Source organism: Mesoplodon mirus (genome assembly GCF_964341445.2).
Source record: "Mesoplodon mirus genome assembly, chromosome: 5".
NCBI classification, from domain to species: Eukaryota; Metazoa; Chordata; class Mammalia; order Artiodactyla; family Ziphiidae; genus Mesoplodon; species Mesoplodon mirus.
Genome location: NC_138980.1, coordinates 4,185,623 through 4,328,473, shown reverse-complemented (window position 1 = coordinate 4,328,473; position 142,851 = coordinate 4,185,623). Strand labels below are relative to the sequence as shown.

The 142,851-nt window shown below is 47.9% G+C and overlaps 2 protein-coding genes across 2 annotated transcripts; one reads left to right on the top strand and one right to left on the bottom strand.

Annotated features, from left to right (window-relative positions):
• Nucleotides 1-27,292: 27,292 nt before the first annotated feature.
• CCNJL (cyclin J like) lies at nucleotides 27,293-82,494 on the top strand (the record flags this gene model as incomplete). The annotated part of the gene is given in 8 exon segments (XM_082620694.1): nucleotides 27,293-27,409; nucleotides 27,411-27,539; nucleotides 27,541-27,554; nucleotides 27,933-28,047; nucleotides 58,573-58,786; nucleotides 77,966-78,268; nucleotides 79,854-80,013; nucleotides 81,520-82,494. Coding segments are annotated over 8 exon segments (1,476 nt in total). The 3' UTR covers nucleotides 81,944-82,494.
• A 7,934-nt stretch (nucleotides 82,495-90,428) lies between these two features.
• FABP6 (fatty acid binding protein 6) lies at nucleotides 90,429-96,726 on the bottom strand (the record flags this gene model as incomplete). The annotated part of the gene is made up of 4 exons (XM_082621707.1): nucleotides 90,429-90,482; nucleotides 93,165-93,254; nucleotides 95,360-95,529; nucleotides 96,660-96,726. 4 exons carry the CDS (start codon nucleotides 96,724-96,726, stop codon nucleotides 90,429-90,431), a joined length of 381 nt encoding a protein of 126 aa, XP_082477833.1.
• Between the last annotated feature and the right edge of the window lie 46,125 nt (nucleotides 96,727-142,851).

The window sequence follows — 142,851 nt, the reverse complement described above, 5'->3', positions numbered from 1 at the left end:
CATCTTCTAGCTGGAAAAGTGGGGCCGGGGGGCAAAGGAAAGGAAAGGAAACACTGCCTGAGGTGGTCCTGGAAGGGGTGGACCCCTCCGTAAATGAAATGGAGTTTACTTAAAATAATTCCATTCTCTTTAGGCCACAAAACATATGAGTTTGGGATGGGTCTGAGAAACCCAGGAAGGAGTTTGGGGCCCAAGCAGATTAGTGTGTGGTTGGGGTCCTGCCCAGCACCCCGGTAGGAAAGGGCCCGCTTCTGAGCTCGAGGCATTTTTGTCTATGAACAATTCTTTTGTCTTTCCCTTTCTTCTTCTTTATTTTACATTCTTAAAAAGAGCACCTTTAGCCGCTTCCTCTTCCTACCCCCAGGGATTCAAGCATTTGAAGGCAGTTGACTCAACTCTGTGAAGCCTAGGTAATAAATGCAGCCTGAGCAAGATGGGCAGGACCCCGAAGCTCTGTGGTTGCCACTTCTGGGCCTGACCTAAACCCATGTCCCCTTGGCAGCCTGCCAGGGAATCCCCAAGGAAGGTGGTGGGGATAATGGAGTGGGGGGAGCCTTAGCACTCTTTGTAGGGGATCAGGCAGGTGGAGGCAGAGGCCTTGCAGGACCAAGTTCTGGGGTCTCGTCTTCCTTGGATGTGGCCCAGGGCTGCTGGAAGTGGTGAGGTGGGAGCGCTGGGTTGGTGGCAGGTGGGCAGAAGTAGGTGACACAGTTGAGGGGGGTCTCTGGTAGCCAGTTGATGGCAAGGAGGAGGGCTGGTGTGTCCCCTAACACGTCTGAGGGTGGCTGACTCCTTGGTGCCTTGAATACTTGGAGTCCTCCAGCAGGTGATGCAGGATGTAGGCCCAGTTGAGGAAGGTGTTCCAATGAGGTGGCCTTCCCAGACATGCTGGGGCACCACACCCTCCTCCTAGTCTAGCTATTTACTGTGGGCCCCTGCAAATAGGGCCTATCTTTAAGCCTTCATGCTTTTTTGTCTTTTGTTAAGTTTTATTTATTTATTTATTTTTATTTGTTTATTTTTGGCTACACCATGTGGCTTGCAGGATCTTAATTCCCTGACCAGGGATTGAACCTGGGCCCTGGCAGTGAAAGCACCAAGGCCTAACCACTGGACTGCCAGGGAATTCCCTAGGCCTTCATGCTTTAGGCATTGAGGAAGACCCAGAATTCAGTGCATCTTTGTGCAATAAAATTGCCCTTGGCCCCAGGGTCTTTTCTCATAAGGGACACACTTCAAAAGGCAGCCGTTATCAAAGAGAAACAAAGCTGAACACTAGAGGGCTTCCCTGGTGGCGCAGTGGTTAAGAATCCGCCTGCCAATGCAGGGGACACGGGTTCGAGCCCGGGCCCAGGAAGATCCCAATGCTCCGGAGCAACTAAGCCCGTGCGCCACAGCTACTGAGCCTGCGCTCTAGAGTCCGTGAGCCACAACTACTGAAGCCCACGCGCCTAGAGCCCATGCTCTGCAACAAGAGAAGCCACTGCAATGAGAAACCTGCGCACCGCAACGAAGAGTAGCTCCCTCTCGCTGCAACTAGAGAAAGCCCGTGCACAGCAAGGAAGACCCAACGCAGCCAAAAATAAATAAAATAAATTTCAAAGAAAAGCTGACACTAGTTAAAGTGGTAAGGACTGATTTTAATCAGTAATATACTATTGTAGTATATTACTGCATTGGAAGAGTCCAGCGTGAATTGGGCTCACTTTGCTTTATTCGGCGGTGACTGGGTGTTTTAACGGGAGGATGAGGGTGTGGGGATGGGGCTGACTGGGGGCTCTGTAGACTCAGGGAAAAGGGAGAGGGGACTGGTCCAGGTGAAGCCCTTATGGACTTGCTAACTGGCCTCTATCACAATGGGGTTCCTACGCTCCCACAGAGACTGGGAAACGGGCGCTATCTTCAGATGTTGGCTGGAACAAACAGTACATTATTTTGGCTGCCTTGAGTGTTTTCAGGCAACCACTTTAAGGGGGGCACGGGTCACGGGGCCTTGAGCTGTTGGAAATAATGTTAGTGTTAGTTCAAGTCTTTATAGGCCCAGGTTGACAGGCCTAGTAAAGAAGAGGGCTCAGAGGAGCCTGGCTAGAGTATGGGCAAGGAGAGGTTCTTTGTCACCGTTCGCTTCTGGAGAAAGCCTGGGAAATCTGCAGTTCTGATTATTTCAGTGCAAAAGCAGCAGACCACACAGCCCTAATAGGCTGGCCCAGCCCAGCCCTCGCCGGGCCTCAGGGCACCTCCGACAAGTGAGGGGGTCAGCACATCAAGTATCTGCAGGTTCTTCCAGGGCCACCTTCTGGATTAAGACTATGGTCGGAAAATAAATAAACAAACAAACAAATAAGTAAATAAATATTTTAAAAAGACTACAATCGGGGGAGGCAAATGGGGCACTCACCTCACGTGCAAAATTTAAAGGAGGTGCCCCCAAAATAATCAATATAAATAATATTTTAATTCAATGACTTAATAAATCAAAATTAATACCAAAAAGTGTTTTGATGAACAGAATATCACAATTTTAAGTAAATATGGGATCTGACGGTGCTGGCATTAGGGTGAGGTAAGGGAGGCCCGGCTGTGCAAGCTGCATCGGACCCCTGGGCAGCCAGGTCCTGGAGGCAGAAGCTTCTTCACTCCCTGCCTGTCATCTTCACTCGTTCCACTAGGGGGAGAACGTCTACCACACAAACCTCCAGTCCTGAGGCTTAGAGGCTGGAAGATCTACCCTGGTTTCTTCTCCAGGCTGTTTTCTAGATTCTGAGCCAAAGGAAAAAAGAGAGAGAGAGATTCTGATCCGTGATATTATTCGACCATGACCCTCAGCTGGAGAAAAGAAAAAGAATAAGAACACAAGAACCACACATCTTTCTAGCATTTTCAGTTAAAGGGATTTCACACACATTCTAAATTACAGAGGCAACTGGTAGAGTGCAGGAATACTGCAGTTGTCCGGGAAAAACAAGAAATCTGGGTTCCAGTCCCAGCTCTGTCTTCTTCTGATTCCTTGTGTGGCTTTGGCCAAGCCATTTCACGTCAGGTGGCCTCAGTTTCCCTATCTGTGAAACGAAGGATTGAATCAGATGGTCTCAGAATCCATTTTGGCACTAAACATTTATGCTTCTGTCTCCAAAGCAGAGCTAAGAGCCTGAAATTCCTGAAACATAAATTAAAACAGCTGGATGAATCAGGCCAGCATGTTCTGAAGCATTGAACGTTCACATCTGGCGGTCTGCTTCCACTGAAGACAATCAGTGGTTGCTGTTATTAGGTTTCCTGAGCTGGAAGATAATAACATTATTATCTAACTGAACATTAGCCACATGCTGGGTGTTATGTATTGTCTCTTCTCAGCTTCTCCACACCCCTGTGAGCAGCTACTATGATCAACATCCCCACTTTACAGATGGGGAAAGCTGAGTCCTAGAGAGCTTGGGTCAATGACAAAGGTCAATGCAGTAGGACTGGAACCAAGTGGGTGCATCTAGAGACTGCACTTTCAGCTACATTGGCCATGAGTGGGCCCCTCTGTGGGCAATAGGCCTCCCCACCACCCTGTGTGCCCCCTGTGGAGGGGAGCCAGAGAAATGAGGGCAAGTGCTCTGATTTGGAAGCACTCCTATGTGGTGGGGTTTGGGTCCCAAGTATTTCCCTCCCACGAAGCAGGATCCTGTCTAGTCAATTTTTCACTGATGCCCTTGTAAACTCACAACCCCGATTCATCCCCACCCCAAGTGATTTTTCAAGCTGAGGCTGAAAATAACCTAAAATGGCCTCCTGGTGTGAAAAGTCCATGTTCCACGTGGGGCTTTCTCATCCCATAAAGCACATTTAATGTATGAGCTTAATTACATGGAGATCAAGGGCCTCAGAGGTGAAAGGCTAAGGAGGGCATTAAATCCTGAAACACTTCTCAGCTGCCCCACCACTTGGCAGAACTCTATGGGCAAATCACTCTTGAAAAGCACCCCGTCGGCCAATTTGAGTCCCACTCCAAGTGTGGTACAACCAGAACCTGTCCGAGGAAGACATGGAAGTCTGGAAGAGCCACCTTGTATAAGGAGGGAGAGGAGAGAAGAGTGGGGGTCCCGAAGGTGCCTGCCCACTCCTGCAGGACAGTGCTCTAGTCCAGGGCACCGACTGCTGCAAGGAGCCAAATTTGAACTGGAGGACTTTATCAAGAGGCCCATTTGGGCCATTTATTCCATAAGTATTTATCAAACCTCAACTCAGTGAGTTAGGCATCGGGCAAAATGCAGATATGGTCTCTGTCTTCTTGGAGCTTAGAGTCTAGCACAGGTGACAAGCATTGGACAAATGACCAGAGAAATAAATGTAAAATGTCAGCTGTGAGATGGTGCCATGAGCATGACAAGGTGAGGATTTGTCCTGGTAAGAGTGTAAGGAACTTTACTGGTAGAGTGATACGACCAAGTTGAGATCTACAGGGTAAGTTAGTAGGAAGAAGAGTGGGGAAGGCATTCCAGGGGAGCAGTGATGGGAGCTTCATATGTAAAGGCCCGGTGGTGGGACCAGCAGGGCGGGTCGGGGGAATCAAAGGAGCCCCAGGTCATGGTGTGAAGGGAGCAAAGACTGCAAAATAAGAAGGCGGGGGCGGGGGGGGTCTTCCCTGGTGGCAAAGTGGTTAAGAATCCTCCTGCCAATGCAGGGGACACGGGTTCGAGCCCTGGTCCAGGAAGATCCCACATGCCGTGGAGCAGCTAGGCCCGTGTGCCACAACTACTGAGACTGCACTTTAGAGCCTGCGAGGGGGAACCCCGTGCCAGAACTACTGAAGCCCGCACGCCTAGAGCCCGTGCTCCGCAACAAGAGAAGCCACCACAATGAGAAGCCTGCGCACTGCAACAAAGAGTAGCCCCGGCTCTCAGCAACTAGAGAGAACCCGTGTGCAGCAGCAAAGACCCAATGCAGCCAAAAATTAAATAAATGAATAAATAAGTAACTTAAAAAAAAAAAGAAGGTCGGGGGGCAGAGCCTTGAAGGCTGCTAGGTCAAATTCAAGACTTCTGTTGACTCTGAGAATAAAGGAAAACCACAGAATGATTTTAAGTGGGTGGGTGATGCAAGCAAATTTGGGTTTTGAGAAGATCATTCTTGCAGCCATAAGAACATTTCAACTTAACCTAAAGAGGAACTTTCTAATGGCATGCTTGACCTTGGGAAAGTAATAACAATAAACACATTTATTGGGCTCTTACTAGGAATGAACCCTTTGTGCCATGTGTTTATCATGGATTAATACCTTCGGCCTTGAGGATAGCGTATAAGGTAGGTGTATTACTACGATGCACTTTTTACAGAGGAGGGAATAGAGGCTCAGGGAGGCTCAGAATGTTGGTTGAGGTCACTCGGTGAAGTTGCAGAGCTGGAGTTCAAATCCAATTCTGTCTGAACTCAGAGGCCCCAGAGAGCTGCAAGGAACCACAGCCCTGGTCCTCAGCTTGGGTTGCACAGCGGAATCTCCTGAGTGGGCTGGAAATATTCAAATCCTCCGCCCTTAGAGATTCTGATGTAAGTAGCCCAGAGTGCAGCCTGGACTTTGGGAATTTTTGTAAACAGGTGAGTCTGTTATGAGTTCCTGTCCCGCTCAGATAGGCTGTGACATTAGGACTCACCAGTCCTGCTGCCAGAAGCCTCCCCCTGCCCTCCCCCTGCCCCCAGGGGACTGGGTTTCTGGAACTGGCAGATGGAGGCTGAGGGGGCTTGGTAACATCTTGTTGGCTCTAATGGCTGGGCAGGGAGAGGCAAGCCCTCAAGGCTACAGCTCTGAGCCCTGCCAGCCCCCTCACCTCTGGCTCAGACCCAGCCTGCAAACAAGTTGACAGGAGGAAGAGAAAAGGTCAGGTGATCTCGGTGGGCACAGCCAGAGCTGCTGCTGGCTGTCGGCCCGTTACCAGGGACTGATCCACTCCTTCGAGAGCACATGGAGCATTCACAAGTAGTGGGAACATCCCTTACCTGCCCCCTTGGGGCTCCTTGGCTTCTTGGGGGTCCGGCTGCTTGGAGCAGGTTATGGATGTTTGACCTCCTCCCCTTTCCCTCTCCAGCCAGGCTGGTCTGCTACCACTTAAACCTGCCAAGTTTATTCCCCCTTCTAGGCCTTTGTACTTGGCAGTCCCTGGGCTTCGAATGCCTTCCCCCAGCCAGTCACTCGGCGACTCTAGGCCTGGAACTCAGGTGGGGCGCAGACGGAGCTCTGAACAGACTCTGAGCTGAGAGGCTCAGAGGCAGGCTATACTCAAGGCTCCTGCGCCTCTCAGACACCTCCTGCCTGGCACGTGGGGGGAGTCTTTATCTGCCTCCAGGGAGGCCAGCCCCACCTGAACCACCATCACTCCTGCAGTCCAAGGACTCGGGTCACAAATGCTTACCTGACCCTCTCTGAGCCCGGTGGCTTCACAACCACAGGAAATTAGAAAGAGATGGGGCAGCGGAGAGTGAAAAACAATACCTCACGTCTGGGGGTTGCTTTCTGCCTTTTCCAGAGCCTTCTGGAGCTATTATCTCACTTATCGACTCAGAATCTGACAGCCTCATGGTGACCACATATGACCCGCCCCCATAATACAAATAAGACCCTTTAAGGTGGGGGGGGGTGTTGCAGAGATTTTATAGCTGGTACAAAGTCATGCAACCTAAACTACAACCCCAGACCATTTTGATGCACCTTTGATTTTCCGGATAACTCTGCAAGACTGGCAGAACAGTACCTTCAGCCCATTGGACAGATGAGGAAATAGAGGTGCAGAGATGAATAATCTGCCCAAGGTCACACTGGAACTCACTGGCAAACAGAGACCAGAAATCTATGCCCTTGGCCCTTGCCAACATGACACCACAAAGCCCTGCTCCTGAGAGGCACAGAGAGAAGGCAGGTGGAGTCCCAATGCCAGTCGACATGAATGGAAAAGTTGCTTTTAAGACTGTGATTTCAGGCTTCCCTGGCAGCACAGTGGTTGAGAATCCACCTTCCAGTGCAGGGGACACGGGTTCAATCCCTGGTCCGGGAAGATCCCACATGCCAAGGAGCAGCTAAGCCCGTGTGCCACAACTACTGAACCTGCAGTCTAGAGCCCACGAGCCACAACTACTGAGCCCATGTGCCGCAACTACTGAAGCCCATGCGCCTAGAGCCCGTGCTCTGCAACAAGAGAAGCCACCACAATGAGAAGCCTGTGAACTGCAGCAAAGAATAGCCCCTGCTCGCCACAACTAGAGAAAGACCGCGTGCAGCAACAAAGAGCCAATGCAGCCGGAAACAATAAATAAATAAAATAAAATAATAAAATAAATAAATTTATTTAAAAAAAAAAAAAGAGAGACTGTGAGTTCTCAACTCCTCAGAGCTAGAGTTTGCCAGACAAACTCAATCCCAGCCCAGCTGTTTTCTTTGACCCCTAGGAGTCTTGGTTTTCTCATTTATTAAACAAGGATAGTAATAGTCTCCTTACTTCGTAGGTAATTTCAAGGATGAAATGAGATAAAAAGTCCCCAAAATACATGACCAGTACTTGACAGGCAACAAAGAGTAGTTGCTATTTTTACTTTAATAACCATTATTAGAATTTCCATTATAATAATAACCATTCTGGAAAACAAACCATTAAAACAGCTTCCTCCATGGATGGAGCTTCCCGGGCTCCCAGCTGGTGAAATCAATCCAGAGAGAATCTCTCCCTTAGTCTTTCCTTTTTTTTTTTCCTCGAAGTACATTGGTGTACTGGAGCCAATGTACTGGCTTCTGAGGGCCTATTGTTCCATTTTCAGGAACTTTGTGGGCTGGTTGTTAAACACAGCCATTATTTAAAAATAAATTATATAAGCTGTTTGGAGTCAATTCCTCATGAGTCTCATTTCATCTGGTCCTGTGAGTGGAAGCACTGACTATCTTTGTTCAGGACTACCTTTTCAAACTTGTTTGTACAGTGTTTCCCTCAAGGTAAAAAGGGCAGTTTTTTATTGGCCAGAGTAATAAAGATAATGTCTGCCTTTGAGCATTATAAAAGATGATAACTTAGCATTCGGATCCCTAAACTCAGAATTCCTCTCCTATATACAACCCACTGCATGGATAAGTGCCATTTTGCATCACCCTTTGGGAACTGGGGCTCAGGGAACTAGTACAAGGTAATGCTGACACTCTAGTTACTACAGTTGCTGTAAGTAATAAAGTCCTTTGTCTCTAATCCAGGAGTCTCATGTCTTCTGCCAGCATCCATGAAACTGACAATGTAGCTTGCAAGTAGGGTAAACTCTTAGAACCTCCAAAGTTCTTGACATAAATTAAAAATTAAATAAGTTATATTTAAAACAAAGTTGATAAATACTCAAAACTCATCATTTCCTTCCACATTTTATTATTATCTATACTTCTGAGGTCATATGCATCTCCTGTAAGTGTGGGTATATTACATAATGGTGTGCTTCTGTGAATCTCTTCCCAACTCTGTGCTCAGGGGCATCATATCAGTTGCTTGCAATCAGCTATAAAGGCTGTATTTATACCATGGAAATTATCCCTCCCTCACCAAGAACTGGTTGTGAAACATTTACCATCACATCACCAAGTAAATCCTACAAATCCCTCCCCAGAAGTTCTCAGACCTTGGTGTTTCTAAAGATTTGTTAAAATGCAGGCTCCAAATTGGACATCCATAGGTTTAAAAAAAAACCTCAATCTAATCTCACACTTTATTCTTTATTTTTTATTTTTTTTATTTTTAAATTTATTTATTTACTTATTTGGTTGCACTGGGTCTTAGTTCTGGCAGACGGGCTCCTTAGCTGCAGCTTGAGGGCTCCTTAGTTGAGGCACACAGGTTCCTTAGTTGTGACATGCATGTGGGATCTAGTTCCCTGCCCAGGCCCCCTGCACTGGGAGCACAGAGTCTTAACCACTGCGCCACCAGGGAAGTCCCTAATCTCACACTTTATACAAAAACTAACTCAAAATTGATCATAGATTTAAACTCAAACTATAAAACTTTTAGAAAAAAAATAGAAGAATATCTTTAGGATCTGACTAGGGAAAGAGTTCTTAGACTTGACACCAAACTATGACCTTAAAAGGAAAAATGTTTAAGTTGGACTTCATCAAAACTAAAAACTTTTAGTCTGTTAGGAGGATGAGAAGACAACCTACAGAGTGGGAGAAAATATTTGCAAACCACATATCTGACAAAGATTAAATCTAGAACATATTTTTAAAACTCAATATTAAAAAAGCAAGCAATCCAATCAGACCATAGGCAAAAGACATAAAGAGACGTTTTCCTGAAGAAGACATACAGATGGCAAATAAGTAGGGAAAAAAGATGTTCAAGATCATTAACTATCAGAGAAATGCAAATTAAATGCATGACCTCACTGAACACATATCAAAATGGCTAAAATAAAAAAGGGTGACAATACCAAATGCTGACAAGGATGTGGAGAAACTGGATCACTCTTACATTGTTGGTGGAGATGTAAAATGGTACAGCATCTCTGGAAAATGATTTGGCAGTTTCTTTTAAAAAGAAAACATACAACTACCACTCAGTGCAACTCAGCAATTGCACTCCTAGACATTTATCCCAGAGAAATGAAGGCTTAAGGTCTCATGAAAATCTGTACACAATGGTTTATAACAGTTTTATTCATAGTAGCCCCAAGCTGGAAATAGACAAGATGTTCTTCAATGGGTAAATGGTTAAACAAAGTGCAGTACATCCACACTATGAAATACTACTCAGCGGTTAAAAGGGGCAAACCACTGGTACAAGCAAAAACTAAAGTGAAGAACTATAGAAAATATTCATCCCTTTGGCCCAATAGTTCTGAAACCACACAACTCAGATTGGGACTTGAACCCAGCTAAAACCCAGACTGTGGCTTGAACCCACTGTCCTTTAATTGAGATCACACACCTGGTCTCAGTACTTAATGAAGCTCAGGTTCTTTACATCTAGTCACAGAAAGAATTCCGTGAGAGACAAAGCGATAGGTAAGAAGTGGATTTATTTAGAGAGATACACATTCCATAGACAGAATGCAGTCTGTCTCAAAAGGTGAGAATGGTCCTGGGAGAAACACACTCCACAGACAGAGTGTGGGCCATCGCAGAAGGTGAGAAGCCCCCGAAATATGGTCTGGGTAATTTCATAGGCTGACGAGTGCGAGGATTATTCCAACTATTTTGGAGAAGGGACGGAGATTTCCAGAAATTGGGCCACTGCCCAATTTTTGACCTTTTTTGGTTAGCTTTGGAACTGTCATGGTGCCTGTGAGTATGTCATTTAGCATGCTAATGTATTACAAGAAGCATATAATGAGGCTCAAGGTCTACTGGAAGTCCAATCTTCCGCCATCTTGATCCTAGTTGGTTCTAACCAAGTTATATTGTAGCCTCAAGGGCTATGTCATTCTTTCAGGGGTTGTGCCCTGCCCCCTTGCCTCCTGTTTCAGTTCCAACTTAAAGAAGGGATATGCTAAATACATAAAGACTAGTTCTTACTGAGTACCTATATGTGCTAGCTCTGCTCTGGACAGTGGCGATAAAGCAGCAAACAAAATAGAGAAAGATTCCTGCCTTCATGGAACTTATGCTCTAATAGAGAGAGGCAATAAACCAGGTAAAAAGGTAAAATAGTATGTTGCATGGTCTTAGCTACTATGGAGAGAAAATAAAGTAGGAGAGAGCGTAGGGGGCTTGTTAGGGGTGGGTTACGACTTCAGCGAGGGGTCCAAAAAAGGTGTCACTGCAAAGGTGGCACTTGAGTAAAGACCCTCAGATAGTGAGATGCGACTATCTGAGGGTGCTGAGGGGGCGGGGGAGCATTTCAGGCGGAGGGAACAATAATCGCAAAGTCCTGAGATAGCAGCTCGCAGGGTGCGTGGTACAGCCAAGGGGCCCCCGTGGCTAGAGAAACAATGGCGGGTTGATCAGGGATGGCATTAAGGGCCATTGACCCGACATGGGCTTAACACGCAGATGGAGAGCCCCTGGAGTGTTTTGAACAATGGTTTTACATAAATGATGTGCATGTAAACAGGAAATAAATGCAGGCTCCAGGTCCCCCTGCAGAGGTGTTGAACGGGTGAGCCAAATCTGACCGTGTTCTGAAATCGGATTCATGGTGATTAACAAAATAAAGGGAGGGGGGCAGGAAACAGCATCAGAGAAATCCAAGTCCTTGAACCTAGTTAGAACAAATTATAGATAAGAAGTAACCCTGCAGAGCAGGGTAGGGATGTTTTCCCTCTTCTTTTTCTGTCTTACTCTGCCAGGTCTTTGCGCAGATAAGGTGACATGGAAATCTTAGCAGCATTCTGGGCTGGGGAGGGGGACATCGGAGGGCTGCAGCTGCCCCTCCTCTGCAACCCCCTCCACCCCAGGTCCAGACGCTCCCCTAAATGCTTTACCTACAGCATCTCATTTCCGCTGACTTAATCCTCACAACAGCCTTATGAGCTGGGGCCTCTCTGCTTCATTACATTTTAAATCAACACCCAGAAAAAGAATTGCCTTCCGCTTTATTCGTTATCCACTTAAAGACAAACACTACCCCTTCAAATGGGTTAATTTTGAGACACATTCTCAATACTAGAAATGTCAAAACGTGAATGTTAGAACTGAGGCATTTTGGAGTTACCACATCCATTTCAGATAATGAAATTGAGGCTCCTGCAGTTAGAAGTGTAAAACCAGAGACTTGAACATGCAACCCTTGGTTCCAACCCCAGTTCCCTCATTCAGTAGCGGGCAACCCCATCCACCTAGGTGATTAGCTCAGAAACGTCCTCTACCACATTCCCTCTACCACAGTGCCAACACAGAGGGTTCGTCTTAATCCTAAATTAGCAGGACCTTGGCAGATGGAGCCTCCTATCACAGTACCCATCTGCTGATTTTTTGCTCCATGGCCCAGCTCCTGAATTTTGCTGATATGTTTTAATCTTTAAAATATATGTGACTTTGACATTCTATTCATTAACATCTCTATTTGTGTGAACACAGAAATAGTATGTTTTTCTTAGCCAAATCTTTGAATAATATTTAAGTTTGACAGGAAATGGGCCATGGCCAGAACACATTGATAAAGTTGATCCATTTGATTGTGTGCTTCCAATTAGTCAACCACAGCTTTCCTCTTGGCAGATATGGGTAACAGATGAAAAGGTACTTTCTATGTCAGTATTAATGTATCACTGAAAGCAAGTCAGTGACAATTTGTAAGATGAAGCATACCTTTAAGAGAAAACCACCATATCATCAGGCTGAAATCTTTGGAGGGGTAACAAATCTTTATGTATTTAGATCGAAGGATATGTTTGGATGTTGCCCAGTATAATTTCTTAGAGTTAGAAAGCAATTATGACTTTTCACTCTGGTGGTAGTGAAGTCCAAAATATACCTTTTATTTAGTTATACCCAAGACACATACATATTTGTTAAGTATCATCTTTATCTTGAATTTTATTGCTCTATCTTAAAAGCCATCTCTTGTTTATAGGGATTGAGATTTAATCACAAGTGCTGGGATACAGTGTGGTACTGCTATTAATTTTGCCAGGTCTTTTTAGGTTTAAGAGTTCTTTTAGTGTATGCTTGTGATAGTAACAGCTCATGCTTCTTGAGCCTTAACAATGTGCCAAGCCCTGTAGTAAGTGCTTTATATGCATTGCCTAACTTAATTCCTTCTTATCCAGCTTAGATTTCATGGTCCAATATTATAATCACTTCCTCATATAAATGGCCATAATGCCCTCCCTCTTCTCTCTCCATCATCCTTCCCTAGCAAAACCTTAATCTGGCCAAACCCAACCCTCTTCCTTCTCCATTCACTCATTCCCAACTGAATATTAAAGAGAACAAACAACTATGTCAATTGATCTCACTTTAAATTCATGTCCACAGTCTCAAATGGCACAAAAGCCCTGGTCATCCTATCAGCTCCCCTCCCAAACCCCCAGCATTCTCAATGAAAAGTTCCTTGGGTGGGAACCAACATGATTGGTCAAGGAGCCAAGTGATGGAGGGGAAGAGTAGTAGGAGGTGATATCAGGGAAGTGCAGGTTCAGATCATAAGGGCCTTTGTACGCATTGTAAGGACTTGGCTTTTGTGTTGAGTAAGATGGGAAACCATTGGAAGGTTTTGAACAAAGCAGTAACAAAGTCTGACTTAGATTCTAACAGCATCACTCGGGCTAGTATTTTGAGAAGAGTTTAAAGGGCAAGGACAAAATCAGGGAGACAGGAGATGATTGTCATAATCCAAGCAAGAGATGCTGGTGGCTTGGACCCAGGTGGTTGCAAGGAAGGAGGTTATAAGTGATCTGACTTTGGCTATTTTTGAAGGTACAGCCAACAGGGTCTGCCAATGATTTGGATGTGATAGAAAGTGAAGGCTCAATAGGGGCACCAAGGTTTTTGCCCGAGTGACTTTAAGGCTGAAATTGTCCTTTACTGAGATGGGAAATACTGTGGGAGGGGCAGGTTCATGGGTGGGAGTGGGAGGTGAATAAAAGAAGAGTTTGGTTTTGGACATGTTGAGTTGGAGATGTCTACTAGACAACTCTATTAGTTTCCTAGGGCTGCTGTAACAGATTACCACATACTTGGTGGCTTAAAACAACAGAAATTGATTCTCTCACAGTTTTGGAAGCCAGAAGTCTGAGCTCTAAGTGTCAGCAGGGCCATGTTTCCTCTGAAGGCTCTAGGGAAGAATCTATTCTTTGCATCTTTTAGCTTCTGGGGGCTGATGGCAATTCCTTGACCTGTGGCTGCATTGCCCCAACCTCTGCCTCTTTGGTCTCATTCCCTCTCTCCTACAGAGGTAGGAGAGAATCAAGGGACCGTGGGGCTGGAAGCCAAGTGTCTTAGTCCATTTGGGCTGCTATAACAAAGTGCCATACATGGTCCAGCAGTTAGGACTCTGCTCTTCCACTGCAGGGGGCGTGAGTTCATCCCTGGTCTGGGAGCTAAGGTCCCTCATGTCACGTGGGCAAAAAAAAAAAAAAAAAGTGCCATAGAGCGGGTATCTTATAAACAACAGAAATTTATACTTCATAGTTCTGGAGGCGGGAAACTTTAGGATCAGGATGCTGGCAGATTTGGTGTCTGGTAAGAGCCCACTTCCTGGTTCATAGATAACCGTCTTCTTGCTGTGTCCTCACATGGTGGAGGGGCAACGATGCTCTGTGGGGTCTCTTCTATAAGGACACTAATCCCATTCATGAGCTTCACCTCCAAATACCATACTATCAGGGATCAGGCTTCAACATATGAATTTGGGGGTGGGAGACACAACTTCAGTCTGTAGCACCAAGTGAAGATACTGTTACAGAAAGGAAGAAACAATCATGTCAGACGATGCAGTAGGAAAAATTAAATTAGGATCGAGTGTTGACCATTGCTTTAGTGAGATGGAGCTCAGAGGAGATTTTGGAAAGAGAAGTTTGGGAGGAGAAATAGAGGAAAAACATGGTTGGGGATCATTCGAGAGACAATAGGCAGCTGCAACCTTGATGTACTTGGCTATTAGCTCTAGTAGCTTTCTTCTGGATTCTTTGGCATTTCCTATATATAGGAACAAATTTGAAAACAGTGGTGATGTTTGCACAACAGGGTGAAAGTAATTAATGCCACTGAATTATACACTTTAAAATGGTTGAAAGGATGGTTGAAAGGGCACATTTTACGTTATGTATTTTATCACAAAATTTTCTTAGAAAATAAAAAGAGACATCAGGTGAATAATTGGAGACAGTGAGTAGAGACCACTGTTTTGAGAAGCTCGGTTGTAAAGCAGAGAGAGGTAGCTAAGTGTGGGATTTAAAGTACTTTTTTTTTTAAGCTGGGAGAAGTTAGAGCATGTTTGTATACTGATGGGAATGATCCAGTAGAGGGACATTTCATCTGTAATAACAGGAGGGAGGACAGCAGGAAGGTGAGGAAATATGCTGGGGCAGCTTGTGGAAGTTCCCTTCTGACTGATTCTATTTTCTCAGTGAGGTAGAAGGAAGGTCATCAGTCAAGAGTGAGGATGGGGACAAAGTGTTGGAGGCTGAGAAAAGGTATGAAGTGGTGGCTTATGAAAGAGAGGGGGGAATGGACTTGGGACTGGTCCTCACGGGTCGGATCCCCAGACCAGCACAGTAGCATCACCTGGGCATTGTTGGGAATGCAAACGATCAGGCCCACCCCTTCTTATCAGGGATTCAGAAACCCAGGGAGTGGGGCCAGTCATCTGCTTAACAAGCCCTCCAGTTGCATCTGCTGCCTGGTCTGATCTGAGAAGGTCCAGCCTACTTCAATATGATATAATGGCTGGGTATTAGCAGCCGTAGGAGGTTCGTGGACCTGAGAGGCTGGTGTAGTGGTTCTGAATGTAGATTCTGGAGCCAAACCGCCTGGGTTCTGTTCTAATTCTTCCACTTAATTTTGTGATCTTGACCTTGCTGTTCCTCCATGCTCTCATCTTGAAAATGGGGATGATGATGATAGTACCTTATAGGATTGTTATGAGGAAAAAATGACTTATTACATGTAAGGCACTTAAAATTTGCTGTACACCTGAAACTAACACAACATTGTAAGTCAATTATACCCCAATAAAATTTTTTTAAAGTATGTTTTTAGGATTTTATTTATAATGCACAGATAAAACACAATGTGTTACCAATAACCCTCAGTCGTATTTTAAAATATCCAACAATAAAAGACTGGTTAAATAAATGATTTAGCAACATGATAGAATATTATGCAGCCACTGAAAATATTATTACTTTTTTTTTTTTTTTCCCTCACTGTGCAGCTTGCAGGATCTCAGTTCCCTGACCAGGGATTGAACCCGGGCCACTGCAGTGAAAGCCCAGAATCCTAACCACTAGGCCACCAGAGAACTCCCTGAAAATAGTTTTGAAAGATATTTTTGAGATATCTCATGAAAAATGCTCATGAGATAATTTGGGGCTTAGAAGCAGCAGGGTACAAAGCTGCATTCAGGTGATTACAACTCCATGATTATATAGAAATTAGCACTCACACTCAGTGCCCTCTGCATAGCAGGCATGATATGATTTGATCTTCATATAACTCTATAAAGGAGCTACCCCTTATTATCCTCATTCTACAAATGAAGAATCCGGGGTTAAGTAAGTTGCCTGAGATCATCAACTAGAAAGAAGCAAGGTCAAGACTGCAGTCTGGGCAGTCTCTCTCAGAGCCCTGATTTAAGCACTGAGCTGGCAGGAGGTAGAGAGGCCAGGGTCAGGGGAGGGCAAGACATCAAAAATGTCCTGGGTCATGGGATTAAGGTCTCAGGAAATGAGAACTACCACCTTCAGGTGCTCAGACCTAAAACCTTGGGGTCATCTTGATTCCCCTCTTTCACACTCCACATCTGTGCCATCAGCAGATCCTGTCGGCTCTGACTTCCACATATGCTCAGTCTGGCCCCTTCTTACCTCCTCCACCGCTTCCACCTGGAGCCTCTGACCTGGTCTCTCTCTCTCTTTTTTTTTTTTTTTTACATCTTTATTGGAGTATAATTGCTTTACAATGGTGTGTTAGTTTCTGCTTTATAACAAAGTGCATCAGCTATACATATACATATGTTCCCATATCTCTTCCCTCTTGTGTCTCCCTCCCTCCCACCCTCCCTATCCCACCCCTCTAAGTGGTCACAAAGCACCGAGCTGATCTCCCCATGCTATGCGGCTGCTTCCCACTATCTATTTTACGTTTGGTAGTGTATATATGTCCATGCCACTCTCCCACTTTGTCACAGCTTACCCTTCCCCCTCCCCATATCCTCAAGTCCATTCTCTAGTAGGTCTGTGTCTTTATTCCTGTCTTACCCCTAGGTTCTTCTTGATATTTTTTTTTCTTAAATTCCATATATATGTGTTAGCATACGGTATTTGTCTTTCTCTTTCTGACTTACTTCACTCTGTATGACAGACTCTAGGTCCATCCACCTCACTACAAATAACTCAATTTCATTTCTTTTTATGGCTGAGTAATATTCCATTGTATATATGTGCCACATCTTCTTTACCCGTTCATCCGATGATGGACACTTACGTTGTTTCCATGTCCTGCCTATTGTAAATAGAGCTGCAATGAACATTGTGCTACATGACTCTTGTTGAATTATGGTTTTCTCAGGGTATATGCCCCCCACCTTCCATGTGCCCAGCCCCAGATACCATCACACTGATATCACATAGTTGCCTAATGGTGGTAGGAGAGTGGGGTTGTTCAGGATCTTCAACATATTTTAATCAAGTTTGAATAGTGTTACAAGGAGAGTGATACCCGTGTGATCCAAAAATGTCAAAATAGAAGATTGCCCAGCGCCCTCCCCTAACCCCCAGCCCCAGGCCCCCCAAGCTGAGCAGCTGCTGCCCTAATACTTGGCTCTTCAAGCCTGGGCACCTGCAAGCTTTGGAAGCCCCTCATAGAAGGTGACCTCTTGGCATCCCACGGCCTGAGGAAATCAGCAGCCGGCTGCTGGCGGTGAGGACCTCCTCAGCTTGAGGGTCCTACCGGCAGGCCCCAGCAGGCTTGTCTGGTTGCTTTTTACTGTCCAGTCTCAGTTTCCTTCCTGTTCATTGTCTGTCAGGGGAGGGGCGTCTGGCAGGCTCAGGGGCTTTTAAGTTAATGGCTGCTTTTATTTCCTCCTGGAGTCTGGGGAGCTCTTAGGCTCTTGTTCCATTGTTCCCCACAGACTCCTAGTCAGGCTGGAATGTTCCTTATCACACACCTAGTCCAGCGTTCACAAAATGGGTCTGATGCTGAGGGTGGCTATAAGCAATTAAAAAAAAAAAGAAGAAGAAAAGGAAAGGAAAAAAAGCCAGTATCTTAAAAATCAGGAGATATCTTGGTTTCCTCTTTCTCTGAGAAATCTAACAAACTGGGAATAATGGACCCAAACTCTGGAGCTGGAACACTCAGAGCAGAACAGCGGGCGCCTCACTTGGGATGCTCCATGAGCTGACTCATTCACCGCAATCCTCACCACTCCCTGCTGTCCCCTGGCGCCTCGGCTGCATGGCCCTTGAACATGCTATTAGGAGGTGCTGTTGTCTTCCTCACAGAGAAGAGTACTTCTCTATCCCTGTGTCTCCTTCAGAGTGGGGAGTGGGGGTAGGGAAGTTACACAGGAGGTCTGTGAGAGCTTTCTTCCACCCAGCAAGATTCTCTCACGTTGTCTTCCTGACCCCTTGGTCCCCCTGGGTTTGTTTCCCACCCTAGGGATCTAATCACATCCCCTCCTTTGACAGAGGAGGAACTGAGCCCTATGGAAGGAGAGCTGCTTGCCAACTCCCCACAGTGAGTTTACACAGCATTTGTTTTAGGCTCTAAAGAGTGATGCCCTGGGACTTCCCGGGTGGTCCAGTGGTTAAGACTCCACCCTTCCAATGCAGGGGGCCCGGGTTCGATCCCTGGTCGGGGAACTAAATCCTGTGTGATGCAATGAAGATCCGGCACATGGCAACTAAGACCTGGCACAGCCAAATAAATTAATTAATATTTTTTTAAAAAAGCAATGTCCTAGGAAGGTTCTGGCATGTTTTGAGTGACGCATATTAGAGAGCAGTTTGTACTTCCATGCACCTTTCTTCTTTTCATAGTCACAACAGTCTTTTAAGGAAACAATAGCTCCTCCTTTTTACTACCAGAGAGCGTAAGTGTCCAGGGTTTTACAACTTTCTGAGTCTCATTTGAAAACTGGGGATAATGCCTTATCAAGCTGAAGTCTGAGCCAGCTGATTCCTTCAGACTCCATTAGCTCTGCGACCCATATGTCCCTCATTTATCTATTAATGCAGGAAAACTCTATTGACCACCTCCTTTACATAAGGCACTGTCCTTGTCTTCAAGGGGCCTAAATGGTGTGAGGGTAAATTGTAATGGTGGGGAGAAGGGGAAATTTTTGCCCCAAGGATTGCCCATGGAGGGTGACGGGTGAGTTCAGATTAAGAACCATAAGGTATAGAATATCTTTGGGAGGAAACATAAAGGGGTGTCTTAGTCCATTCAGGCTACTATAACAAAATACCACAGACTGGGTCACTTATAAACAAGAGGAATTTATTTCTCAGAAGTTCTGGAGGCTGGGAACACAAAGGACAAGGTGCCAGCATGGTCACATTCTAGTGACCTCCTGGTTCATAGCCAGCACCTTCCTGCTGTGTCCTCAACATGGCGGAAGGGGCCAGGGGTCCCTCCAGGGTCTCTTTTATAAGGCACCACCCTCATGACCTAATTGTCTCCCAAAGCCCCCACCTCCTAATAGCATCACCTTGGGGTGTTAGGATTTCAGCATATGAATTTAGGAGATGGTGGGGACACAAACATTCAGACCATAGCAATGGGCTTCCTCTGGGGTAGAGTTCAGAGGGACCAGAGGTGGGGGCTGGGCTAGCTCCATTTGCAGGGCCCAGTGCTCAATGAAAACATGGCGCTCCTTGTTCAAAAAGCAGGGAAAAGTGCTGTTAAAGTTATTAAAATATAAAGTTTTTTTCCTTTCTTCTGCCATCTCTCAACTTGTCATTGTTTTATTTGCTATTTAATGTTCTAACTAAAGTAAAATTGGGAATTCGCTGGCAGTCCAGTGATTAGGACTCTGTGCTTTCACTGCCAAAGCCCAAGGCGTGGGTTCAGTTCCTGGTCAGGGAACTAAGATCCCACAAGCCACATGGCATGACCAAAAATTTAAAAAAAGAAAAGCAAAGAAAAATTTAGATATTACTGTGAGGTTTTTTTGTGTTTTTTTGTTTGTTTGTTTGTTTTTTGCGGTACACTGGCCTCTCACTGTTGTGGCCTCTCCCGTTGCGGAGCACAGGCTCCGGACGCACAGGCTCAGCGGCCATGGCTCACGGGCCCAGCCGCTCCGCGGCATGTGGTATCTTCCCAGACCGGGGCACGAACCCGTGTCCCCTGCATCAGCAGGTGGACTTTCAACCACTGCGCCACCAGGGAAGCCCTGTGAGTTTTATCATTCATCTTTATATTGTGCATTGCCACTTTTCAATGCAAAAGTAAAAGTATTTAACTCATATGCAGGATCCCTGAAATCACACAATTCATATTTCACAGTTTGTATGTTCATATGTATTTAGTTTATATAATAGCAGTGAAAATGCTGCACACAACTAATGCAACTTTTTATTTCACTCCTTTTTGCTCTTGTTTTGGGTTTTTTTTGTTTCTGTTTTCTAATAAAAATTGTGTACGTTTAAGGTGTACAACATGTTTTGACATACATATACATAGAGAAATGATTACTACAGTTGAGCTAGTTAACATATCCATCACCCCATCATTGTACATAGTTACCTGGTTTTTGTTTTTGTTGTTTTTGTTCTTTTGGCCGCCCCACTTGTGGAATCCTAGTTCCCTGGCCAGGGGTGGAACCCGTGCCCCCTGCCTTGGAAGCATGGAGTCTTATCCACTGGACCACCAGGGAAGTCCCTACAATGCAATCTGACTATCTACAGACACTGTGCTGTGCATTAGATCCCCAGAACCTACCCATCTTACAGGACTGCAACTTTGTACCCTTTGACCAACATCCTCCCGTTTTCCCCAGCTCCCCAACTTGATAACCACTGTTCTACTATCTGCTTCTATGAATTCCAGTCTTTTAGCTTCCACGTGTAAGTGATACCATGCAGTACTTGTCTTTTTGTGTTTGGCTTATTTCACTTAGCTGAATGCCTTGCAGGCTCATCCATGTTGTTATACATGACAGGATTCCCTTCTTTTTTAAGGCTGAATAATATTCCATTGTGTATATATACTATAACTTCTTTTTTTTTTTTTTTTTTTGCGATACGCAGGCCTCTCACTGTTGTGGCCTCTCCCGTTGTGGAGCACAGGCTCCGCACGCGCAGGCTCAGCGGCCATGGCTCACGGGCCCAGCCGCTCCGTGGCATGTGGGATCTTCCCGGACTGGGGCACAAACCCGTGTCCCCTTCATCGGCAGGCGGACTCTCAACCACTGCGCCACCAGGGAAGCCCAATGCTACAATTTCTTTATTCATTCATCCATCAATGGGCACTTAGCCATGTCTTGGCTATTGTGAATATTGTTGCAATGAACTTCTTGAGATGTGCACATCTTATCAATACTCTCTACCTCTGGCTCACTCATGAGTCGGGAAGAGAGGAAAGGAAAAGGAATGACAGGTTGCTCCACCTTTTCCTTTCCTTCTGTGTCATGATACATGGTAGCTTAATACAAGGAAGCAACCCAGTAAGAAAGGCTATGATAGGCTTCCTGGGTCATTCATATTTCTCAGAATGTTATTGCCTTCTGTTATGGGTTGAATTGTGTCCTCCCCCCCAAATATGTTGAAGTCCTAATATTTTATTTGGACATAGGGTCATTCCAGATATAGTTAGTTAAGATGAGATCCTACTGGAGTGGGGTGAGCCCTTCATCCTAGATGGCTGACTACTGTCCTTATAAGAATGTTGTGAAGATAGGGGCAGACAGTGGAGTGATACAGCCGCAAGCCACAGATTGACGGCCACCACCAGAAGCTCAAAGAGGCAAGGAAGGGTTCTACCCAGAGTCTCAGAGGGAGCATAGCCCCACTGACACTTTGATTTCAGAGTTCTAGCCTCCAGATTTGTGAGAGAATAAATTTCTGTTGTTTTAAACGACCCAGTTTGTGGTATTTTGTTAACAGCAGCATTTAGGAAACGGTCACACCTTCCTTTTGCACTCAAAGCAAGTCTAGTGCAGTGGAAAGTGTAGCCTCTCGGGGTTGTCAGTTCCTCCTGCCCTCCACGTAGAGAGGTAACACTCTTACCTTCTACTTCTTTGGATTTCACTCAACTCCCAGGCCTAGGAGGTCCACTAGAATTCCATGCTCATGGGGCAGCAAGGAACAGCAGACACCTGTGTCACGGATGTCATCTGCTCATATGCATGCTCCTCTGTCTTCCTGAAGTTCATTTACAAAACACGGGTTCAAAGACAAAGCTCTTAAGAATGTCAAGGTGGTGACAGTACAACATTAAAATCAAGCACAAGGCCCTCCTGAGCTTGAGCCTGTACAACTCAGCCCAGGAACTGGCCCAGCGAGAGGGAAATGCATTTTTTTCTTATTCCTTTTGTGTCTTTTTGATCTCATACTATTTTATAAAATTTATTTATTTATTTATTTATTTTTGGCTGCATTGGGTCTTCACTGCTGCATGCAGGCTTTCTCTAGTTGCGGCAAGCGCGGGGCTGCTCTTTCTTGTGGTGTGTGTGGGCTTTCATTGCTGTGGCTTCTCTTGTTGGGGCACTTGGGCTCTAGGGTGCACAGGCTTCAGTATTTTTGACATGAGGGCTCAGTAGTTGTGGCTCACAGGCTCTAGAGCGCAGGCTCAGTAGTTGTGGCGCAGGGGCTTAGTTGCTGCAAGGCATGTGGGATCTTCCCGGACCAGGGCTCGAACCCGTGTCCCCTGCATTGGCAGGCAGATTTTTAAATTAACCACTGCGCCACCAGGGAAGTCCCCTCATACTATTTTTTTAATTGAAAAAATTAGTATGGACCAGCTTTATAAATATCCTAGGTTTTGAGTTTTGTTTGTAAAATGCTGCTTTTTAAAATTCTTCCTGCTGGGGTCTCAGACCTAATCTGTAGAAATATATCTCAAGAATTTCTAATCAAGGATCATAAAGGATTTGGCCAATGTCCTTTAGACTATGTAGAGCGCAGAGTTAGAAAGAGTTTAAAGGGGTTGGCTTGGTTTTTGGTTAAAGACCAAAGTGGTAAACAAGGCTTATGTCTCAAAGTTTATAGCCCAGATGTCTTCCTTCTGTCCTATAAACTGAGCCAGGCTTCATGCCTTTGGTCCTAAATGGAGCAATGCAAACCATTAAGACCCTAAGGAAATACTACTCAAAGTCTTTGCCTCAGCTTAGGACCTGTAAAGCTGAGTGCCTGAAGAATTTATGTCACTGACCATCCTGCCACCCAGGATATTCACTGCAGTGTGGTTATGGCAGCAAAAGACTGGAAACAACCTAAGTATCCAGCAAAAGAAGACTGGTTACATACATCATGATGGATCCATACTATGGGACTATGGGATAACTGTGCAGCTCTGCGGGCACTGCCATGAAACAACCGAGAGGGAAAAACAAGGTGCAGAAGGTTACATTCCATATGCTGCCATTTGTGTAAAGGGGGGAAAGACATGGGTGTTCATGTCGGTAAATGTGTGGATCACTTCTGGAAGGAAACACAAGGCGTTGCTTATCCTTGGGGAGGAGAACAAGGCCTAGGACCAGGATGAGAACACGTTCATTTCACCGTAAATGTATATTTTTAATGTGAGAGCTTATAGCCTATGGGAAAAAAAAAAGACAAAGGAAAATTAAAGTGAGCAGTTTATAATATTAGATTGATTTGTCCTCTGCGGAAGATTGGAAAGGTCAGAGAAAAAAAATTTTTTTTCTCATTTTATACCTGGTAAAGTTTGAGGTAGGATGGCCTTGTTCTAAATCTTTGGTTCCGAACCTGTGAGCTTCAGAGATTGGAAGTGGGAGGGTGGTAATCGGCTCGTAGTAAGCACTTGATACAGTTTTGGTTTTTGAGTGAATGAATGAATAAATGAATGGATACTTCTTAGCTTAGCTGGGGATGGAGTGGGTGGGAGAAGTAACTCCAGTTGTGTTGTTCCCCTGCTGTGCACCAGAGGAAGCTTCTTCTGCTAAGGGCACCAACATCATTTCTACCTGTGGACAGGACTCACTACCAAAACCATCAGTGCAACGTGTTTTTATCTTTCAGAGACACTGGGAAAACGAGAGACTCCTGAGAATGATACAAAAAGGACTGCAGAATATGAATGATGTTTAGTATCTTCTTAAAATACCCTGGGAGAAAAGCCACAAGATTCTGTCTCCCTCTCACCTATTGGAACTCCAGATAACTGAGAGCTGAAGTTTAGGAAAAGAAGACTCCAAATCAGTGAATAATAAAGGTCTGTCCTCTTTTGGTGTAGCCTGAGAAAGAAATAATACTGCTATGGAAAAAACAAAACAAAACCAAAAACAAAACAACACTGTGAATTGTTATTCAATGGAAGGCCAGTCTAGTAAATATATCGGTGATTACTTAAAAATAACATTCACTCCTTTTTCCTTTTTGTGAAAGTAATGCATGTTTCTTATAGAAATTTAGAAAATTCAGATATACTAGAATAAAAAGTTAATTAGAATTACCCATAATCCTACCACTCTGATTACACAGTTAATATTTTTACAGATTTTTTTTGTTTCTTTTGTGTTTGTGTGTGAATGTAATATACAATTGGGATCATACTCTTATCTCCTTTTTCACTTAATGTCTTGTGAACATTTTCTCAAGTCATTATTCATTCCTTAAAAAATGGTAAGAGCCAAATTATTATTTAACCAGTCCCTGTTCTAATAGTTCACTATGATAAAAGAGCATTTGTTGATGAAACCCCTTGTAAAGAAATCTTTGTACTCATCTGCTTATTTTTTTAGAATAAATTTCCAGAAGTGGAATAGTTGGATACAATGATACATTTTTAAGGTTTTTGAGTGATACTGTCTTTCAGAAGATGGTATTAATTTATATTCCCACCAACACTGTATATTTGTCAGTCCTGTGTATTGTGTTTTAAAAATTCTTGACAAAGATATACCTTGTTTCTAAAACATGTTTAATGTCTTTACTAGTATGAGCATTTAAAAAATGATAATTGTCCATTTGAATTTCTTCTTTCTTTTTAAAAAATATTTATTTATTATTTTTGGCTGCGTTGGGTCTTAGTTGAGGCACGTGGGATCTTCGTTGTGGCATGTGGGCTTCTCTCTAGTTGTGGTGCAGGGGCTCCAGAGCACATGGGCTCTGTAGTTTGCGACACACCGGCTCTCTAGTTGAGGTGCTTGGGCTCAGTAGTTGTGGCACATAGGCTTAGTTGCCCCGTGGCATGTGGGATCTTAGTTCCCGGACCAGGGGTCGAACTTGCGTCCCCTGCATTGGAAGGTGGATTCCTTACCACTGGACCACCAGGGAAGTCCCTGAATTTCTTCTATCATGTATGCCTGTTCATCCTTTTCTGCATTTCAGGTATTAGCGTTTTATAATATGTATTGATTTACAAGAGGTCTATATAGTAAGACCAACCTTTACCACATTTGTTAAAAACATTTTCTTCAATTTGTCATTTTCCCTTTTGGTGATATTTGATGTCTAAGTCTTACATATTTATTAAAATATATATACTCATCCTGGCCTTTTGTTTCTTAAGCTCTAGGTCTTCTCCTCTGAAATAACCTGCGTTTTCTTTTAGTTCTCTAGTGATTTTTTTTTTTAGGGGGGGTGAGTTGATATTTCTTTGTAGTTCTTTGGGTTTGAAAAAGTTAAATTGTATGTTGGGATCCACCAAATGGAGGCTGCCCCAGTGGCCTGGCCTACATCACAAATCTAAACCTAAATCAGCCTGCATTTATGGGAAACACCTCGCTGTCTAGGAAACCTAACTACACCAATCACAGTCCTCCAGCTCAGCTAGAGCTGGCTCACCTTACCCTAGAAAACAGGACCTCCTAGCCAATCATGCTCTGCTTCCTCGTTGTCCCTTCTAATGCTCTATAAAACTCGCTTTCCCCCAAATCCCTTGGGAAGAATGTTCCACCGCTTGTGAGGCACTGCACTCTCCCAATTCATGAATTTTTTTCCCTTAAATAAAGCACATCAAACTCATTACTAAATTGTTTTAGTTTTGTCATTTGACAAGTTCTTATATTTATTTTGATGATGCTTTAAATAAATCCCTAGTTTTACTTTTTTCCCCCAAGTTAACTAATTTCCTCTGTCCAGTTTATTGAAGAATTTATCCTTTTCCCCTCAAAAGTGAAATGCCACATTTATCACACAGTTAATTTTTAAGTATGTAGGATATGTTTCTAAACTTTCTATTATTCCACTGATACTTATCCATCCATTCTTGTGTCAACACCACTGTTTGAATTATAGCTTTGCAATATGTTTTAAGATCCGGCAATATATAGATCTATACCCCATTTTTAAAATATAAAAATCTTAGCTTTTGTCATAGATATTCCTCCATTTGAGTGTTAGAAAAGTGTTGTCATCCCTCCCCCACCCCCATCTACCCACAATCGTTAGAATTTTATTGAGTTAATTTGAGTAAAGTTGATATTTTCACCTATTTCTGTTTCTTCAAGCCTTTCTTATTATGTTTAACCTTTATAATTTCTTTATTAAGGGCCTGCACTTATTGTTTATTCTTAGATATTTTTCACTTTCACAGTTTTTTAAATTTATTTTTTATATTAAAACTTCTCTTTAAGCACCTACTGAAGCTTATCAAAGCTGATTTTAAAATTTTTTTTCCAGGTGGGTACTTGGGTACCAGTCAGAAACCAAAGGCTCTTTAGTGGCAGCTATTTGTTTTATACTTGGCATGGCGATTATCCCTTTATATGAAGTATCTTATTTAATGATACAGTATCTCCAGCAGGTTGGTGCAATTTTTATTCCCAATTTACATATGAGGGTTCCAAGCTTACAGAGTCTGAGGAACATGGCAAAAGTCACCCAGCTGCTAGCTGGATTTGAAACAGATCTGTGAACGTCCAGAAGAATCACAAAAACCAATCAATCTTCTGTGCCATCAGAGGAGCTGATTAAAGGGCGTGCCTTTCCGAAAACAATCAAAAAGACAATGCCTTCCATCCAGCGGACCCTCCAAAAAGACTGGTTTTCTCCCAATGTAGGGCGTACAATTTATACCTTGCAGGAGCACAAAAAAATATCCGCTGATTTACTGAGCCTCCTTTAGAATCAGGGACTCGTGAATAATCAAGAGCGGATTTTCTGGCGATTTCGTGGGAACTGTCCGTTTGGAAATCCACCTCCCCATTCCAGGGCCGGTTAAAAAAAAAAAAAGAAATTAAAAAAAAACAACAACCAGGTGGAACCGACGAAAGGTTGGCTAGAACAGCGCACGCGGGAGAGAGAACTTTCTGGGGGCATTCTGTCCGCGCCTTTCACGAGTGGCGCGCGCAGGTGGCGCCGCGGTCCTGGCGCCGCGGTCCCAGCGATGCCCGCGTGAGTCCTCGGGGTGCCCAGGAGGCCACCCGGCGCCCATGCGAAGGTGAGAGGAAGCTTTCCACCGAGGCGGGGGAGGAGGGCTGACAGGAAACGCAGCCAGCGCCGGCGAAAGAAAGACTTCCAGTTCCCAGCCCCCCGCCCCGCGGGGTGCGGGGGCCGGAGGCGCATGCGCGAGGCCCGGCCCCCAATTCCCCCGGCGAGGGAGGAAGGCCCCCGGCGGCCCCGAGGCTGTGAGCCGCGGAGGGACCCGAGCGCACGCAGGGGCGCGGCGGTGGCGGGGGCTAGCCGGGCTACGGAGGCGGCAGTCAAGAGCGTGGAGCGCCCAGCGCTACGGCCCATCCGCGTGCAGGCACCCCAGGGCACAGCCAGCTCGGCCCTGGGCCGGGGGGGCCTTGCGCCCGCAGCCCCCCACGCCCGGAGAGGGATGCGTGAGTTTCGCCCCGGCTGGAGGGCAGGATGTGGGAGCAGGACAAAGGCTGGGCGGCGGGGGAGGAGTTGGGGACAGCGAGCCGGTGGCCGCTGCCAGAGCCCTGGCCTCTGGAGAGCTAGCGAAGTCGGCAACTTTCTCTGCAACTTGTGCAAAAGGGAAGATAAAAATTCTGCAAGTTGTTGCACAGCTCCAGGTCGCCTCAGGTTCCGCGAATAGAGGGGAGGGGGCACTGCAACCTTCCCGGGATGGGAGGCGACCGCCAGCTCCGCTGAGCGGGACAGGAGGGGGCGCCGGGCAGAGACCCCGGCCGAGGACGAGAGAGGATGGGATGCCGGGGGGCGCGCTGCGGCCGCTGAAGTTGCCCGTGTCCACACAGGGTGCGCCCTGAGAGCCCGGTAGCCTCGCGTCGCGGCGCTGTAGACTCGATGATGGATGAGCCGTGGTGGGAAGGGCGTGTCGCCTCGGACGTCCACTGCACCCTGCGCGAGAAGGTCAGTCTATCCCCGCCCTTGTCACTCGCAGGGCTGGGTATTTAAAAAGTCCCTTTCGCCCTCGACTCAGTATCCTCAGGTCGCCCTGCGTGGGAACTAGAAACTCCCGGTGCTTTTTTTCCCTCCTGCTCTTAGCCTCCTCCTGGGACAGTCGTGAGGTGAGAAACGAGACTGGAGAGCTTAAATTGGTTTTTCTGCTTAGGAGCCCAGAGTTCTCAGACAACTAAACTGTACCCCTTAAGGTGGTATTTCCCATAGTACTGTCACCCGAGATTATTTTAAAGGGTACATGAATGAACTTAAAAAAAAATAATCATCGTGTATTTACTTTAATGTGCAATTTAAAAACATATATATCGAGCAAGTTCTGCATAGGCTAACTGATGATGATTTTCCATATATTGTAACGATGTAGTTCCTTTTAAAATAAATTTAAGTAAAAGTAGTGACTTTACATAAAGAATAATTAGGTAAATGATAGTATAAGGCATACGTAGTTAATGCCCCCACCCCAAATATATCTAGGATGGGACTGAATAAGATTTAAGAAACACTAAAGTAGAGGCTACACAGCACTATTTACAATAGCCAGGACATGGAAGCAACCTAATCGACAGATGAATGGATAAAGAAGATGTGGCACATATATACAATGGAATATTACTCAGCCATAAAAAGAAACGAAATTGAGTTGTTTGTAGTGAGGTGGATGGACCTAGAGTCTGTCATACAGAGTGAAGTAAGTCAGAAAGAGAAAAACAAACACCATATGCTAACACGTATATGTGGTATCTAAAAAAAGAAAACGAAAAAATGGTTCTGATGAACCTAGGGGCAGGACAGGAATAAAGACGCAGACATAGAGAATGGGCTTGAGAACATGGTGGGGAGGGGGAAGCTGGGGCGAAGTGAGAGTAGCATCGACATATATACACTACCAGATGTGAAATAGATAGCTAGTGGGAAGCAGCCACGTAGCACAGGGAGATCAGCTCGGTGCTTTGTGACCACCTAGAGGGGTGGGATAGGGAGGGTGGGAGGGAGACGCAAGAGGGAGGGGATATGGGGATATATGTATACGTATAGCTGATTCACTTTGTTACACAGCAGAAACTAACACACCATTGTAAAGCAATTATACTCCGATAAAGATGTTAAAAAAAATTAAAAAATAAATAAATAAATAAAGGAGAGGCTACAAAACTAAGAGAATGTGGGGAGACAACAAACACTCCCCTGCCAGTTTGCCGCTGGTGGCAGAAGGTGGAGGCACCTGAAATGTGATCTCTGCTTTCCCCCTCACCTCAAAAGGAGAAGTGCTGATGGGCTCCAGGAAGGTGGAAGAGTCCAGGTGGATTAGAGATGTGGCCTGTGTGTCTTGTCTCCTGCCCCTGGGCTGAGACTGGGAAGGGTGGTTTGGGGAACAGGTGTGAAATAAAGGTATGTATTGGTTTCCTAGGGCTGCTGGGACAAAGTACCATAAACCTGGGGACTTACACAATAAAAATATGCTCTCTCACAGTTCTGGAGGCTAGAAGTCCAAAATCAAGGTGTTGGCAAGGCCATGCTACTCCTTGGCATTCCTTGGCTCATGAGGCATCACTCCCATCTCTGTCTCTGTTGTCACATGGTGTTCTATCTGTATCTATTTTCTCTCCTTATAAGGACACCTGTCATTGGAATAGTGGCTACTTTAATCCAGTGTGACCTCATCTTAATTTAACTAATTACATCTGAAAAGACCCTATTTCCAAATAAGACCACATTTTTAGGTTCTGGGTAGACATGAATTCTGGGCGGACACCATTCAACCCAATACAGGGAGGGAAAGGTCTTAGTGGATTACCTGGCTCCCTACACAAACAGGTCTCATATCCAGTGCATTTGCACCCGATGTCTATGGAGTTCTGCCTAAAAAGTCACCACAGGGTTTTTTCCTCATCAGGAGGTAGCTGCCTTCTAGTAAAATTATTTTTTCTTTTTTCCTATACCTAGTCTATCTCCATCTTGCATTGCTTGTCTGGGCTGTGGCTTTCCTCTGCTTCCCTTGGTCTTCTTCCCAGAACAGAATGGCCCAAGGTGCAAGCACATTTTAGGCATCTGGAGAAGAAATTCAGGTCTTGATGGTTCAATTAAAAAGCTGGGGCAGTGGGATGGTGGACCAGGCAGTAAGGTCTTGGTCCTTTTCTGGAGGTGGTGGCTAAATAAATTAGTGAGGCCTGCCGTGGAAATTGGGCTTCCTTGTTCGTTGTAGGCTCGAGTGGTTGTTAGTTCTGCTCATAGCTTAGGAGGAATGGCTTTGACCTCATTGGTCCTTTCTAGCAGGAAGGATTTCTGAGAGCAGTATAAACTCAACCAGCTCAACTACCTGAGAATCCTCAGCCTTTTGTATATAAGCAAGATTGTTCTAATCTCTCCTCCAGCCACTCAAAGAAGCAGGGCAGGGCTTCCCTGGTGGCGCAGTGGTTGAAAGTCTGCCTGCCGATGCAGGGGACACGGGATCGTGCCCCGGTCCGGGAGGATCCCACATGCCGCGGAGCGGCTGGGCCCGTGAGCCATGGCCGCTGAGCCTGCGCGTCCAAAGCCTGTGCTCCGCAACAGGACAGGCCACAACAGTGAGAGGCCCGCATACCGCAAAAAAAAAAAAAAAAAAAAGAGGAGGTTAGGCAATTCCCCATTAATTGTGCCTCACCCATGCCATAATGCCGTATTAGTTCACTGTTGGGCTGCCTACCTTGAAGGAGGACGGGTTTGTCCAGGTTTTTCAGGTTAGAGATAGAAAACTCACTCGGGTTGATACTCGGGGTCACCTGTGACTCGAAGCTGGTCTTATTAGGGTAAATCCTGGGTTTCTTTTTTTTTTTTTTAATTGAAGTATAGTTGATTTACAATGTTGTGTTAGTTTCTGGTGTACAGCAAAGTGATTCAGTTATACATACATATACATATTCTTTTTCATATTCTTTTCTGTTATGGTTTGTTACAAGATATTGAATATAGTTCCCTGTGCTATACTGTAGGACCTTGTTGTATATCTACGCTATAGGTAATAGTTTGCATCTGCTAATTCCAAACTCCTATAATTTATCCTTTCCCCACCCTCTTCCCCCTTTGGTAACCATAAGTTGGTTCTCTGTGTCTGTGAGTCTGTTTCTGTTTTGTAAATAAGTTCATTTGTATCATATTTTAGATTCCACATATAACTGATATGTGGTATTTGTCTTTCTCTTTCTGACTTACTTCATTTAGTATTATAATCTCTATGTTCGTCCATGTTGCTGCAAATGACGTTATTTCATTCTTTTTTATGGCCAAGTAGTATTCCATTGTATATATATCACATCTTCATCCATTCATCCGTTGATGGACATTTAGGTTGCTTCCTTGTAAACAGTGCTGCTGTGAACATAGGGGTGCATGTGTCTTTTCTGTTCATTTCTTTTTAATTAATTAATATTTTATTTTTGGCCGCGTTGGGTCTTCGTGGCTGTGCACAGGCTTTCTCTAGTTGCTGCAAGCGGGGCTACTCTTCGCTGCTGTGCGCGGGCTTCTCGTTGTGGTGGCTTCTCTTGTTGAGGAAGCACGGGCTCTAGGTGCACTGGCTTCAGTAGTTGTGGCTCGTGGGCTCTAGAGTGCAGACTCAGTAGTTGTGGCACGTGGGCTTAGTTGCTCCGCGGCATGTGGGATCTTCCCAGACCAGGGATTAAACCTGTGTCCCTTGCATTGGCAGGCAGATTCTTAACCACTGAGCCACCAGGGAAGTACTGCATGTATCTTTTCAAATTAGAATTTTCTCTGGATATATGCCCAGGAGTGGGATTGCTCGATCATGTGGCAACTCTAGTTTAAGTTTTTTGAGGAACCTCCATATTGTTTTCCATAGTGGCTGTACCAATTTACATTCCCACCAACAATGTAGGAGGGTTCCCTTTTCTCCACGGCTTTTCTTGCTTATAATGTCATACTCTTTGTTTGTTGAATGCTGCCAGATGAATACAAAGTATGTTTCCATCTAGGCTGTTGAATTGTCATCTTAGAACCAGGAGCAGTTATCCTCACTTGACTGGTGCAGGAAGCAAGCCTGGGATGACAGAGATAGTGGGAGCCCCCCCCCCCTTTGTCAGATACGAGATTCCAGTATAGTGTTATACTACAGTGTATAAAATGTGACACTGAGGAAACAAACCTTGGTGTTGAATGCAAGCTACTAATGGCAGTGAAACCTTGAGCTGCTTATTTAGCCTCTCTAAACCTCTTTAAACCTGGCCCTCATTGTTCATTCTTCCCACAACAGGCAGAACTTAGATTGTGTCACTTCTCTGCTTAAAGACCTCTACCGTCATCCCACTGCAGTTATAATTTCCAGTCCTTATCACCACCTCTGTTACCTGACACAGCCCAGCCCTGGCCTGCTCTCCTGCCTTGTCTCCTGCCCCATCCCATTCTGACCTCCTTTCTCTTCCTTGAATAAGTCAAGCTCCTTCATGCCTCAGGGCCTTTGCACGGGCTGTTGTTCCCTCTATCTGGAGTCTCCTTTTCTCTATAACTGTTCCTCTGTGTCCCTCAATCAAATCATCCTGTTTTGTTTTCTATATAGCATTTAACGAGTGTCTGGGATTATTTTCTGTTTGCTTATTATCTTTTCCCACACACAAGAATGTACGTTCCAGAAGAACAAGCCTGTGTTTGTCTTGTTCAGTGCGGGGCCGCAGTGTCCAGAACACAGCCGACCTTTGCAGAATGATGAGGCGAGTGAATCTTCTTTAATTTCCTCTTCTGTAAACTGGGGGAAATGTTTTCTAGGAATGTTAGGATTCAGTGAGAGAACCTGAGAGCCGTGTGAGGCACATGGTGGCTACTTGACAGGTGCTGTGCTTTTCTATGCTTTTCCACTTAACGACCACTCCGGGGGAGGCCAATAGCCCCTTTTGTGACATGCGTGGTTAGGGTAAGGCTTGGAGTTTGTGACCACCCTCTCTGAGAGGTTCGCAAGTGTGACAGGGTCTTCATAAGAAAGGCAGCACTGGACCTTTGGATGGTGTTGGGGCTGAGGCTGGGAAGGGGGAGCAGTGGGCCAGAAGTCACGTGCCTGCTGAGGGGTAGGACACAGGAACTAGACCCCATCTGCAAGATCTTCTACCCAGCCCCGGGAAGCCTTTCTGACTAGTGAATGGGAGGGTGGAACCCTCTTCCCGCCCAAATTGCTATGGAGAGATGGCTCCCTTTCCTCTCTTTGCAGGCCCCCTTTATCCAGTGCTCAACCTTAAAATACTCCTATTTATTTATTTATTTTATTGAAGTGTAGTTGATTTACAATGTTATGTTAGTTTCTTGTGTACACCAAGTGATTCAGTTTTATATATATATATATATATATATTTTTTCATATCCTTTTCCACTATGGTTTATTACAAGATATTGAGGGACTTCCCTGGCGGTCCAGTGGTTAAGACTCCACGCTTCCACTGCAGGGGGTGTGGGTTCAGTCCCTGGTCAGGGAACTAACATCCCGCATGCCACGTGGTGCAGTCAAAAAAAAAGATACTGAATATAATTCCCTGTGCTCTACAGTAGGTCCTTGTTTATCTATTTTATATGTAGTAGTATGTATATGTTAATCCCGAACTCCTAATTTATCCCTTCCCACCCACCTTTTCCCATTGGTAACCATAAGTTTGTTTTCTACGTCTATGAGTCTGTTTCTGTTTGCTAAATAAATCAACTTCTATCATATTTTAGATTCTGCATATAGGTGATATCATATGGTATTTGTCTTTCTCTTTCTGTCTTACTTTACTTAGTATGATAATCTCTAGGTCCATCCATGGTGCTGCAAATGGCATTATTTCATTCTTTTTGATGGCTGAGTAATATTCCATTGTATATATGTGCCTCATCTTCTTCATCCATTCCTCTGTTGATGGACATTTAGGTTGCTTCCATGTCTTGGCTATTGTAAATAGAGCTGCTGTGACCATCGGGGTGCATATACCCTTTCGGACCATGTTTTTCTCCAGATATATGCCCAGGAGTGGGATTGCTGGATCATATGATGACTCTATTTTTTTTTTTCTTTTTTTTTTGCGGTACGCGGGCCTCTCACTGTTGTGGCCTCTCCCGTTGTGGAGCACAGGCTCCGGACGTGCAGGCTCAGCGGCCACGGCTCACGGGCCCAGCCGCTCTGCGGCATGTGGGATCTTCCCGGTCCGGGGCACGAACCCATGTCCCCTGCAAAGGCAGGTGGACTCTCAACCACTGCGCCACCAGGGAAGCCCTGCCCAATTTTTGATTGGGTTGTTTGTTTTTTTGTTATTGAGTTGTATGAACTGTTTGTATATTTTGGAAATCAAGACCTTGTAGGTCACATCGTTTTCAAATATTAACTTACTCCTTTGATCATCCTACCTGGCCTTACTGCTGCTGCTGGGGCAGAGTGAGAGTCCCCCTCCTGTGACTACTTTTCTGCTGGGCCTGGGGGTGCCAGCCAGTACAGGGGGGTCAGGATTCTTCCTCATCACACCTGTGCCCTTGAACTTCTTCACTGAACATGGGGGGAGGAGCAGATCATCCCCACCATGCTGGTGGTGACAGTGAGGCTGTTGGTGATGTTTTTCTAGTAACCAGCTGTATGCCCCAAGGAGTGTTCAGATTAGACTGACAGCCCTTTTTTTTTTTTTTTTTTTTTGGCAAAAAGATGCATCCACCCAAGTTTAAAATTAGCAGGTTCTGGGTACACATGATGAAATTAGGTCATGGGATGGCTGTCAGCTTGAGGGCCAACTTCCTGGTTCTTCAAGCCTCTCTCCCTTCCCCCATGTGTCCTGGCCCCAACCTCATGCTTCTCTCAATGTCCTTGTCACCTGTGTAGTAACTTGTCCTACTCACTAGAGTGTGAGCCCCTCGCAGGCATGAAGTATGCGTGATATCTCAGGATTCCCAGACCAGTGTGATGAGGTGTGGAGGGAGGGCAAGGGGTGTCCACCCCCTCACCTGCTGCAGACACAGCCACTGGGGGAGCACAGAATGGAAGGACGAGGCTCAGATGGACTTGCGGGGGCACGTTGAATGGTGGTGCAGGAATGCTTCCCAGGGACCCTCCGCTGGGTCTTGGGCATGTCCCAGGAGGTGCCCCTGGCCTGGCTGGGGCAGTCTGTGTGAGCAGCTGCAGTGCCAGGCACAGGACCAGGGAGAGGCTGCCTCCTGGCCTCCTACAGACTTAGATAGTAGGCAGTCTCGTTCTTTCCTTGGATAATGTGGGGGGAGGAGAGGAATAGGGGAGGGGCTAGAAAAAGAATTTCCCACAAGGGCAGATCCACTGACCTGGACCGAAGTCCAGCCTCAGGATCTTAGGAAAAGAACTACAGGTTAAGCCCGGATAATAGAAGTCTAGATCATTCCTCCCACACTTATGTCAGGAAGTTCCATTTTCCTTCCTGAATTTTATCTTCTAATGAGCAGCACAGTAGATAGAGCTTGCTCTGGTCTCCTTTTGACTTATGTCCATTTTACACATAATCGTCCCTCCAGTTAGGAAGAAGTGCTTATATTAGTGAAGCGAAGAGTGTGTTTAAGGACCCTTATCCATCACTGTGATTTAAGGCTTCTTGGGTATGTGAAAGACTGTGAATATAAGGGTTTGGGGTGGGTACTTGGGGAAAGAGTACCCCACCGTCCCAAAGCCACGTTGACAAACGCTGCTTAGCATGACCTGGTAGCTTTATCTTCTGGGGCTCTGGGGAGCCCGCGTACCCGAGGCTCGCTTTTCCTCCACTGGGCATTCGTCTTCTCCCAGGATCGGAGTCGCCTGGTACCTTGGGGGTCTTCCCCATTGCCCCAGATTTGAGATCTGCAGAGCAACCAGCCACCAAATGTGTTTTCCCTACTGAAGCCAGCTCCTTGCACACTTAAAGGTCTTTAGCTGTGTGAGACCATGTTTTTTTGAACCAATGGAGTGATAAAGGACATTTTTACTGATTTGGGACTGAATTTATACAAAGACCTAAAACACCACCAACAAAAATGATGCTTAGTGGTGATGATGTTAGTGGCTACTATTTACTGAGCACGTCCCGTATTTCAGGCAGTGTGCCAAGCACGCCCCTGTGTAGTATCTCACTCCTCATACCTGCCGCGGTGCTGGGATTGACCCCATGTGATAGGTGGAAACTACAAGACTCAGAGGGTGTCAGTCACTCTCTTGAGATCAAATCCTTGATTGTATCAGAGTCTGAACATAAATCTGGGGAGAAAAACATCCATTTTACCAAAGAATGGAAGTCCAAGGCAGGGAACAATTGAGGCTCTGCCCTCCATGATACTGTAGGCTCTGTATTTTAGTTTATGGTACAGTGGTTCTCCAAGAGCTAGGTTCTCCCCAGACCATTCTGAGAAGCCTGACTGCCCGGCCGGGGCCTCCCTTGTTTGGTCCTGGTGGGTCCTGGTGCCTCAGCTGTGCGTGGTGCTTCTCTCCTTGAAGTGATTTGGCCTCTGCTGTTGCCTGCCCTGGGGCGTCCTTGGTGGGCTGTTCCTGTTTCCCCTGACTGGGGAAAGGGAGAGATGCTGTGGGGCCTTCCTCTCTTGCCCGAACTCTGACAGCTGCATGTGGTAGAATCTCATCCCTGCTCTGTCCTTCACCTGGGTTAAAACTGCACCATTTTCTAGTGACCCCTAAAGCTTCTTTTATTTCTCTTTTCCAACATCAATACTCTCTCTTCTCACCCCTCCCCTTAAATTCCTTGAATTTCCCCACTGCAAGGCTGAACATCTGTCTCCTCACAGAAGGTGGTGACTCAGGTCCATGCTCAGCCATTTGGCTAGGTCACCCCCTAACTGGTTTTTCTATTCCCTTCTCCTCCCTCTGGGTTTCTACACCCCCAGGGAACAGTTCTTCCCAAATCATGAGGCACACCCAGATCCACCCATAAGAAAGTGTTCCAGACACTGGGATGTGTCTGCCCAGCTTCGTTCCAGGAATGTGTTACTCAGGCCTTTCAGACCCACATGCTGGTTTTGACAAACCCTTAGGTACTGACATGGTGATGGTCTTCAAGTGAGACCCTAAGCAGCCGTCCCTCAGGGCCCCTTCCTGGAGGTAATGGTGAGGCTTTTAGTATAAGCAGGAGTTTCCTGCACGCATCCTGAAGAGATGATCTGGGCTGCTCCCAAGGTGTGTGCAGACAGAGGATGGAAGGTGGGTTGAGAAATGGGGTTTGTAGGTGGAATGAGATGTCATTCAAAGTGGTGTCTAGCTTGGAGACGCCCTGACTCCACTACCTCACCTGTGTTCTGTAGGAAGCTGGGGACAAAACTGAATCAGAACTTGGCGTTTTCTCTCGAGTCCTACACGCCTTAGGATAAGGAAGTGTTCAAGGTACCCTCAACACTCAGCTGAGACCTGGTCTCTGCACCTGATCTGTGGAAGAAGCAGATTATCTTGGAGCCTCCCTTTCATCTATAAACCAGAAGAGTGATCCCTGCCCCCTGCCTCCCAGGTATCCTGGGAGAAAATGGGTGTCCTCCATCAGTCTCCAGGGCTTCTGGAAGGGTCTTGGTGGGCACCCTGGATGGTTGGGAAAGCCTGTGCTCCCTAAGTGAGGGGAGGACAGTTAAGGCTTTGGGTTGGCCCTGTGCCCTTGCCCTTGACTTGTTCTTTGTCTTCCTAAACCACATAGCCCCTTGGGTAAGGAGAGTGTAGCCAACAGTTCTCTCTGAGAGAACCTGGCAGAAAGAGGTGTCAATTTTGGTCTGTTATTTTCTCTCTCTCTCTCTTTTTTTTTTTTTTTGGCCATGCCGCCTGACTTGCAGGATGCTAGTTCCCTGACCAGGGATTGAACCCATGCCCACTGTAGTGGAAGCATGGAATCTGGTATAACCCCTAGACTGCCAGGGAAGTCCCTTCATTTTTTTTTTAAAGTTATTAAAGGGCTTCCCTGGTGGCGCAGTGGTTGGGAGTCCGCCTGCCAATGCAGGGGACACGGGTTTGTGCCCCGGTCCGGGAAGATCCCATATGCCGTGGAGCGGCTGGGCCTGTGAGCCATGGCCGCTGAGCCTGTGCGTCCGGAGCCTGTGCTCCGCAGCGGGAGAGGCCACAACAGTGAGAGGCCTGCATACCGCAAAAAAAAAAAAAAAAAAGTTATTAAACACACAGAGTGGGGTTTTTGTTTGTTTGTTTGTTTAGGAAACTGCAAAAGTAAATACAAGCACACAGAAGAAAGTAAAATTCCCCCCCACAATCCCACCCCTTGGAAGTAATTTGTTGACATTTTGGTGTAGGTTCTTCTGTTCCTTTGTGTGCCTGTCATTACAATACATTTTTATTTTGGAGTTTTTTTTAGTAAAAATGGAAAATATCTTTTCTCAGAACACTTTGTTGATTTTGTAGTATGTCATGCTCACATTTCCATATCATTCTTCTCCACCCAATTCCTGATTATTGGACTTTAGCAAAAAATTAGAAACGATTGTGTTTATTTAGAATAGACAATATAAGAACATGGTAGGGCTTCCCTGGTGGCGCAGTGGTTGAGAGTCTGCCTGCCGATTCAGGGGACACGGGTTCGTGCCCCGGTCCGGGAAGATCCCACATACCACGGAGCAGCTGGGCCCATGAACCATGGCTGCTGAGCCAGCGCGTCCGGAGCCTGTGCTCCGCAACGGGAAAGGCCACAACAGTGAGAGGCCCGCGTACCGCAAAAAAAAAAAAAAAAAGAACATGGTAAAAAGGGAAAAAAACCCAAGTTATATGAAAGGGTGGATGGTGAAGAGGCTCTAGTTTTCCTCCCTGAAAGGTACCACTGATCCCAGTTTCTCATGAATCCTTCCAGAGTTGTTCTCTGCATGAACAAACCGAGTGTGTGTTCTAACACAGTGGTAGTAGCATTTACACACTTCCCTGTACCATTTGTTTTTTTTAATGTTTACAGTTTAATAATTTAAATATTTTTTATGAAATGACCAAACAGAAGCTCCATGACGAGAAGGGATTTTTTTTGGATCTTTTCTGCTCATTTTAACAATAAAGGTATAGTGTAGATACTCAATATATTTGTGTTGAATGAATGAATGAAATATTTCTTTTTGGTAATTTTTTATCCAAATATATACATTTTATTTTATATAAATGTTATCATAGTATATTATAGTTTCATAACAATTTTTTTCTTAACTGCATATACTAAGTAACTTGGTATGTCATTAACTATTCTTCTGCCGTATCATGCATAATGTTTTATTGTATGGATATACCATGATTTAACTCATTTCTTTGTTAGATACTTAGATGGAGCTGCTTATTCATTTTTTTAAATTGAAGTTAATTTATATACAATACAATGTACAGATCTTAAGTGCATATGCAGTTTCGAGTATACAGTGAGTTTTGACAAATGTATATACTCATGTAACTACCACCATAGTCAAGATACAGAACACGGCCATCAACCTAGAAAGTTCCCAGGTACCTTTTCTCAGTCACTCACCCCATCATGCTCCCAGCCCCAGGCAATCACTGATCTGCTTTTTTGCCTGTGTAGATTAGTTTGTGTTTTCCAGAGTGTCATATAAATGGAGTTACATATATGTGCTCTTTTCTGTCTGCCTTTTTTAACTTAGAGATTCACTTTTGAGATTCACCTATGTTGTATCTATTAGGAGTTTATTTCTTTTTTATTGCTGAGTAATAGTCCACAGTATGTATATTACATAATTTGTTCATTCATCCCCCTCTTGATGGTCTTTTGGGTCATTTCTCCTGTACCATTTGATTTTACACAGCACTACAGTGGTGATCCTATTCTTCTGTCTGTGAGTGTGCTCATGAGAATAAATGCCTAAAATGGAATTGCTGGTCTTGGGGTGTGATTTTAAGAACTTTGAGTTTCACCAGTTAATAAATTATCAAAAGTTGCACCAGCCTGCACTTGTACCAGTGGTGTGGGAGGGTGTCAGCTTCCCAGTAACTTTGCTAACCCTGGATATTAGCCTTTAAAAAAAAAGAAAAGTCCATGCCGGGCTTCCCTCGTGGCTCAGCAGTTAAGAATCCACCTGTCAGTGCAGGGGACACGGGTTCAAGCCCTGGTCCGGGAAGATCCCACATGCTGCGGAGCAACTAAGCTCGTGCGCCACAACTACTGAGCCTGAGCTCTAGAGCCCGTGAGCCACAACTACTGGAGCCCGTGCTCTGCAACAAGAGAAGCCACTGCAGTGAGAAGCCCACGCACCGCAACGGAGAGCAGCCCCCGCTCACCGCAACTAGAGAAATTCCACACGCAACAACGAAGAACCAACGCAGCCAAAAATAAATAAATAAAATAAATAAACTTATTTTTTTTAAAAAAGTCCATGCCATTTCAGTAGGTCAAAATGGTGTCTCTTGGCTGTGTTTAAAAGAATCAGGAACCCAGAATGGGAAAAGCACTAATGGGTGGAAAGGAAGGGGTACAGAACTCTGAATACTTTCCAGGATCTGGGGAGGCCCATATGCAGCAGGGAACCAGCCTGAGACCTGTGTCAGGCTGGGTGAGGGCTGCTGACCTTTGGCCCTGGCCAGAAAACTCCCCAGGCTCCCTCTGAGCCCCATTGTTGCAGTGTGTGCTTCCCTCTATCCCCAAGTGGCAGTTACTTGGAAACTTGAATCTTGAGGTGGAATTTGAATTGTCCTGCGGCACTGGCTCCCTTGCAGGTCACTGGAGCAGATGGTACCAGGGCCTGGGCCTTCTTTGTGGTAGGGACATCTCCCCTGGTAGCACCAGCTACTTAGTCCAAAAATGGTCATCCATTGACTTGCCTGGGTGGGTTGGGTTGACAAGGAGTGAGGAGGATCATAAGAACAGAGAAAAGCATCAGGAATTGGATGGATTCAGTTATTGTAAGGAAAACTTGGAGAAAACCTAAATGCTCATCAGAGGGGAATTGGTTTCACTGTGGTTCATGCATAGACTAAAATAGGTGGAGTTATCAAATATGATGAGGTAGATAACTTTCTGCTTAATAACAATTAATTTCCTGATCCTTGTAAAAAAAAATGCAAGTAACTCAGTACTCCTGACTCTTTGGAGTGAACCACTGTGCTTTCCTTTTTATTATAGAAATTTTAAAAGATACACAAAAGTAGAAAGAAAAGTGGAATGAATCCCCATGTATACCCTCTACCCAGCTTCAGTACCTGTTTCATCTTCCCCAGACAGCATGTCATTTCACCCATAAACATCTACTAAGCAATAAAGGCCTCTTTTTTTTGACATAACAACTATGCCATTATTTTATTACAAACTCACCATCATTCATTAATAATCTATTGCTCAGTGCATAATTCAGTTCTCACAGCTGTCTCAGAAATGGCACTTTTAGTTGCATTGTTCAAAATCACAATCCAGATAAGATCCATGCATTATATTTTTTTAATTGAATGTAAGTTTCTTTAAATTCTATAGTGCTTTATAATTTTCAAAAGTCTCACATACATGATTTCATACAATCCTGTAATAACCCTTTTTTTACATCCCCTGCTTCTATATTGTCCCACCCCCTTTCCCTCTCCCCACTGGTAATCACTAGTTTGTTCTCTGTATCTGTAAGTCTGGTTCTTTTTTGTTATATTCACTAGTTTGTTGTATTTTTTAGGTTCCACATATGATATCATACAGTATTTGTCTTTCTCTGTCTGACTTATTTCACTTAGCATAATGCCTTCCAAGTCCAGGAATGTTGCTGCAAATGACAAAATTTCATTCTTTTTTATGGCTGAGTAGTATTCCGTTGTATATATGTACCACATCTTCTTTATCCATTCATCTGTTGAAGGACACTTAGGTTGCTCCCATACTTTGGCAATTGTAAATAATGCTGCTATGAACATGGAGGTACCTGTATCTTTTTGAATTAGTGTTTCTGTTTTTTGGGGGTTTTTTTTCCAGATGTATACCCAGGAGTGGAATTGCTGGGTCATATGGTAGTTCTGGTTTTAGTTTTTTGGGAAATCTCACACTGTTCTCCACAGTGGCTGCACCAGTTTGCATTCCCACAAACAGTGTAGGTGGGTTCTCTTTTCTCCACATTCTTGCCAACATTTGTTGTTTGTGCTCTTTTGATGATGGCCATTCTACAGGTGTGAGGTGATAATCTATCTCATTGTGGTTTTCATTTACATTTCCCTGATGATTAGTGATGTTAAGTGTCTTTTCATGTGCCTGTTGGCCATCTTCGTTTCCTCTTTGGAAAAATGTTCAGTTCTTCTGCCCATTTTTTAATCGGATTGTTTGTTTTTTTGATGTTGAGTTGTATGAGCTGTTTATATATGTTGGATATTAACCCCTTATCAGTCATATCATTTGCAAATATCTTCTATTCAGTAGTTTTTAAAAAATTACTCTTAAGTCTTTTATTCTGTAACGGTTTCCCTGTCTCCCAGCTCCTTAAAAATTGTTTTTTTCATGCCACTGGGTTTTGGAGAAACCAGGTCATTTGTCCTGAGGGACACCCCCTGTTCTTAATTTGGCCTATTACTTCCTCATGGTATCCTTAACTTGAGTTCCCTGTTAACAGTTTGGCTTGTATACTTCCCTACTCTGTGGGACTAGAATATGCGGCAATCTCCTTGCTCTCTAGTTGGCCGTCAAACATCACTTCCTCAGAGGAACCTTCTCCCACTCGCACACAAGGTCAGTCTGCACCCCTGTGACGTTCTCAGACTACCCTCGATTATTCCTTCAGCACCCAGCATGACTTGTAATTGTACACTTCTTAGTGGGATTGTTCCATTTGGATCTGGTTCCCTCTCTAGACGGCAGGTGCATGAGAGCAGGCTGGGGCTGTGTTTCCCCAGTTCCGAGCAGAGTAGCCACAAGCCCCTTGGTGTGTGCTCATCACGGACGCCTGGTCTGGGGTCTGTGCCTTACAGCCCACACACACATCGCCTTCCTAGACCTCACTGTCTGGTGGGGTGGGTAGCACAGCTGCCAGTAACTCCATCTACTGGGAGAGAAACAGCCTCCAAGGGCTTCAGCACTTGGCCAAGGTCCCCCATTAAGTGGGGGAGCTGGGAGCTTAAAACCTCACGGTCTGCTGTCCGGAGTCTGACTTTGAAAAAGCAGGGGAGTCGCACGCAGCCTTGAAGGCAGCCATGTGTAACAGGGACTTGCCTAGAGCGGCGGGGCGACCTGGGGCGAGTGGTACAGAGCTGTTGGCCCTGAGTGGAAATCTCTCGTTGGTCTCTCCTTTTGTGTTAACTTTCTATTTTGAGGTATTATCAAACTTAGAGTTGCCAGCACACTACACAGTTGTAAACACTTTAACACATTTGCCTTATCATCCCCTTTTTCTGTCAGGCGTTTTTTTTGTCCCCTCTTGGACCAAGATGCAGACATCATACTCCATTATCCCTTTAATATTTCAGGGTTTATTTTGCATGGTTACTTTTTTTTTTTTTTTTTTTTTTGCGGTATGCAGGCCTCTCACTGTTGCGGCCTCTCCCGTTGCGGAGCACAGGCTCCAGATGTGCAGGCTCAGCGGCCATGGCTCACGGGCCCAGCCGCTCCGTGGCATGTGGGATCTTCCCTGACCGGGGCACGAACCCGTGTCCCCCTGCATCGGCAGGTAGGAATCCTCCTTGGAAGCCTGCTTCAGGTGAAGGGGATTCAGCATTTGGATCAGGAGGGAGGAAGCCGGGTGGCCACAGGTGGCCTGGCCGTGAATCTGGGAAGGCAGAGTTCTGGCTTATTTCCTTGGACCATCCCCATGGCTTGTTGGCAGACGGCTTCTTCATTAGGCAGTCATTTACTGAACCCCGTGTATGACCTGCAGACCCTAAGAGGCTCTCCCAGGAGATACCACAGCCCCAAGCCCCACTCCGGTCCTGGGGATTGGGAGGGGCGTGTGTGTGGGGTGTGTGGGGGGGTGTGGTCTTAGCACAGCTGAGGCTGAGGGGCGGGTGTGTGTGTGTGTGTGTGTGTGGGTGTGTGTGTGTGTGTGTGTGTGTGTGTGTGTGTGTGTGTGTTGTTCTTAGCACAGCTGAGGCTAATCATCTCAAACCACTTCTGGCCATTCTATTTGTTAATGGTCGTAAAAGCCAGTGAAATGTAGCAATGCTATTCCCCGTTAATGGGTGCTTGTTGTGTGCTTGATGTATGTTCCCTCCTGTTATCTAAATCCTCCGGCAACCCCCTCTAGTAAGTACTAAATTATCTTCATTTTATCTCCACTTTACAGATGAGCCTGCTAAAGTTTAGAGAGTTAAATAACTTACCCAAGGTCATACAGCAGGTGGATGGCAGAGCCAAGATTTGAACCCAGGCAACCTGGCTCCAAAGCACACACTTTTTTTTTTTTTTTTTGTGGTATGCGGGCCTCTCACTGTTGTGGCCTCTCCCGTTGCGGAGCACAGGCTCCGGACGCGCAGGCTCAGTGGCCACGGCTCACGGGCCCAGCCGCTCCGCGGCATGTGGGATCTTCCCAGACCGGGGCACGAACCCGTGTCCCTTGCATCGGCAGGCGGACTGTCAACCACTGCGCCACCAGGGAAGCCCCAAAGCATACACTCTTAACCACTGTACCAGCGGTGACACCCCATTGCCTAGGGAAGTGTGAAGAGCTTCCAAGAGAAGGTGAGATGTGGAGGAAGTTCATCTACCAGGGCTCAGGGCTGCGTGTGATAGTCACACATCAGTGACCTGCCAGGGGCGGTGTGGTGAGTAGGGGAGGAGCGGGAAATGCACCGGGAGCATTGGCTCTGGGATGCAGGTCTCCGTAGATGTTTACACTTATTCTGAGACACATGGAGACCTGTGAGGAGTGAGGGCCGAATCACTGGAAAATGATCTTGGCCTTGGAGACCTGGGTATTGGTAATGATCCAAGGAGATGGCCTCTGAACCAGGGCAGGAAGTGGGGAGACTTGAGAGTTTTAGGAAGTGGGGTCAAAAGGACCGGGTAACAAACAGTGAAAGATTTCATGTTTCTTACTTGTTGGAACAAAGAGATTTTCCATTGCTGAGGGATTGGCCTTTTTCACAGTGAACAGTGTTCTTAGAAAGCTCCTTCCGGCAATTAATTGCTATTTCTGTGTAATCTTTCAAAACCCCCACTGCCCTCTAAATTAAGGGAGTAGGTGTTTCTTGGGCACAGTGTGCTAGACTTTGTTGAATGTTTGTTGCACATTATCTTATTTGATAGTTAAAGTTGCCTTAATGTCCTGACCAAGCAAGGCACTGGTAATTCCTGCACATCGGCTCAGGTTCATTCTTGCGTTCAACACACGTGTTTTAGCAGCCGACCACATGCCGCACACTGCTAGCTACTGGGGATATAAGTGATGAATAAAACAAAATTGTCTGTCTTCACGGAGCTTATAGTCAAGCATCAGGCTCACATGAAGTGCTTGTAAAGCATATTTAGGTGCCCAACTCCGTCCCAGGACGTCTGATTCAGTAAGTCAGGAAATGGGGAGTGTAATAGATTCCTAGGGCTGCCTCAAACTGGGTGACTTAAAACAACAGAAATTTATTCCCTCACAGTTCTAGAGGCCCAAAGTTTGAAATCAAGGTGTCTTCAGGGCCGCGATCCCTTCAAAGGCTTGCAGGGAGGATCCTTCCTTGTTTCTTCCAACATCTGGTGGTTGCCGGCCACCCTGGGCGTTCCTTGGCGTGTAGCTGCATCCCTGCGTTCTCTGCTTCCATCCTCACCTGGCCCTCTGCATGTGTTTGTCTTTGCCTAGTCTTCCCTTTGTATGTTTGTGCGTCTCTGTTTTCTCTTCCTATAAGGACACCAGTCATTGGATTAGGCTCCACACTAATCCAGTATGACCTCATTTTAACGTGATTGCATCTGTCAAGACTGTTTCCAAAGAAGGTCACATTCTGAGGCTTCGGGTGGACATGAATCTGGGTGAAACGCTATCCAACTCAGTACCTGGGGACAGCCTCCATGTTTCAGTAGATCCCCAGGAGATTCCAGTGCCTGTGATCAACTGACCACGGTTGCAGAAACCCAGGTCAGCAAGGGACTGGAGTCCCAGCTGGAGTGACTGGGGGTTAGTGGTTGTGGTTACCCTAACTGACTCGTTTTGGGCTGCACAGTAGGGTCTGGGTGCCCAGGAAAATCCATCAGAAGGAATCTGGAAATTGGGGAGGGGAGCTGGAAGTGTGGAGTGAAGAGCTTTTGAGGCCACAGCTTAGGAATGGTGACCCAGGGGAACAGGAAGAGAGAGTCAAGGGTTGGACCTGTTGCAGAGAACCACCGTAGAAGGGGGCACATCATGACCCCTACCCCTAGGTGATGGAGGGTGTGGGAAAATGAGGGGCACCCCCAGTCGAGAAGGTGTGGGACGTGGTCATATCAGGAAGCTGCTGAATGGAAGAACTCTGGGGGCGTTTAATCAAAAGGTTGTGGGTGTTTTCGGTTCTGGGAATGAGGCGGTATGTTTGGAGCTGGTCTTCCTGCCATTTGCAGAGTTCAGGGGGCCCTTGAGAGATGGGGTGACTGGGGGTGACCTTTCCCTCTGCTGGAAGGAAGCTGCAGGCCAGATATCAGCAGGAGAGGATGTCACCAGCATTGTTGGCTTCATGTACTGCAAGCCACCCTCTCAAGAATGTTGCAATAATGTTCCCGCAGAGAAGTTGATTTTTTACGGAAAACGTCTCCTCGGGGTTTATGAAGCAATCGGGCAAGAGAGGAAGGGGAGCGTGAGTGATCCTCCGGCTTTGCAGGGCCTCCCAGGTCTGTGGTGTGTCCTCCTGAGGCCTCTGAAGAACCAACGCACCCCTTTCTTTTTCCCTTTCAATTTGCAAGTCTCCACTTCCTGTTGGTCACCTTGGTTACCCATGGCGTTTCTTCACGTCTTGCTGCTATTTGTTCTCAGGCCAGCTCAACCCCTGGAGCTGTTTCCCAAGCAGCTGGCCCAGAGCCTGGAGGCCCAGCCTCCCTCGGGAGGTAGCCGTTGGCAGCAGGGAGGATGAGCATGGTGGGAAGCACGGGAGGAGACCCAGGGTGGTTTTCTTTCAGTGGCTGGTGTGGGAGAGCAGCTCAGCCATGCTCTGCACCTTGGGCTGTATGAAGCAATTACCGCACTCAAAGCAATGTCACACCCCGGGCCCAGCCAGCTCCTCTGATGTCCAAGCCAGGATTTGCCACTAACCCGGAATGTGGCCTTGGCCACTGAACTTCTGTGCCTCAGTCTCCTGGGTACTGTTGTTAGTGGCAGTACCTCTGCCCGGGCCCGTGTCAAGAGGGTGGGTGTTGGGATGGAGAGCCTAAATTGGGTTAAATTGTCGGGGGTGTCTGTGTGCAGAGAAACAGTGTCCGAAGGGCATATATCGACACTCATACATACTCACAGTTATCTCCTGGTGGAGAGATTGCTGGTGATTTAAATTTTCTTTGTATTCATCGTATTTTCTAAAATTTCTGTAGTGATGAGATATTTTATAATCAGTTAACTATAGCATGAGTTTGGAAGGAAAACACAAACCTAAACTATCCCATGGGGACCCCAAAACATAGTGTTAAGATCACGGAGTCAGAAAGCCCAGATTCACATCCGTCCTTTATTAACTAGGTGGCCTTCGGCAGGTTACTTAGCCTCTCTGAGCCGTCCTTGTCTGGAATACTGGGGTGCTGATGATCCCCATCTCGTGGGCCTGTTGGAGGATGAGAGGACACAGTGCATGGGATGCAGGGTCTGGCAAATGACATAGAAGCTTTCAAATTATAAATATGATACATATGTCTAAAATGGTATGTATAATATGATACATACATAGAAGCTTTCAAATTATAAATAGGATACATTCATCATAATGAGCAAGTCCAGATACTCATGAAGACCATAGGGGAGGTATAAAACTCAGGGAGCTGAATTCCAAGGGAAAGAGAAAGCTCTGCCCTTGCCTTGGGGTGACATGTGCCTCAGTCTATCCAGTAGCAACAGAAGGTAACCAAGGAGGAACCAGGTCTGTGGTTTACGGAGAATTGGGAGCTGCCAAAGTTATAAATATATACATATATATATATATATAAGAGATGGGACGGGGCAGGAGATTTAATCTTGGGCCCAGTCCCTGGACTCCTCAAGGCAGGGCACCCACCCAGCACTTGGCTGCCCGGGGCTTCTGTGGCCTCTTGTGCCCCTCCTAGGCCCCTAATACCACAGCCGTGTGGAAATTCTTACCAGGGGCCATTCTTCAGGTGGAAGCTGTGGTTTTTAATCTCAGCAAGCTTTTCAGTTAATCTCTTGATTTCGAATCATCAAATTCTTAGGCACTGAGCTAAGGATTTTCACCAGAGTCTTGCCTTGCAGATGCGCCGGGGTTTCATTTTCCCCAGCGCACCAGGGCCCAGCTGCCAGCACCCTAAAGCACCATTTCACAGAACAAGCTCTCTGGGATGTTGTTAGTGTGCCCCTGAAAAAGGACAGTGGGTGGTAGTGGTCTGTGGATAAATAAATTTAACCGAGAGTTTCTCAAGACTATGTAAGTTTTTTCCTGGACAAATGTTTCAGGGCCTCTAATGGGCTAATATGTATGTAGCGTTTCCCAAACTAATGGCCCAGAGAACCCTTTTTTCAGGGGCTGGGGTGTCATGGAACACACGTTGGGAAGCATTACCTTTGGAATGACCAAGTGTGGAGGGCATAATTTATGATTCTTAAAGCTCCCAGGCCTCTGTAAACACTGGCCTTCCTCCTCCTCGGTTACCCTGTGTTGCTGTGGAGTAGACCGAGGCACACACCACCCCAAGGCAAGGACAGCTTTCTCTTCCCCTGGAATTCAGCATTTCCCCCACCCCTGCCCTGTCCTCACACTGCCAGCCTTTGTGAGTACTTGGAATTGCTCAACTAGATGAATAGTTTTATTCAACCTAAGATCAGGAGCAACTCATTTTTTCTTACCTTTTCATTCCAAGTATTTGCAGTTCCCCAAATTTGGAGATTTGGGTAAGTATTGAGTATCTCTTTTGTGTCAGGTGCTGGGGTCACAGAGCCGAACAAGATGAACCCAGCCCCTGCCCTCGTGATGCCCAGTCAGGGGTGAAGAAGATGGTGCTTGTATGGGGGGAGGGAGGGAGGGATGGATGGATGGATGGATAGAAAGTCCTGGATGCTCGGGGACTGACAGGGGCATGACCAGGGAACACTTTTCAGAAGTGACTTTTAAGCAGAGATGGGAAGAAAGTGTGGGTTAATAGTCAATTAGAAAGTAACAGTGCAGGACACCAAGGGGTCAAATGAAGACTTCCCTTTCTCCCCTAATATGAGAAACCAGGGGTGACTGGCTGAACTTTCACAGTGCACATGACCTTCAAAGCCCTCTGAGGTTAGCCTTAAAATGCCGGCAGAGGCTGTGTGTGAGGGGCACACACTGAATTTTCTTCCCCGTCTCTCCTGCAACAGTGATGGGCTGGGGTCCTGACTACGGGCTCAGGGTCTGTTGAAGTGCACTTGGGGCTGGCCTTGCCCACGCTCCCACGCACATCTGAGCCCAGCACAGGTGCAGAGGGTTTGCCAACCTCTGCCAAGGTCAGCGCCTCTGTGCTGGGGGGAGGGGAGGGGGAAGCATGGAAACCTCCAAAGCTCGGTTTGGGGCTTTATGTGGGTCATGATTCACTTGTCCCTGGCCTCTCTCGGAGCCCTGCACCTCTCAGGTAGTCCTCTTTCTGCTTTGAAAGCCTCAGGCAGAGCTCTTAGGCAGCAAGGAGAGTGTTTTTAAAGGGCTCAAGCCTGTCTTGACACCCACCGCCTTCCTCTCCCCCAAAATGGCACCTCTGGTATCCCTGGGGTTTCCCACTCGGGGGCTGTTCCCCCACCCCGTTGGTTACCCCAGGGAAAGGTGCAGGACCAGGTAAGGGAGACTTGGGGGAGGAGGTTAGAGAAGGCCCCAGGTGGAGGGAAGGTCCCCCAGTTGGTGTTTGCTTGCGTTGCACCTGTGTTCATCACAGGACAGTCCATTCATTCATTCATACATTCATGCACTCATTCAACAGACATTCATTCGCCCTAACTGTGTGCCGGGTACCAGGGGTACAACCAAGACCCGGAAAGAGGTGGCTCCCTCCCTCCCGGAGATCACATTGTGGGTGGTAGGGGCAGGGGGGGCGACAGGAACACTTGAGTCAGCAGTAACTACTGATTGTAGGGATGCTGCAGCAGAGGGGGGTCAGGGAAGGCCTCTCAGACGACACCCGAAGGAAGATAGGAGAAACAGCCCAAATGTCCAGAATCGGGGTCTGGTGAAGTCACAGTACAACCTCACAATGAAACTCCAGGCAGCCATTGAAACCACAGATTCCCGTGAAAGGGATGTGCTTGTAGATGAGGATCCTGTTCTGTGAAAGTTTGCACACAGAAACACCTGAAGAATCCATGTGAAACTTAATAGTGCTTCTCGCTGCACCAGGGATTATCAGTGATATTTGTTATTCTTTTTTACTTTAGAAAATTTATCAGTGAGCACATAATTTATAATTAGTAAAAAGAAGAAACAAAGAAAAACACTACTTCTGGGTAGTGCCTTGGTGGGGTCTTTACATCTTGTGAGGATGAAGCGGGATATTTAGCCCAGCACTGGCAGGGGGGATGCTATTATTATTATTATTATTATTTTTTTTTTTTTTGCGGTACGCAGGCCTCTCACTGTTGTGGCCTCTCCCGTTCCGGAGCACAGGCTCCGGACGTGCAGGCTCAGCGGCCATGGCTCACGGGCCCAGCCGCTCTGTGGCATGTGGGATCTTCCCGGACCGGGGCACGAACCCGTGTCCCCTGCATCGGCAGGCGGACTCTCAACCACTGCACCACCAGGGAAGCCCGGATGCTATTATTAAAGAGCTGATTTTGTCAAAGCGATGATGCAGGGTTGCCAGGGAATCCTCGGGGATAAGGTTTGAGCTGGGCCTTAATACAGTGGGTATCTAGTCCCTCTCCATTTTTTTCAAACTGGAAACACAGTAATTGAAATAATAAAGCGAATGTTTTTTTTTTTTTTCAGTGAATGTTTTTTAAAAATCTGGGCAGTGTTGAAAAGTGTGAAAGTAAAAATCATGTGGGATCCCAGCCCTCTGAGATAACCACTGTAACATTTTGGTGTACATCTAATAGTTTTTTTCCTAGTCCATTGTTATTATTTTTTAAAATATGGTAAACTACTGAGATAACAAGAGCAGGTTTTTTTTAAGGTGGATCCCCCGGCCCTCACCCTATCATGGCCATCTGTCCCTGTGCTCCGGCCTCTAGATGTACCTGAGGCACAGGTGCTCTCCCGTCTGGCTCAGGTGATAAAGAGCCAGAACTGGGGAGGGAGAGTTTCTGGAAGCTTCTGCCCGCCCCTCCGCCCCTCCGCCCCTCCACCCCTCCTCCCCTCCTCCCCTCCTCTCAGTGCCCTCCCCGCAGCTTTTGTGCCGGCCACACCGTTGCTGCCCCTGGCCCCAGCTCGAGCAAAGTCACCCTGCCTGACTGGTTCCTGCCCCCTTTCCGCCCGTGCCAGCTGCTGCGTGCCTGCCAAGTGCCTGCCTAATCCAGGAGAGCTTCCTGAGCCGCCTCTCAGCAGGCTGCTCTTTGGTTTCTGGAATCCAGGCCACTCAGCACTCAGCAGAGGGTCTGGCTTCGTGCACCCGGAGCTGACTTAGGTCAAGAGTGCTTGGGGAGGAGTGCGATCCTTAGAGCAAAGCCCTTGTAATGAATGCCTTTCCCCGCTAATTGGGTTAGGGGAGTAATCGGCTGGACTCTCAACTAAGCAGGGTAGGCATGCTGGCATCCCACATTGTTGTTCATTTGCCAAAGAATTGCCCTGCTCTGAGGTGCAGGAGAAAAGCAGAGGCTCAGAGCTTCTAATTCCCTTTGGTTCCGGGGCTCCGCAGAGCACGTGGAGTGGTCAGGCTTCCTTTTCTGCACAGACCCCCAGGCCCAGCTGTAACCCCTCAGGTAGAATGTCTCGTTCCACCGTACAAAGCAGCTTCCTATGAGAGCCCGACAGAGGCAGATAAGCTCAACTTACCTGAGATTTGATTGCCCAGTTTGAGGGAAAGGCCACTGACGCTTGCTTGAGTGCTGTGAAGTGCCAGATGCTTTACATTATGGCACTGTGACCCCCGTTTTTTGCATGAGGACACGGGTGCAGAATTCACATGCCCAAGGTTAGTAAATAGTGAAGGTGAGACTCCACCCCAGAACTGCCTGACTTTACAATCTGTGCCAAGTTGCTCCCCCATATATGGCAGGGATGGGTGTATTTGGAGCAGGGAGGGATGTCCTTGTGTTCATTCTTTTTTTTTTTTTAATTGACTTTGTTTTTTAGGGCAGTTTTCGGTTCACAGCAGTACTGAACGGAGGGTACAGAGATTCCCCCTGTACCCCTGCCGCCCCCTGACACACACACAGCCTCCTTCACTATCAACAACCCCCCAGAGGGGTCCATTGGTTACAGTCAGTGAACCTACATGGACACATTGTTGTCACCCAAAGTCCACAGTTTACATTGGGGTTCACTCTTGGTGTTGCACCTTCTGTGAGTTTGGACATGTATCCATCATTATAGTATCATACAGAGTAGTTTCACTGCCTTAAAAATCCTCTGTGCTCCCCCTATTCGTCTCCTCCCCACCGAACCCCTGCCTACCACTGATCTTTTTTCATTCTCTCCATAGTTTTTCCTTTTCTAGAATGTCATATAGTTGGAATCATAGTATGCAGCCTTTTCAGATTGACTTCTTTCACTTAGTAATATGCATGTAAGTTTCCTCCATGACTTTTGATGGCTATTCATTCCTTTTTGCTCATGCAGATATTTTTTTGAGCACCTGCCCCTGTGCCAGGCTCCGGGCACTGGGCAGATGGTATCAGCAAGATGGACGTGGCTCCTGCTCTCTGAAGCTAGTGTTTAGCAGGAAAAGACACATAAATAAGTAAATACCTGGCCATGAAGAACAGCGTGCTAAGAGATAAAACAAGGGGCACCTGATTTGGAATGATGAAGGGTCAGAGAAAGCCTCTCTCAGGAAGTGACCTTTAAACCCGTGTCTGAGGGAGGAGAAGAAATGGGGCTGGGAAGCATCGCAGGCATCTGTTCTTGTGTTCAGAAGCCTGCCCACCCTTGAGACCAGCATTTTCCAGGAAGCTCTACCTGCTAACTCCTTCTGGAGCTATTGTTGCCTGTTCTGAAGGTCCATAGCTTTTTCTTTTATGCACCGATGGCTTCCTGTGAGAATCTGCTCGAGCCAGTGGGCCCTTTTCGCAGGGGAGTGTTCAGAGGAAAAGACCTACAGCGTATTGCTTTGAGTTTCTCTTGACACAAGGGAAAATCCAGAGGGAGGGAGTGAAGCTTGGCTGGGCTGAGCTGAGCTGGGAGGGAAGTCAAGACATTGCATATCTGACTTACTGTGTTTGGGGCCTTTGAACCGCCTTGATGAGGGCAGCGCGGCCTGGGCCAAAGGTTGCTTGGCTAATTTCCCCCAGCTGCTGCCTATGGAACACCAAGGATCTGTGACTGCTTGCTTCTTGTCAAGAGCCGTAGAGCCCTTTGCTTAGAGGAAATGCCCAAGTAGGCTGCAAGCTTGTGGGGGCTGCTGGAGGGTGGGGAGAGGGCCCTGTCGTTGAGGGGCTGCAGCCACACGTTGGCTGCTGATACCAGCTGTCTGGCTGTAGCCCAGGACGAGCCTGGCTGAGAGATCCTCCTGCATGGCTGTTCCGCCCATGTCATCGCCCTGCTCTAAACCCTTCGCTGGCTCCCCATTGCTCTCAGGGCAGGCCGGATATCTTAGCAGGACATACAGGCTGGGACCCTGCCCACCCTCGCAGCCTGCTTTGTTCAAGCATACCCTTCCTCTCCGGCTGTTCCAAGGACTCCAGATTCCCCAGACGGGACACCAGTGTGGCCTTGCAGGTGCTGTTTTTCCTGCTGAGCTTCCTTTCCTTCCTGCTTCTTCAACAGGTTAATTCCTAGACATCCTTCCAGAATTTGGCTAGACAGGTCTCTTTTCCTTGAAGTCCCCACGGACCTGCTACTCTACACAGATAGCCAAACCTTCCTCTGGGCCCCGGGTGGTTAGTGCTCATCACTGCAGTCCGTCCCTTCCTGTTCCCCTCCCTCCCTTCACTCCTTCACTATTTAGTTTCGGGCACCTGACCATGTTCTCATCACACCAGGGTGGTGGCAAAACAAAAATGAGCAAGAGCAGACCCAGACCCCCGCCTTCAAGGAGCAGCATGAATCCATCAAACAATGAAGATGAATAATACACAGAGAAGTCAGATGTTTTCCATAAAGAAGTTAAGATTTTCTCCATGATTGAAAAAGCCTACAAATCATAAATGCTGGAGAGGATGTGGAGAAAAGGGAACCCTCCTACACTTGGTGGGTATGTAAATTGGTGCAGCCACTATGGGAAACAGTATGGAGGTTCCTTAAAAAACTAAAAATATAATTGCCATATGATCCAGCAATCCCACTCCTGAGCATATATCCAGAAAAGACAAAAGCTCTAACTCAAAAATATATATGCCCCCCAATGTTCACTGCAGCACTATTTACAATAGCCAAGACACAGAAGCAACCTAAGTGTCCACTGACAGATGACTGGGTAAAGAAGATGTGGTACATACATACAATGGAATATTACTCAGCCCTAAAAAAGTGTGAAATAATGCCATTTGCAGCAACGTGGATGGACTGACCTAGAGATTATCATATTAAGTGAAGTGAGTCAGGTAGAGAAAGACAAATATGTGATATCACTTATATGTGGAATCTAAAAAATAATGCAAATGAATTTATTTATAAAACAGAAACAGACTCACCAACATAGAAAACAAATTTATGGTTACCAAAGGGGAAGAGAGGGGGGTCGATAAATTAGGAGTATGGGATTAATAGATACGTACTACTATATATAAAATAGATAAACAATAAGGATTGTTTACTGTATAGTACAGGAAACTATATTCAATATCTTGTAAAACCTATAGTGGAAAAGAATCTGAAAAAATATATATATGTTAACTGAATCACTTTGCTGTACACCTGAAACTAACAAAATATTGTGAATCAACTATACTTCAATTAAAACATTGTTTATTAAAAAAAAGATTTTCTCCATGATTAAAAAAAAATAAAAGGTTGAGAAAAAGGATACATTAAAATTCTTCTAGTCTCAGATCTAATATTGCTAGTTAGTTAAGCCCTGGGGTTTATAGGACTTTGTCAAACTCAGTTTCTTCATGTATAATGTTAAGAACAGGAAATAATTGATTCAGGCTTTGGGCATCTTCCTTGAGCACAGCTCTAGGGCTACTGAGAGAGCTGTGTTGTGGACTCAAGGCTCTGGGGGAATAAGCCAGAAGAAAAGAGATCCCAGCATGAAATCTCCACCAGGCTTCGCTTTCAGAGGAGCTTTCCCAGAGTCCACAGCTTTCCTCCGTAGTGTTGATCATGGTTTGGAATTCTGCAGTTGCCTTATTCTTTGATGGCCATCTCTTTCTAACTGGGCCATAAACTCCATGAGAGTGGGTGATGTGTCCATCTTATTTTTTTATAACAGCTTTATTGAGATATAAGTCACACACCATAACATCCACCCTTTTGAAGTATACATTCAGTTGCTTTTAGGGTATTCACAGAGTTGTGCAACCATCCACACTATCTAATTTCAGAACATTTCATCATCCCTAAAAGAAACCCCATAGCCATTGGCAGGTCCCCCTGCCACCAACCTCCCCAACTGCCCCCAGCTCCCAGCAGTTGCTAATCTGCTTTCTGTTTGTATGGATTTGTTAACGAAAGAGGGGCCCCCTTCCAGGGCCCGAGAGTGGGCTCTTGTCTAACACTCGGAAATGTATTGTCCAAGGAGACACGTATCCTTACAGGGCAAAAGACTTTATTGGGAAGGGGCGCCCGGGCAGAGAACAGCGGAATAAGGGAGCCCAGGAGAACTGATGTGCCGCGTGGCTCACGGTCTCAGGTTTTATGGCGATGGGGTTAGCTTTCCAGGTTGTCTCTGGCCAGTCATCTTGCTTGTGCCCCTGTTTGGTCTGACTAGGGTCCTTCCCGATGGCGTGTGCATCTCTCAGCCAGGATGGATTCCAGCGTGAGGGTTTCTGGGAGGTTGGCAGGACATGTTATGGGCCGGCGTCTCCTCCCTCCTTTTGGCCCCTCCCGAATTCTCCTGGTTAGTTTTCAGCGGCAGTGGGCCCTATCGGGACCTCCTGTTGTGAGACAACACGTGCAGGTGGTTATTCTCGTGCCTGGCTGAGGCAGGCAGTTTTGGTCAACAGATTTTCCTATACTGGACATTTCATATAAAGGGATTCATAGGATATGTGGCCTTTTATGACTGGATTTTTTTCACTTAACATAATGTTTTCAAGGTTCATCCATGTTGTAACACATATCAGTATTTCATTCGTTTTTGTGGCCTAATAGTATTCCATGGGATGGACAGACCATATTTTTCCATTCATCAGTTGATGGACAGTTGGGTTGTTTCCATTTGGGGGCTATTATGAATAATGCCACTGTCAACATTCCAGTACAAGTTTTTGTGTGGTCCTGTGTTTCCATCTCTAGGGTATACACCAAGGATTGGAACTGCTGCGTCATGTGGTAACTCTATGTTTCACATTTTGAGGAGCTGCCAGATCGTTTTCCACAGTGGCTGCACTATTTTACTTTTCCACCAGCAGTATATTGAGGCTTTCAATTTGTTCCATTTTGTCCACATTCTCACTAACACTTGTTTATTTTCTCTTTTGGTTTTGGTTTTTATAATAGCCATTCTAATGGATGTGAGGTGGTATCTGATTGTGCTTTTGATTTGCATTTTCCTAATGATTAGTAATGTGAGAATCTTTTCATGTGCTTATTGGCAATTTCTATATCTTCTTTGAAGAAATATCTATTCAGTTCTTTGCCCTTTTTTTTTTTTTTTTTTTTTTTTTTTTGCGGTACGCGGGCCTCTCACTGTTGCGGCCTCTCCCGTTGCGGAGCACAGGCTCCGGACGCGCAGGCTCAGCGGCCATGGCTCACGGGCCCAGCCGCTCCGCGGCATATGGGGTCTTCCCGGGGCATGAACCTGTGTCCCCTGCATCGGCAGGTGGACTCTCAGCCACTGCGCCACCAGGGAAGCCCTTTTGCCCGTTTTTAAATTGGGTTGTTTGTCTTTTTATTGCTGAGTTGTAAGAGTTCTTTATATATTCTGAATTAGAGTCTCTTGTTGATACATAATTTCCAAACATTTTCTCCCATTCCGTGGTTTGTCTTTTCACTTTCTTGATGGTATCTTTTGAAAGTTTTAAATTTTGAAGTCTAACTTATGCATTTTTTTCTTTTTTTGTTCCTTCTGTCTTGGATGTCAGATCAGAGAAGCCATTGCCTAATCTAAAGTCATGAAGATTTGCTCCTGTGTTTTTTCCAAGAGTTCTATGGTTTTAATGTTACATTTAGGTCTGTGTCTATCTCATTCCAGATTGTACATCCTGTGCCTAGAATAATGCCTGATGTATAGGAGGTACTTGATGTGAGTACTGAGTGAAATGAATGAATTGATATCTCTTGAATGGGTGAATGAACAGATATCTTCTCATCCCAGAGCTGTTGCTATTTAAGTAAAGCCCCAGGGTTAAGAGAGGGCATTACACGGAGGATGGGCACCAATTTGTTTTAATCTCCTCCCCCAGGGAACCTGCCCTTAGTGAGCTCTCACAGTTCCCTTTCTGCCAGCTTTTCTTTTCCTGTTTTTCCTCAGTTTTGCTTCCCTATTTGACAAAATGTTGCTAAGACATTTCCTAAATAAATTGTGTCTTGTCTACTTTGGTTCAATTATAAATATGGTAGATATACAAGAAAAATTTTTCCGTCATAAAAATCTTGGTTGGGTGACATTTCTCTTGTTGGTTTTTATTGTGGTAGACTAAATAAATTCAGGTGACACGGCAGTGTATGAATTACAAAGGAAAAGTCACCTCCTAGGGGGACATATGATGTCTAGAGCTTACTTTTAGAAAAAAAGCATGTGTGTCTGCAGAGAGAGAAAACGTAAAATGTCAACAATTAATCTGGGTGAAGGCTATTTGGGAGTTCTTTGTACTGTTATTTTAACAACTTTTTTACGGTTTATTTTTTCAAAATAGGTGCTTCACATCCATTTTTCATTTAATCCTCAGCTGTTGAGGAAGAAATGAAGGTGAAGGCAGGATGACCAAGGTCCGTCAAACTGGTTGAGTAGAGGAACCAAAATTTGGATGTGGGTCTCCACCTCAAGGCCTCCTACATGTTTTATGGCCTCGTGCACCTCAGATAGTCGAGCTTTTGCTGGGAATGACCCGCTCCCTCACCTGCCTCTGTCTTCATGTTCTTGACCCTTTACGAGCCTATGCTCAGTGAGGGCAGGTGGGAGACAGTCCAGGAGTTTCTAGAATAGAGGGGCTGCCATCCTGGGACTTGAAGGAAAACGAAGAGGGCGTGGAGGGAATCGATGCTTCCTCACCAGCCAGCAGGTGGGCCTCTGAGGCTCTCGGGAGACAGCCCTGACCCCCCTTCTGCACTGCCTGTTCCAGGAGCTGAAGCTGCCCACCTTCCGAGCCCACTCCCCGCTCCTGAAGAGCCGCCGGTTCTTTGTTGACATCTTAACCCTGCTGAGCAGCCACTGCCAGCTCTGCCCCGCCGCCCGGCACCTGGCCGTCTACCTGCTGGACCACTTCCTGGATCGCTATAACATCACCACCTCCAAGCAGCTCTACGCCGTGGCAGTCTCCTGCCTTCTGCTCGCAAGTATGTGGAACCCACTTCCTTCCCCGTGCCGTTTCCTCCCACTTGGTGAGCCCGGGTGCTCCCGAATCGTTCTGCATTTCCATGGTCTTTGCACATCTTCCATGTTCATCCTTAGCTGAATGCGAACCATAGTAAGAATAAGCAACATTTTCTTTAGCATCTATAATGTACCAGGCCAAGGGATGAGAACTTTAGCAGCTTGATCTTAACGAATCCACACAGTGACACTAGAAGACAGATACTTTTAGTACCCCCATTTCACCGAGGCACAGAGAGGTTAAGAAACTTGCCTTGGGTCACCCAGCTCATCTATAGCAGACAGGATTTGAGCCCAGAACTGCATGGTGCCAGAACCTGTGTCTTAACCCCATGTCACCTGCTTTCTGACATAGGGCTTCTGAAATTGCTGGCGGGTGGGGGGCGGGAGCCCTAGCAACCACTGTTCTTAGAGATGTTTAGAAATGTGACTGTTTGTGTGGGCCCCAAGCAGGACCCATTATGTAGTCTCCAGGCCTGGGCACAGGCCTCTTGGAGTTTGTATCTTCCAGTGAGGCCTCACTAAACACATGGCATGGAGACTTCCCTGGTGGTCCAGTGGTTAAAACTTCATCTTCCAATGCAGGGGGTGTGGGTTTGATCCCTGGTCGGGGAGCTAGGATCCCACATGCCTCACGGCCAAAAAACCAAAACATAAAACAGAAGCGATATTGTAACAAATTCAACAAAGACTTTAAAAACGGTCCACATCAAAAAAAAAATCTTAAAAAACAAAACAAAACACAGCATGGCTTTGACCATCTGTCTGCCTAGGTAGGAAATGAATATGCTACTACTCTGGTCATCTGCTTAAAACACAGTCTGCCATGCCACGCTGCAACTAAAAATTGCCCCCTGATTTACCGACAGTCTTAGAAGGACCGTCCGTCGGTGTCCTGCCTCTCTGACCTCAGGCCTTTCTCCTCTTCCATCCCTGGGTTCCAGCCAAGCCCCTCCTGTCACAGATCTTTGCACATGCTGTTCCCTCTGCCCACAGCACTTCCCATTCCTTCCCCCTGCCCATCTGGTCCTGGTTAAACGGCACTTGGGCCCTGCCCTCATATCCCCGAGAAAACCTCCCCTGCCGCCTTGGGCGTGGGGTGTACGTAAGGCCTCCCTGAGGTACAGCCCCACGGCCTCATGGACTTTTGATTGACACTCACCTCCCCCACTAAGCAGTGAGTTTCAGGGAGGGAAAGGAACACATAGTAAGGCCTCAAAAAATAAGATTTGTGGACTCTCGTGCTTCCAGTGCCGGGGGCGGGAGTTCTATCCCTGGTTGGGGAGCTAGGATCCCACATGCCGTGTGGTGTGGCCAAAAAAAATAAAATGAAATAAAATGAAAACAATATTTGTGGGCTAAAGGAAATGAATGGAGCCAGAGTTTCCCTTAGAGCTGGGGCAAGTGGCCCTTCATGCAGACGAGCGGGACACCCCAAAGTGGCCAGCTGCAGTCACATTTCCTTGACATCTAGTCTTTTCTCCTTAAAATTCAATCAGATCTTACATTCTCCGCTACAATATGTTATTGTCCTATTTTATTTTATGGGTCCCTTCCCCATTCCCCAGTGCTTGATTCCCTCTGATGCTTTGAGACCACCATGCCCATTTTCTCCTGTGGCTTTGTCTGTCCCCGGCACGCTGCTAACCCAGGTCCAGACACATGGCTTTAGAGTTTTCAGAATTCTGCCTTGTTTTCCGCCCTGGCACCTGCCACCTGCCACCTGCTGTTATCTTAATCCCTTTGGCTGCTCTGGGTTTACAGCCTCCTGACTTGTGATTTTCTCTACCTTGAGCCAGCTGGATTTCCCATGTTATACAGGGGAGCCTGTCTTGCTGGGAGTCCGGCCTGATCACTACTTCAAAGTCTCAAATCAGCACGAGCTGGGGGGTTTGCGAGACGTCCCCTTCAGCGGAGAGCAGGACAGGCATCACGTTTCAGCGGCCCTCGAGGAGTCTGCACCGTGGCCTCTGGCTTGCTGCCGTCTGTGATCTGTGGGTTGCCTCGAGGGCCCTGGGGGCAGGGGACTCCGAGGATTTCCATGGGTTCACCGAGGCTCCCGGCATCTATCTGGGGAGCTGGGATGAGAGGCGCGCACCGGGGACTCTTTTGTGCCTGCTGCCGTGGTAGAGGGAGGGGGCCTTTCAGAGGGAGAGGCAGAGGCCCTCACCCACATGTCTGAGGACAGCAGCCAGCCCTGGGCAGCAGGAACGGATTTTTCAGGACACCTGCCATATGCTCAGAGGCCCCAGGAAAGAAAAGTTTCCATGACAGCCTGAAATCCTATTCACTCCTCCCTCCCCTCTCCCCAGGCCGACTGTCAGCCACAAGGGGGTTCACCTTGCCTCAGGAAGTTCTGAGTTCTGCTGATTTTGTGGCAAATAATTAATTCCCAGATATAAGGGGGACAGTCCTTCTTGCCCCCATCTGTCCATTCTTAGGTTTTTAAAGCTGCTTCCAGGTAAGGGCCTTTGCATAGGTGGAGCCCTCTCACCTACACGTAGCCCCTTCTGCCCCCATAAAGCAGGAGCCAGTCAAGGACGCATGTCTCCAAGCCTGTGGAAGGAGGCAGAAAAGCAAGAGCGTGTGGGTTGTTCCCTGGGGCACCACTGGCAAAGCCACCCTTTGCCTTTCTATGACCAAGTTAACTGCATTTCCTTCCTTTAACACAGGAGAGAATTCTACTATAAATATAATCTAGATAGAAATATACCATAAATAGAGAAGAGCCACTCTCTTCTTTAGTCTTTCATCTTGCATAGCACCCCTCCCCAACTGTCTTTTGGTTGTTGGTGTTTAATTAAAAGGACAATTTGACAACACAGAAACCCCACCACTCGCAGGTGAGTTGGCTTTCACAGTGCCACATAATAATCGTCGTCCCGGCGGGGGCAGCTTCATTGCTCACTGGTCCCTCTCTACACGCCCAGCCCTGTGCCAAGCACTTTACACACACATCACTTGGAAGCCTCACAATCAGCCCATGTGATCATGCTGTCATCTGACCATTCTGTAGGCTCAGAGAGGCCCAAGGTCACACAGTTTGGAATTTTGCTTTATTTTTTTAAATTGAGGTAGAATTCATATCACAACATAGACTCTACCATTTTTTCTTTTTTTTTTTTTTTTTGCGGTACGCGGACCTCTCACTGTTGTGGCCTCTCCTGTTGTGGAGCACAGGCTCTGGACGCGCAGGCTTAGCGGCCATGGCTCACGGGCCCAGCCGCTCTGCGGCATGTGGGATCCTCCCGGACCGGGGCACGAACCCGTGTGCCCTGCATCGGCAGGTGGACTCAACCACTGTGCCACCAGGGAAGCCCCGGAAACTTGGAGTTTTACTTTTGCCTGGTTGTCACTGCTCAGAGATGACTGGGTGCTGAGTTCTTAGCCTCAGGACATGGACCAGCCTGAGGAAGGAGAGAGGGAGGGAAAGAAAACCAGAAAGACAAGAGGCATGCTTGGTGGTATTGCTACGGTAGCATGGCCTTAAATGTGATGATACAAAAAGTATGAGATACATTTTTATTGTTAAAAACATACAAAAGATACAGAAGGACTTAGTGTAAAAAAATTGTTTCCCCCCACATCCATAGTCCCATTCCCAAAGTTTAGGGTGTATCCTTCCAGATCTAGATGTACTTATGTATTTTCATAATTGGGAAAACAAACCAATTTTCATTTCCAGGGGTGAGAGGAGGGAATGAATCATGATTAACAGCCATATAAACCACCTGTAAAGGGACTTCCCTGGTGGTCTGGTGGTTAAGACTCCTCGCTTCCAATGCAGGGGGCACAGGTTCGATCCCTGGTCGGGGAACTAAAATCCCACATGCCACGTGGTGTGGCCAAAAGAAAAAAAAAAAACTGCCCTTAAACAAAATTGCCAGATTCCCTCCCTTCCTCCTTTTTCTCTTCTTTTTTTTCCTTTCTAATCCCAATTCCGTCATACTTTCTCTTTGCAAACTTCTGTTTTCTTTCATTGTGACTTCCAGACCCCCACCCCACTCCCTGGGAAAACAAGGTTTCTTAGTGCTGAGTTGTTGGTGAGCCCTGTCCTGCTCCTGGCTTCGGGTTTGTGAAAAGCTGTGAAAGCTCAGGGGGACAAGTCCATTTGTTTCTTGGGATAAAGTTCTGACTTCCATATTTTTGTAGGTGAGCCTGAGTCCAATGCTGGCCTTCATCTCAGCCTTCATCCTCCTCCCCAGGAGAGGGAAACATCAAGCAGGAGGGTGGTCCCACGGCCTCTGCAAGGGAAGGACCCCTCTCTGCACATGGGTCCTCCTGCAGGGCAGGGTGCCGTAGCCCAGCATGAGTCTGTCATGCTCTGCTGTGCTTACCTGTAGAAAGGCCCGTCTCCCTCCTGTCGAGTTTTAAAATTAGAAATGGTGTACTCACTTGTAAATGAGATTCAAAGAATAAAATAAAAAATCTGCTACCCATCTCATTCTCCAGAGATAACTTCCGGCAACAGTTCCTTACATCTTTTTCGAAAATGGATCGAGTGTATTTTCTAGAAATGTTCTGTGCATATACAAACATACAGTCAGCCTTCATGAGTCCAAGATTCCATCCATACTTGTGAATTCGCCTACTCACTAAAATTTATTTGTAACCCCAAAATCAATACTCCCGGAACTTTTCGGATCATTCGTGGACACGTGCTGAGCAGCAGAAGATGTGAATCGCCTGGCGTGCGTGTTCCCTGCTGAGGTTGAACAAGGCAGCACTGTGCCTTCTCAACTCTCATACTAATAACAGGTGTCCTTTTTTTGCTGTTTAGTGCCATGTTTTCTCATTTTTCTGCTTGTTGGTGTTTTTGCTCTGTAAAACGGGCCCTAACCATCGTGCTGAATTGCAGTGTCTTGTTCCTACCTTTGGGAAGGCTGTGGTGTGTGTACCTTAGGAGAAAATGTGTTAGGTAAGCTTTGCTCAGGTATAAGGTGTAAGTGCTGTTGGCTGTGAGTTCAGTGATCATGAGTCAACAATATAGTAAACAGAAATACACAAAAAAGGTTATGTGTTGATCGGTTGTGATCAGAGGCTCAAAGGAACCTAACCCTGTATCTTCCCCTAGGAGTGTGGTTCTGTATTCACCAGATCAGTGTGCACAGTGAGTAATCAGAATCCATTACATTTGCACAAGTGGATTAATATCAAAGGTGTTTTCTTCATGGTACATTAGGGAACATCTTTCCCGTCTGTATGGATTTACCTTACTCTTTTTACTGACTGCAGGCTTCTCCATATTATAAACACTGACATTTATAGAATGATTCCCTGTCGATGGATATTTACATTGCCATCTTTTTTTTTTTTTTTTTTTTTTTTTTACTGCTTTAAACAATATGACAACAGCGGTCCTTTCCTCTGCATCTTTGCACGCTGAGGTATGTCTGTGGGATTGCTTTGCTCAGAGGTGTGTGCATTTAAGATTTTGGTGGGTAGCACTGAATTGCCTTGCAGAGGTTTTGACCAACAGCTGAGCAGATCCCTTTTTTCTTATATTGAACTTAACGTGTGGGAGCCTTTGGAAGCACGTGCTTCTCCACGAGAGCAACACACCATCAGAAGAGGAGCATTGTCCCTCCCCCATCCTGGCCCCTCATCACTGTCCACTATTTTTTTTTTTGCGGTATGCGGGCCTCTCACTGCTGTGGCCTCTCCCGTTGCGGAGCACAGGCTCCGGACGTGCAGGCTCAGCGGCCATGGCTCACGGGCCCAGCCGCTCCGCGGCATGTGGGATCTTCCCGGACCGGGGCATGAACCCGTATCCCCTGCATCGGCAGGCGGACTCTCAACCACTGCGCCACCAGGGAAGCCCTCGCTGTCCACTTTGAGCTCTGTCTATGCAGAGAGTACATTTGCATCCTGCCTTTCTGCCTTGTCCTGTCCAGGGTGTCCGGGTGAGAAATGGGTTCCCAGACCAACTGCTTTTAAGGCTCCTTAAGCCAGAAATCAGTAGCCTCATCTCTTAGGGCAGGTACCAAAAAAGGCACTGCCTCTGGGTCTCAGGAGATTCTAGGAGAGGGCTGTCTTTCTCCTAGGAAAGTGCCTCACTCCCCCTCTCTCATCCCTGCATCCCTCCCCTCCCCTCTCCTCCCCCTGCTTTGAGGACTGAGAAGCAGCTTCTTTGACAGCAAACTGGGGGGAAGCAGTCCTAATCCCTCCTGGATTTCCCTTCTGGACAAGGATGAAGGAAGGCACACCAGCTCCCCCCAAAGCTAGGAATGCTTGGGACCCCTCTGGGGCACTAATTGTACGCAGCAGATGCAAAGGGAGCAATTTTTCCAGGTGGCCTTGTTCAGGGGTGTCCTTCAGACAAAGCCTAAGATTTATTTATAGGATTAAACCCAAATCTGCAAGGAAATGTGGCTGCCCCCGTGCAGGAAATAATTTAACACTCCCTGCCTCTCATGCAAGAGTGGCCAGCACTCAGTTTCCTCCCTGCCATGGTTTCACATTTCAGAAACCAGGATAGGCCTTACCTTTGATCTGTGCGCTTCATATGACCATAGTTTATTATTTCCTCCAAAAAGCTGCTGCAACATCAGTGGTACATCTTCTAATCGGTGACATTTTGGCGGTGGCCACACAGCATGGGTGGACTGAAAACAGTGGTCTGTCACGTGAGGGCCACGCTGAGCAGATCCGGGCTCGGGGCTCCAGTGTCACAGCGCAGTGAGTGAGGATTTTCCATTTCCTGTTCCCATCTTTGCAGACTGGCAGGCCTAGAACTATTTGGGGGGAGGGATTTTGTGTGACGTGCAGGTTGGATAGCTGGCTGGGCTGGAAATTCAGAAATCACACCATTTGCCTTAGCAATTCTAGTGCCCAGACCTGTTTGGCCAAGGCCTGAGGTTTTTTGAGAGGAGGGGGGATCTTGAGCTGCGTGGGTTCATTAATCATGCAGTGTTCAGGAGCCCTTGACCCTGCATGGCTAAACCAGTCAAAAAACATTTATTCCACCTCTGCAATATGCCAGACGCTGTGTTCAGCCCCGGGGAGACGGGGGTGAACAGTAGGGGTGCCTACAGGCCCTTTCGTTGACGATGGTTCATTCCACACACATGTACCTACTATGTGCTGAGCCTGGGAGACTATAGGGCACAAAGCAGATCAAGTCCCTGTCCTAAAGAAGCAGCCTGCAAGCCAAGCATGACCAGCAGGTCTCTGGGTACCTGCCAAGAACAAGCCAGTCACCCTTCTGAGAAAATCCAAGTGTCCTTACTGTTAGGAGAACAGCCCGGCGCACACAAAGACCCGGACATCGACGTTGAGCACCCTGTCTGCTCCTCACGCTGTCTGCAGTTTGGCTGCTGGGAGCTAGGCGTTCATCTCTATTTTCTTTTTATTTACAGTAGCCTTGAACCCTCTCTGTAGTGAATACTCGTGTCTTGTAGTACCTTCTCCGCTCTTATGGCCAGAATTGCATTATACGCATTCTCCTGCTAGTGTTGAAGTCTGAGAGGGCAGACTCAGAGTCCTTCATTAGGCACTGTTCCCCACACCCAGAGACTGTCTTCCAGATTAGAGCCCCTCCTTGCCTTGCCTACGAGACTCGGGCTCCACGTGGTGGGTGTTCACTCCCCTGGTCACAGCAGCCTGCCCTCCATGGGACATCCACCGCCTGGTCAGCATTGGTCTCGATTGTACCAGCAAGGCACCTTTCAGTTGGTTTTAAAACCCCTTCCAAATAGATAACTAATAAGAACCTGCTGTATAGCACAGGGAAGTCCACTCAATACTCTGTAATGGCCTATATGGGAAAAGACTCTAAAAAAATAAAGAAGAAGAGTGGATATGTGTATATGTATAACTGATTCACTTTGCTATACACTTGAAACTAATACAACATTGTAAATCAACTATACGGTGGTGCAGTGGTTAAGAGTCTGCCTGCTAATGTAGGGGACACGGGTTCGAGCCCTGGTCCGGGAAGACCCCACATGCCATGGAGCAACTAAGCCCATGAGCCACAACTAGTGAGCCTGCACTCTAGAGCCTGCGAGCCACAACTACTGAAGCCCACGCGCCTAGAGCCCGTACTCTGCAACAAGAGAAGCCACCTCAATGAGAAGCCCGTGCACCACAACAAAGAGTAGCCCCCGCTTGCCGCAGCTAGAGGAAAGCCTGTGTGCAGCAATGAAGACCCAACAGAGCCAAAAATAAATAAGTAAAATAAATAAATAAATTTATTTTTTAAAAAAAAATTAAAAAAAAAAATAAAGATCACTGTCCTCTAGACAAAAACAAAAGCCCCTTCCAGACCCAAAGGAAATATGCCAGCCTGTCCCCTCTCTGGGTGGTGAGATGAGATTATTTTCATGTTAGGAGTGGATTTTCAAGATTGTCTTCAAGGAGCATTCCTTGCCTTTCCCTATGTCCTAGTCTTGGACTAGGGCAGATCCACATTCAGGAACCTTCTCTGGCAGTTACTTTGCCGGTTCTGGCTTCTAGGGACCCATCCGTGGCATCTTGTCTTCTAAGAAGTTGAAACTGCTTTTCCTCAGCAGGAGAGTGGTATTTGTTCCTTGTAGAAAACAGAAAAAAATATAAAGAATAAAAAACTACTTGCAAACTCACTGCATTTTTTTCTATAATCAGAATTTGGGGGTGGAGGGCAGGTCCTGGCTTCCGTGATCATGGAACGGTTAATATGTATTGTTTCTATGCCAGGCAGTGTTTTGAATTTGTGTGGGTTTGCTCATTTAATCCTCAGAACAATCCTGTGAAGTAGGCACTGTTATTTTCCTCAGTTGACAGAGGATGCAACTGAGGCCCAGTAGTTGGGTAACTTGCCCATGGGCACACAGCTAGGATGGGGACCCAGGTGGCCATCACCGCCCCCCAACCCTGTCCCCCGAGTCCTTGCTCTCAGCTGCTACACAACAGCAGCATTTGTCCCACAGCATATCACTTTTATTTATTTATTTATTTATTTATTTATTTATTTATTTTTATAAATTTATTTAATTCTGGCTGCATTGGGTCTTCATTGCTGTGCGCGGGCTTTTCTCTAGTTGCAGCGAACGGGTGCTACTCTTTGTTGCAGTGCGCGGGCTTCTCATTGCGGTGGCTTCTCTTGGTGTGGAGCACGGGCTCTAGGCACGTGGGCTTCAGTAGTTGTGGCATGTAGGCTTCAGTAGTTGTGGCTCGTGGACTCTAGAGCACAGGCTCAGTAGTTGTGATGCACGGGCTTAGCTGCTCGGTGGCATGTGGGATCTTCCCGGACCAGGGCTCAAACCCGTGTCCCCTGCATTGGCAGGCAGATTCTTAACCGCTGTGCCACCAGGGAGGTCCCAGACCACTTTCTTCCTTGGCTGTAGCAAGGAGACTCAAACCAGCAAATGGAGAGGTTGTTGGGAGATGCCGGGCTCCCCTGCTTTCCGAGGCTGCAGAGTGCGTTTTAGCTGACCTGGATGAAAACTTCGGCCCTAAGGACCGGGTTTCACGTCTGGAAGTGGCTCCGCTTCTAACCTTGAGAGAGAGGGCCAAGATTTCTGCACTCCTCCCCTCCCCCTCCCCCTCCCCTTCCCCCTTCTCCTCTTCCTCTTTCTCCTCCCTTCTCCAAGCAGAGAGGTTGGAACAACAAAGGATCCAGTACCCCTCCATCCATGCCTTCAGCACCGCAGCCTAGAAGAGCTCTCCTTCAGCTCTTCCTGCAGCCGGCAGCCTGGTCAGGCCCAGTCCAGGGCAGCCCCTGGTGAGCCAGGAGTGGGCATTCTGCAAAGCAGTGACCCTCATTAAGGGGAGAACTCTGTAATGTAACCCGGGCCCCAGATGCCAGCCATGTACATGACAAGGGGCCACATCCCATGGCCCCTGCTTTTACAGTCAATGATATTATTTGGGTCCCTTGTAAAGAGGAGCACAGGGCTTCCTTGGTGGCGCAGTGGTTGAGAGTCCGCCTGCCGATGCAGGGGACACGGGTTCGTGCCCCGGTCTGGGAAGATCCCACATGCCGCAGAGCAGCTGGGCCTGTGAGCCATGGCCGCTGAGCCTGCGCGTCCGGAGCCTGTGCTCTGCAACGGGAGAGGCCACAACAGTGAGAGGCCCGCGTACCGCAAAAAAAAAAAACAAGAGGAGCACAAAGGAGGCTGGGCTTTGATGGGGTCACCGTGTGAAGTCATCCCACCAGTTGCACCATCCTGAGATGGGGAAGTCCTCGCAGCCAGAAGGGAAGCCAGTGTCTGACCCAGCTGGCCGAATGCCACCTCTGTCCTCAGAGACATTTTTACAGTTTCCTCCTGGAGAAAACAACCACCTGCAACCTCACCCCCGGTCCAAAGTTGGACTCAGGAACCGAGTCAGCCTGTCATAAATGTGTTTTCATTCATTCGTGCATTCAGTATTTATTGAGCTCTGCTCTGTGCGGGAGACTGGAGATGCAGCCTTGCTGTGAGGAGGGGAAGGAGGGAGACTCTGTAAGGCAGGGTGAGGGCGGGGACTTGATCTGTCTCGGGCCCCACCATCTCCCAGGCTCAGCACACAGTGGGTACGTGTGTGTGGAAGGCATCTTCAGTGACAGGGACCGTAGACATTCCTTAAGGACCTTTCTTTGTGTCCTGAAGAAGGAAGGGAGCTCAACCACGGAAGGTAGCCAAGCTTCACCTTCATGCCGGGTCTCCCTGACACCCAGGTCTGGCTGAGATTACAGGCTTGTTTCTGCGGGACGTTTCCTAACCTCCAGGTCTCTGGAGGGGCTGGAGCTCTTGGACGCAGCATGTCTGCAGCAGGAGAGCGTGGGGGAGACACATGCTCCCCGCTTCCCACCCGCTATGGTCTTCACAGCTTCCTGCCTTCCCTGAAAACCACCACCGAAGCACCGTCTTATAGCTGGAGGGTTTCCTTGCTGTGCCCCTGGCTTTCTCTCTCTCCCACCTCGAATCCTGTTCACAAATTAAGCTGCTGTTGCACCTGTGACTGTGACTGTGCCGTTGGTCCTGAAGCGAGCAGAGGTTTATAAAGCAGCGCACGTTCCCATGTTTGTTGAGCGCTGGGCCCTGTTCTGAGCACACCGAGCCCTTGTGTCATCCTCACCAACATTCTGTCTCCTTCTGTTTCTCCCCTTGCACCGGCCCCAGAGGTTGAGACTTGCCCCAGACCACACAGCCAGCGAGTGGCTGAGCCTCTGGAAAACCCAGGGTGACCCTCGGCACCGTGCTTGCTGTGGCTCTCCGTGCTGCATCGCAAAGTCAAACAGCCTTTCGGAGGGTGCCGTCCCCAGAGTAGCTTCCTGGCTTCTCCATCAGGTTGCTCAAAATCTGTCTCCCCTGCTTCCTCGGAAAGACACGTGTCTGCTGGACATAGGAGCATGCCCCTTTGGGGATGAGTAGGAAGCAAGCTTCTGGCCTCAATAACTACAAAAAGCCAGAGCTTTTTTTTTTTTTTTTAAATTGATGTATTGTTGATTTACAGGTTGTGTTCGTTACTGCTTTATAGTGAAGTGAATCAGTTATACATTACATTCTTTTTTTAATATTTTCTTTTCCATTATGGTGTATCACAGGATACTGAATATAGTTCTCTGTGCTATACTGTAGGACTTCATTGTTTATCCATCCTATATATAAAAGCTTATACCTGCTAACCCCACTTCCCACTCCATCCCTCCCCCACCTCCCTCCCCCTTGGCAATCACCAGTCTGTTCTCTATGTTAGTGATTCTGTTTCTGTTTCCTAGTTAAGTTCATTTGTGTCTTATTTTAGATTCCACATATAAGTGATATCATATGGTATTTGTCTTTCTCTTTCTGACTTACTTCACTCAGTATGACAATCTCTAGGCCCATCCAGGTAGCTGCAAATGGCATTATTTCCGTCTATTTTATGGTTGAGTAGTATTCCATTGTACCTTCTTTATCCATTCATCTGTCAATAGACATTTCTGTTGCTTCCATGTCTTGGCTATTGCTCTGAACATTGAGGTGCATGTATCCTTTTGGACCATGTTTGTTTCTGGATATATGCCCAGGAGTGGGATTGCTCGATCATATGGTAGCTCTATTTTTAGTTTTCTGAGGAAACTCCATACTGTTTTCCACAGTGGCTGCACCAACTTACATTCCCACCAACAGTGTAGGAGGGTTCCCTTTTCTCCACACCCTCCAGGGGAGGCTGTTCTTTATTACAGAGAGTATCCCTGTTGGAGATTTACTCTTCAACTTCAGTTCTGCCATTGGAAATAAAAACTGAGTCTTGTTGATCATACAGATCTTTAGTGGAAAGGCTCTGGAGTAAATAGGAGGATTGATGAAGATGAGTATTTGTAGAGAACATGGGGGTTAGATGGGGAGGCTGCAGCTTACCTGACACTCACATCCATGGGAATTCCTGTGCCCAGGTAGATAAACTCACTATGGAGACTTTCTGGAATTGCAGGGATCTTCCTGATTGTATCTGAGATTTCCTGCTTGTGGTATAGAAAGCTCTGGACTTTGGAGCCATTTATGTATTTGTTTAAAAAAAACCTTCCCTGGTGGCGCAGTGGTTGAGAGTCCACCTGCCGATGCAGGGGACACGGGTTCGTGCCCCGGTCCGGGACGATCCCACATGGCGCGGAGCGGCTGGGCCCGTGAGCCTTGGCTGCTGATCCTGCGCGTCCGGAGCCTGTGCTCTGCAACAGGAGAGGCCACAACAGTGAGAGGCCCACGTACCACAAAAAAAATAAAAATAAAAATAAAGCAAAAAAAAAAAACCCACCTGGTTCTCTTTAGCCAGGGAACTTTGGCCTCATGTCTGAGCCTAGGTTTACCTCCTGAATGGGCAGCAGGTAATCCTGAATGAGTCTGTAAATGGGCATCTTGCCAGGCATGAAGGACTGTTGGGGGGATTAACTGGGACCTGTCTAGTAGAGAGTGGGCAGCTCTGGGCCTGGGCTTGAGAAATGGGCAGCGCTAGGCCTGGGCTTGAGAAACGGGCAACACTGGCTTTTTATAGACTCCCGTTCTGTGCTGTTTATGTTTTTGTTTAAGAATTTTTCTAAAGGCAGTGTAAATGTGGATGAGCGTTAGAGCTGCATAATGCATTCATGGGGGTTCATTATAATATTTTCTCTATTTTTTTTTGGTATTTAAAAATTTTTCCAAACTAAAGAGTTTGGTTTCTGTTTTGTTTTGTTTTGTTTTGTTTTGTTTTTTAAGCAATTAAAAATACTGCTTCTCTTGACCCTACTTCAGAAAAGTCAGGAGTCTGTTTGGTCTGTTTTAAGGCTTGATTGTCAGGACAGCAGGTAGAAGAAGAAAGAGCCAGTCTTTAGTCAATACATAGAAACAGAAAGTAGAAAGGTGGTTATCAGGGGTTGGTGGAGGGAAACAGGGAGTTGTTTAATGGGTATAGAGTTTCAGTTTTGCAAGATGAAAAGAGTTCTGGAGATTGGTTACACAACAGTGTGAATGTACTTAATGCTACTGAACAGTACAGTTAAAAATGGTTAAAATGGTACATTTTCTGTTATGTGCATTTTACTATAATTTCTTTAAATGCCATTTAAAAAAAGAGAGAGAAAAAAAAAAAGCCAGTGTGTGAGTGTCACTCCTGAGGCTTGCTGGCTTACAGTGTCTGGCCACTGTGGCCTAGTCTGTGGTTAAGAGTTTAGGTCACCTGGTGGCCTCACAGTCATCAGTCCACTCACTAACTCTGTGACCTGCCAAGTGTGGCTCAGGCTCTCTTTGCACCAGCCCCTGGGAGTGTGGGAGCAATCAGTCAGCTGATGTGCAGAGCATCCTCAGAGGTGTTTTTTGTATGTTTCACCACTGCCACCAACACTAAGGGCTCATGTGCATGTGGCTGGCCTCCCAGATTCAGGGTGAGTGCTCTGATAGGCTTAGGATTTTTTTTTTAACCTTGGTATGTTGACAGTGCTCCCACTGTTCAAATTTGGGCCAGTGTGAATATCCAAAAAGAAAAATGTAGATGAAACGGTAGAATTGTTAAAAATTCTTTTTTTCAACCCCAATGTAATAATTTATTCAGGAAAGGATCCTCCATGGATGCCAAACCATTGAGTTAAAGGCTGTTGGGAAACAGGATATTCACTTATTCTTGAGGTGTCACCTCACAGATGACTTATTAATTTCACAGGAGAATGGTACCTTTAGAATGGAGAGATCTGGTGTCAGCACCTTAACCAAGCGATCAAATGTAGCATCGCTATTGCTGGGACAAACTGATGTTGTATAATTCCTGATGTGATCTGTTAAGAGGGACAAAACGTCACCTCTGTAGTTTTCTTGCTCAAACCGTTTGATCATGAGGAAACAATCAGGGAATCCAGAATATGGGACATTGTACAACTGGCCTGGATTCATCCAAAGAGTTCCATGTCATGAAAAACAAACAAAGAATGGGACCAAAGAGATGTAACGGACACCATGTGTAGCCTTTTGGATCTGGATCAAAAAAACAAAGGTTATAAAGGCATTTTTGAGACCCTTGGGGAAAGTCAAATATGGATTGAACGTTAGAAAATGTTAACTACATTAATGCTGAAGTTGTTGCAATTGCTAATAACATTATAATTAAGTAGGAAAATGACCTCAGGGATGGATGCTGATATATCCAGGGGTGGCACGTCATGCCTGCAACTTAATTAAAAAATGGTCCAGTAAAACCAATATTTATATACCACACACACACACACACACGGCAGTTGTGTGGCTCCGTGTCAGCTGTTGGTGAATCTGGGGAAGGGTCATCTGGGTTCATTGTTCAGTTCTTTCTTCTTTCCTGTGGATTTGAAACTTTTCCAAATAAAAAGTACATCAAACAAGTTGAAGACAGTCTGTGGCTCTTGTCTGACTTGCAAAGACTCGGACTTCTGTCCCCCGCCCCTCCCGGGGGACCTGCCTAAAGACTCCCAGGCATCTGTTGTCTGTGCCATTTGTCAGTAAGGAGCAAGCAGCTGAGTGGCGGTGCTCGGTGGTGGCGGGCTGGGGACAAAGGGCTGCCCGGCTCACGGTCATGGGAGGAGGGGAGGAAACGTCTGCCGGGCACGTGCAACACCAGGAAACTCATAAAATCTTTGCTGGCTGTGAAGTGTGTTGTTCGGTGAGAGCAGGGGCTGCAAGGTCACTCCTAGGTGTGGAGCTGAGTGCTTGCGTGAGCTTTTTCTCTGAGCCTCTGGGGCTCCGAACAGAACCTACCTGGGAGGATCTGTTGTGTGTCCAGCACATGCTGGTGCCCGGCCCAGCATGGAAGCTCTGTCCATCTGTGTGCTGGGTACGTCTTACAGCACTTAGCATCCTGCATAGCCATGCTTTCTCCGTGTGGGGCGGATGGACTCCTAGAGAAGAAATGAACAGCCTGTGGAGTTCAGTGCTTTTAGGTCCAGGGTCAACTTGTCGAGGATTCAGACCCAGCTCTGCCCTGCTCTGCAGTGCGGTGGGTCCCCATGTAGCCTCCCCAGTGTGGGGAGCAGAGAGAGCAGATGAATCAGATTCCTCAGTAATCCATGGCCCCTTCCATTTGAGGGTGATCCTTTTTGGGCCTGGTGGCTGCGGAAAAGGCAGAACTCTGAAAGGTTTGAAAAGCACTGAGGGCAGGGAGAAATTAATCTGATTGAGCACATCTGCCATCGGAATAGATTGCTGGCTGCCAGCAAGACCATGGAAGGGTCTTGGTGCCACCGCTGGCACGATGCAATAGCGATGCTACATTTGATCGCTTGGTTAAGGTGCTGACACCAGATCTCTCCATTTTTAAGGTACCAGATGCAAAGGTTTCTGCCAGAGCGGTGACCTTCACCGTGCCACCCTCTGCTCTGGGAAGAAAAGAGCTCTAGCTATTGAGTGCCTGTGAACAGCATTGGCTCAGGTCAGCCCAAGGTTCAGGGAAACCTTGACAATTTTGCAAGAAAAATATTATTTTCTTTCTTTTTAATTTGCATAAAGAATAAATGAATTGTTGGAGAAAAAAATAGCAGATACAGATAATCAGAGAGCATCGGAGAACAATGCAAATGGCCGACAATTCAGCTATCCAGAGAGAACCGTTCATTCTCTCAGCAAATAGGCATTGGGCATCTACTGTGTGCCGGGGACTGTGCTGGCACCTTGGGGCACACCTTCGAATATGTGGGACATGGTTCCTATCCTTCTGGGGCTCACACTTGTTAATGACCTATTAATGGTCAGGTGCTGGCCACTGTTACTACTATTAGAGATTAAACTATCGGAGTGTGAGCAGTGCGTTGATGACACCGAGCGGCCTCTGAGCTGAGCTCTGGAGGACAGGTGATAAGGGGGTGAGGGGATGAGCACGCCCGCTGGAGGAGGGGCCAGATTCCAAGTGTGGCTGGATCCAGTGCTTGGGGAGGGCGAGGGGCCCTGAGGCCGCGGAAGGCAGCAAGACCTGGTCAGCAGGGGCCCCCCCACCCAGGATTCCAGCGTTCAAGAGCCTCTTCCCCTTGGGGAGGGGGCAGCACTGTCCTCACCTTTTCCTGCCTGAGTTGCCCTGGTTGGTACAAGGCAAGGGAATAAGGTGTGTGCTCCGCCGGCGGGGCCGTGGATGGGGCTCAGGAAGGAGATGAGTCTGGGTTGCTTTGCTGTAAGCCGCTTCGGGACCAGTCAGCATCGTCTCTGCTCCTCCGAGGCAAACACTAGAGCTTCTCGTCACCAGCTCTGCCCACCCAGTGGGCTGTTGCCTGGCTCCCTGAGAAGAAGGATGCAGGCTTCCCACACTCAGTGTCTCGTTTCTCAGTGACGTCTTTTGAGGCCTTAGTGAGGAATGTGTTGTATCTGCTGCAGGGCCGCCTGCCTGAAGTGGTTGCTTCCTTATCTCTCAGCGAGCCTGAGCGTCTGCTGAGAACTGGGTCAGGGGGCGCTGGCAGTTGAGCACAGGTGTGTGGATGACTCGTTGGCTGTTGCCTTCATCAGCACAGATGTGTGCTCGGAGCTCAACTGGGTCGCCCACTGCCTCTTCCGACACCTGCTCCCGCAGCTGTTCTGCACCCAGTGAGGTTAGGCTTGGAGGCCAAGGTGACCAGACCGAGGCCACCACCATCCGATGTGGGCATCGGGCAGCACATGGGGACCATGGTCAGGGAAGGTTTCCAGGGGGCAGTGGCTTCGAGGTGAAGGATAGGGTGAGCTTTTGGCGGAGTGAAGAGGGGATGGGGAAGGGTGCTCTGGGCAGAGGGGCTGCGCGGACAAAGGCTCGTAGGCAGGGAGGGCACGGTGCCTGCAGAGAACTTCCGTGGCCGAGGCTACAGCCAGGTGTGCGTGGTTCCCCCGAGTGGGGGTGTGGTGGCTGCACGCCCCCTGCCTGCAGAGCCCTCCACAGCAGAGGCTGCCACTAGGGCCTTCCACAACTGATGACTGCCAGGGGGACATTGCTATGGAGATCCTCGGTTCCTTGACCCTTGAGTGGGATAACCCCAGGCTTGTGTTTCATTTCTGTTTGTTTGCGGATTTATTTCCTGCAGATTATTTCTTCATGCGGATTTATTTCCTGCAGATGATTTCCAGGACCTTCCAGTCTGAGGTCATTGTTCCTTCAGTACTTCCCGAGCTGTGTGACATGTCTGTCTGCGGGGTTTTGCATCTTTTTGCCACTGTGCATTGATATGAATGTATTCCAGTTGTCTGTTCCTGCAAAACGAATCACCCCAAAACTAAGTGATTTAAGACAACAACGATGTGGGTCGCTTGGTGGTTCCTGTGCTGGTATTACCTGGACTCCTTCATACAGTTGCTGGAGGATCCGCTGGCCTGGAAGGTCCAGGGTGGCCTCATTCATGTGTATGAGAGTCGGTGCTGGCTGGGCTGTTGCCTGGGCATCTTGGTTCTCCTCCTTGTGGCCTCTTCACCTCCAACAGGCTAGACTTGATTCCTTGCACAGAGGTCTGGGAATGGCACCTCAGGCGGGACAAAGGCAGAAGATGCAAGGCCTCTTAAAGCCTCGCTTTGGAAGTTACATGACGCCACTTTTTTTGTTTTCCAGTTTTATTGAGATACAGTTGGCAGACTGCATTAGTTTAAGGTGTACAGTGGTTTGATATATGCATATATTGTGAAATGATCACCACGATAAGTTAGCATCCATAATCTCACATAGTTAGACTTTTTTTTCTTGCAGTGAAAACTTTACAGATCTACTCTTTTAGGAACTTTCAAATATGCAATATGGTTAAGTATAGTCAGTATGCCTGACGTTGCATCCCCAGGACTGATTTATCTTATAACTGGATGTTTGTCCCTTCTGACCGTCTTCACATCCCCCACCCCCTCTGGCAACCACCAATCTGCTCTCTGTATCTGAGTTTGTTTTTTTAAGATTCCACATGTAAGAGATATCATAACAGTATTTGTCTTTCTCTGACTCTCTCATTATTCACTTAACATAATGCCCTCAAGGTCCATCCATGTTGTCCCAAATGGCAGGATTTCCTTCTTTTTATGGCTGAATAATATCCCATTGTATATAAATACCATATTTTCTTTATCCATTCATCTGAAAGGGGACACTTAGGTTGTCTTGGCTGTTGTGAATAATGCTGCAGTGAACGTAGGGGTGCAGAAACCTCTTCAAGATCAAGTGCCCTTTTGGCTTTTGTCCCTTCCCTGTCTTCTCCTACTTATAGATCTTTCCTAGGCTCACATCCCAAGCAAACTGTGTCTGGAGGAATCCAAATTAAGAACCCATTGACAGAGTTTAAACTCAGTATTGTAGATACTGGGGAGCCACTGAAGGACTTTTCCACGTCTGGAGGGACAGGACCAGATTTGCAAGGTCACCGTGACAATGGCGCCCTGACCAGTCCTGAGGCTGAATTAGTGAGGACCAGATGGGAGGGCCACCTTACTCCCCAGGCCCTTGCTGCTGTTGCTAACTGCTGTTGTGATCCTCATTGCTGGTCTGAACATTTGGTGTGAGGTTTCCCATTGAATGTAACAAAAGCTTTCGGATGTATAATTTCCCTTTTACATGTGAGAGAACTGAGGCACAGAGAGGGTGAGACACCTTTCCATGACCACACAGCACAGCTGGAAGTGATGGCCTGGGGATTCGAGCCCAGGTGTGACAGATCTGGAATGTGCGCCTTTGGGCTTGCTCCTCTCCCTGTCAGCACCGTCCAGGTACTTTAAGGTGGGCTTTTACAGCAAGTGTCGTAAAAGTCCCAGTAACCTCTGCTTCTCCCTCAGGTAAGTTCGAGGATAGGGAAGACCACGTCCCCAAGCTGGAACAGATAAACAGCACGAGGATCCTGAGCAGCCAGAACTTCTCCCTTACCAAGAAGGAGCTGTTGAGCACAGAGCTGCTGCTGCTGGAGGCCTTCGGCTGGAACCTCTGCCTGCCCACACCCGCCCACTTCCTCGACTACTACCTCCTGGCCTCCGTCAGCCAGAAGGACCACCACTGCCACAGCTGGCCCACCACCTGCCCCCGCAAGACCAAAGAGTGCCTCAAGGAGTACGCCCACTACTTCCTAGAGGTCACCCTGCAAGGTGGGGCTGATGTCAGGGCCTGTCCGCCCTTCCCCCACCACACGGGGGCCGGGGTCAGGGGCCCTGAGAGACCTGCCCCAGGGAGTCCTTGCTGATGGGGGCCCATCCACCCAAATCACCAGATCACTCCCCTTGGCAGGGATCAGCAGAAAAGGAGCGACGATTCAACCCTGTGTTAGCAGTAACGTGTAAAAGAGAAGTAGCAGCTTGTATGCAGGCAGCTGGTAGCCTGTCTATTTACTGATCACCTGGTAGTGTTTTATACACTAATCTGGAACACAATGCAAATCCACAAGTAGGTCACTCCGGAAGAGCTATCATCATACAGGTAGGGTGGGAGAGAGGATTATGTTTACATCTGCTTTAGCAATAAACTTTTACCTTGTTGGGGGACTTTTATTTGAAGTGTCTAAAGATCTAGATATTAAGTACAACGCTAGGTCAGAAATACTGTTGATACAACCACCTGACCACCCGCTGCAAACCAAATATCAATAATCTCAGTAACAACATCAACAATTGTAATATCAAGCATTAAATGAGCACTTACTATGTACCAGGCACCTTATTTTAGTGCTGTGCATGCATTGTCTCATTTGAACCTCACAACGACTTCACATGAAAATCATTTGTGCTATTCTCATTTTACGAATCCGTTTCCTTAGTTGATACTCAAGATGTGAAGTAACTTACCCAAGGCCATTGCTGGAATTTGAACCTGGGGAGTCTGACTCTGACTGTGTCTGTAACCGTACCACCCTGCCTAATTCATACTTTAACAGGCAAATGTTGAAATCATTGAAAGTCATAAACAGGATAAGACAGCATCATAATGCGCTGATAACTGACTGTTCTGCATGAGAATTGTGGGAATTTCAACAGTTTGCCTTTGCACATAAGTAGTCCCAGCTTTGCCGTGTTGCCAGATATCAAAGCAGGACGTTAAAGATTTCTCAGATCATTTCCCAGTGTGTACATGTACCAAAACATCCCGCTGTACACCATAAATATGTACAGGTTTTATTTGTCAATTATACGTCAGTAAAGCTGGGGTGAGGTGGGGAGGATTCCCCAGTAAACCTAAGTCAAGTTCCAATTTTAGTTAAGAATATCAAACACTTACAGGCATTCATTCATTCATTAGTTCTTTCAACAGGTTGTTAGGGAGTGCCTACTGGGGGCCAGGCTTTGTTACTAAGTAGCCTTCAGTCATAACCTCAAAAAGAAGCCTTTGAAACAGTGTGTGGGTCACCCCTAACAGCCAAAGGAAGGAACAGGTGTTTGGCAGTTCTGCTTGTGGCCCATCAGCAAGCCCATTGCAGCCCCTGGAAGCCAGGGATGGTATTTTGAAAACTGCTGCTCTAGGCTGACATAAGAAATCCCAGACTGAGAGAGCCAAGGTGTTTTAAGATTCAAGAATGGAAATTCATGCTGTTTTAATTTTTCATCGTGTGTGTGTGTGTGTGTGTGTTTGCGGGAGCAGTGAACAACCTTGGACCTAATCATTTGTCTACCGGGGAGCACAAGGCAGGACTCCAGGACCAGGCTTTCTGATGCTGACTCCTTCTCTGTGATTCTCTTTCAGATCATATTTTCTACAAATTCCAGCCTTCTGTGGTGGCCGCAGCCTGCGTCGGGGCCTCTAGGATTTGCCTTCAGCTTTCTCCCTACTGGACCAGAGACCTGCAGAGGATCTCAAACTACTCCCTGGAACATCTCAGCACATGCATCGAAATCCTGCTGGTGTAAGTTCCTCTCCTGATCCTTTGTGTTTTGGAAATACCGAAGTTCCACTTGCTCGTAAGACCCACTTCAGGCAATTTCCTGGAGGCTTATGGTGGGTTGGTGGCTCACGGAAAGTGGGCCGTGGTGACTCCTGACAGGATTGGGATTCGGGGAGTTGGTCCTTCCTATTTTGAGTAGCTTTGGGTTTGTAATTTTTAGGTCAAGAGTGCAGCAGCAGAAGGGCTCTGTGCACATCTTTCTGAGTGTCTCGGGCTCTTTGACCCAGTGTATCAGTCAGTCTTCTGGGTGATTATATTGAGACACTCTCACTATGAGCTGCTTTTCTCAGACATGGCCACAAAGCTGACTCTTAGCCAGCTAAGCCCAGAGTGGCTTCACGTAAGAGGCCACAGCCTACTTGCAAGGGTCCTTGGGAATCTTGGGGAGGAAGTGTTCAGTGTTTCAGAGAGGATGCTTAAAGGCATCATAGACAGAACACCCTGAAACTGATATCGGAAGCAAAAGAGCTCAGTAGTGACTGCAGGGAGGAGGGCAGAGAGGGCAGAAAACCCTCGCCTGGCTGCACCTGGTCTCTCTTCCACCCAACGGCTGGTGGCATCTCCTGGATGCTGGCCCCACTGACCACGGGGCCAGCCCCTGAAGAGCCACCTCTCAGCCTCCTGGTGCAGCTGCCTTTGTCCCATTCCTCTGGAATCAGTCCTGCTCCCTAGCCCTTATTTTAGAATCTGTGCCTTCTAGAAGGTGCCCAAAGCTGGAGAACACTGTCTAGTCTGAGTGAGGATGGCCACCAGCCCTGCCTCTTCCCCAAGGCTGTCCCTCTGGGGTAACCCCCTGCTCAGGCCTGCTGCACCCTCCACTTGTTCCTTTCTTACCGAAGCCTCTAATTGATTTGTTTTCCCAAAAAGGTTTACTACGGGAAGCTTTTTTTTTTTTTTTTTTTGAGATGGCAAAAGACCTGTTCCATCCCCCTTTTCAGATAGAGACACTTAGGTCCCTGGGGGCAACCTGCTTGAAATCTGCTAGCTTAGCCGGGGATGGAGCTGGCTGGAAGTGCCTAGAAGGCAGAGGTTGTGCTCACCTAAGCACCGGGAGCTCTGCCCTCTCAGGGCAGGCGCTGTGCCCAGTGTGGGGATGCAGTGATGAGCAAAAGCAGATGGGTGCTCCCTCTCGAAGCTCGAACTATGCATGAGGGACCAGGTAGTGACCGGAAGTTATCATCTGCAGTGTTGACCGCCAAGGTGGGGCAGTGCAGAGGGGCTGCAGGGACAGCTAGGCTAGCCTTGAGGGGTCAGAAGAGGGTTTTTGTAGGAAGCAGATCCAAGCTGAGATCTGAGGCCCGAGTTTAGTCAGAGAGCAGCTGAGGCAGTGCTTCAGGCAGTGAGCCCAGGCTGGGAGAGGCCCAGCAGTCACAGCACATGCGTCTCCTGGCATCCCCCTCAGCAAGGCAGGTGTCTGGTGCTGGAGCCTCTGACTTCCCAAGTCTCACCCAAGTCCTTTCCTTTCAGAGCTTATGACAACATCCTCAAGGATGCCGTCGCGGTCAAGAGCCAGGCCCTGGCGATGGTGCCCGGCACACCCCCAGCTCCCCCCCAGGTGCTGTGCCAGCCACCTGCCTATCCCGGCCTCGGCCAGCCGACAGCGATGGCCCTGGCCCAGTTCCAGACCCCCGTGCAGGACCTGTGCGTGGCCTATCGGGACTCGCTGCAGGCCCACCACTCGGGGACCCTGCTCTCAGGGGGCAGCGGCTCATCCCTCCATACCCTGTACCCCACCCTCCAGCCCCTGGACATGTGTCCCGTGCCACTGCCCACGTCCCTCAGCATGCACATGGCCATTGCAGCTGAGCCCAGACACTGCCTCGCCGCCACCTACGGGAGCAGCTACTTCAGCGGGAGCCACGCGTTCCCTGCGGGCTGTTTCGACAGATAGGGCACCTTTAGCCACGCAGGGAGGCCTTGGAGATCTGGGCAGAGGAAGAGGATGCTGACGAAGGGAGCTCAGCCCAGTGAGGCGCCTGGGAGGCTGTCCCCGCAGAGCCTCAGGACCCTTGAACGGAGAGGGTGCATGCTCTTTTTAAATAAAACTGACCCGGGGCAAAACAGGCAGTGACATACCTCACCCAAGAGCATTGCTCTGGAAAACGTCTTCCACATGTGGCTGGGATGCAAGGGGATGGCTCGGTGGCCAACCCCTGGAGAGGGGCCCAGCGGGTCAAGAAAGACCTGGGAAGAGGCCAGGAGACTGGGGACTGGATGCAGACCAGCAGTTCACGAGCACGTCCAGGTTTTAGCATCAAAGACTCCTTTATTCTTTGCCGATGGCAGCTACACCACTGAAAAGGGGGCAGCCTGATGTGTCTCCAGACCCCCGGTAGATGCTATCTGGGGTGCTTTTCTTTCCCTGGCTCCATCCACAGGGGCCTGTGTGTGTGTTCATGCCCGAGTGTCTGTCTGCCTTCCGAGGCACAGTGGGCAGCTGTCTTGTTGCTTTGTTGTGGAACCTAAAACCCTCTTCAGCCTTTTAGATATTTCACATGCTGCTGCTTCCCGAAGTGACCTAGCTTTCTGTTCAGTAAGATGTCTTGTTTACATGCTGTATCAGGGATTTTGTGATACTTGAAAAGTCCTTAGGAGAAAAATGATGGTGATTGCCACACTGCCTGTCCCACGCAAGGGCTGTAGGTTTTTAACCCGGCTTGGGGCAGACCTGTGGTTAACCACAGAGCTCCCTTTGCAAAAGCATATGGTTGGGGAGAACCACTTTCCAGGCTCTCTGTTCCGGAAGATTCCACGTCTTGGATGCTCTATTCACCTGTAGAACTTCGATAACCACCCAGAGAGAAAGCTTGTTGAAAAGTAGACAAAGATTTAAACCCAGCAATGCTCACCTCCTTCCACCGCATGCATCTCCTGCTTCAGGTTAAACCCAGCCCCAGCCTCAAGTTTGGCTCAGAGCAGAGGCTCATAATGTGGGATTGTATGCCTGATGCCAACTGGCTTTGGGGATTTGGGGGCGTGCAGGGTCTGTTACACGACTGACAGCCAGTGACAGGGTGGATCAGAAGCCAGTATTTGGGTCTCTGCAGTGAGAGGGCTCTCAGGAAGACTCTTGGAAGCATGTGCAATATGTTTTTATTCTGACTCATGGCTTGTGCTCAGCGTGTTTTATTTTTTGGTTGGTTTAGGGTCAGAGGTCCCATTATTCACCCCCTAGGACTGGGAGGTGCAGAGAACCACGAAGGCGGTTTTTGGTTGGTTTTTTTTTTTTGAGAAGAACCCATCTTAGTTTTCTTGACTTGGTTGCCAGTCCAGGAGACTGGCAGGGGGGCTGCCAGGAGTCGGATCTGAAGGCGGTTTTCAGAGCAGATGGGAGCCTCAGCGTGGAAGCTGAGTAAAGAAGAGCCTGGACGCGGGCGGCGCGCGGGGCCACTTTGTCACACTAGCATAGGAAAGTGCACATTCATTTGTTGTTCTCTTTTTCTTTTGCCAACCTCCTTCTATTTATGTGCAACTGGTTTGGATTCCAAGTTATTGTGTTTGTCTTTTCTGGGGCTGGGCGCTTGGGAGGGTCCATCTCTCCGTATCGTCGTCACCCCCCTCCCCCAGTAGAACCTCACAGCCAGCCCAGCCCCTAAAAAAAGTGGTCCCGCAATAAACACATCACCTGCTCATGGGCTCTCTGGGTTCTCTTCCTGGCCTTCTCTCAGCCAGCCCTCCCTCCCTCCCCCACGTCAGCCTCCGGAGATGGGCACCCACACTGGTGCCAAGAGGTTGTGGAGTTGGGTGACAGCAAGACGGGCTCCTGCCCTCGGAGCTGGAGCTGGGCCTCCCTGGGTCATGGGCTGGGCAGCGGGAGTGAGTGAGGCTTGACATCCCGGCTCTGAATCGGGTGGGGTTCTCCGGAGAAACAGAACCCATTATGGAGGTAGAGTGATTTAGTTTAAGGAAATCGGCTAAATGTCCCAAATGCCTGGATTAGGGTCAGGGTTAAGGTTCCACTTCCTCATACCCTCTGGGTTCAAAGTCCATCTCTCCAAAGCCATCTATTCTGTCATCTGAATGCTCCCCTCTCTTAATCCCTTTTATCAGTGATTCTCAGCAGGGCTCATTTGTGCCCTCCAGGGGACTTTTGGCAATGTCTGGACATATTTTTTGGTCGTCACAGTTGGGAGAGGGACTTGGTTAGCATTCAGTGAGCAGAAGCCAGGGATGCGGCTCAACATCCTACAATGCACAGGGCAGCTCCCACACTAAAGAATGGACTGGCCCCAGATGACCGCTGTGCCATGGTTGAAAAACCTCAGCCCACAAGGTCACCTTCCAAAGACGTCTCTGTCATCCCCCAGGTCTCTTTCCTTACCCCCTTTGTTTTCATCATAGCTGTTAAATCATCTGGAATGATCTTGTTAGTTTGTTTACTGGGTTTGATGGCTGTGCCCTAAACCACCTGCAACCAATAGAATATATAGATACCTGGTGATCGTAGCACTAATCACCCAGCTGACGTTTATTAAGCGATTGCTGTTTGTAAAGCACTCTGCTAAGGAATTTGCTTTTATTATTTCCTATAACCATCCTAGTAACCCTACAAGGCAGCTGTACCTTACAGATCAGAAAACAGGGCCACAGAGAAGTTCTTTGCCTAAAGACAGTGTGGTGAAGGAGGGAGGCACAATTCAAACCCTGGCAGCCTGGAGCTGCCCCGCCGCCCTGAGATGCCTCAGTCGAGTTTTGAATAAGTGCAAGGCTCCAGCTGGCCATCCTGCTCACCTGGTGAAGAAGACATGACAGAATAATGGATATGGGTTCGCCAAAGAGTCGCCAGGCATTTGTGTTGCTGATTGACGGGGTCAAGGGGATTCTCAGAGTGTGCTCAGCAGCAGACAAAAGTACAGAAACATAGCTTTTGCACAGCTGCCACAGGCTAACGGGATTTACGGCTCCATCTGCCTGCCCCCAACAGGCTCTGATGTGGGAGGGGTTCCCCCAGCCCTATCTGTGAAGGTGAAGACCTGGGACCAGGCTTGGGGCTTCCCCAGAGCATCCCCTGGGAGGGAATCCACTTCTGGGCTGCCTCTGGTAATCCCTGGCACCAAGTTCCTGGGAAAGAATCTTACCAATCTCATTAACCTCATTCTCTGTTCCTCAGGGAAGCCATTTGTGACAACTTTCAGCAGAAAGGCCATAGCGTTTGGCAGGCGTCTCAAATCCAAAGGCCCACCAGGACCAGGCAGGTAACATAGTGAGTGAATCAGCTGGATGACTGAGACAGCGTGAGGTTATGGGGACTGATGAAGCCAGTGTGTCCCCTGTAGAGGGTGTGGCTTCTGTTCAGCTCTGGCTAATTACAACCTTTCAGGGATGTAAGCCTTATGTTGCCACAACTTCAGATTTTCAGAGAAACTGGATATCTGCACTTGCTAGGAAATCTAATTTTTCGTGATTTAAAAAAATTTTTTTTAAATTGCAACGCAATAGAAGACCAATAAAACACACTGCAGGTTAAGGTGGTTCTTAGGCTGGAAGCTTGCAGCTTCTAGTGTACGGACAAGAACGTTAGCCCGAGAGGTGGAAGGTGCGAGTCTGTCTGCTCTTAGCTAGATGACCTTGAGAAAAGCTACTTCTCCACTCTGAACTCGTCTTCTCGTTTGTAAGGTGAGAAAGCTGTCAGCCTGGGCTGCACTTCAGGTTTATGATAAGAAAGCATGGAATATGTGGCATCATTATTCAGCAGTGAGTTCTGTGACAAATATTGTAGATGAGTGGGCCTCTCCCTTTGGAGGAGGGGCCCAGATGAGCCCCAGAGCTTCACCGCCCCCCATCCCAGCTCTAGCTTTAAAGGAGGAAGAACTCAAGTGGTCAGCCATCTGCTGGCCCAGCTCGGACCAATGTTTCAGGCCCTGCCCTTACCAGAGCCACAGCAGGCAGTGTATACTGGAGTCAGACCTTCTGCTACTCCCTAGCTGTGTGGACGAGGGCCGGTCAGTCTCCTGTTTTAGATCTCAGTTTTTTCATCTGCAAAATGGGAGGGTTGGGACTGGAATGGTCTCCAAGGTCACACCTGGCTAGGGAGCACTTCAGAACAGTGACATCTCCCTGGTCTTCTGTTCCGCAGGTCTGCAGTGGGGCCTGGGCTATCCTTTTTTTTTTTTTTTTTTTTTTTGCAGTACGTGGGCCTCTCACTGTTGCGGCCTCTCTCGTTGCAGAGCACAGGCTCTGAACGTGCAGGCTCAGTGGCCATGGCTCACGGGCCCAGCCGCTCCGCGGCATATGGGATCTTCCCAGACTGGGGCACGAACCCGTGTCCCCTGCATCGGCAGGCGGACTCTCAACCACTGCGCCACCAGGGAAGCCCTGGGCTATCCTTTTAATAGGACCCCCAGGAGATGCACATGCACAGCCAGGTTTGACCACATCTCTCTGCTCTAGAAGCTCTGACCTAGTGTGTTCCCAGTCACACCAGTAGAACCTCCAAGAAGGGCCGTGTGTAGTGAGCACTTACTGTGTTCCACGCCCTGTACTTGACACTTCCCTCATGGTCTCTTATTCCCCCTGCTCTTCTTTTGTCCTCATGGCAACATCATTATCACCATGTTCCAGATGAGGATACCGAGGTTCAGAGAGGCCCAAGGTCTCACCGTGGGCAAGGGGTGTGGACTCAGTTTGGCACTTAGATACGCCGGACTGAGGAGCCTTGTGGCCTCCGCATTGCCCCCCCCAGAGGAAACACACCCCCACACCATGGCCCAATCACTTGGGATTTCACTGCTCACCCCCCTGCCCCACCCCCAGCATACAAACACCTCTTGGTATCCTTGGGGGCCACAAGTGTGTGGTGGAACGCCACCTAGTGGTAATCTTTAAAGATGCTTTGAGAAGCCCCCATTTCACCAGATGAGCTTGGCAGGAGGGCGATGGTTGCTAGAGATGACTTCCAAGGGTCAGGGTGAAGGGCACCTGAACTGAGCAGGGAGTCACTCCCGCACCTTGAACAGCACAGCAAAATGGTGAAGCGCCTCTAACTTTATGGAGGCCACTGGCGAGGATTTTTACCTTTTACCCTTGCAGCTCCTCTGTCACCCGGGAAGGGAAGGTCTTATGAGCCTATTTTACACATGGACAAGACAAGATGCCAAGAAATACGGCAGCGTGCCCATGTGCCTTACAAGGGACTGGAGGGGGCACTCCTTACACTTGCACCACACCGGCTTGAGAATGACAGTGCTGATAACGGAGGTGATGCTGGTCGCAGTCGCAGTGGCTAGTATTTAATTTGTTGCGTGACGACTCTGTTAGGTAAGTGCAGTTGTTTTCCCCACTGACAAGGTAGGAAACTGAGGTTCAGAGAAATGGATGAACGTACCCCGAGGTGACACAGCTTCTAGGTGGTAGAAGAGGGATTTGAACCCTGGCGATGTGACTCCAGAGTCGAAGCTCCTAACCACTGTCCCTTCTACTGGCTGAGGAAGCCTCTTTTCCAGGATGCCAGCAACATGGACACTTCACCCCATCTCACCTTACTCCACTTACCCCCATAAGCTGGAAAGAGAAACTGTCGCCTGCATCAGCCGGTGATGCCCAGCCCTTCATTAATCTGCTGTGTGACCTTAGATGAATTTCTTCCCTTCTCTGAGCCTTGGTTTCTATATCTGTGGAATACAGAGTTTAAACTAGTTGAGCTCTGAGGTCCTTCTAGTCCATGAATTTGTGACTCTGTAACACTGGCTGCAGTGTTTGAATTTGTCCTTGAATCGGTTACCAGAGTATAAACAATCTCTCTTCCCCCTCGGCTCTTTCTTTCTTTGCTACTCTTCGCCCTTCCTTCTCTCTCTCTCAATTTTCAGCCTAATTATGGTCACCTCTCTGTTATTTAGAGACTTATTATCCAAGCTCATTATGAGTAATTATTCAGTCTGGAGGGGAAACAGCAACACTGCGAGTTTAATGCTTACCTAGTTAACTTAATTAGCAATAAGTCTTGGCAAAATGATGGCATTCACAGGGTCCTGGCTTGGTGGGTGGGTGTGGGAGGCTGAGTGCTGTGCCTGGAAAGCAACAAGTTTCAGGGCACAATGTGGGGGGAGGCGAGGTCTGAGCTGCCAGTGAGTTGAGCTGTGCTGTCTGTCCGAGCTGAGGCTGGCCCCTGAGAGTGAAAGGCCGTAGATGACACAGGCTACAAGGACCTGAGGTCAGGTAGCACTTATGAAGCACCTGCTGTGTGCCAGACCCTTCGCAAGGTGTCGGGCAAACCTTATTTCTATTACCCCATATGTGGGACTTGTATATTCAAGATAATTTAGATCATTCAGCTCTCTTTGTAGTATAGGTTTCGGGTATACAGTATTATAATTCAACTTTGCAGTATATATATATATATATATATATATTTTTTTTTTTTTTTTTTTTTTTTTTTTTTTTTCGGTACGCGGGCCTCTCACTGTTGTGGCCTCTCCCAGTGCGGAGCACAGGCTCCGGACGCGCAGGCTCAGTGGCCATGGCTCACGGGCCCAGCCGCTCCGCGGCATGTGGGATCTTCCCAGACCAGGGCACGAGCCTGTGTCCCCTGCATCGGCAGGCGGACTCTCAACCACTGTGCCACCAGGGAAGCCCATGCAGTATATTTTTATACTTTGTATATCTGTATATACTTTGCAGTATATTTGTATATACTGAAGAGTGATCACCACCATACAGTTGACCCCCTTAACCATTTCACCCACCCGCCTAACCTCCTTCCCTTCTGGTAACCACTAATCTGTTCTCTGCATCTATGAGTTTATTTTGTTTTATTTTGAAATCATACGATATTTGTCTTTCTCCATCTGACTTATTTCATGTTACATAATACCTTCAAGGTCCATCAGTGTTGTCACAAATGGCAGGATTTCATTCTTTTTTTTATGGCTGAATAATATTCCAGTGTGTGTGTGTGTGTGTGTGTGTGTGAGACAGAGAGAGAGAAAGAGACATCTTTATCCATTCATCCACTGATGGACACTTAGATAATCCAACTCTTATAGTGAGTGCATTCTTCTCTTTTCAAGGAGTCCTGCAGGATCTTTGATTAGGGAAGGAGAGAGTTTCCCATTTGATGCTACTGGCTTCTGTAAGATTCTTACCCTTTTCACTAAGGGAGGCCTCAGAGTCATGGCTTTGGCAGCAGAATCCAGCTAGAGGTCAACATTGTTCAGCTTTGACTTTTTTTAATAGTCTTAGTCTATTTATTGCAAATGATGTTGGCTTTCCATGTATATAAGTGATATAAAGTTTCCATTGTAGTAAAAATAAGTGAGTTGCCATAGAGAAAACTATGGGGTAAAAAGAAGTCAGGGTGGGGACTTCCCTGGCTGTCCAGTGGTTAAGACTCCATGCTTCCACTGCAGGGGGCACAGGTTTGATCCCTGGTCCGGAACTAAAGATTCTGCATGCTGCATGGCGTGGCCAAGAAAAGTAATAAAATAGAAGTTAGGGTGGTACCCAGATGGGGAACACTCCCAAGGAGAGAGGAGAATGAAAAAAAGTGCATCAGGGTTAGCGACTATCTAGCCACGGGACAGGCAGACCTCCCTCCTCTTCCTCCATGCCCCGGACAGACACTGTAATCAGGCAGGGATGTCTGCTCAATCCAAATGCTGCCTCAGAATCCTTCCTGATGCAGGGCTTCAGGCACCTACCAGGGGATCAGAGTGACCCTTCTGACCACCTTTCCCAGCCCACTGCAGCTTCTCCAAGTTTCTCCCAGGCCCCCCTGTCTAAGCCCTACTCTGACTGCTCGCTTGCTGCCTGGCACTCCCATAACCCCTGTGCTATCTCATAGACTCCCATTTCTCCTCAGTTCCTCATTGGTCCTTCTGGCCTCCTCTTGTACCAGCAGGTAAACTGAGACCCAAAGGAACGACTCCACAGCAGATTAGCAGAGAGCCACAGCCGTGCTGAAACACCTTCCCTGGCTAAGCCCTGGTGGGTGCATCCCAGTGTCTGTGCAGCCTCGGGGCCCAGCAGTGGGGGGCCCTTCCCCACCTTCCTGTGGCCTATCTGAGAGTCAGAGTGCCACCCCTCCGAGGTGATATTTGTCTCTTGAAAGGATGGTCTCCACGCAGAGTGTGGGTGGCAGGCTGGGGCGAGGGGTCCACAGAAGTGTGCCCGCCGTGCATCCTGAGCACTGCCTTTGCCCTCTCCCCGGGGCCAGGGGTCTTCCGTCCATACCCGTCTCCCTCTGCCATGACACAGGTCCCACAGAGATCTCAGGGCCAAGGTGTGGCCTGTGTAACCATCGTCAGGAGTTTCCCACCCCCACCAGCCAGAACTGCCCCAAGACACCAGAGAACAAAGAGGTTCTGGAACGAGCAGAATGTCTGTTGTTACCTCAGCTTTACTGGTGGCTTTGCGGCCCCCGCAGAGCCCTGCCTGCTAGCTCAGGCCAGCCTCTTGCTCACGCGCTCGTAGGACACACCTTCAACAGTGGAGATCTGGAAGAAGCAGCAGGAACAGGGGGTGTCAGTACAGGGGCCCCAAGGTGACCATGGGGCCCAGAGAAGGTAGACCAGCCTCCAGTTCTCTGGGCCTCAGTTTCCCAATTTGTTGCAGGACTCATTGTGTGGACTCTACGTGGCCAAAGTGCTAACAGATGTGGGCGTGATGTGGCTTTTCGCGGGATAATCTTCCACCCGTCTGTCCATTTCAGTTCACCCATGCCAGGCACATCTGCACGACACCAAGCTTGTCCCCATTGTACAGATGAGAAAACTGAAGGTTAGAGAAATCAGTCACCCCTCTAAGTCTGAGGGGCCATGCTCACCCTCTGCACCATTTAGCATTTATGGGGCCCCTGTGCTTGGTGATGGGAAGATACATTCCCTGTCCTCAGGAAGTGTAAGCGTTTGTGGAAGAGGCTGCAAGAGGATACTCTTCAGCCAAGGCCCACTGTGTGTGGTGCCCTGGGCTCCAGGCCAAGACATGCTATCTTGGGATGCGTGCATAGCATCAGTTGGTCCAGATCCCCAGCAGAGGAAAGCAGCTTTCTTGTGAGGAGGGGTGGGTGGCAAATGGAGTTTGGCGGAAGCAGTTTTGTAAAAGGGCAGCAGTGTGAAGTGATGTGTGATTCGCATATGGGATGGATGGAAGATGAAGTGGAGGGGGAGTCCGGGGAGGAGGCTGGGGCACGGTCTACAGGAGAGGTGATGAGAGAAGGGGTGCTGGTGGTGGGTGGAGACGGAAGGAGGGGTGCTTGCAAAATGCACCCATGTTGGTGGAGAAGAAGGGAGGTATCCAGAATGACTCTGGGCCTCCAGAGATGGGAGATCTGCCACCAAGACAGCTTGTCTCTGGTGCCTAGTCTGTGTGTGTGTGCATGTGCATGTGTGCATGCCTGTGCCTGCCTGCGTTTGTGCGTGCACGTGCGTGTGTGTGTGTATAATGGCCCTGAACTCTGGGCTCTGCTCACACCTTATAGGCTCCATGGTCAGGCGCCTCTAGGAATTAGGAAACGGGTTTGTTCCATTGGGGAAGATCAGTTCAGTTGGGCACAAATGTGCTCCATTCCCCTGCCCTGTGTTCTCCCTGCACTCATCACAGGCTGGGGAGCTTTGCCTCTAGCTTTCATCAGATTCTCCAAGAGGTCGATTTCCATCCAGAAAAAAATGTATAGTCACTTATGTCATACACACACACACACATATATATACATATATATATGTATATATATACACACACACATACACACATATATATATATATATATATTTTTTTTTTTTTTTTGCGGTATGCGGGCCTCTCACTGTTGTGGCCTCTCCCGTTGCGGAGCACAGGCTCTGGACGTGCAGGCTCTGGACGCACAGGCTCAGCGGCCATGGCTCACGGGCCCAGCCGCTCCGCGGCATGTGGGATCTTCCCGGACTGGGGCACGAACCCGTGTCCCCTGCATCGGCAGGCAGACTCTCAACCACTGCGCCACCAGGGAAGCCCCACATAGATATATTTTTAAAACACTGTACATCTATTTATTTTTAGATTTTTTTTAAAAATTAAAATGAAGGGGAGAAAGAAGACCCATTGGCCTGGGAAGAGCAGGCAGAGAATTTAGAAGTCAGCTGATGCCATCTGCCTCCACCACAAAGTATCTGTGTGACCTTGGGCAAGTTACTTGTGTCTCTGAGACTCTATGGCTTCTCTGTAAAATGTGAGTAATGGGAGGGCACTGAGCCTCTTGGGCCACGTGCTCCATTTCTCTAGACTGCGCTTGAGATGAGGAAAACAAGGAAACAAGGGAGAGATTGAGAGACAGAGAGAGAGGACAAGGGGAGGCAAACCCTGCTTCCCTCATCACTTCCCTTCTGGAGGGGCTTGAGGAGGACACACCAGACCTCCCCCAGGGGGACTCTAGCCCAGGACACAGGCTCACGAAGGGGGAATGACATGTAGAAACGCCTTCCTTTTCCTCTTAACCTCACACCGTTTCTTTCACTTGGGGAAAACTTTGGAGCCCCAGGGAGAAGAGATGGATGTGAGATGAGGGCCTTCCAGGGCAGCACCTCCAACCTGTGTTTACAGAGAATGGCGTGTGGGAGGGGTCAGTCTACAGGTGTGTGAGTTGTCCCTGTCAGCGTTTCAAAAAATGTTTAATTAGTTGGCAACATTTGCTAGACTGGAAATTTCACTTGGAAGTGCCAATTTCCAGCTTCTCTTGAAACACCAAAACATCTAGCAGCAAGGGCCTGAAGTCCCTTGTGGAAGTAGAATGGAGTGATGGCTACCCTTGCAGGGCCCACCCAGACTCCCCACTTCATTCACACTCTGGGAGGGGTCCAGATGTGTGTCCCTGAGGTGGCTGAGTGTGGGCACTGGAGTCAGACTGCCCAGAGACAAATCCCTGCTCTGTCAGAAAAACTCTGTGCCCTCTGGTCAATCACTTAGCCATCCTGTGTCTCAGTTTCCTCACCTGCAAAATGGGGATAAAAGTCCTTAACTAACAGGGTGATTATGAAGGTCAAATGAGGTCACGTGCACCCAGTGCTCAGCACAGAGCCTGGCCCATGGTTGGGCGAGCAGGTTGCCCATAAAACCAGCTGCCCAGAGGACCACCTCTTGGGGGCCGTGGCTGGGGGCAGAAAAGCATTCTCATCGATTTTGCCAGGAACCAGTGGGACACTCACCTCCACCAGCTTGCCATCCATGATCTCTGCAGTATAGCTGTAGTGGGGGAAGTTCACCACCACCTTCCCACCCTCCATCTGCACAGTGGCCTGGAAGAGAAGCAAAACACAGAGTTGCAGAGCAGCCCCCAAACACAGGCCAGCCCCTCAGGGATGAAGGGCCTGCTTGCAGCCTCAGCAATCCCCCTTTAGGAATTAATTTGCCCTATAGACATCTGATTACATATATCCAAAGATATAGATAACCTGTGCAAGTCACTGAACCTTTTGTGCCTCGTTTTTGTTTGTTTGTTTATCTATTTATTTATTTTTGGCTGCGTTGGGTCTTCTTTGCTGTGCATGGACTTTTTCTAGTTGCAGTGAGCAGGGGCTACTCTTGGTTGCGGTGCGCGGGCTTCTCATTGCGGTCGCTTCTCTTGTTGTGGAGCACGGGCTCTAGGCGTGCGGGCTTCAGTAGTTGTTGCGCATGGGCTTAGTTGCTCCGCGGCATGTGGGACAGTCCCGGACCAGGGCTCGAACCCGTGTCCCCTGCATTGGTAGGCAGATTCTTAACCACTGCGCCACCAGGGAAGTCCCTGTGCCTCGGTTTTCTCATCTCTAAAATAGGGGTAGTAACTGTACCTACTTCCTGGAGTTATGGGGAGGATTAAATGATTTACTATGATATATATAAAGTGCTTAGAGCAGTGCCTGGCTTGGTGTTGAGCACCCCTTGTTAACTATGGAGTCAGTTATGATCATCATTATTAGAATGATGCTGATGTCATCCAAGGGTGTTGATTGCAGCATTGTTTGTAATAGTGAACAACCTAAATATCCAACCTGTATTATCCACTGGTAAATAACCTAAAAATCTATTAATGAGGGAGTGGTAAGTAAATGATAGCATTTCCATTCCATAGGATACTGTACCACCATTGAAAAAGAAGAGGCAGGGCTTCCCTGGTGGCGCAGTGGTTGAGAGTCCGCCTGCCGATGCAGGGGACACGGGTTCGTGCCCCGGTCCGGGAAGATCCCACATGCCATAACAGTGAGAGGCCCACGTACGGCAAAAAAAAAAAAAGAAGAGGCAAGTCAATATGTGCTGACACAGAAAGACATCTGTGAGAAGTTGTTACATTTTTAAAATACCCAAGTGGCAGAATATGAATATTATGACTGCGTATCCTCCACCTTGGCAGCCTAGAAGCCTGAAGGAGCAAAGTACTCTCTTGACCAGGGTTGGGGGCTACAGAGGGGAATGGGTGGAACACGTGGGGGACCAGTCTGGGTAGGACAAACAACCACCTTTCAATTCTTTCCTCCCCAAGACTGCAGTTTCAAACCCAGATGAGTCTGGTTCTAGAGCCTGGGCAATTAATCTCTAGGCCACGCTGGAGGCAGCATAAAAATGTGGTTATGGAGGCTTCCCTCCATAACCATGGCGCAGTGGTTAAGAATCCACCTGCCAACGCAGGGGACACGGGTTCAAGCCCTGGTTCGAGAAGATCCCACATGGCGCGGAGCAACTAAGCCTGTGTGCAACAGCTACTGAGCCTGCTCTCTAGAGCCTGCAAGCCACAACTGCTGAAGCCCATGGACCACAACTACTGAAGCCCGCACGCCTAGAGCCCGTGCTCCGCAACAAGAGAAGCCACCGCAATGAGAAGCCCGTGCACTGCAGTGAAGAGTGGCCCCAGCTCACCGCAACTAGAAGAAGCCTGCATACAGCAATGAAGACCCAATGCAGCCAAAAATAAATAAATAAAATAAATTACTTTTTTTAAAAATGTGGTTATGCTCTCCAGAACCAGACTGCCTGGTTATGCAGGCCCGCCCCTGCTGTGGGATCCAGGCAGCTATTTAATCCTATGACTCAGCCCAACTCCCCCATCTGTAAAATGGGGCAGTAATTGTAGCGACCTCATGGGCTTACCTGCATTAAGATGTGTGACAGATCCAGCAAGTGTCTGGGATATATGTGTGAAGGATTCAGCAAATGTTAACAATTTTTACTATCATTATAGTGTCAATTATTGACGGTAGCATTAAAAACTAGGAGAGGCTAAATTGCCAAGTAACTCAAGCTGTTAAAGCTGGAGGCTAGACTCGAGAAGAAGCCTCAGCTTGGGGAGCAGCCCCCGGGGACACGGTGGGGACCAAGAAGTCAGCCAGAGTCCTGGCGAAGGAGGGAGGGGTGGCTAGCTGCCTCTCACCTTGAACTTCTTGCCCATCTCCATGTCGCACTCTTTGCCGATGGTGAAATTGTTGGTAATGGAGGGGCCCCCGGGGTAGTTCTGGGACCAGGTGAAGTTCTGCCCGTCCTGCTGCACCTCTGAGGTGATCTTGAGGTTGCGACCCTTTTCAATCCTGTCGCTGGGGAGCCCTGGGCCAGGGGACAAGCAGAGTGGCCATGTAAGAGCTGCCTACGACTTGTGGTTTTGGGCATGAGCTTGCCTCCCCTACGGCAGGCTAGCCGGACAGTCGAGCACAAGCCCCATGTCGTGAGCCATGTGGCTTGGGCAAGTCACTGTCTCTCCCAGCCTCAGTGTTTTCATCCAAAAAATGAGGATAATAAGGCCCATTTCCCAGGGCTGTTGCAAGGATTAAATTACAGTGATTGTGTCTGGTAAAACTCCTGGCATATAGTTAAGAATAAATAATAGCTGCTCTTCTGATGGTGGTAGAACAGAAATTTGCCGACCTCATAAATTTCTAAAATGAATGAGACCTTCAAAACTGTCTTGAAATGCTCTTGTTTTACAGATAAAGATTCCCACATCTAGACTGTTGTAGGTGAAGCCAAGTCACTGTTCCTTCAGGGCCAGTCCCAGTGATTGACTCAGAAGGGCTCTTGCCTTCCCAAGGCCCCAGGGCACACGGATCCCGCTCTTGGGGCCCATTTCCTACCAGGAGGTAGTGAGCCCTGGTCCCCTGGGGCTGTCCTCAGTCTAGACAACTGCACTACCTCACACTTAGCTAGCACACCAAGATTTCTGCGGGCCTGTCAGGTCCACTGTCTCTTTGGTTCCTCACAACCAGTGCTGCAAATCGAACAGTCAGAAGAGTGGGGCCTTTGATCTCCACCCACAGTGCCTAGCACTGTAAGAGGCCCCTGTTTGCTCAGTGACTTAGGGAACGAGTGGCGTGTCAAACCTGATCTCTGTGCTCCCACCCCTTGGTCACCTCTCCCCAGGCAGGATGTGGTGACACCACTCATCATCTCATCCTCGGGTCCAGGGGGGTCTAATGACATCTGCTGCTGATGCACAGTGTGACCTTGGGCAAGCCTTGCTGAGGCGCCCCATCAGTAACATTGGGTTGGCCGTGCGTGTAGCAAGCATTCAGTAAACGTTTGAATGAATAAACCAATCAACTCTCCACCTCATCCATTACTGGCTGTGTGACCTTGCACGAGTCACTCAACTTCTCTGAGCCTCGTAGACTTTGGGTTCCCTGTGCAGAGCTGGCCGTGACAGCCCAGCCCCAGGGAGGTGCTTTCAGGAGCTCCCTCACCCAGGCGCTTCGTGAACTCATCATAGTTGTTCTCACTCTCGATCTCATAATTGCCGGTGAAGGCCATGCTGCCAGAGAGCTGGAGGCTCAGGAGAAGAAGGATGAGGAAGATGGGCTGTGGTGCTGAGGGGTCTGGTGCCTCAGCTTAGAAACCCTCCCAGATGCTGAGGCTCAGCTCCATTCACCCCACTTCTCCTTCCCACCCCTGAAGAGGAAGCACTTGCAATTTTATGATGTAGGCAGGCAGCAGAAACCTGAGGTTATTCACCCTGGGGACTCGTTGGCTGGAATCCCATTGCCATGGGCAAGGCCAGGACCAGCTCTGCCACAGGGTTTGAGGTGTCATCCACCTCTGCCCAGCCCTCCCTCCATCCGTGCTCCCATCTTCCCTCATTGACTCAGTCACCCCTGCATTCGTCGACCAAAGGGCCTCGGGTACCTCATTTTGGGGCCAGCACTGAGGAAGCAGTGAGACACACCCCCTTCCGAAAAGAGCCTCCAGTCTGGTCCAGGGACAAAACACACCTGCAGAGAACCCCTAGACATGCAGATCTGGGGCCTGGGGCCTAGGGAAGGAGTGATGGTGTCCAGCTGGCTGGTGTAGCTTTGCATAGGAGATGGCATTTAATACAGGTCTTGAAGGAATTTGGATGTTTACAGAAGTAGTAAGGTTGGAAGAGACTGAGAATGTAGGCAGATAACATCCTAAGTTGAGGGAACAACGTGATGAAGGTGGGAAGGGCCACAATGGAAGGAAACAATGAGTTGTCTGCAGCAAAGAGCACTTGAAGGAGAATAGGCACGAGATGGGTGTAGACGGTGCGAGCAAAGGGAAGCAGCTGCCCGAGGGCCCAGGGCGCCAATCAGAGGAGGCAGTGCCAGGTGCGCTGAAGACCTGCTATGTGCCAGGCATGGGCTGGGAGCGTGGTGAATTTCACTCTATTCCAGCTTCACCACTGGGAGGGCTAGTAATTCAGCCCCCACTTCCTGTCCCTGTTCTGATTCTGGCACCACTTCACATTAAGGACTCCCATCTCCTCGGTGATAACTCCTGCCCTGCCTGTCTTGTGGGACTGCTCTCTGGATCAAACCGATTGGCCATGCAAGTATGAAGCACTTACAAAGGCCGTCACTCTTATGGTTATTAATTAAGGAAGGTTTTGCATCTGTCTCCTTTTCCAGAGTGGGCTCTCCAAGAATCCCCATCATTTCTATCCAAAGCAGAATTCACCACAGTTGCTAACCCCCCAGACCTGGGACTGAGTGGTGTCTGAACTGGTGAAACCAGCTTTGCCACATTTTGCCAGTCTGCAATCTCCAATCTTAGAATTCCTCACCCCAGCCAGGTGTCTCACTTTAAAAAAACAAAAAAACACACACCCGCACTCCCCTCACCCACACCTCATCGTGGATTTTCTGATGCTGAATTATGTATATTAAAATTTCATAATTCAGAGCAAGTGACAGTTCTGGCAGAGATGGCCCTTGATAACAGTCGGTAGCTATCTTTCTAGACTTTTAAATGCACACCTATACTTTCTTCTATAAATAAGATTATATTGTTCTGTCATTTCTTTTTCATGTAATGATGTAAGTACATGTGTATATCATTACATAAAGGTATATCGTACATATTCTGTGGTATGTATGTTTCATAATTTATGTAACTATTGCCGGGTCTTTAGGTTGTTCCCAGTCTTTTTCTATTATAAATAACTCTGAGATAAACATTCTCATTCACACCTCTTGGTGTACATGTCAGATTATTTACTGAGATTATTTGCTAAGGATAAATTCGTAGACATGCAATTCCTGGAACCAAAGGGGTTTTGTATCTAAAGTTATATATAAACTTATATATAAGTTATATCTATACCGTAATGCCTTTGTCAGAGGCTAGAACAGTTTACACTCCCACCTGGAGCATATGAGAATTTCCCCTAATTGATAATAATGATGAAATAACAATGACAATAATAGCTAACACTTACTGAATATTTATCATGCATGGGGCATGGTGCTAAGTGCTCTATATGAATTATATCATTTAATCTTCCAAACAACTCTGTGAAGTAGGTGCCATTATTGTCCCCATTTTGCCAAGGAGGAAACTTGAGGTTCAGAGAAGTTAAGTAACTTGCTCAAAGTCACAGTGCCCCTGTGTATAGTTCATATTTACTCCCAAGGCAACTTTCATCATCATTTAAACAGATTTCCAAAAGTCCTCCATAATCCCATTACCCTAACACTATAACTATTTTTACTTTTTTAATTGTCTTCCTGCCTCTTTCATTCATCTCTCTCCTCTCTCATCCTTGCTTTCTTTCCCACGACTCTAATTATAGCAGGTGTATAATAGCCATAGTCACTATATAATGCAATATTCCATTCTTTTTTTCTTTACTCGGTATTAGTTTGTAAACACAGTCCCATGTTTCTATTAAGCTGCCATGTTTATTGTTAGAAATGGCTGCATAATGTTTGCTGTTGGACTTTTAGGGGGAGCTCAGGTTACCCCATTAAATGAGAGGCCACAGTGAGCTTCTTTGTATGTAGAGAATTTTTTAAAGTATTTCCTTGAGCTAAAGCCCCAGGATGGGATTACAAAGTTATGGAATCTGGAACATTCTTACAGCTCTTAATATGTTTTGCCATGTTGAGACTGAATTGGTTTAGCCCCAGATTGCCTGGGTGCTGAAGTTCTCGGAACCCAGAATTTAGAACATCTTTAGTTCTTTTCCCCCAAACATTCTGCTTCCCAACATCATGAATTGTGCCACCTTGAGATTCTCTGTCTTTCCTCTTTAAACAATCTTTATGGAGGAAAGGGTTTTTAATTTTCTGTTTATAAAAGCAATAGATGTTCATAGTAGATCCTTTGGGAAGAACAAAGCACAAATAAACTAAAAGCTACCTATAATCCCACCATGGGGTCTTGTTTTTCAGTTGTAAAATTAATACACACTCCGTGTTTAAGGAGACAAAAGCTCAAAACTGGGTAAAGTAAAGGTGAAAGACCCACACCCCTACATCTCCTTTTCCAGAGCAGTTGCGCTTTAATTCAGTATATAACCTTCTGGACATTTCCCACATGCACACAAACTTATTTGTGCTTATCCTTTTTTTTTTTTTCCTGTTCTTTTTAACAAAAATGAAATGCAAAGACACTGTTTTGTCTTGCTTTTTTCCCCACTTAGCAGTATATCATAGACATTAATGGATCTTATTTCTTCATGGAAACTGAAAACTATCCCATTAATTCTTAAAAGGGACTTTCCAAATGGAGAAATCCACTAATAAGAAACATGTCATACCGGTCTGGGCATGGGGAAACAATAGACCATTTGCCATCTCCCTGTGATTTCACAGAAGTATGGGATGTAGGTTCGATGTAAGATGGTTAGGGAGGCTAGGGAGGCTTAGGGAAAGGGGTGTAGTCTCCCGAAATCCCCTGGGGTCTCTAGGCTCGGAGGAGGTGTGCCCTTTGCAGAATCTCACCTTTATGCCTTGGCCTGCGTAGAATGACTGCTCACTTTTCACCGTCTTTCCAAATTTGAATTGTCTTTCCAACTCCTCCTCCTCCCGGGAGTCTTCTCTGATTACTCCAACCTGTAGATTGTCCTTTACAGGAATCCCCCAGGTGTATACCAGCTGCTTGTAATTGCTCAGGGGGAAACCTGGGCTTTTGAGTCACAGTATTAGCCCTGAGACTTCAGACACACAATCTTTAGTCATTCAAAAAATACTGAGTACCTACTGTTCACTAGATTCTAGAACTACCAAGTATCTGTCCTCAGATCTTGTGAGAGAACCAGCCTAGTAAACAGGCAATTGTAACACGGTGTGATAACTGAGATAAAGCCTGTAACATTGGGGTATTGTGGGAAAACAGAGGCATCACCCTGATCACCTCTTAAGGGTCAGGGAAGGCGGATGTGAGAGAGATTGGCAAATAAGCCAAATCCTTAATTTACTCATTATTAAATGGGGATAAAAATACTTGTCTTCGGGCTTCCCTGGTGGCGCAGTGGTTGAGAGTCCGCCTGCCGATGCAGGGGATGCGGGTTCGTGCCCCGGTCCGGGAGGATCCCACATGCCGCGGAGCGGCTGGGCCCGTGAGCCATGGCCGCTGAGCCTGCGCATCCGGAGCCTGTGCTCCGCAACGGGAGAGGCCACGACAGTGAGAGGCCCGCGTACCGCAAAAAAAAAAAAAAAAAAAAACCTGTCTTCCAGGATTTTAGTGAGATAATCAGTATATAAATAAAGGGCTTAGCATAGGATCTAGTATTTTGTAGCCGCTCATTGAATGATACTGTTATTCCCACTCATTGGCAGTTTGTCCAGCCTATCTGCCTATTGTTTTGAATTATTCATTGTAGCATTAATTTAACTCTTCACAAAGTATGTCTTTTATCTCCCAATTAGATTTTTTTTTTGGCCGCGTGGCATGTGCATCTTAGTTGCCCAACCAGGGATTGAACCCATGCCCCCTGCAATGGAAATGCAGAGTGTTAACCACTGGACCACCAGAGAAGTCCCTCCCAATTAGATTATAACCCCTTTAAGGAAAGAGGCTGCATTTCATACTTCCTTATGGCTGTGCACCTAGTAGGCACTGGGATCCCTCTGATTTTGTTTTATTTGTTCAGATCAGTCTGGAATAGGCTGTGAGACAGTTTTTCAAATGTGCTTTTTTTTTTTTTTTTTTTTTTTTCTTTTTGCGGTACGCGGGCCTCTCACTGTTGTGGCCTCTCCCGTTGCGGAGCACAGGCTCCGGACGCGCAGGCTCCGCGGCCATGGCTCACGGGACCAGCCGCTCCGCGGCATGTGGGATCTTCCCCGACCGGGGCACGAACCCGTGTCCCCTGCATCGGCAGGCAGACTCTCAACCACTGCGTCACCAGGGAAGCCCTCAAATGTGATCTTTATCATACACTGCAGAGGGTGCAGGAGGGGAGGGCTTGTGAAAAATGGAAACCTCTGGGCCCTGACCCACAGGAGTTCTGATTTGGTAGGCCTGGTGGGGCCCTGGAATCTGCATCTGACAAGTTCCCTGCTGGTTGTGCTGCAGCTACCCCGAGAAGCTCCAGGCCAGGGGACGTGGGCAGGGGCTGGCAGATGGGCTCTCCAGACCCCCAGTTAAGTCCCTTTCCCATCGACTTCCTCGTGCATGGTCAGAACCTTTTTCTCCTTAGTAGCTCATCCAAAGCCAGCGTCCTCGGCACTGGGACACCTGACTCAGCTGTGCTCCCTTTCACTGGAGTTTATGTGTGAATTTTACCCTCCCACCCTCCTCCCGTCCACACCCTCTCTCTCTCCCTCTTCAACTGGGGTTCACCTATTTGCTCAGACACTCACTGAGAACCTTCCAAGAGGGGTAAATGAACTCAAACTGCCTCCTATCCCAGTGAGGTTTTATGGGGCAATTGAACCAATAGAGCAGCTATACCCCATGGAGACGAAGAACGGCCTCAAGGCTAATCCCCCAGCGCCACCCCAACTTCCCACCTGGACTCTGGCTCCTGCCTCAAATCAGCCACCATTATTCTGAGAGTAACTAGTGAAGAAAGTAGGAAATGCAGGTGCTTGAGTCCGTGGTTGGAAGAGGAGCCCTTGACCTCTCCCTGACCTCCCCACCCCAGGACTTTCCAGAGCCGTGCGTGTAGTAAGTGATCCATCAGTGTTATACTGGGTTGGCCAAAAAGTTCGTTGGGGTTTTTCCATAACACTTTACAGAAAAACCCAAACAAACTTCTTGGCCAACCCTATAGATTCCTTGATCAAACCCCCCTTCCTCTTCTTTCCTCAACCAAGAATCTGAAATGCTAATTGGGGCTGATCCTGGAGTATCAGTGGGACCTCTGATAGCAGTTTATTCCAGGATGATTTGCCTAGCTGTGCTCTCAAGGGTCAGAGACTAAGAAATTCAGCATTCCCTTGGAAAGTCCAGTTGGCACTTTGTTTATCCACAATTAGAAATTAGAATTAGAATTTTAAAATTGGAAGAGATAGAGACTCAGAGGTCAGGCTGCCTGGGTTTGAATCCTAGCTCTGCTACTTGCTGACTGTGTATGCAAGGGCAAGTTAACTATCTTCCTGTGTCTCAGTTTTCCCATCTGCAAAATGGAGATAATAATTGCTTCTAACTTAAAGGGTTGTTATGAGTATTAAATGAGTTAACTTTTGTAAAGCACTTTTTTCAGAGCCTGGCCGAGTATATAAGAGCATGTTAAGTAAATGTTGCTGGGGTAGGCTGGCTGTGCAGCTTCAGCCCCACTGTGTCTGGTCACCAGCTTTGCAGTGACAATTATCCCCATCATTGCAAAGCATCAGATGACCCCAGGTTCAGTTCTCAGTCTTGTCTTTTCTGTAAGCCCTCACTTCCACGGTGATGTCATCCAGTCCATGGCTTTAAATATCATCTATATGCTGATGACTCCCAGATATTTTCCCCATCTCAGACCTCCCCTCTGGACTTACATCCAGCTGCCCACCTAACAGCTGCACTTCATGTCTTACGCCATCTCAAAGTTTGACAGGTCCAAAACTCCTGTTCTTCCGCCCTCAACAAAGTCAGCTCCTCCCATGGCCTCCTCCATCTCAGATAATGAGGAATCCCAGCAGCCAGCCTCTGCTGTGCACCTGCAGTATGCTAAATGCTTTACGTAAATTATCACCCAATTTTCCCAACCAGTCTATTGGATAGGTCCTGATATTATTCCCACTGTATAAATGAGTAAACAGGCTCAGAAATGTCATAGTTAGTTGACTGAGGAAGCAGTTTAGCTTCAGGTCTTGCACTCATGACCTCTAACTAAATGCAGCAATTGGATTAGGATGCAGCCTCCAGAACCAGCCAGGCTCTTGGAGACCATTATTCCTCCTGCAGTACTTAGCAAGTGATCCCAAAGTGCCAGACACTGCGCTAAGTGCTTGACACATGGCATCTCATTTAATCCCTTCAACAAATTTCCAAGAAAGCTGTCATTATCCCTATTTACTGAAAAGAAAGCCTAGGCTCAGAAAGGTTAGGTGACTTGTTCAAGGTCACACAGCTTGTTGATGCAGCTTGGATTTGAGCTCAGTTTTCTCTGACCTTAAGTGGTACTTGCCACCACTATGGATACCGCTGGTTCTCTGATGAAAAGCAGAACGCCAGTCTCTGGCTCTAATATCAGAGTTATAACCCACATATTCATTCATTCAGAATACATTTACTGAGCACCTGGCTGTGTTAGGGAAGGAAGATATGCAGCAGAATAGAAAACAGTCCCCACCCCCATTGAATGACTCTCCTAGCCTCACAGCTTATCGCCTTTCCCCCAGTTCATCCCCTACTCTTAGCCTCACTTCCTTTCCTATCCAGCCCGTGGATGCTTCACTTCTTTTGCTAGGATCCTCAATGTCCTTTGGCCACCTTGACTTCCCAGGTCCCATCTTTGGACCAAAAAAAAAAGTGTCTTTCCACCTCCCATCTCCAGGACTGCTGGCTACAACCAGAAGAAAAGGCATAGGGTCGGGGGGTGCACATCACCACAAATTCATTGTCCGCCCTCAGCCAGGTTTTGAACAGCTCAGTGGTACTCCCCTTCATCAGTGGGTGGTTCTCAACCCCATTCTCCATGCCAACTACCCTTATCAAGTCTTCTACATCACTCCCACTGCCCACCTGCTCACTGCAGCCCCAGCCATCACTTTAATGGCCATATAGCAATCCACTGTATGGATATATCACAACTTCTTCAACCAGTCCCCTGTTATTGGATAGTCAGGTTAGGTAGGGAAAAGTGCACACATGACTAGGAAACACCACCATGTGGAGAAAACAAAAACAAAAACATTATTCAAGATCATATATTAACATGGATACAGTTGAACAATGCAAGGGATTAGGGGCACAGGCCCTCTGTATAGTTGAAAATCCATGAAAAACTTTTAGTCCCCCCCTGTATCTGTGGTTCCTCTGTATTTGCAGATTAACCAACTGCAGATTGTGTGGTACCATAGTATTTACTGTTTTTAAAAATCTGCGTATAATTGGAGGCAGGTAGTTCAATCCCCTGTTGTTCAAGGGTCAACTGTGGTATTATTTGAGGTGAGTAGGGTGGGGCTGAAGATCTTCTGGAAGTTCATGGATTACAAACCAGCCGAGGACAGTGACCTCAGAGTCAGTGCCCAGAGAGGAGATGGGAAGTCCTGTAGCCACTGGTCTGCAAGGCAGCCTTCTCACTGGGGACAGTCTTTGCCAGACATGGAAAACCCTTATTTCCTGCTTCTGCTCTGTGTCTCTGCCCGCTCCACTCCCTATTTTCTTTTTTTTTCTTTTTTTTTTTTTTTTGCATTACGCGGGCCTCTCACTGTTGTGGCCTCCCTCCTTGCGGAGCACAGGCTCCGGACGCGCAGGCTGAGCAGCCATGGCTCACGGGCCCAGCCGCTCTGCAGCGTGTGGGATCTTCCCGGACCGGGGCACGAACCCGTGTCCCCTGCATTGGCAGGCAGACTCTCAACCACTGCGCCACCAGGGAAGCCCTCCACTCCCTATTTTTGGCTAATGGAATGTCTGACTGTTGTAGACAAAGCCCTTTGGGTTGCAAGTAAAGAAACCCACTTGATCCAGCGTAGGCCAAAAGGGGAGCTTACTAGGTTACAGCATACATAATTGCTGCTTTTTGACCTATAAAAACAACAATTTCATATAATTCAACCTAATATTTTAAGGATGCAGGGGTGACTCGGAGAACCCAAGGGGAAATAGAGGGCTTCATGAGGAACTAGAGGAATCTCTCTCTCTCCCTCTCTCCCCCTCTCTCCCCCTCCCCCTCTCTTCATCTTCAGCTTCTCTCTTTTTCAACTTGATTCTCCACAGACGTCCTTTCTCTGCTGTCCATGTGCTCGCAGACAACAGGGCCTTCAGAACACGCAACAGAAGCTGAGTCAGGAGAGAGATAATCTGATTGGTCTGTCATGAGTCAAGTGTCCGCCTCTGGTCAAATCAGCTGTGGGCAGGGAGGCCGAGCTCTTCATTGCAAGCAATGGAAACTGATTTGAACAGAAAATAAATTTATTGTGAGGATATCAATTAGGTCACAGAATTTTCAGGCTTGGAAAACAAGTAGGGACGAGAGTGGACCAACAGCTAGAACCATAGCCACAATCCCATCACAGAAATGGTTTTGTGAGGATCCCGCTGCCAGTACCACCAAAAGCTGGACTGGGCAGTTTGTAGCCCTTACCAACAGTGGCACTGCATACTGGCACTGCAGCCACCATTCCCCTGGGCACTGGACATGTCCCCCACCACCACCAGAATGGATTCTCTTGCCCCTGCTTCTTTGCATTGCAAGCTGCAGAGAAAATGTCTTTGTGAGAATGTCTGATTGGTGGCGCCCAAGTCACAGGCAGGCACTTCGTTGCCATGTGATGGGGTGATGAGAAGATGAGTATTTGGCCTTCTCAGCCTCATACTGGAAGGTGGGGTCCATGCAGTGAGGAGTTCTCTGCACAGAGACAGGGTGCAGAAGCTCTGCCCCACCGATGGGGTCCTGAGGTACCACCTCAGCAATCAGGACCAACTGTTCTGAGTAGAGTGTTTGAAGAAGAGATTGTGGGATGGCAGATGATGGAAAGGGGTCCACGACAGTGACTATCCCCAAAGATCACGTGCTGTGCCCTCCATGAAGCCTTTTTCTCCACGCATCTAGCCCACCCAGGTCTGGCTCTCTTTTGCTTCGAATCTGCATAGGAGGGTGTGGGATTCAATCGTTACCATTGCTTTTCTAACTGAGATGTAAGCAGCTGGAGGGCAGGAAGCTGGCCTTATGTTTCTGTGTGACCTGTATGTCAGCTGAGCCAGGTCAGGCCTGTCTTTTTTTTTTTTTTTTTAATATTTATTTATTTGGTTGCACCAGGTCTTAGTTGGGGCAGGTGGGCTCCTTAGTTGCAGCTCGTAGGCTCCTTAGTTGTGGCATGCGAACTCTTAGTTGCAGCGTGCATGTGGGATCTAGTTCCCTCACCAGGGATCAAACCCGGGCCCCCTGCATTGGGACCGTGGAGTCCACTGCACCACCAGGTAAGTCCCAAGGCCTGTCTTAAGGGGCTTTACAGGTACTTGTTGGGTGACTTGGGGCTCTTTCAGATGGAAGTACAGACACTGATTCTTGGTGACAAGCAAAAAAGTGGGAGTGGATTTCTTGGAGGGTATAGGGTAGCTCATAGAAAGGATGGAAAAGCTAAACCACCAGACCTCCAGATAGCCCATAGCACTAGAGAGCAAGAAGGAAGGAAGAGACAGACCCCATGGGGCACTGCCATCCAGTGAATCACCTTCAACCACCCTTCATCCTTATAGCCCTGCACCTGAGACTCCAATTTCCAGCTCAACCAATTACTGGCTGTATCACTTGGACACGTTACTTAACCTGTTTGGGATTCCTGGTTGGCAGAATGGGGCTAACAATTAAACCTGCCTCCTAGAGACACGGGGGAACTGGATAACTCAGTACATGAAGGTACTTAGGAAGGGGCCTGGCACCTAGCAAATACTTAATAGATGCTAGCTAATTAAAAAAAAAAAGTAGGGCTTCCCTGGTGGCGCAGTGGTTGAGAGTCCGCCTGCCGATGCAGGGGACTCGGGTTCATGCCCCGGTCTGGGAGGATCCCACATGCCGCAGAGCGGCTGGGCCTGTGAGCCATGGCCGCTCAGCCTGCACGTCCGGAGCCTGTGCTCCGCAACGGGAGAAGCCGCAACAGTGAGAGGCCCGCGTACCGCAAAAACAAAAAACAAACCAAAACATAACAAACAAACAAAAGTACCAAGAGACAAAGTTCAATTGGCCTACCTAGTTTGTATGCAACTCCTGGGGGTGGGCGGAGCCTCTTGATTGACAGTCCCATGAAGACCCATGTGCAGCAAGGGGAGGGGTAGCTCTTCAAGGAACGTGGAAAGAACATGGAAAGGCTCATACAGAGGAAGGGGAAATGCATGCCGGGCAGGCTAGAGCCCTAAGTCCTCTCTATAATTTCTCAACACCCCAGAACTGGGCATGCCCACCCCCATATCTCCTGGTCTGATCCTTGGTGGGGCCATAGCCAGCAAGGAGGAGGACGCAAGGGAGGTAGGTCCAACAACATCCAAACAACCTCACCTCCAAACTTACAACCAGAGCACCCCATGACTCTTAAAAATATTGCTTCAGGCCAAAGTCAAATGCCGGAAGCTCTTCATCCAGTTCCTGTGCAATTATTCATTGCCCCTTCTCCTGCCGCAGGCTAACCGTGATTAATTCCTGTGGCAGCCCTAGGAATCACTCCTAATGAATTTCTAATGAACTCATTTGGTGTTAATGCAGTGTGTAATTCCGCAGGACACTCATTATAATTTAGCCTTATTAAGTTATTGGGAACTACTATTGCTCTAAGCTCATAAGCAGGAGAAAAGTAATTATCCGGAGTAGGCAGTTAAATTATGAAAAGGATTGGCCATTCAGAGGAGGCCAGGAAGTGGCCGCTCCTATTTTTTTCTCCTTGGGGTGTACCGCTCTACAGAGAGGAATGGGCTGTGTGGGTCCTTGAGCTAAGACATGAGTGCCCTTCCTGACTTTATATTCTGAAATGTCAGAGCTGTGCAGGCTGCAGCCTGCATGGTGGGATTTTAAGGACCATTCAAAGGTGGCCCTGCCCCCAAATGGTCTATTCCACTTGCCTACTGCTTGGGTCTGAACTTCCATCATAGGGATGGATTCCTTTGCATCAGAGGCCCTGCTGCAGGTTGAAAGATGACCTATGGCAAGCCTCAGAGTTCTCGAGGCAGTCACAGGTAAGTTATCTTATCTGATCATCACAGCATTCCAATTATTGTCATTATACCTCCTTGACAAATAAGAGACTGAGATTCACAGAGGTGACACGACTTGCCCAAGGTCGCTGGGTGCCAGAGCTGGGAACAGAACCCATGGCTCCCACCCCCAGGTGAGTTAGCTCTTCAGCTCACCTCTCATTTACTGCCTGGCATGCTTTTCCTGCACATGACTCATACTGCCACCTAGATCAGACGTTCCTTGAGGTGGGAGCTGTTTCTATGATCCCCTTCCCCTATTTGACTGGTCTTGGTTCAGAGGACGGGCTGCAAGACTCCCTTGGTAGGGGTAGGTCAGGGCTCCTGAAGACACCTGGAAGATTCCATCCTGCACAAGTTGATTTCATGTCTCCTTTCCCCACTTCTCCCTGAAATTTTCTCTTTATTCTCACTTTCTTACAACCAACTTCATACTTTTGGCTAAAATGTAGATTAAAGTCTTTTTTGGGTTTGAAATCATTTTCTCCTGCTGATAAAAGTAACATATGCTTTTTGCATAAAATTCCAAAAAATGAAGAAAAGCCCAAAAAACTATAAGGATCATCTGTAATCCCATCACTCAGATATAACTATTGTTTACAAGTTGGTGTATGTATCCTTCCAGACATTATTAGCACACGTAAATATACATGCCAACCTTTTACCCAAAATGAGATTGTATCATATGTGCTATTTTAGAACTTGCATTTCATTAAAGTTAGAAATAGGAAATTTCTGTAGAGACACAGATGTAGAGAACAAACGTATGAGGGGAAAGCTGGGGTGGTGGTGGTGATAGGATGAATTGGGAGATTGGGATTGACATATATATACTAATGTATAAAATAGATAACTAATAAGAACCTGCCATATAAAAAATAAATAAAATTCAAAAATGCAAAAAAAAAAGAAATAGGAAATTTCTGGAAGACGAATTTACATTATCAGATGATAAATAAAAACTAATTTAACAAAAATATCCTTGGTAGGACTTCCCTGGTGGTCCAGTGGTTAAGACGCTGCGCTTCCACTGCAGGGGGCGAGGGTTCAATCCCTGGTCAGGGAAGTTCCTCGTGCCGCCAGGTGTGGCCAAAAAAAAAAAAAAAAAATTCCTTGGTAACTCCTCTGGGTTATGGGAAGATACAAGAAGGGGGATTGAGAGAATAAAGTCCAAAAAGCCTCATATGCAAGACAGAAAGGAAATTTGCTTATTGCTACCTTATCTTCGAAAATGTCATTTAGGGACTTCCCTGGTGGTCCAGTGGTTAGGACTCCGCGCTTTCACTGCTGAGGGGCCCGGGTTCGATCCCTGATCGGGGAACTAAGATCCCACAAGCCATAGTGCAGCCCCCAAAAAAGAAACCAAACATCTTGTTTCTCAGTCTGATGCAGGAGTTTGGCATGAGAAGACCAGTGGATGGAAGATGAAGGCTTAAGTGCAGAGTCACTTGGCACTGGGGGTCAGGGTGAGTGGACAGGGCTGTGGAGTGCAGAGATGAACCCAGGGGCCCGACATGGCCCTTGCCCACCTCCCCAGACTCATTTTCTGTCGCACGCTGACTCTCTGCTGCAGACTCATGGTCACTGGAATCTCCCACACTCACTATGCTGTTTTGCACCTCCGTGCCTTTGCATACACTGTCTCTCTACCTAGAGTGCCCACTGCCATAAATGGTGAAAATTCACTTTCATGCAATGTCCAGGTCAAGTGTTTGCCTATGAGGAAAGCCAGAAGAGGCCCTTGGAGGGCAAACTAGCTTAGGCTCCCTCACAGCATAGGTTTTGTGTCAGTGTAGAAGGAGATGCTGGGCAGGTGGGGGGAGGTTTTCTTTCCCCTTTGAGAGTGGAAACAAACTTCTCACAGCCTTCCTTGGTGCTGTGTTGAGTTCAGCAACCATGACTATGGGGCTGCACATCCAGGTCACACTGGAATTGTCCTCCTGCCTCCTGGGCCATGTTCTGGTCTGCAAGTCCCTCTTTCCTATCTCTATTCAGAACTTTCTGTCAGTCCCATGTGAGGTGCTGTTGGCCTCTGCCAGTGGCTTCTCACTGCAGCCAAGGAGGCCCTCAGAGCTGTATGTTTGTTACAGCTATTCAGACGTGGGCAGGAATAGGTAAATTCACATTGACATTAACGTGATCAGTGTTTGTCTCTGTGCTTCTCTGTATAAAAATGCACATGGCACAGGTGCGTTTATGTCTGCGGTACTGTACACAGGAATTGCATGCATGTGTAACAAAGTATGTGTAGGTCCCCCTGTATCTGTGTATGTAGAAGGATATATGCTTCCTTTGTGTATGGGTGTGTATCACTGTGTATACATGTGGAGTATTATGTGCTTGTGTATACATGCAAAGCAGAGTGCACATGTGCTCAGCTGTGACTTTCTGAGTATGCCTCTGGATCTGTTTGTTCATAGGTACGTGAGAGTGTTTATTTACTGAAGGGAGGGTAGATATTAGTTGGAAGCCTTAGACTTCAAGCAAAAACAAACAAACAACCCTCCCCAAACAATAAGTAAGTTTTATCTCTCTTGACTGGAATTCCAGAGGTGGGGAGGGAGGACTCTCAAGTTGACTGATTGCCTCGATCGATAATGTCTTTAAGGGCCTGTCCACCTCTCCACTTTCCCTAATTCTGCATCCTCGTGGTCACAAAACGACTGTAGCATTTCCATATCCCACACTCAGACATTAAGAATCCAGCGACTGATAGGGCTTCCCTGGTGGCGCAGTGGTTGGGAGTCCGCCTGCCGATGCAGGGGACACGGGTTCATGCCCCGGTCTGGGAAGATCCCACATGCCACGGAGCGGCTGGGTCCGTGAGCCATGGCCGCTGAGCCTGCGCATCCGGAGCCTGTGCTCCGCAACGGGAGAGGCCACAACAGTGAGAGGCCCGCGTACCGCAAAAAAAAAAAAAAAAAAAAAAAAAGAATCCAGCGACTGATAAACGCATATTTGCTTCTAGGGTGACTTTCCTAAGAATGAGGAAGTTTTCCCAGAAGCCCAATCCTACCTCCCCCCTTGTCTCGAACTAAACGTTGCCAAAGCTAAACCCATCTTGGAGAGGATGAGACCACCAAGTTTGGTTTAGACTCATCAGGATCCCTCTCCTGGAAGTGAGGATGGTATCAGCCTTTCAAAGCACAAGGCTGCTTGGAGGAAGGGTAGTCTAGTACAGGGGACCTCCTGGTGTTCCTGTGGTTAGGACTCTGGGCTTTCACTGCTGAGGGTCTGGGTTCTATCCCTGGTCAGGGAATCCTGCAAGCTGTGTGGCGTGACCAAAAAAAAGGAAGTGCCTAGTACAAAGGTATGTGCATGTATGCACACATGTCACACATGTTTGTGTACATGGGTTTGTATACATGAACATAAGTATGTAATATGTATGGGTGTTTCAATGACCTATTGTTGCATAACAAACTATTGCAAAACATAATGCCTTAAGACAACTATTTAAAGTTTTATTTATTATTTCCCATCATTCTGTGGGTCAGAAATTTGGGCAGGGTGTGGCTGGGTGGTCATTTGCACCAAATGGCATCATCGGCGGTCACTCACAAAGCTACATTCCACTAGTAGCTAGGCTGAGCTAGAAGGTCTAAGAAGGCTTCCCTCCTGTTTCTGACATGTTAGTGCACATCAGCATGGCTCCTCTCTCTCTTTATATGAATAGCTTGGGCTTCCTCACAGCATGGTAGTCTCAGAATCGTTGCACTTCTTTCGTGGCAGCTGACTTCCAACAAGGAGGAAGTAAAAGCTGCCAGTGCTCTTAAAGCCTGGATTCAGAAATCTCAGAATGTTGCTTCTTCCACAAACATTCAAGAGGAAGGGAATAGAATTTACCTTCTGATAGGTAGGGCAGCATGCACATGCAGAGAAGAAAAGAATTAATGGCAGCCATCTTTAGAAATGATCTACCACAGCAGGAGTATGTCTTGAACATGAGGGTGAGTGTATCTGAGTGTGTGCAGTTTTGCTTGTGTGTGTGCGTTTTAAGGATTGTGGGTTACGTGTAGGTGGCAGTGTGTATGTTAGTGTGAAGGTGTGTACGTAAGTGTCAGTTTACACATGCATGCCTGTTTATGTGCATATATGCACAGGCAGGTGGGTAAGTATGCGTGGAGAAAAGTGCACATACACACAAGGAAGTGTGCACACGTGTGCAGGTGTAAGCGTCTGCCTGAGCCAGAGGCCTGCGTATGTGTGCATACATAGGGGGAAAGTTGATGGGGTGGACCTGCCGGGGCTGTGGCCTTCCTGAGACTGCAAATCCTGGCCAAGGGTAACAATCTAATCATTACTGGGAACTTGTCCTTGACTGGAAGGCCTTGGGTCCTGAGCCAGGCAGAAGACTCAGGCCTTATCATAAACTAAAACCACGCTGCTGGTAGTGGAGGAGGAGACCTGCCACAGTTTTTGATTCCCGAGAGCCTGCCGTTTTCTACTTGGGACACCACTGGTCTCCAATAGCCAATAGGAAAGCTTAGCTGCCATACTGCCTCCCTCCGTAATCCCCACCCCAGCCCCACCCATGGGGCTGTAAACCTCAGGACCGGACTTCAGAGAGACTAGGAAGCGGAGCTCAAGGCTGCTGGCAAAGTGAGGTCTCCTACCCCAGGTAGGCCCTGAGCCCTTGGCTTCTCTTTCACTCTCTACAGCGCATTTCCCAGTAAAGACAATATGGCGGGGGCAGGAAGCAGGGAGGGAAAGGCCTGACACTGCAACTCCCCTATGGAATTTCACTCTATCTCCACAGTGAGCTCTGAAGCAAGGGCTTTGTGGGTCTTTTTATAGATGAGGGAAAGGATGCTTGGAAAGGGAGAGAGATTTCCCCACAGTCGCACCCCTTATAAAGAGCAGAGGTGGGATTTGAACTCCAATCGGCCTGATTCCAGAGTTCACACTCTGTCAAACAGGAACACAGATGTCCAAACATCTTGAAGGAGAGAAATAACTCCTCAACCTGCAAAACATGAAAGCACAGTTCAGGCGCAGTGAGGAGCCAGGTATCCGGCTAGAATTATTTTTTTTCTGCCCACAGATCATCTCTCAACATTGATTAAAGCCATTCAGGGGTTACTCATTGCTATGAGGATAACGTTTAAAGCCAGTCTCCTTATTGCAGCTTACAAAGCCCCAGACGGTCTGGCCGCCGCCCACCACCCTTGTCTTCTTCGCTTCAGCCACCCGGGCCTTCTCTTTATTCCTTAAATCTACTTATATATATGTCCCTCTCTTTTTAATTTTTTGGCCATGCCACGCAGCATGTGGGAGCTTAGTTCCCCGACCAGGGATCGAACCTTTGCCCCCTGCTTTGGAAGCATGGAGTCTTAACCACTGGACCGCCAGGGAAGCCCCATATATGTGCCCCTCTCTGCCTCAGGCCTTTGCACCTGCTTGGCCTGCTCTCAGCTTAAATGTCACTTCTTCTCCTAAGGAAAGGTTCATTTTGTTTAGGCATGTTGATGGTGTTGTGATTATATTTTTCTCTTTAAAGAGTCCTTATCTTTTAGAGATACATATTTACAGATGAAATGATAAGAGGCCTGGGATTTTCTTTCAAGATAACTGGGTGGGGGTGAAGTGAGGGTGTGGGTGTGGTGCAGAGGCAGAACAAGATTAGCCGTGTTGTCCACCGTGGGAGCTGATGGGAGCATATGGGGTTCATGATAATATATTCTCTATTTCTGTATGTGTTTGAACTCTTTCATAAGAGATTATAAGAGCTTGTTCAAGAATAAATGGGAAAAACAAGTCACTTCCTCAGAAAAGCCTTTCCAACCCAGAGGCTAGGTCAGGTCCCCTTTTCTGTGCTGCCACGTGCCGTCTCCTTCACCGCACTTATGCTAAGTGTAATGACACTGTTGGCTAGTTGTGTGTTCACAGGACCTCTCTGCCCCCACACAGCAGAAAGTAGTTATGTCTGCCTAAATCCTGCTTCCGTCCCAGAGCTCATTTGGTGAATAAATCAATGACAAGTGAATGAATGAATGAGTTCAGAGACAGTTCACCATGTGAGCTGGTCTAGAAAAGGCAGCTTCCTAAAGAGAGGGAAGAGGAAGAGGAGAAAGGAGTGAAAAGGAGGGGGACAGAGAGGGGAGAAGCATCCCAGCTGGATTCTCTCCAACCCAAATATATTACATTATATCATGTCCTATTATGTTGTATTACATAATTTTTTCTTTGGTCACCATTTCCTTTCATTAAAGAGAGGGGTTTTCTTTTTTCTTATTTTTTATGGCTGCGTCGGGTCTTCGTTGCTGCGCGCAGGCTTTCTCTAGTTACGGCAAGCGGGAGCTGCTCTTCGTTGTGGTGTGCGGGCTTCTCATCGTGTTGGCTTCTGTTGTTGCGGAGCACGGGCTCTAGGTGCATGGGCTTCAGTAGTTGTGGCATGCGGGCTCTAGAGCACAGGCTCAGTAGTTATGGTGCACGCTTAGTTGCTATGCGGCATGTGGGATCTTCCCGGACCAGGGCTCAAACCCATGTCTCCTGCATTGGCAGGCGGACTCCCAACCACTGTGCCACCAGGGAAGTCCCTAAAGAGAGTTTTTAAATTAATTTTCAAAACAGGTAACACATTCACGTTTCAATATTCAAGCGTAACAAAAGGAGCTGCAAAGAAAATCTCCCTAGGGAATTCCCTGGTGGTCCAGTGGTTAGGGCTCCGCGCTTTCACTGCCGAGGGCCCAGATTCAATCCCTGGTTGGGGAACTAAGACCCCATGAGCCACGTAGCAAAGCCAAAAGAAAAAAGAAAATCTCCCCTCACACGCAGGTCTCCTGCCACCCTGATCCCCACCACCCCAGGTAAACAAAATGATCAGTTTTGTATGTGTCCATCAGAGCCATCTGATGCATATATACACAAATATGTATCCATTTTTATGTGTATATATATTCCCCCCTTTGTCATGCTTGGATTTTTTATTTAATACAGCTTAAAGAGTGTTCCATGTTGATACCAAAGACGTCCTCATTATTTCTTACAGCTGCCTAGTGTTTCATTCTATGACTCCACCATATTTGACCAGTCACCTACTGAAGGGGCGTTTATGTTACTTCCAACTATTGTAATCACAAACAAAGCTGCAGTGGAGGGCTTCCCTGGTGGCGCAGTGGTTGAGAGTCCGCCTGCCGATGCAGGGAACACGGGTTCGTGCCCTGGTCCGGGAAGATCCCACATGCCGCGGAGCGGCTGGGCCCGTGAGCCATGGCCGCTGAGCCTGCGCGTCCGGAGCCTGTGCTCCGCAACGGGAGAGGCCACAACAGTGAGAGGCCCGCGTACCGCAAAAAAAGAAAAAAAAAAATAGCTGCAGTGGAAAATGTTGTGCATTATTTACTGTTGTCTGTAGGATTAAGTCTCCTGAAGTAGAATGGCTGGGACAGAGTATGTGCTACATCCTGGCAGAGCCACCACCTCCCCACCTCCCAGCACGTTGGAGACTGCCTCCCCCTTCCCCCAGCCCGGTGGCTTGAAGGGAGCTCAGGTGTAGCCAGGCCAGGAGGAAGGGTGGAGCCATTCCCAAGGGAAGCCCATGGCAGGAAAACACAGATGAGGCACATGGGGACAGTCCTGTGACATCGGCTGGTAACACAGACCTCTCCCCCAAGTAAGGGTGCAAGCAGAGGTGGCCTCTGCCCACCACAGCAGGAAGAGCTGGAGCCTGAGAGTTTGAGGCTTCTGGGCCCAGGTCTGCCACCTCAGCTTGACAGGTGGCCTTCAGCAGGCCACTTTCATAATGATAATGGCTCTCTCCAGGCACAGTGCTAAGCACTTTGCATGTGTCACCTCCCGCAGCCCGAAAAGGCTGGAACGTCTGCAGCCTGAGCTCAGAGAGGTTAGGGAACCCACTCAAGGTGGTCCAGCTCTTAAGTGACAAAGAGTGCGGATAGAAAGCCAGACTCAACGCTCTGTTTCACGGCCTTGGATTAACCCTCAGCGAGGTAAGGCAAACGAGACCCTGACTAAGCCTCTTCCAGCTCAGAAAGTCACGTGGTCTGTGACTACGCGGGGAGGGGCTCAATCAGAGAGGATAACTGCAGGTGGGGGTGGAGATGTGGAGCCCCCTCCACAGAGATGGCCATGTCCAGCCCCACTTCTTGCAGGAAGACCTGAATGGGAGAGAGAGAGAGGGACAGGGAGAGAGGCTCCAGCAGGCGGACACGCAGCAGAGCCCAGCACCGCCATGCCCACCTCTGGCCGCCAGTTCACGGGGATGCGGTGGCCTGGAACGCCCTCTGGTGGCGCGCTCCGCAGCCTGGCCTGGGAAGGCTGGGCCCAGGGGAGGAGGGGCCGCCTCCTTTCCACCAGGACCGTCTCTGGGCCCAAGCGGGCCCGCGGCTTCTCCCGGAAGTGTCCTTCCGCGGAGGGAAGCCAGCTTAATAATAGTAACAATGAGTCGCCCTCAAAAAGGGTCACAAAGAGACTGATAAAAGGAGGGAAAGGATTCTTGAAGCCATGGACTCATCATTAGAGTCTTGGAAAGATGTCCAAGTCCCCCAAGTGTCCTCCCCACTGTGACCAGGGACATCCTTGCATTTGCCTCTGTTGACGTCTTTGCACCTTTTCAGGGCTGTCCTGTTTGCGCCTGCCGCCCCACCACCATGGGCTGAGCCGTCCCTGCCTATGAGCCTCGCTGAGCGCAAGGCCACAAAGCCTGTGATGAGACACGGAGCCATGGCAAGGACAGGGGCTCTTGAGGCTATCGAATTGTTCATTCGTTTGTCTATTTGATAAATATTTATGGAGCTCTACTATGTGCTGGCCACATGAGGATGCAGAAATTAATGACAGGCAAGGAATTGAGATTCCAGGTGAGGCAGGCAAGAAAGAAACAAGGTAAGACAAGTGGTCAAAAGTGCCTTGAAGACTAAACAACGGGCGGAGGTGCCGGAGTGTGAGGAGACTGTTTTCAGACGGGGTGGGCAGGAAGGCCTGTCTGGTAAGGGACACCTTAATGCCGAGGACACAGGACTGGGGAGAGCAGGCAGGGGAAACTTCAGGTAAAAGATGGGGGCTGGGGACCACATACGCTTGAAGGTGTGCCAGGGGTTTGGATTTGATTCTGGGGGCCGAGGAAGTTACTGGAGCGCTTTGAGCCAGGATGGCATGATCTGAATTGCAATTTTAGTAGGTCATTCCATCTACTTCTTGGAGCACAAACGATGGGAAGGGTGAGGGTGGAAGCAGGGAGGCAGCCACGGGGAGACTCCAGGCCTCCGGATACAGAGGGATGGTTGCCAAACCAGGGCGGGGAGGGGTCAGGTTCTGATGAACCTGAGAGGCCGGCTGGACAGGACCAGCTGGTGGGCTGTCTGTGGTGGGGAAGGGATGATGGAGACCAGGCTGGTGCCTCCCCGTCCCCCACCCCTTCCAGCCTGGGGATGGGGCCACTGAGTCATCTCCCTCAGGTCACTTCGTGGAGGGGCAAAGGACCCTAGACTCCATTGCCAGAGGCCCCCAGGGCTGTAGCTTGGTGTGTTCAGAGGCTTGGGACCTGGGGCCAGAGGGGCTTCCAGCCTCAAAGAGCTTTTTTCTCTTCCCCTCCATCTGCAGTCTCTCTCTGTCTCCTCCCAATCTCTCTCTCCCTTTCTCTTTCTCCCTCTCCAGCTCTTGCACACACACACACATACACACACACACACACACACGCAGTTGACTGCAGCCTTATGGGAAGGAAGCCTCCAGCAGAGACAAAGGGTCTCCAGGGACAGAGCCAGAGGAGCTGACCGTGGAGTTGTGCAAGGAGGGAAGGCAGCCTCTGCTGCCTTTCACATTCCACCTCCTGCTCTTGCTGCCTCCACGCCACCCTCTCGGCTCCTGCAGCATTTGCCCCAAGACCCAGGATTCTCAGCTGGAGGCACTTTTGTCTCCTTGGGTCATTTGGCAATATCTGGAAACATTTTTGGATATCATAATTGAAGAGGGTCGGCCTCTAGTGGGTGGAGGCCAGGGATGCTGCTAAATATCCTTCGAGGCACAGGATGGCCCCCCACAACAAAAGGATGATCTGGCCCCAAAAGTCAACAGTGCTGAGGTTGAGAACCTGGAAGAGACTGTCCTCTTGATCGCAGTCACACTCTCATCACACTGCCATTTACCAGGCGATCTCTCTGTGACCACACGGCGCCTGTGTTATCTCGTGCAGTCTCTCGCTACACTGGAAGGTAGGAAGCCACTGAGGCTGGAGCTAAGGGAATGTGGCCATGAGTAGGGGACAGAGAAGAGAGATGGGCTAGATGGCCCAGGGCCCTCTAGGTAAGGTTTGGGATTTTATTCCAAGTCAACTAGGAAGGCTTCCAAGGTTCTAATATGCATTTTCAACAGATCACGGTAGCCCCAAAGCAGCTCTTCTCCCTCCCCCAAATGATAGATTCAGGATATATTTTCGAGGATGAATCAAAACAACTTGCCAACGTATTGGGCACGGGGGAAGGGCCAGGAGGAGACCTAGAGGGCTCCTAGGTTTGGAGCCTATGCAACCAGTTACGTGGAAACTGTTCTCAGTTGAAAGGCCTCAGTTTAGGGGTCAGATAGGCCCAGATTTCAATCCTCAACCTCTTCAAGCCTCAGTTTTCTGTTCTGAAAAATGGGAGCAAATGACAGGTGCACATAATGGATATTAATTATAGCTTGTCCTTTGACCAAAGAGTTTACAGTTATCTAGAAAAATAGTATTCTGTTTGAGGTCACATTGCTAGACTAAGCAACTCTAAGTTTTATCAGACAAAAAAGCAAGGAAACAAAGAGGGGTTCTGGAGGCTGACCTAACACCCAGTTCAAATCTGGGCTCTAAGCCTCACCTTCTTCTTTTTTTTTTTTTTTTTTTCGGTACGCGGGCCTCTCACTGTTGTGGCCTCTCCCGTTGCGGAGCACAGGCTCCGGACGCGCAGGCTCAGCAGCCATGGCTCGCAGGCCCAGCCGCTCCGTGGCATGTGGGATCCTCCCAGACCGAGGCACAAACCCGCGTCCCCTGCATCGGCAGGCGGACTCTCAACCACTGCGCCACCAGGGAAGCCCCTGAGCCTCACCTTCTTACCGGTAAAGTAGGAATATGTCATCTTGTTACCCCAAAACTGGGTTCGCCTCTCGGTGGGTGTTGAGCCAAAAGACACAACCAAGCCAAAGAAAGGAAGAAGGAAGGATTTATCACTTACAACAAGTAAGGAGAACACTGGGGATTTTTCCCAAAGCAGTGTCTCCCCAACAGCAAAATTGGGGAATTTTTAAGCCAAAGGTACATGCATATTTATGAAGGGGCCTGGGCAGTCCAAACTTCAGTTGATTGAAGTCAGGAGGGTCAACATCATCATTCCCTCTTCCACCTGGGTGGGGGCCTTAGTTCCTGCAGGACGCAAAAACATAATCAGATTGTTACTATACCCCTTGAGGAGGAACTGGGACTGTTTTATCACTGAACTATTGTTTCATGACTGCTTTTCCTTTGTTCTGCATTCCGTCACCTCCCTTAAGGTCACTGATTACTGAGACCTGTTCAAGGGCAAGCTTTGTGCCCTTGATTTAAATCACAAAATGATTTAGGCCAAAAATGGCTTCTTTTATGTCAAGAAAGCCATGCCTGGTTCTCCTTATCCCGGACCCCTTATCCTATCTGCCTACAATTTCTATCTCCTGAGCCTGAGCTGATTGAATGAGATTTGCATGTTGAGCAGCTAACAGTTTCTGTCACATAATTGCACTCAGGAAATGAGGGGAGTGTGGGATGCAACAAGACACCATCCTGACCTCTAAGCCCCCATCTTCTGCTGGAGACACGTACCAGCTACAACATGGAGAATGACATCAATTATGTAGTAGTTTCATCTGTGGTCTGACATCATCTCCCCCCACCCCCCACAACCATGCTGAAGTTTGTCAGTGTTTTGCAGACGAGAAACAGCACCAGAAAAGTGAAGGAATCAGCCCCAAAGCCCACATTACAAAGCCTGGGGTTACAAACTGATTTAGTGCAGCCTGCTAGGTTAGGAACACTTTCTGTGTTTTTAAGTGAAAGAAAAAACTATATAAAAAGAAAATTTTCTTAACACCTGAGAATTATAAGAAATTCAAATCAGCTGCCATAAACAAAGTCTTATGGGAACACAGCCCCGCTCATTAGTTTACTATCCTCCATGGCTGCTTTTGCTACAAGGGCAGAGTAGAATAGTTGTGACAGAGAATGCCTGGTCTAGAAAGCCTAAAATATTTATCATCTGGCCCTTCTTAGAAAAAGTATGCTGACCTCTGCTGGGAAGCACAGCTGCACTGTAACTGTTCTGCCCCCAAGGATGCAGAAAGGATAAATACCAGCCTCAGTGGCTTCCTACCTTCCAGTGAGATAACCCAGGGTCCACCTGAAGGCTACGAGGAGGGAAGAGTTTCAAATCCGGAGAAGGTAGGTCATTGCAGGGACTGCCTCAACCTGGAGGGACCTTGGAGAAAGTGAGTCCAGCGTCCTCTTTATTTATTTTTTATAAATTTATTTTATTTATTTATTTTTGGCAGAGTAGGGTTTTCGTTGCTGCGCACGGGCTTTCTCTAGTTGCAGTGAGCAGGGGCTACTCTTCGTTGCGGTGCATGAGCTTCTCATTGCGGTGGCTTCTCTTGTTGCGGAGCACCGGCTCTAGGTGCGCGGGCTTCAGTAGTTGTGGCACAGGGGCTCAGTAGTTGTGGCTCACGGGCTTAGTTGCTCCGCAGCACGTGGGACTTGAGGCCAGGGCTCGACCCCGTGTGCCCCTGCATTGGCAGGCGGATTCTTAACCACTGCGCCACCAGGGAAGTCCCAGCGTCCTCTTTTAACATGAGAAAAGCTTAGGCCCAGAGACTGGAGGCAACCTGCCCAAGGCCACTCAGCATGTGGCCAACAGCCAGGTTGGGGGCTGCCTCCCGCGGGGAGGAGTGGGCCAGTGGGCCGGGATGCGGGCGCCTCGGCCCCTGGGGCCTATAAGGTTCAGTTGGGCCGCGACCGGGGCTGCAGCGGGGATTGGCGGAGGCCCTTAGCTGGCGGGGAACGGGAGGTGCCTGCGTCTCGGCCTCCGCCCCCCGCGCTCCGCTCTCCGCTTGGTGCCGCACGCGGCTTCTGCCCCGACTGCGCTGCCGCCGGGTTCTAAGGCGAGTCCCACGCTCAGCCAGCTGGCTGCCTGAGCCAGGAGGTTCGTCCAGGCATTTCTCTTTCTTTTTCTCCCCGATTTTGCAAAGCAGGGAAGACACACCCAGCTGCCTAGGGCTCTGAAAGCAGCATCTGATCCGCCTCTGGTTGGGGGATCTCCTGGCTGATAAGGAATCGGGAGGAGCCACCGGAGGGCAGTCGTGGGGTGCGCGGTGGCTCCAGCCGTGCGGCTGGAATCCGAGACCCACCCCAGCCTGTTTTCCTCCGGGGTGAACTGGGAGGGCCGCCCCGGAGGAATTCAGAAGCTCCTTCCTCTGGCTTCCTGGCGAAATAATAGAAGTAATAGCAAACATTTATTAAAGGTGTGGCTCAGAATAGGAGCTGTGAGAGTAACCGTTTGTGGAACTGTTACATCCTTCCCCACCAGGAGCCCGAGCTTCCCTCGGCATCTGTGCTCCTGATTCCCACAGGCCTGGACACAACTAATCTGACTCCTTCTGCGACCACCCTGCCATGGTGATATCAGGAGCCCACAGTCCTCATCAGAAAACTGCTGATTCTCAGCCTCTTCTCTGCACGTTCTCTTCCCCTTCCTGGCCTGAAACCTGCCCTCCCCTGCCCACCACCCCAGGACCCTGTTCCCTTACTGTCCCTCAAGGGAAGCTGTTAATTTTCCCAGGTACTCCCGTAGATCAGGGTCTAGGAGGTACGGTCACTCCCTTGCTCGCTCCTTGTGGAGCTTTGCAACCCACTTCTCCTCCCCTCTCCTTCCACATTGCTTCCTGTGGACTTGTTACTGCCAGTCTAGACAGCCCACCACCCCTCTTGTTACTCTTTTCTACAAGCTTCTCACAGGCAGCTCTTACCGGTCAGACATCTTCTCGTGTAATCCTGTTGTTACCCGAAAACTGGGTTTGCCTTTTGGTGGGTGTCAGAAAAAGATACAACCAAGCCAAAGATCAGGAAAAGGAAAGGTTTATCACTCGCAGCAAAAATAATAACACTTGGGGATCTTTCCTAAAATAGTGTCTCCCCCAAAGAGCAAACTTGGGGAAGTTTTAAGCTAAGGGTACATGCATATTCATGAAGGGGCCTGAGCAGAGGCGAATTCAGCCTAGAATTGGGGCCATGATTGATAGGAGTCCAAGTTTTAGTTGATTGAAGTCATGTGGGTCAACATCATCATTCCTGTCTTTCCCCTGGGTGCGGGCCTTAGTTCCTGCAGAACTCAAAGACTGTATTAAATTGTTATGTATATCCCTTCAGCAGGAACTAGGACACTGTTTTTTCACTGAACTATTGTTTCTTGTTTGCTTTTCCTTTGTTCCTGCATTCCCTCGCTTCCCTTAAGATCGCTGATTACTGAGACCTGTTCAAGGGCAAGCTTTGTGGCCAGGCATAGATTACAAAATGGCTTAGGCCACAAATGGCTTCATTTATGTCCAGAAAGCCATGCCTAGTTCTCTTTCTCTGGGTTCCCCCTACCCTATCTGCTTACATCGCTGTGGTGACCTATAAGGCCCAATGATCTGGGCCCCATGACCTCTTGTCTTAGTCTGTTAGGGCTGCTGTAACCAAATACTACAGACTGACTACTGGCTTATAAACAACAGAAATTTATTTCTTATAGTTCTGGAGGCTGAAAGTCAGAGGTCAGGGTGCCACTGTGGGGGACAAGGAACTCTCTGGAGCCTCCCTTATAAGGGCACTAATTCCATGAGAGCCCTTCTGACCTAATCACCTCTCAAAGGCTCCCACCTCCTAATGAAACCATGGAACTCAGATTGGGACTTGAACCCACAGTCTTTTAATCCCACAGTCTATTAATTGAGATCACACACCTGGCCTCAGGACTTAATGAAGCTCAGGTTCTTGATATCTCATCACAGAAAGAATTCAGTGAGGGACAGAGTGATAGATAAGAAGTGGATTCATTTAGGGAGAAACACACTCCACAGACAGAGTGTGGGCCATCTCAGAAGACAAAGAGGCCTCAGGGTATGGGGTTGTCAGTTTTTGTAGGGGTGAGTAATTTCATAGGCTAATGAGTGGGAGGATTATTCCAACTATCAATATTTTGGGGAAGGGATGGGGATTTCCAGGAATTGGGGCCACCACCCAATTTTTTACCATCTTTGGTCGGCCTTGGCACTCTCATGGTGCCTGTGGGTGTGTCATTTAGAGTACGGATGTGTTACAGTGAGCCTGCAATGAGGCTCAAGGTCTACGGGAAGTTGACTCATCCGCCATCTTGGACCTAGTTTGATCTAACCAGTTGTTGTCATGTCCTATGGCTGTGTCATTCTTCTAAAGGTTGTGCCCTGCCCCCTTCCCTCCTGTTTCACTACTACCTTCACCTTGGGTGATTTTTTTTTTTTTTTTTTTTTTGCGGTACATGGGCCTCTCACTGTTGTGGCCTCTCCCGTTGCGGAGCACAGGCTCCAGACGCACAGGCTCAGCGGCCATGGCTCATGGACCCAGCCGCTCCGCGGCATGTGGGATCCTCCCGAACCAGGGCACAAACCCATGTCCCCTGCATCGGCAGGTGGACTCCCAACCACTGTGCCACCAGGGAAGCCCACCTTGAGTGATTTTAACGTATACATTTGGGGAGAACACGAACGTTCAGACCCTAGACCTTTTTTGACTCATCTCCTGCTACTCCAGTCAGCCACACTGGCCTTCCCCATTCCCTCCACATGCTTGCGCTCCCACCACAGGACCATTGCACTGGTGGTCCTTGCTTCCTGGGAAGCTCACTCCCTCACCTCCCATATTTGTTTCAGTCACCTTCTCAGTGCCCACAGGAGGCACTTTTCCTCATTATTTTAGTCTCCTTAGGGGCCGGAGGCTGCGCTGTCGAAGAGGGAAGGAATTTGTATCTGTATTGCCCTGTGATCTATACTCTGCACCTGGGACAGTGCCTAACACACAGGAAGCACTTCAGTAATAGTTTCAGAATAAATGAAACCAGATTCTCCACAGCCTTTAGGGCCTTTGCCCTAGCAGTTCCATTCCTGCAGCTCTTTGCAGTTGAAAAGTCAAGGTGGGACTTCCCTGGTGGTGCAGTGGTTAAGAATCTGCCTGCCAATGCAGGGGACATGGGTTCGAGCCCTGGTCCGGGAAGATCCCACATGCTGCGGAGCAACAAAGCCCATGCGCCACAACTATTGAGCCTGTGCTCTAGAGCCTGCGAGCCACAACTGCTGAGCCCACATGCTGCAACTGCTGAAGCCCATGGACCTAGAGCCCATGCTCCACAACGAGAGAAGCCACTGCAATGAGAAGCCTGTGCACCGCAACGAAGAGTAGCCCCTGCTCGCCTCAACTAGAGAAAGCCCGTGTGCAGCAATGAAGAATCAATGCAGCCAAAAAATAAATAAATAAAAGAAAAGAAAAAGAAAAGTCAATGTCCCTTCCCTGTGCTGCAGCCCCCAGCATCTCTCATGTTTTCCTGATAACACTTATCATCACCTGATAAATTTAGTGTGTGTCTCCCCTACCTGGTAGTAAAGTTGACTGTCTCCCCTTCCTAGTATCTCCTAGTAGGCATACAACAGGCTCTCAGTAAGTAATAACTAGGTCAGAATTTCTCCAATGCCACAGTATTGACATTTGGGGTTGGAAACTTCTTTGTTGTGGGGATTATCTTGTGCATTTGGGGATATTTAGCAGCATCCCTGGTCTCTACCCACTCAATACCAATAGCACACCTCCCCCTCCCCACCAGTTAGGACACCCAAAAATGTCTCCAGGTATTGACAAATGTTCACCAAGGGGCAAAATCACCCCTGGTTGAGAACCACTTAATTAGTTGAATGAATGAATGAGTGAATGAATGAATGCGCTCAATTCTGAGCTCTACCTTGAGCTCTTTTCTCTACTCCCTAGCTTAAAAAGTGCTTTCCTGCAGAAAGATCCCAAGCTCCGTTGAGAGAGCACAGAAAAGGCCTGGCCATTCCTTTCCTCCCAAAACAATGTCCCAAAGCCTTACACCCTGTTCTGGAGTCTGGAAGTCAGAGATCAGGGTGCCACCATGGCGGACAAGGATCTCTCTGGAGCCTCCTTTATAAGGGCTGTAATGTCCTCCACCCCCCACCTCCCACCATTCCCCCCAGTTTTATAGGTTTATAATTATTCAATACCTAGAGGTGTGTGTGTGTCTCTCCAGGGTAGGGGTGAGGATGGAAGATGGAACCATCCCCTCCCATACCCAGTCGTTTCCAGGTTAATATTGGCATTACTATACCTCTCCCCTACCCTCCAACCCAGCCCTGAATACTGAAGAAGGAGGAAAAATGTCCATGAATTTTAATTTTAATTTTTTCCTTTCTTAAAAATTTAATTTCTAGTTTATATTGAGTATAGTTGATTTATAATATTGTGTCAGTTTCAGGTGTACAGCAAAGTGATTCAGTTTTATATATATGTATGTATATATATATATGTACACACATATATATACATATACACACACACACACACATATATATCCATTCTTTTTCAGATCCTTTTCCCATACAGGTTATTACAGAATACTGAGTAGAGTTCCCTGTGCTATACAGTAGATCCTTGTTGATTATCTATTTTATATATAATAGTGTGTATATGTTAATCCCAAACCCCTAATTTATCTTTCCTCCAGCACCTTTTCCCTTTGGTAACCATAAGTTTGTTTTTGAAGTCTGTGAGTCTGTTTCTGTTTTGTTAATAAGTTCATTTGTATCATTTCTTTTTAGATTCCACATATAAGCGATATCATACAATATTTATCTTTCTCTGTTTGACTTATTTCACTCAGTATGACAATCTCTGTGTCCACCAATGTTGCTGCAAATGACATTATTTCATTCTTTTTAATGGCTGAGTAATATTCCATTGTATATATGTACCACATCTTTTTTTCCCTTAATTAATTAATTAATTAATTAATTTTTGGCTTCATTGGGTCTTTGTTGCTGTGCGTGGGCTTTCTCTAGTTGCGGCGAGCGGGGGCTACTCTTCGTTGTGGTGTGTGGGCTTCCCATTGTGGTGGCTTCTCTTGTGGAGCGTGGGCTCTAGGTGTGTGGACTTCAGTAGTTGTGGCTCGTGGGCTCAGTAGTTGTGGCTCATAGGCTCTGGAGTGCAGGCTCAGTAGTTGTGGCATACGGGCTTAGTTGCTCCGTGGCATGTGGGATCTTCCCAGACCAGGGCTCGAACCCATGTCCCCTGCATTGGCAGGTGGATTCTTAACCACTGTGCCACCAGGGAAGTCCCGTTTGTGGATTTTTTGATGATAGCCATTTGGACTGGAGTGAGGTGGTATCTCATTGTAGTTTTGATTTGCATTTCTCTAATAATTAGCGATGTTGAACATCTTTTCATGTGCCTCTTGGCCACGTGTATGTCTTTTTTGGAGAAATGTCTATTTAGGTCTTCTGCCCATTTTTGGGTTGGGTTGTTTGATGATTGGTTTTAATGATATTAAGCCACATGAGCTGTTTGTAAATTTTGGAGACTAATCCCTTGTCAGTAACATCATTTGCAAAAATTTTCTCCCAATCTGTGGTTGTCTTTTCATTTTGTTTATGGTTTCCTTTGCTGTGCAAAAGCTTTTAAGTTTCATTAGGTCCCATTTGTTTATTTTTGTTATTTTCATTACTCTAGGAGGTGGCTCCATAAAGATATGTCAAAGAGTGTTCTGCCTATGTTTTCCTCTATGAGTTTTATAGTATCTGGTCTTACATTTAGATCCTTAATCCATTTTGAGTTTATTTTTGTGTATGGTGTTAGAGAATGTTCTAACTTCATTTTTTTTACATGCAGCTGTCCAGTTTTCCTAGCACCACTTATTGAAGAGACGGTCGTTTCACCATTATATATTCTTGCCTCCTTTGTCATAGATTAATTGGCCATAGGTGCGTGGGTTTATTTCTGGGCTTTCTATCCTGTTCCATTGATCTATATTTCTGTTTTTGTGCCAACACCATACTGTTTTGATGACTGTAGTTTTGTAGTATAGTCTGAAGTCAGGAAGCCTGCTCCTCCAGCACCATTTTTCTTTCTCAGGATTCCTTTGGCTATTTGAGGTCTTTTGTGTTTCCATACAAATTGAAATTTTTTGTGTTTTAGTTCTGTGAAAAATGCTATTGTTAATTTGATAGGGATTGCATTGAATCTTTAGATTGCCTTGGGTAGTATAGTCATTTTCACAGTATTGATTGTTCCAATTCAAGAACATGGTATATCTCTCCATCTGTTTGTGCCATCTTTGATTTCTTTCATCAGTGTCTTATAGTTTTCTGAGTACAGGTCTTTTGCCTCCTTAGGTAGGTTTATTCCTAGGTATTTTATTCTTTTTGTTGCAGTGGTGAATGGGAGTGTTTCCTTAATTTCTCTTTCAGATTTTTCATCATTATTGTATAGGAATGCAAGAGATTTCTGTGCATTAACTTTGTATCCTGCAACTTTACCAGATTCACTGAGGAGCTCTAGTAGTTGTCTGGTAGTATCTTTAGGATCTTCTATGTATAGTATCATGTCATCTGCAAACAGTGACAGTTTTACTTCTTCTTTACCAGTCTGGATTCCTTTTATTTCTTTTTCTTCTCTGATTGCCATGGCTAGGACTTCCAAAACTATGTTGAACAAAGGTGGTGAGAGTGAACATCCTTGTCTTGTTCCTGGTCTTAAAGGAAATGCTTTTAGCTTTTCACCATTGAGAATGATGTTAGCTGTGCATTTGTCATACATGGCCTTTATTATGTTGAGGTAGGTTCCCTCTATGCCCACTTTCTAGAGAGTTTTTATCATAAATGGGTATTGAATTTTGTCAAAGCCTTTTCTGCATCTATTGAGATGATCATATGCTTTTTATTCTTCAATTTGTTAATGTGGTGTATCATACTAATTGATTTGCAGATATTGAAAAATCCTTGCGTCCCTGGGATAAATTCCGCCTGATCATGGTGTATGAATAAGGTCTATGAATTTTTAAATCAACTCTTTCTTCCCAAATAAATTCTAGCAGCCACAGCCCAAAGAATCATCCATTCACATATTTATTCAACTAACCTTTATGAAGCATCCCCATGTACCAGGGACTGTGTCAAATGCTTTATACATTATATATATATATATATATATATATATATATATATATATAAATTTTTTTTTTTTTTTTTTTTTTTTTTTGCGGTACGCAGGCCTCTCACTGTTGTGGCCTCTCCTGTTGCGGAGCACAGGCTCCGGACGTGCAGGCTCAGTGGCCATGGCTCATGGGCCCAGCTGCTCTGTGGCATGTGGGATCTTCCTGGACCGGGACACGAACCCATGTCCCCTGCAACAGCAGGCGGACTCCCAACCACTGCGCCACCAGGCAAGCCCTAATTATATATTTTGTATCCTTTTAATCTTCACAACTCTATGAGATCATGTTATTACCCATTGTACTGATGAGGACATTTTTTTTTAATTTTTAAAAATTAATTTATTTATTTTGGCTGTGCCCGGTCTTAGTTACGGCACGTGGGATCTTTCGTTGTGGCACGCAGACTTCTTAGTTGCAGCTTGTGGACTCTTAGTTGCAGCATGCATGTGGGATCTAGTTCCCTGACCAGGGATTGAACCCAGGATCCCTGCATTGGGAGCGTGAGTCTTCCCCACTGGACCACCAAGGAAGTCCTCAGATGAGGAAGTTGAGACACAGGGTAAGAAGGTCTGGAGTCAGTTCTCTGCAAAATCTTAAGACCAGTAGGCCTGAAATCCAGGCCAGTAAGTCCAGGCACACTCTAGACAGAGTCTCTTGGACACCCTTAGGCATCTCATACTCAGCAGGTCTAAGGCACTTGTCTCTCATCCTCCCAACCCCCACCCTGATTCTCCTGTCATCCTAGTCAGTAACAGGCCACTTCCCTGCCTCTCACTCCTGGATCAAATCAATCACCCTCGTCCTCCTTATCTTTGGAAACTCCACCACCAAACCCACCTCTAGACATCTACCCACAGCCCATCACATCCTTCTTCCAGAGTCAAGCTTTCTAAATGCAAATCTTCATGATACATGTAATATCCTACAGTGGTTCCCCATTGTCTTGGGGGTAAAGTCCACACTCCAGCCACTTCTTGATTCTCCAGTTCCACCTGGCTCCTCTGGTAAAAGCTCCCACCCAGCTTTTACTGGAATTGGGGATCTCTTATACCTCTGGGCCTCTGTTTGGGCTGCTTCTAGCTTCTCTCTGCCTGGACAATGCTTAATTGGCCTACAAGACTCAGCTCGGCCCTCTCTGTCCCCTAGGACTAGGTGATGCCATGACACCCAATGCTCATCCCTACCCTATTGGAATTGCTATCTGTCTTTCCTGCCCCCCAAGTAGAATGGTAGCTACACAAGTGCTGGAATCCCACTGGTCTCGTAAGCAAGGGCCTGGCAGACACAGCAGGCACGCAATATTACATTTGTTGTCTGAGTGAATGAATAGATGAACAAGTATGTTGCAGGAAGGGGGACCCCTTCCAGGGCCTGAGAGTGGGCCTAACACTTGGAAATGAATTGTCCGAGGAGATACACGTGCTGACAAAGCAAGACACTTTATTGGGAAGGGGGCCCGGGTGGAGAGCAGCAGGGTAAGGGAACTCAGGAGAACTGCTCTGCCATGTGGCTTGCAGTCTCAGGTTTTATGGTGATGGGGTTAGTTTCCGGCTTGTGTCTGGCCAGTCACTCTGACTCGGGGTCCTTCCTGGTGGTGCGCATGTCACTCAGCCAAGATGGATTCCAGCAGGAAGGATTCTGGGAGCTTGGTAAGGCATGAGGATTGGAGTCTCCTCTCTCCTTTTGACCTTTCCCAAATTCTTCTGGTTGGTGGTAGCCTGTTAGTTCTGCATTCCGTACCAGGACCGCCTGTTTAAGATAACTCACACAAGTGCTTACTATGGTGCCTGGCCAGGGCAGGCGGTTTCATTCAGTGGTTCCCCGAGTAAGTAGAAGGATCAGTCTGGATGCCAAGCAGAGAGGTAGGCACATTTACACGGTTGTCCTAGAGTAGAGGTCCTCACACTTATGCAGTGGGGTGGCCCAGAGCCTTGGCAATGAAGTGAGATCAACGGGTTTGCATCCTGATTCTGACAGTATCTGTGTGTGTGACATTAGGTGGGCTCCTTGGCCTCACTGTGCCTTGGGTTTTCCACTTGTAAAATAGGACAATAGTATCATCTTTAAGTGCTTAAAATAAAAAACATAACCGGGGCTTCCCTGGTGGCACAGTAGTTGAGAGTCCGCCTGCCGATGCAGGGGACACGGGTTCATGCCCCGGTCCGGGAAGATCCCACATGTCACGGAGCGGCTGGGCCCGTGAGCCATGGCCGCTGAGCCTGTGCGTCTGGGGCCTGTGCTCTGCAATGGGAGAGGCCACAACAGTGAGAGGTCCGCGTACTGCAAAAAAAAAAAAAAAAAAAAAAAAGCATGACCGAGTGAAGGGCTGTGCAGAAAATGTATCAAATGGTGGTTCTGTCTCTTTCTGCTGCTCCCCAAGATGGCATGACAATGAAGATGAGAATTTGGTGATCAGTCTGCCTGGGTCCGAATATTGGCTCTTCCACATGCTAACTGTGTGATTTGGGGCAGTTACTCAACCACTCTGAGCCTCAGTTTTGAGGTAATAGTATCTGCCTCCCAGGATTGCTGTGAGAATAAGATAAATATGTAAAACAGTTAGCTTGGTGCTGCAATAATGGTTTGCTGTATTTTTAGCCATAATTCCTGTTACACACTTGAGTCCTGTAATGTAGTGTGATGGCCAGGAATCCTGGGCTCTCCATGAGTGACTCAGAGACAAATTCTTCCTCTCTGTTGCTCAGTTTTCATATCTGTACAAAGGGTCAGCTCAGCTGGTTCCCTCCAGCTCTGAAATGCCATGCTTCTGAGTCCTGCCTGGTCTTCTTCATCCCTGACAGTACCTGGCCCCCTCTCCAAGGAAAGTCTCCTTCTAAGGAAAGAGGAAAGACCCCTTCTCTGTCTCTCCAACTCTGCTCCCTTGGCCTTATCAAAGCTCTCTTACTCCATTACTCATCCCCTCTGGGGGTCTCTGTGCTTCCCGCTTCCAGTGGGTGCTAATGGGTTAATTAGAAGCACTAATGGAACCCACAGGAACTCAGTGTTCACTTGCTAATGGGTCGCCCATCTGCCCTCCCTGTAACACAATGCCTTCACCCTGGTAAAAGGCACTCAGGGATTTTCTGTTGGCTCCAATCTGCTGGTTTCTAACATCTTGAAAGGCAGAAGGATGGAGAGGGAAGGAGGGGGACTGGTAGAAGTGGGCACAGGGTGGGAGAGGCTCTGCACCAGCAGTCAGCACATCTGGGCTCCCATCTCACTGACTTGCTGTGTGAGCTTGCACAAATCCATTCCCTTTTCTGGGCCTCAGTTTCCTCATTGGTAACAAGGGGCAAGTTGGGCTCTAAAGACTTTGTTGGAGCTAACATTCTGGAATTATCAAGTCCCGTCACTTTTGCAGCTGAGGTGTGAATGTCCTCTCAGCATCAGTCAACGTCCAAAACCTACGATGTGATGGTCTGGGCCTGGCACAGAATGAGACACAGTCCCTACCCTGGGAGCTCCTGGGCTCTGGCCATCCTGCTGCAGTTTCTCTGTTCACCATACAGGAGAGAGCAGGGAGGCCTCCATGCTCACTGAGGACGCCCTGTGTGCTGGCCAGGCTGAGGGCCTGGAGAAAATACAGGTAGCTGCAGATCTGTCAGTCCTTTTGGTTTTCTGATTATACTGTGTTGTCTTGCCTCCTGGCCTTTCCTCTGCCTGGACTAGTCTTACCTCCCCTGCTCTTTGCCTGTCTAACTCAATTCATTTTTCAGGCCTTACCTTCATTCATCTGTTCACTCATTCATTCAACCCATACTTATAGAGTGCTTTTTTTTTTGGCCATGCCATGCAGCATGCAGTATCTTAGTTCCCCAACCAGGGATCAAACCCGTGCCCCCTGCATTGGAAGTGTGGAGTCTTAACCATTGGACCACCAAGAAAGTCCTCCCATACTTATAGAGTACTTATTGTGTGCAGGGCTGTGCTGAGGATTTGGGATCCAGTGAAGAAGACACAAATCTCTTCCTATCCCCTTACAGATTCTTATAGGAGGAGATGGTCAATTCAACAATTTCAGCAGGAAAAAAATTAAGTTGAGATGAACATAGAGGGGAATAGAAACAGGCCGAGATAGAAGTGGGCACTCCTAGAAGATGCAACCACATGTGCACAGCTCAGAGGCAGGAAAGAAAAAGGCTTTATTTTTTTTTAATTTATATATTTTTATTTTTATTTTTGGCTGTGTTGGGTCTTCGTCGCTGCGCATGGGCTTTCTCTAGTTGCAGAGAGCGGGGGCTACTCTTCATTGCAGTGTGCAGGCTTCTCATTGCGGTGGCTTCTCCTGTTGCAGAGCACAGGCTCCAGGCTTGGGGGCTCAGTAGTTGTGGCTCACAGGCTCTAGAGTACAGGCTCAGTAGTTGTGGCACACGGGCTTAGTTGCTCTGCGGCATGTGGGATCTTCCCGGACCAGGGCTCGAACCCGTGTCCCCTGCATTGGCAGGCGGATTCTTAACCACTGCGCCACCAGGGAAGTCCCCAAAGTGGCTTTTTAGAAGAGTAGAAAGATTAGTGCGGCTGGAGTATAGTGAGGGAGGAGAGCAGAGGGAGGCTGGAGGGAAGGGCTGGAGCACATGGGCCCGGAGGTCCTTCCTCGGGGAGCTGGGCCCCTCCCCTGTGTCTGGGTGGGTGCCCCTCCTCTCCTTCCCTGTCCTGGTACCTGTCACGCTAAATCGTCATCGCTTGCTCATTTCTTTGATGCCCCGTCCAGACCACGAGTTCCTAAGGACAGAGACCACCTCTGGGTGAGTGCTGTGCCTCCTGTTCTTGACTGATGGCGTAAAGCAACATACGCTTTATGGAGCTGCCCCACCTCCGTAAACAGCACCACCGTTCATCCAGCGGCTCAAATGAAAACTGCAGGAATCATCATGGACACCTGGTCCAATCTCTCTCCTCCTGGGAATCTAGGAAAAGACCTGTCCCTGCTACCTCTCAGACCATCCTGCACCCGCCATGGCCACCTCCCTGGTCCAAGTCACCATGAGAACCTCTCGGCTGCTCCCTCTTCTATCCCCTCATCACACCACTCCCCTGCTTAAAATGTTGGCAACGAATCCTTTTTGTTTGTTTGTTTAATTTTTATTTTATTATTTTTTAAAATATTTATTTGTTTGTTTATTTACTTTGGCTGTGTCAGGTCTTAGATGCAGCACGCGGGATCTTCGCTGCGGCATGCGGGCTACTTAGTTGTGGCATTTTCTTTTTTTAAATTGTGAAGACTGAAAAGCAAAACAGAAACAACAAGCATAGTCACTTCACTGTGCTTAAAATAAAACCATCATCCTGACCCACATGTCCTTGCTGCTCTGGCCTTTTCTAGGTCTCCAAGCTCATCTCCTACATTCTCTTTTTTGCTCTTCTTGGCACGTGGGCCCCTCTCCTTTTTCTGATTCTTACATATTCCAAGCTTTGCTCCTGCCTCAGGAGCTTTACATGTGCTGTTCCCTCTGCCTAAAATGCTGTCTCCCCAGATTTTCACCTGTCCTCCTCATCCCAACTCAACTCCAGTGTCACCTCCTTGGAGGGGCCTTCAGGCCATCCCCCCATCACCATTGTTCCTTGCCATTCTCCATCCTATGCCCTTTTAGCTCTACCTGCTATTTCCTGTTTGTCCGTTCAGTTATTTGTTTTCTGTTGGTCTTCCAGACTCTCTCCAAGGTGAACTGCATGAGAGCAGGGATCTTATCTGCCTCGCTCAGAGCTGTAGCCCCAGAACCTGGCACGTGGTAGGCCCTCATTTATTTGCTGTTTATTGAAAACATTTCTTTTGTTTTGTTTAAATTAATTTATTTATTTTTGGCTGCATTGGGTCTTCATTGCTGCAGGCGGGCTTTCTCTAGATGTGGCGATCGGGGGCTACTCTTGGTTGCGGCGCGCGGGTTTCTCATTGTGGTAGCTTCTCTTGTTGTGGAGCACGGGCTCTAGGTGCACGGGCTTGTTGTGGCACATGGGCTCAGTAGCTGTGTCTGGCGAGCTCTAGAGCACAGGCTCAGTAGTTGTGGTGCACGGGGTTAGTTGCTCTGTGGCATGTGGGATCTTCCCCGACCAGGGCTCGAACCCATGTTCCCTGCATTGGCAGGCAGATTCTTAAGCATTGCGCCACCAGGGAAGCCCCAACTGAAAACATTTCTTGATCCCCTTTATATACCAGGGTCTGTCCTAAGCACTTTTTCCATATTATCTAACAATCTCACAGCGGCAACCCTGAGAGAGAAGCTGCGGCTTAGAGAGGTGAAGTGACGAGCCCAAGTTTACGGAGCTAGGAGGCAATGGAGCCTGGATTCAAACCACCCTGTCCCCCAAGACCACACTAGTAATTGTAATGAAGTGCTGAACCTCATAGCAAAGGCTCATGCTGCATGAATGAACGAATGAATGAGTGAGTGTACAAATTATAAATACCTGGACTGAGAGGCATGGCTGAATGAGAACATTCCCAGCTTTAAGGAGCTCACTGTCTTCATCTTCTTGGGTCTGTTTTTGGAGTGGAGAATAGAGCGCCCTCGTTGTCTCAGGGACTGCTGTGTGCCAGGTACTGTACGCAGTGGCCCTTGTGCTTATCTGCTTTGTCCAGAGCGGCTGCCATGTCAACCTGGGTGGCGGCGGGGGGACCTCAGGGAGCACCCCAGTAGCTGGGGGCTCTCCCTGGGCGGCCGGGCTGTCTTGTGAGAGCCGCGTCTCTGGCTGGCTGCCCACCCGCCTGCCAGCCAGAGCTCCCTAGCTCATCAATCACTCCACGGCGCTCTGCCAGGCTGGATCTCAGAGGAAGACAAGTCAGCTGAAAATGGAATGGGCCGCAAGCTCAGGAGGGAATCGAAGACACTGGGGAGTGGGGAGTGGGGAGGGAGAGGCCCAAGGAGACAGCTGAGGTCGGGATCGATCCCCCCCTCCGCTAAGAAGGGTCGATGCGGAAGAGGTGGGGGCAGCGTTCCTGTTGGAAAAGCAGTGGGGTGAGCAGAAGAGGTGGAGAAAATGGCTGGTGTGGGCGGGCGGAGGTGCTTTCCCATTGCGATTTAAATTCAGTCTCCCCCGGTGCCCTGGCTGCCTTCCGCGGCCCCGGGGAGCAGAACGACAGCTCTGGGAAGGTGGGCAGCTTATGGCGGCTGCTTGGCCACAGGCTCAGCTGCCCTCCAGCACTGCTGTGGGTCCCTGTGGCCTGGCTTCCCGGAACCCCCTGCCTCCCTCCCCACTGCTGGAGAGGCTGGGGCGTCTCCGTCTTCACCACCCCTCTCCTTTCTCAGATCTGAGCCTCCTGGGATTGGAATTGCGCTGTCTCCCCGGAGAGGCTCTGCCGAAAGTCAGAACGTCTGCGCCAAAGACTCCTTGGAGATCTTCTAGTCCAAAGAGGCAAATCCGCAGGCTTTTGTTTTTGTTTTGCCTGTCAGTCTACACAATGAAAAAGACAAAAATAACAATACACACACACATAACTAGTTGCCAACATTAAAACAGAAATAAAGTGCACATAAAAATCTGATTTCTGGATTCTATTCAAAAAATCCAACGATCTGGCAACTCTGAGCTGGTTTTCCCAGGGCTGAGCCCACCACGCCCACTTCACCCCTCTGTGTTACTGACCAGGCCCCTGTGGGCTATGAGTTTCCACCCCTCACCTCTTCCCAACCCGTCACTGGAGAAGGTGAGGCCCGTAGTGGGAAGGAGTGAGAGCAGGGTCCCGGGAGGGACAGTTGCCCTGGGACTGAGAGGCCTCCTGGGTTCTTATCCGAGGGCTGCTTTTTGTGAGGTGTGATCTTGGGCAGGTAACCAGAGAACCCCTTAGAGCTTCAGTTTTCTCATCTGTGAAATGGAGATAACTACAGTGAACTTGTGAGGAATAAATGAGATACTGTACATTTAACATTTAGCACCATCCCTGTATGTTTACAAGGAAGATATTCTTAATTTTTAAAAAAAATTATTTATTTTATTTATTTATTATTTTTGGCTGCGTTGGGTCTCTGTTGCTGCGCACGAGCTTTCTCTAGTTGCAGCAAGCAGGGGCTACTCTTCGTTGCGGTGCACAGGCTTCTCTTGTTGTGGAGCACGAGCTCTAGGCATGCAGGCTTCAGTAGTTGTGGCTGGCGGGCTCTAGAGCACAGGCTCAGTAGTTGTGGCGCACGGGCTTAGTTGCTCTGCGGCATGTGGGATCTTCCAGGACCAGGGCTCGAACCTGTGTCCCCTGCATTGGCAGGCGGATTCTTAGCCACTGTGCCACCAGGGAAGCCTGATATTCTTAATTTTGAATAGGTAATATGTGTGATGATATATATGGTCCAGTTAATATTCACATACAAAGAACTACGCCAAAACTCAGTGGCTTGAAACAACAATGTATTATTGTCTCTTGCAGTTCTGTTGCTGACTTGGTTCATATGGGTGGCTCTCACCTGGGGTCTCTGGCTCTGATGTGGTCACATGGCAGCTGAGGGTGCAGTCATTTGAATGCTTGATGGGGGCTGAACTTCAAGATGGCTCACTCACATAGCTGCATATGATGTTAGCTGGAGCTGGAGCCCAGGTGGCACTGGGGACCACAGTGCCTGCACTGGGCCTCTCCACGTGCCTTAGACTTCTCCCAGCATGGTGGCTGGGGTCTGAGAGAAAGTGTCCCAGATCTAGCTGCATGACCTTTTATGATCTAACCTTCAAAGTCATGTAGTATCACTTCCACCATTCTTCATCTGTCTAAGCAGATGCAAAGCCCCTCAGACGGAACAGGACAGGACATAGATCCCACCTCTTAAAGAATTGCAGGGCCATGTATTAAAACCACCACAACATATGTGTAAACTGAAAAATAAGTCTCACTTCTACCCCGTTCCCCCAGGGCTGAATTACCCTCTCTAGCAGCAACCACTGCTAACCAATTCCCTGTGTCTCTTCCCAGAGGGAAAATACACACGTACACAGGGTGAGAGCTTTACATATACAGATATCCCTACTGTTTACTCTGGTTATCCAAACGCTATTCCAACTCAGGAACAAAATAGATTCAGATAGCCTCTTGGATGAACTGTTTACTAATGAACTCTTGCTATTTGCTGTCGGAAATGAAAGACAGGAGTCAAAGATTCCAATAATGTAGCATCCCTTGCTTTGAACCCCTGCTATCTGAATTCAGAAACCAAATAGATTTGGATAGCAAGAGGTGCTTGCATAAATACACATAAGAACATTTCTTCCCCGACCCCTGGCTCCGCCCCAGCATATTAGACACACTGTTCTGGCCCTTGCCTTTTTCACTTAACAGCCTGTCTGGAAGATCAGCCTGTTTCAGCATATGTAGATGTTTCATTCCTTGTAAGTGCACAGAGCGTTCCATTGTTGAAGTACACCATTATTTGCTTAATCAAATCACCTCCGATTGGCTTTTTTTCCCTTGTCTTCTGTGAATCATAAACCCACACTGCAGTGAATAGCCCTGTCCAGAAGTCTTTATGTGCTTGTGTAAGATTATCTCTGTGATAAATCCCTAGAGGCAGAATTCTGGTCAAAGGGAAGGGCTCCCATGACCATCTCCACTCCATCCTGGCAGGACCTGCTCAATTCCACACCTCTTGTGCTCTGGCTTGGACCTTCTGCGCTTGCTCATGCTGTCACCTGTGGGATCCTGCCAGCTTCCAGGGCAGCAGGTGGCAGCTGCCTCCCAGCTACTCCCCGAGGTTATATGGGGCCTGCAGGGGTGAGGGGAGTGAGGGAACTCCGCAGAGACAGAGAAGACGGCCTTTGCAAAAGGAGGGCATGGGGAGCTGAGAAGCCCCTCACCCCATGTATTTGCCTCCTGTTTTTCAGCAGCAGCTGCATCTGTTTCTCTCAGATCCCCAAGCAGTTGCTGGGGATATTCAGGTTGCTCTCATACCCTTGAAAGAGAAAAACAGTGCTTGCTTCTTGTTGCGGATCTGCACTCTGCTGCGTAGAGCCGTCTGTAGAAGCTTCCAGATGTGCAAATGCCAAGAACAGGAGGCACCATCAGGAACCCCAGTTGCCCCTTCCTCTGCTTTTCAGTGTCACCGGATGCCGGTAACTGTTGGGTTCTGCTCCTGTACCAGACACAACATTGAGCCAGGAGTCAGAGACCTAAATTCTTGCCCTCACAATTCCCATTTATGGGTGCATTTGCCCTTATGTGCCCTGCAGTCTGATGAAAAGGCTGTATGGCATGGTGGGTATGCAGGTCATTTACTGTTTGCTCTCAGACCCATACCTTGCCCTTCCTCCACTGGGCTCACATCTAGGGGGCTGAACTATCTTTCCCAGGCTCCCCTGCCCACTGGCTTCCTTTTCAGTTTGGCCAATGGGAGGTGCCAGCAGCTTAGAGAGCAGGGGGTGGGGAGAAGTTGAGATGTATCCACCCCATCCCCTACCCCTGACGCCGCCACTCCTGCAGCCTCTGGCAGTGACTCCAGAGGATGGCCCCTTCCTCCAATGTCCTAGCTCCTACCAGGCAGCCAAGGCTCTCCTTGGACTGCAGTGACACTGACTCTTCCCTTTGTCCCGTCAGCCCTGGGGAAATAGTTATTTCCTACAGTTGTTAACCTCTAGGTTGCCCCATCTTTCCTTGGTTTTCATCTCTTTTAGCCCCTCTCTAACTAGTTGCCCCTATTAAATTCCTTCGCTTCAACCCTCTGGCGTTGGTTTTGATCCTGCCTGGACCTCTACTGATGTGAACTCAGGTCAGAATGCCTGGATTCAAATCCCAGCCCTACCCCTTCCTAGTTTTGAGACTCTGGGCATGTTATTAACCTCTCCGAGCCTCAGTTTCTTCATCTGTAAAGTGGGAATAATAATAGTACCTATCCCCTTGGCTTACTGTGGAGGTCAATTGGACTAATAGTTTGTAAAGTGGTTAGAACAATGCCTGGAATATATCGAGCATACTGTCAAGACTAGGCTTATTATTAGTTCTTTTTCGTTTCGTCCTCACAACTTCTCTGAGCGACAGGGGCTTTTATTGTGCCAGTTTTATAGAAAAGAAAACAGAAGCCCAGAAAGATAAAGTGACTGAGACACACTTCTGTAGTGATGGGATGCAGACCAGGCCAGTGGGACTCCAGCTGTTGGCCACTCTACCAGGCAGTCAATCCAAATCACATTCAGTGGGCAGCTGGGGACTTCGGTGGGGCTGCTGCAGCTCCCATGCTAACTGGTGGGCACTGGGTGTTTGGCCTGCCTGTCACCCTATCCCTCACCCCCAGGCCATTCTTGCAAATCGGAAGCCAACACAGCTAGTAACCTCTTCCCCAGGCTAGAAGGTAAGGGCCGAGACTGTGTTCTGGGAGGGAAGGGGGGATAGTGAAGGAGCTTAAGATATTTTCAGCCTCTTCATTGCAGTGACAGTTCACTGAGCTCTTCCTATGGGGACAGATATTGTGGTCAGGGTTTCACATGCCAAATGGCTGAAGAGTCTTGGAGCTGCATATAAAGGAAACCAAACTAGATTGGCTTAAGGAAAATGTGAATGAATATGTTCTTCAAACTGGGAAGTTCAGGAACAGATTTGGCTTCAAGCAAAGCATGGTGATGTCATCATCATCATCATCATCATCATCATCATCATCGTTATCTTGGCTCTATTTCCTTGTAAGAAGCGACGTCACCCACAGGTAGATGCGCTCTCTCTCCAAGCTCATATTCTTCCAGCTCAGTAACAGCGGGGAAGAGAAATCCAGTCTCTGCTTGGCCTGCTTGAATCTCAGGTCCACCCTAGGGACCAATCACTTTTGCCAAGAAGGGGATAGCATGACTGGCTGGACATAGTCTGTGCCCCATCCCTGTGGCCCAGAAGAGGCCAAGGCTCTGTAACCAACAGTCTTTTTTTTTTTTAATGTTTATTTATTTACTTATTTATCGTTGCGGCATGTGGAATCTTTAGTTGCAGCATGCGAACTCTTAGCTGTGGCACGTGGGATCTAGTTGCCCGACCAGGGATCGAACCCGCCCCCCCTGCATTGGAAGTGCGGAGTCTTAGCCACTGGATAACCAGGGAAGTCCCCTGAAAGTCTTAACAAAACACAGAGAGTGGTGTGGATCCCCAAAGAAAGGGATGCTAAGAGACAACATAAAAAGAAAGAGTAAATGAACGAATGCACGACTGCGTCACCAGATAGGCATTAGTTTATTGAATCTGTACTATTACTAGCTTTATTGTGCAGACAAGGAGACAGACACACAGAGGTTGAGGAAGAAGGCCACGCTTCATGACACAGCTAAGACTAGGGCCCAGGACTGCCTGACTTCCAAAGTCCCTACTTTTACCCATGATCTCTCCCATCCTTACAGACCCTGCAGAGCTCAAGGACATGTGTGGGAAAGGGAGGAATCCGGAGTGGGAGAGGAGATGGAAGATGAGGCTCCGGGCCCTGCCTTCAATCATTTCCAATAGGGAGGTCCAGGCTTTCTCTGTGCCCAGGGCTCTGTTGCACACCCTTGACCTGGGGCCCGGGCTGGGGCTCCTCCAGTTTGTTTCTTCCCCTGCGGCACGAGTCAGGCTTTGCCCTGGCCTCAGGTTCGGGTCTGAGCCATCTGTGTGCTCGTCTGCACAGGAAGCAGCCCTCATCAAAGCCAGCTTGTCAGACAGGCCCTGCTCCCTGATGGGAATCCCCTGCACTTCCCCCCACTCCGTCTCTACCCCAGTCACTCCCACGGACAGGCCACAGCCTCTCCCATCCCCTGGAGTTTGTACCTCATGCTGTTCCTTCTGCCTGCCTGGAAAGCATTTCCTCTACCCCCTATCCAGCTGACTCCTTCTCATCCTGTGGAACTCATCTCAAGGGTCACTTCCTTCAGGAAGTTTCTATGACATGCCTGCCACGCTCCCCAGTCTAGAGGTCCCTTCTCTGTGTTTATTTCTAGCATAGCAGTCATCACATTCTGATGAAATTCTTCTTACTGGTCTGTTTTCCTCACCAAATTCTGAGATCTCTGAGGATAAGAACATCATTTCTGAACACAGTTGGTGCTCCATAAATATGTGTTCAATTAGCAAATGAATGAATAAAGGGCACCACTGGGACCTGTGACATTCTCTTTTGCAGGTCTCGGCACTGACCAGGGCTGTCTAGGGCGTATGCTGAGCGTGCAGGCAGGGCAGGAATGCAGCCAAGATCCTTGAGGCTTCTTGGGCAAATTCCCCTAGTTTCAGTCAACCAGGGCAGGATTTCAGAGGCCTGGGTTATTGCTGGCTTCTCTATGTCCTAAAAAAAAAGTAGGTAAAGTAGAAATTACTCCTTAAGCAAATTATAGAGTAAATCACAGATTTACTGTATAATTACATAATATAATTATATAATCTCATGTGGAATGTTGGAGTCCTGGAAGCTGATGTCAGAGGTAGATTTTTTTTTTTTTTTTTGCTTATATAACTGATGTAAGAGAGGAAAGACTTCTTCTGCCCTCTTAGGTTATGTAAATGGGGGCCTGTGGATTAAACCAACAACAGACAGATTAGTAAGAAAAAAAGATAGGTTTAATCACATAATATACAGAAGTTTACAGAAAAATGTGACTCAAGGAGGTGGTTAGAATTTGGGGTTTAGGGACTTGCCTGGTGGCACAGTGGTTAAGAATCCGCCTGCCAGTGCAGGGACACGGTTTGAGCCCTGGTCTGGGAAGATCCCACATGCCGCGGAGCAGCTAAGCCCGTGCACCACAACTACTGAGCCCGCACGCCGCATACACTGAAGCCCACGCACCTAGAGCCTGTGCTCTGTAACAAGAGAAGCCACCACAATGAGAAGCCCACGCACCGCAACGAAGAGTAGCCCCCGGTCGCCACAACTAGAGGAAGCCCGTGCGCAGCAACAAAGACCCGGTGCAGCCAAAAAAAAAAAAAAAAAGAATTTGGGGTTTATATACCATCTTTTTTTTTTTAATTTATTTAATTAATTTATTTATTTTGGCTGTGCTGGGTCTTAGTTGCAGCATGCGGACTCTTAGTTGTGGCATGTGGACTCTTAGTTGCAGCATGTGGACTCTTAGTTGGGACATACATGTGGGATCTAGTTCCCCAACCAGGGATCGAACTCAGAGCCCCTGCATTGGGAGTGCGGAGTCTTACCCACTGGACCACCAGGGAAGTCCCTAGGGAGGAGGGAGAAGGGAAGTTACAGGAAAACAA